Here is a 137,769-nt window from a genome sequence, read left to right on the forward strand (position 1 = left end):
GGAAGGAGGGGAAAAATTGGAACAAAAGGTTTGGCAATTGTCAATGCTGTAAAATTACCCATACATATAATTTGTGAATAAAAAGCTACTTAAAAAAAAAACATGTGTGCAGAACCGAACAGTTCTCTTGTTGCACAGGAAGAATTAATAGCCTTATTTTATAAAAGAAACTGTGGCTCAGGTTGAATTACCGACCCATCTTCTTCCACTAATTCTGCTTCCAATTTCTTGTGATCTAGAAAGGTTGCTAAATTAGTCATGCTCCTTTTCTTAAAAACAAAAAATGGCTCCCTATTACCTACCAAATGAAGGGCAAATTCTTTAACCTGACACTCATGTTCTTTCAATATTTTACTCCAACTTAGCTTTATACCTTTATCTTCCATTGGGGAGTTTTGTATACCCTACACTCTGTACAATCTACTCTGTATTACTTTATATACTTCATGCCTTTGCTTATTATCAATCCTTGGTCCTTCCTTTCATCATATCCACCTCCAGTTTAGTGGCCTAATTCTTCCTCTTTCCTTAATGGGCATCTCAAATATCTGCTTCATGAAGCCTTCCCTTATTCTCTGCCTGAACCCAGAGTAATCTCTCCTTTCTCTGAATTGCCATATGGACTTTGTACTTCTCTTCGGACATAGTCTATATTATATCGTAATTATTAATGTACACACTTTACGAGGTAATGGGGTCATGTCTTTTGTTTTGGTCTTCAGAAGGAGGTACAAAATAGGCATTCCATAAATGTTATTAGTCAGAAATTATAGTGCCATAGCCAATGAGGGGAGAAAAGAAATAATTTTTCCCTTTTATTCTGGAAGGATTCCCTCCAAAATTCACTAGAGAGATGGTAAGGAATCCCTGCTTTGAACATCTAATATCTCTGTCACCCTGACCCTTTGTTAGTCATGGAATTTCAAAAATTAGTTTTGCATATAATTTTTTTCACTCAATTACAATTGATTGACAAGCAGTTGTTAAGTACCTACAATGTTCCAAGCATTCTTGTAAGGCTCTAGGAATACAAATACAGAATATGGAACAATCTCTCTTCAAATTATTTTAATGGAGAAGACAATGAGCACATATATAAGCATATACAGAATAAATAAGTGAATAAATTCAAATAAACACAAAGCAGGTAAGTACACGGTAATTTGAGAAGGAGAGCACAACCACCTGAAGCAGAGGTATTGTCAGTTTCTTTAGGTTTTGGTCATTATCTAGCAGTATATGTTTGACAGCCACCTCTATTAAAACCCTTTTTGTCTAAGATAGGTGCAATTTATTTTGCATTTTATTGCCAGTTTAGGTATTTTAGTCCTATCAGTTTTCTTGGACTGCTAAAAAAAAGTCACATTTCTATTGATACATATTTAGTTGGTCTAACAGCAGCTGTTGTTCCCCAGCATTCCACAGCTATGTTATCTATGTTAGGCGGTGGGCTTAAAGTGGAGCTTTAAAAGGTCAGTACTTTTCCAAGATGAACTTCTTATTTATTGCACAATTTCTAGAAACATTTTTTTGCTTCAAAGCAAACTTCAAGTTTTCTTGTAATACTTATTAACTCCGCTACTCAAACACATCCAGAATGGACACTTTCATTACAGTCCAAAGACATCTTTACATCTGGCTTAATTTGTGATAACTGACTAATCTTTATTGAATGGTAAGAAACAGTTTATCTGGGAGGGGACAAAATGTTTTGCAATAGATTTTCCATCGTAATAAAAGATAAAAATTCCAATGATGACCCAAATTCCATTATATCTATTGAAATAACAAGGTGTGAGTAATTTATTTTAAAGGAAAATTTTCAGTAGTTGTAGAATCTAAGTAAATTTGAATTGTCTTCATACTACTTGTTCTGCTTTGTATCAAGAAGAAATTTGAAGTCATAAAAAAGAACAGTGAAATTTCCAGAATGGAGGGTCCATTCGGCCCTCCTTCTTTTGTTCAGCTTGGGCCTATGTCATCATCCATTTGAAATGTCCCTCCAAAATATATATATTTATGATGAGCCCTGGGGATTATCCAGCCCACTGAATATGATAGTCAGTGCAACAGGCCTTTTCACTCACTTGCTTTTTCCTATATGAATAGATTAACTATATTATTTTTGAGTAATTATGGAGGATTAAGCTAAAATTAGCATGGAACTATATTAACATAAAATGACAAAAGTATTAAAAAGGGTTATATTGACTTGAGCTATTTTGTTCAGTGAAAAAAAAAGTACCTTTCAAATCTGGAAAATTTGAATTTTGCTTTATCTAAGGACTAGTAGAAACAAAGGAAAACTAGAAGCATGTTTTCAGTTACTTATGTCTCATTTACTATTTAATAAATATTCCCATACAAAAAAATCATAATACATGAAACAATGTTCTAATTCACTACTAGAGAAATTCAAGTTAAATTCTGAGATTTCACTTCATACCCATGAAATTGACAAAAATGACAAAATGGGAAAATGACAAATTAATAGAGAGACTAGGAGGGGAAGGGCACATTGATTGTTGGGAGGGCTATATATTGGTCCAGCCATTTTGTAAAGTAATATGGAATCTACTATGGAACCATGTTCCAAAGTCACTAAAGTATGCATGCCATTTGGTCTGATGATACTACTACTAAGCATATATCCTGAAATGATTTAAAAAAAAAAAAAAAAAAGGACAAGGACCCATATAATACAAAACATTTATATGTTTATCCTTCAGTATAATAGAATACTATTGAATCATTAAAAAACAAAAAAGATGGGATAGTTTCATAGTAAACTAAGAAGATCTCTCTAAATTATGAATCAAAGTGAAGTGAGCAGAACCAGGAAAAACAATTTAATGACAATATCACAAAGAAAAAGGATTTTTTAACATTTGAGAACTCTGATCAATACAATGACAAAGGACTAGAACAAAGAAGGTAAAGCATATTACTCTCCATGTCTTGCCAGAGGGGTGATGATGGATTTTAAATAAAGAATGATGAGTACATTTTGTTTTGGTTTTTAAATTTTTATTTATTGCACTAAATACAAATAAGAAAAAAATAGAAAAAAAAAAGGAAAATGAAAAAACAAAATGTTGGCATGTGCCCAACAGAACATCAGGGAGGATTCAAAATATAACAATAAATTTCCATTTCAAGAAAGCATATGTAATAAAATAAATTATAATCATGAAAGAAATCTTCGCTTCCCTGTAGGTTGTTATTTAGATTTCTACTATACACATTTTTTTTACTTTAATCTTTTTTCCCTTTTTCATCCCCTTCTCCCCCACCATCCCCAAGCAGATTATAGTTAAGCCCAGAAATATTTATGTATACATATATAGATAACACACATACACTCATATCCATCCAGAACCATATACATATACATATATCTGTATACACACATATATAGAGCTACATGCATACATATCTCCAAAGACACATACATTTACCCATATGCATCTAAAACAATATTTATTATGGCTGACATAAAAGATGTCTCTCTGGATTGAATCTTTTAAGTTTGACTTTGTCTACGATTAGTGATGCCCTACTTTTTTTCTTCTAATAATTTTTATTCTAGATCTTTGATAGTATTTGTATGTATCTCTTCTTTCCTATCCCTGCTAACTTTTCTACTTTATTTCTGCTCCTTACCTTGCCTTGCTATTAGTTAATCTCCCCCCACCAATGGATCCCTCCCTTGTCTTCTTCCCCCACCTTTTGCTTCCTCCTCACCTCATCCTTGCCCTCATTACCTTATAGCTTTTGGAGGATTCCATGCCCTTTGTGGTATGTATGTAGCATTGCCTATTTATCCCATTCATGATGTAAGTTTTCAGAACTACTAGCTTTCCTCTCTCCTCTAATGCCTCTGTCTATTCTTTCTCTGCACCTCATTAAAACATAATTACTATTTTTACTGAGTTTTGCTTTTCAGAATGAGATCATACTCAACAATGGCCCAATTTTTTCTTTTGAGCTACCCAATTGCTGATGTCAATCTTAAATATATAGTATACATTTCCACGTGAAAAAACATAAACAATTTGTCCGTGTTTAGTTCCTTGAAATTAATCTTTGATATTGACTCTTATATGTTAAATTTTCTATTAAGTTTGAGTTTGGTTGAGAGAAAGTCCTGAAAACCTTCAAATTTGTTGAATGTCTTTTTTTTTTTCATTTAATATTAGAGTAATTTTGCTGGATATGATATTTTTGGCCACAGGCCTCGTTCTTTTGCTTGCTGGTAGATATGATTCCAGGATCTTCAGTCTTTTATTGTGGCTACTGATAATTTCTGTACCTTCTATTTGTAGCTTCCAGCATATTTGAATCATTTTTTTCCATTGTAAAATTTTCTCTTTGATCTGGGGTTTTTGAAATTTGGCAATAATATTCATATGTGTTTTCCACAAAAGATCTCTTTGAAGTGGTAATCAGTGAATTTTTTCTATTTCTACTTTCCTCTCATATCGTATCACTCCAAAACAATTTTCTTGGATTATTTCCTGTATCTTTGTGTCAAGATTATCTTTTTGGTCACAGCTTTCAGCTGGTCCAAATATTCTTATATTTTCCTCTTTTAGATCTGTTCTCCAGATCTGTTGTTTTTCTTATGTTTCACATTTTTATTTTTTTCATTCTTTATATTTTGTTTTGTTATTTCTTGGTCTCATATCTTCACTGGCTTCCCCTTGCCCAATTCTAATTTTCAAAGAATTATTTTCTTTAAATTCTGTATCTTCTTTCTAGTTGATTTAACTTTTTTCATAATCTCCTTATTCTTTCTTGGATGGCTTTTATTTAGTTAGTTTTTTAGTTTTTCCTCAGGCTCTCTCATTTGATATTTAAAGTCTTTTTTGAGTTCTTACATAAATTCTCTCTTGGAAGGGAACCCATTTAGTGTTACTCTTTGGGGTAGAAGAAGCTTTTTTTTTTTACTTTAGTGTCCTTTGAAAATGAGCTCCCATCTTCTCTATTCCCATAGTAAGTTTCTATGATTGGGTTCTTTCTTATTTCCTGGTTCATTTTTTTTTTAAAGGAGAAGTATTAGGGAAAACACCTTTAATCCTGGGATGGGGAAGGGATGGTGCCTCTAGCTTCACTTGAGCTCTTCCCTCTGACCTGGAACCCCAAGTCAAAAGCTCCACCTTTCTGCAAGTGCTCACAGAGAATAACGCCTCTGCCCCACTCATGGTGTGCTGGTTCTTGCCTAATGGTTGTCTTAACCGTTATAGGTTGTCCAATATTTTGATTCATGTGTTTTGGTAGCTCCTGCTTCGTCCATTATTAGGATTACAAGTAAAAAAAAAACTATAAAATTATAAGTTGTAGACTTTCCTAAGCCCAGAAAGATAAGTTGACATTGGGTTTTTTTTTTTTTATGTTTTTATTAAGAATGTTTTTATTTTGTTTTTTTCTAATTATACGCAAAAATTATTTTTAATTCATTTTTTTATAATTTTTGAATTCCAAGTTCCATACCTCTTGTCCCCTCTCCCCAACTTGAGAAGGCAAAGTACTTTGATATAGATTATAAATGTACACTCACGCAATACGTGTTTCCATATTAACCGCGTTGCAAAACAGAACATATATTTTAAAAAAGAAACTTCAAAAAAGTATTCTACAATCTGCATTCAGACTCTTATTAGTTCTTTCTTTGAAGATAGGTATAAGATGACATTTTAAGAGGTGAAACCAGTATGTTCCAATCTTCTAGAACCCAGGAATTTTTGTTTAGGTAACATACATTTGTAAATTATCTCTCTATAGTGTTTCTTGGTTGATGATAGCTATATTGATAACGAAGATTTTCCCCCATAAGAACTATTCATTAATCAAATGCATGGATTTTATTGATTTAAAATTAATTTTAAACACCTCTGTGAGAGTGAGATTTCAGAGTTGAGTTTTTATCCAATTTTTTATATGGAGATTTTTTTATCCAATTATTTGATCAATTGGAAGGAGATTTATCAGTCAATCAATCAAGAATTATTAAGCACCTACTATGTGCTAGGCACTTTGATATAATGCTAATATGACAATAGGAGGAAAAAGTGTTACTTAGAAACTTTAATTACTTCAAAGGATATTTAGAAAGTTAAATGAAAAAACAGAGGTCTTGGTGGTAGATTGGTTCTACTTCTAAAGAGAAGGGAAGGTTATAAGAGGATTGTGTTAGCAAAGAAAGTAGGAAGAAGGGGAAGAGGAACTTAGTATTTCTCATAATTGGATTGAGAAGAGTATTCAAATATGCTGTAAAAAGGTCTTATTTACAGAATACTTAATGTCTGATCTTGCCACTATTATATACATGAAGCACGATATAAATATAAGCACTGGTTATTGTGATTTTCAATACTCCATTCTATTTTAGTTGTGATTACTATGTTTATTGTTCAGTCATTTTTTGGTCCTGTCCAACTATTCATGATCCCATTTGGTGTTTTCTTGGCAAAAATACTGGAGTGCTTGCTATTTCTGCCTCATTTTAAAGAAGAGGACACTAAGGCAAACAGGATTAAGAGACTTGCCCAGGATCACACAGCTAGTAAGTGTTCAAGGACAGATTTGAACTTAGGTTTTCTTGATTTCAGTTTAGTGCTCTTCCATTTTGCCACTTAACTGTCCCCCACAATCACAGCAATAGTAGTTGTAAATTTAAACTTACAGAACTTTATGTGTGTATGTGTGTGTATATTTACACACATATGTACATAGAGAGTATATATGTATTTATGTGTGTATATGTAGATATATAGATACACAAAAAGATCTACACATTTCCTAGTACTATTAAAGTAAAACTAATTACATGCTTTATTGTGAAATTAGATAATACCAATAGTTAGAAAAATGACCCCCTGTAATTTGATATCTGTTAGGTTATAAACTCAATTGTTAAAGAGTTGTCTAAAAAGCTGCCCTCCCAAAAGAGTACATAAACATGAAACAAAGGTTGAGTCCATTGGGAATCAGATGAACCATACCCTGATCAAAAAGACAGAGGAGCATTAAGTACATACAATTTGATGTAGAAATACATTAAAATCAATATGGAAACAATTGAGGATAAGGGCATGGTTTAGGAGAGAGGGTAATTCTGTGGACATTGTAAGGATTCTTTTTTTTTTTTTTTTTTTTTTTTTTTGGCTGAGACAATTGGGGTTAAGTGGTTTGCCCAGGGTCACACAGCCAAGAAGTGTTAAGTGTCTGAGACCAAATTTGAACTCAGGTCCTTCTGACTTCAGAATTGCTGCTCTGTCTATTGCACCACCTAGCTGCCCCCACTTACTGATTCTTAAAGAAGGATTGAAAAGTAGGTGAAAAAAGAAAAGGAAAACTAGAATCTAAGGGAATCCTTAGATCCTATAAATAATTAGAAAGTGTCAGAACAAGTTCTGGTATATGAATATGATGCAGTATTAACCATTCCATGAGAAATAATGAAAATGATTTCAGAGAATCTAGAAAACATGAAGTGAAGCAATAGAACCAGAACAATTTAGACACGGATAATATTGTAAAGAAAAACAACATTGGAAAACTTAGCAACTCTGATCAAAGCAAAGACCAACCATATCCCTAGCATATTACCTACTTTCTGACAGATGTGATGGATAGGTGCAGAGAGACAGATTTTCTAGACCTAACTACTATGTGGATTTATTATGTATTTTTCTCCTCTTTCTTTTCCAATTAGGGAGAGGAGCTGTCAACAAAAATGGAGGATTAGCAAGTGATACTAAAATGAAGAGGGTATGGAAACATTTTTTAAGGCCCAAAAGAGAACAGAAGGAAGCATAGAGAAACAGGATAGTTTTGAAAGTAAGATGTAGAATTTATTATATATATAATGAGACCTGCTTTAAAAAAAAAAAGACATGGACACAAAGAAACATAAGAATACCAATAATTTGTTTTAAAATTGTTTATTCACTTTATTTCTGGTAAATATATCAATTTACAAGCTATTTTAGTGTTTATTTTACTTAATCACTTATTTATATATGTATATGTATTTATGTATGTATATCTTCATAAGACACAAGGAAAATCACTTTACTTCCAAAAACTTTTATGGAATTCACTAACCAATGCAATTTACACCACCCAAAATACAATTTTATCCCTAGAATAGAGATGATGACTGAAGATCAGAAATCTTGAGTGTTAGGAACAAGATTGCTTATTTTAGCAGTAAAGTAAGGTCCAGTATATGAGTAGTGTGGCCTGAAAAGTAATTAATCTAGTCTGTCAATGGTCTCTCCTCTCCAGGCCTCAGAAGAAGTGATACTGTAAGCCCTTTGGAAACCCATATGATGATCATGTTTCTAATTCTTTGCAAGACTTGAGTCCTTGGTATATGCTACCAGGCCTGCATGTCTCATTTAGGGGTGGCTACCTGTTTTTACATCAGACTTTAACATAAAGGCTTTTACAAAAGTCAGTTGACAAAATCAATATATGATCTATGACCAACATTAATTGTGGCAATATGCTAATGTTGATGCTATCACTCCAAGTCAATGATACAATTGCAATAAACACTTCTATTAGCATACATATTGGGTCATCCTATTAATAAACAATATAGGGTTATAGTGACTTAATACAAATTCCATCAATACATTTTTTACTGACTAGGATGCTTGGGGTATACTTACCTGTTCTGGTTTCAATGCAAAGTCACTCATGTAAAAAGTACTCCTATGACACACAGGAAATGTAAGTATTATTGCTCTCCTTTTACAGATGAAGAGACTGGCTCTTAGGACAGGTAATGACTTAACCATGGTTCAAACAACAAGTAAATCTCAGAAGTAGGATTTAAATCCAAGTCTTTTCTGATTCAAGTCCAAAGTACATTCTATAAAACCACCCTGCCTTTCTATGAGAGATTTAATTGGGTTCTTCTATTCCTCTTAATTTCTACCCCATTTTTATTTGTAGCTTGCATATGATAAATTTGTCCTTGTTTATGTTGTATAATTATTCTTAGTTCTTTTTACATGTGTATGAATGATGACAATCTCTGCCTCCTCATGTCTTCTTTTTCTTTTCAGTATTCTTCACTGAACTTAGGACAGTATCTATGGCCATAGTATAGCCTCAGTAAATGGCAAGCTATAAATGAGGGGATGTAACAGGAGTGACCAACACTAATGAATGGAGTCATCTGGATTTGTTAAGCTAGATTCAACCTGAAGTCCACAAAGTTCTGTGGATTCCTGCTCTAGCCAATTCCTATCAGTCAGACTTTAGGTCAAATAAACGTAATACTCTGTTAGGTATAATCATAATTATACAAACTTAATCCTCCCCTCTCCCAACATGTGGGAGACATAATACCCCTTCCATCTTATACCACTTCGGACTCTGGGGAGGGGAAGGAGAGAGGTCCATAGTTTAGCCTATGGAGCACAGTCTCAGTTCTAAGTTCAAAACTCTTTGGGCTTGAATCACAGCCTTCTCAGGGCTGCCATGCTGAGCAGGGAGCTGTACGGCCCTGCCTATGATCCTGGCACTGTGGTTTGAACTGCCACTCAGTGGGGATAACCTCCAGGCCCTAAAACTGAGGAAAGCAACAACACAGAATTGAAACAACCCCCGCCAGGCAGAGTAAGCGGGGGAGTAGAGGAAGCAAAGTTCTTACCTTCTCACTGGTTCAGTTCATGGTATACTTCTGAGGTAAACTGGGATCTTTACTGCTGGACACAGCAGATAAAAGAGCAGCAGAAAGAGTGATAGGTTTATTCTGGTCAGTTTTAAAACTAGGTAGCCGATCAAAGGACACTATCCCCACCCAAGAGGAAGGGGATCCAGGGGGCTCCACACTCAGCATCAAGACAGGCCCCAAATGCTCCTGGAGGAGCCTCTATGTCAAAGGACCCAACCATCCCCAGACATGCTATATTACATCACAAGTCACAGTGATAGCAATCACTTAGTGCTGAGAACTCTTGTGGAGAAAAGTGGTAGAGATTCAACCTTTCCAAAAGAAAAAGATCAATCTGCTTTTGGCATTTATCTACTTGTAAAACCTTGGACTAGTTAGATCACCTTGCAGCACGGCCCAGTAGAGGGTACTGGGTTTATCATGAGAGGACCCAGGTTAAAACCCTTGCCTGCCACTTGCAATCTCAGTTCCCTCCTCTGGGAATGGACTAGATACTTTTAAGCTTTGAATACATGATTCTTTGATAATGACAGATTAGGGAAAGTTTTAAAAACAGGTGAGGAAAGTTCTATTTTCTTTGCTGCAAGGGAATAATCTTTTTAGCCATATTCACAAACTAAGTCTTGAAATTCTTGAACTCTTAAGTGACCTAATGGCAGCCTTCTATCATAACTCAGGGGCTCAACAGTCCTTCCATCTATTGCTCACTGATTATCTATTTCTTTGTTTTTTCTCTCTTAATCCCCTACTTCCCCTCCCAAACTATTTTCACAGCCCATGACCTGCTTTACTAAAACTATTACATCATTCTCCCAATATTTCCTCAGTTCTACTCCTTTATACCTCAGAGCTTTTTATAATCAATTTAGAAACCCATTTTCTTTTCCTATCTGTCTCAGGAGAAGAGGAAAGGAAAGGGAAGAGGAATTTCTATAGTGCCAAATGCTTTACAAATATTATTTCACAACAACCTTGCAAGGTAAATTCTGTCATTGTTTCCATTTTACAGTTGAGGAAACTGAGGGAAACAGGACTAAGTGACTTGCCCAGAGTTATAAGAATTTGAGGCCAAATCTAAACTCAGTCTAATGCCAGCCCCAGAGTTCTGACCAATGTCACCAGCTGCCTCTACTATAGAAGAACTATTTGACCGTAATTCTTTTTGTCACAAAAGAGGATTTAAAATATTGTGGGAAGTGGTAACTAGGGAGGAAAAAAGAGTGATAAGTGATGGTAATGATGACCAAAAAAAAAGGGGGGGGGGTAAAAAAAGGAGCTTTTGAAGTATTTGAAGAGAGCACATGAAGATATGAACAGAGAAATGTTCAGAGATGAAGTTTTAAAACCATCAGGTTGAATTAATTCTTTGCTTTTTATTAGTATAGAGAGCAGTAGTGGTCAATGTCCTGAGGTCAGCCAATTTAACAAGCCAAAATCGGTAATGAAGTTTGGCCAGAAGATGGCGCTTTGTCTACCCTCAAAAGGGGTGGCTAAGTTGCACAGTGGAGAGGATGTTGTTGGGTGGGGAGTAAGGACGACTCTCCTGTGGCCAAAATCTGGCCTCATGACTCTTAGTGGCAGTGTGTCCCTAAGCCAGTCGCCCAATTCTGCCTCAGAGCGCTCATCTGTAAATTAAGCTGGAGAAGGAAATGACAAACCACTCCAGTATCGTTGCCAAGATTAGCCCAAATAGTGTCACAAAGAGTTGTACACAACGAAATAAGACTGAATAACAATAGCCACAAATACAGCCTTTTGTTTCTAGTCTCCTGCCTTGGCACTAGCTCTTTTATTCATGTGTGGAATGCTCTGCACCCTCTTTGCCCTAGTTTCCCTTATTCTCTCAAAGACTCAGCTTAAAGCCCATCTAGAGGAAGCCTCTTCTGGTCTCTTCCTTTTAGGTGCTAATACTGACCAAGATCTACTTCAGGGAATAATTAAAGATCAAATTCATTCATTATGATTTTATTTAATTTTCTTGGTAGAAACTAAATGAAATCCAAGGTCTTCCATCTCTAATCCTCTCTATACCTGTTAGCTCCTGTTACACCAAAAGGAAATGCAGGGATACATTTTATAGTATGATTTAGTTAGCACATGGCTTGGCTTTTCAAGTATAAAGGGCAAGACTTGAGAAACTCAAAATAGAATTTTACTTACTAATATGACAGGGATCATGGAGTTCAGGCTAGAAAGAATCTCTGAGAAGTCCAAGCACCTCGTTTTATGCTGAGGAAAGGGAAGCACAAAGGTTACATGGCAGCAAGTAGCAGGACAAGGTCAGACTAACATGTTTACTCTATACCACGCTCCTTTGAATCAAAGATAAACCTCTTACAGAAAAGAATTTATAGAGTCTTTGATTATTAATTTATAGCTAGTTAGCTAGAAGTCTGAAACTCAGGTCTTAGAGTTGAGAAGGCCTAAATTTTAAGTGCTGCCTGTGTGACCCTAGGCAAGGTCACTCAGCTTCTTCTTCCTTCCAGTAAAATGCAGATGACAGCACTCACCTCCTGAGGCCTCTGTAAGGACTAAATAAGATCATCTATGTAAAGCACTAAGTTAGGTTATGTTTTAATTAAATCAAAATATGAAAACCAAATTTGTACTGTAGATCATCCATCTAATAAATATCACATATTAAAATCACTATTTTGGCTTGAGAAGTAAAATTGTAGGAACGTTGCAGTAATAATTACAGATGATTTTACCTAAACTGTTAACAGAGATTAATAGTATTATTACATGCTTCTTAGATTCTGAGATCTGCCCTGGGTATACAAATGCAAAGAAGCAAATGTGTTTCTGTCCTCAACGAGTTTACTTTCTAATGAGGGCAAGATAACACATAAAAGGGAGCTGGAAAGGGGAGAGGAGTAAAAGACAGCATGGCTTGGAGGTGGTGGCCCAGAAATGAGGTGAAGGCCTGGTTTTGGGCAAAAGAAAGCCAGAAGTATCACCTATCAGAGCTTAGGATGTTTACAGATGTGAAGTAATAAGAATAAATCATATTTATATATGGTTTTAAGGTCTGTAAATAACTTTCCATACATCACTTAATATGATCTTCACAACAACCCTATATAATAGTAACTGTTCTCTCTCATTTTATACATGAGGAAAATGAGGCAGAGAAATTGTGACTTGCCTAGGATTTGGAGGGACCAAATTCACATCTTTCTGAATCCAAATCCTCTAAAGGACCACACTGCCTCTCTGTTATTTTTTTTTTTCAACCTAAAGAAACTTGACAGAAAACTAAAATATGAAATTCAGATAGGATACTTTAGAGTGATGTGGTACAGACCTTAGGAAGAATGTAACAGTAATTCTAAAACCATCTGGCCTTGGGAATGGTGTAGTTAGAAATGATATATTTCCTCCTTCAGGCTATGCTGCCCAGTTTATATGACCAGGATGCTAAGGCTGCAAATATTGCTGGCTGTTACATAACAACCAGCATTGCTGGTCAATGATAACAGAGTTTCTGAAACTAATGAGCAACAATTATGAGGTATTTAAAAGTTGGCACAGGTGCAGAACAAAATTGGGTGTCTGCCACTTGAATTTCAGGCCTAAAAACACACCTTTGGAAGATTCTCTCCATCTGACACCATTCTCCCCTCCAGCTCTGCCCAGAGAACTATGGGCACTGCATCTGTGCACAAAGTAAGCCTCAGGGACATGAAGTACCTAGTTTCTCTTAACTTTTCCCTATAAATTTATTTTCCTGCTCCTGGTTCTTTGTTAACTTCTTGTTTGTTTGGTTTTGTTTATACATATACATTCATTTCTTTTTACATATTTAATTATGAAGCATATTGGGAGAGAAAAATCAGAACAAAAGGGAAAACTATGAGAGAAAAGTGAACATAGTTGATCCAGTCTCCACAGTTTAATATTCCATTACTTTCATATACCATAACTTATTTAGCCATTCTCCAGTTGATAGGCACCTACTCATTTTTCAATTCTTTGCCACCACAAAAAGAGCTGCTATAAACATTTTCCCTCTTTTATGATTTCTTGGGGATACAGACTCAGTAGTGACACTGCTGAATCAGAGAAGGGTATGCACAGTTTCATGGTCCTTTGGGCATAGTTCCAAATTACTCTGCAGAATGGTTGGATCATTTCACAACCCCCCAACAATGCATTAGTGTCCCAGTTTTCCCACATCCCCTCCACCATTTATCATTATTTTTTCCTTTATTTTAGTCAATATAAGAGATATGTAGTGGTACCTCAGAGTTGTTTTAGTTTAGATCTCTCTAATCAATAGTGATTTAGAGCACTTTTTCATATGACTATAAATGGCTTTAATTTCATTACCTGAAAATTATCTGTTCATACTTGACCATTTATCAACTGAAGATCTTTGCTAATTTCTTTGGGAATTTAGCCAACTGTAATTGGCATTACAATTATAATAAATTTTGCTCTTTGACTTGATGAGTCCAAGCCTGCAAATTTTTTGAGATGCCTTACAAACATGGGTCTGGAACCCCCACATTTTTGAAGTCCCCCTTGAACCTTAACAAGAGGAGTCTGCTATAGCACATTTTTATTCTTGCTAGGATTCCCTTTGAACTCAATATGTTGGCCTTCCAAAGCCAAAAGAAAGCTTAGGAAACTGTGGGTGATAGAAGGGAGAAGGGAATAAGTATTAAATATCTTAATATGTGCCAGGCATTATGCTAAGTGATTTACCAATATCTCATTTGACCCTTTAATAGCCCTATGAAGCATGTGCTAGTATTATTTCTATTTTACAGATGAGGAAACTGAGGCAAATAGGCTGAAGTGACTTGCCCAGAGCTTCACAGTTAAGTATCTGAGGCTGGATTTGAACTCAGGAAGAGTTTTCTTCACTCCAGGCCTGACATTCTATCCACTTTATCACCTATAACCAGGAGGAATGGTGCTCTTGATCATACCAATTTTAAAACTCGGGTCCTCTCATTGCTTCAACTTATTCCCAGCAATCAATTATACTCAGAAAGAAAAGTCTTTTCCTTAAAAAGGAAGTTATTTTTATTCAAAGAGTTAAAAATAACATTATCTTTGTTTAAAATAATGCTATCAATAAAAACAGCTCTAACTTTGGAAAAGAGGTCTGATAACTGCTTTGCTATATTGCTGGCCATGACATGTATATGAGGAAGGCCATACTTTAAAAAAAGTGATACAAATTTGCTGATATTAAGGTACCAAACTTTGGCAACTTTTAACAACAATTTAAATGACAACCAGGCATATACTTTTTTGATAGATGAACATACTTTTCCCTGAAATACTATTTAAATAGGAAGACAAGAATTGTATTCGAACATACCAGACATATTTGTAACCTAGGCAAACTATCATGAAATATACACGTGCATTTCCTTTTAGCATTACAGAAGCTGTTAGAAGTACAAGAGGGCTTGGGATCATTTAATTTCTACAAATTAAAGTAAATGCCTCAAGCTTTACTTATCAAATAGAAACTGCTTATTTTGTGACTAAAGAAAGCTCTAATCATTTTAGTAACCAAAAGACCAATTTTGTTTTCTTCCAAAAATAGTTCACATTTGTATAAATCTTTAAGATTTGAAGAACCTTTTACATATATTATCTTACCTGATCCTCACATCAACCATGTAAGATAGATGCAATCATCCCCATTTTCCAGATGGAGAAACTGAGGTTCAGAAAGGTTAAGTTATTTGCTCAGTGTCACACTTAGCTGGTTTTTGAGGCAGGATTTGAAAGCAGATCTTGTTTTTTATGTTTAGAGTTCTGTCCACTGTGTCTTCAAACATATTGCCTTTCTGGCTTGTTTTCAATGTTGGTTGGATTTCCAAGCGCATTTTTCCATCTTGTGCCATTTGTATTATCTTCTGTGCAGAAAACATTCTGAGCATGTGGTTTTTCTAGATTACATTGTATGCTTCTAATATTATTTATATATTTATAGATAGCATGTTCCTTCCCACCCTGCCTCCCTTCTGCCGTTGCTTAACCCTAAAAATGACCCCACATTTATTTATGATAAAAAGTTTGTGCACAGCACAAATCAATGCATATAGTGTAGAATTTACAATTCATTGTTACTGTACTGATAACCCTTGCCAGTAGCTTATTTTTATTTTAACATGGCACATGTTAAAATTCAAACTTATGCAGAACATAGATCTGTATAAATTGCTTTATAATTCTTAATACAGTTAAACAGTTCTATAAATTGGAAAGAACCAAAGAATGTTTAAAAAAAATACAAATACAAAAATAAACACAGTAACAAACTTGCAGCTGAAATGCTATTAAAATAGATTTGAAGAGAGGTCAGATAGTTCAAAATGTGAACAGACTATAACTTTAGTTAGCCCTTGGTCTTACCAAGCTGCTGCTGCTGCTCAAAATGTACAAAGAATTTTTTAAAATTTCCTCAGTGCAGAGAACTCCTTGTATGCAATTTACTTCTTCAGAAGTAGATCCAGAATCCAAGTATTGCCTTAGACACCAAGAGGTTGAGATCTGCCTATGTTCCCTAGTTAGTATGGGTCAGAAACAGGTTATCCAACCAGGTCTTTTCTGCCTCTAAGGCAAGGCTCTTCATCCACAGTGCCACACTTCCTCTCACAAATAACACTGTTTAACACATAGAACCTCTGTCACATTGATTGGAATCTCAGCAAGAGGGGAGGAGAAAGAAAGAATTTGGAACTCAAATTTTAAAAAATTAATATCAAAATTATTTTTACATAAAATTGGAAAAAAAAGTAAAGTAAACAGATAACAATGCTTAGAAATGCTTTTTCTTACGGAAAAAACAAAACAATTATCCAGTTCCTTTTATTGTGAGAGACAGTTAATATCTCTCATCTACCTTATACAAAGTGCCCTAAAAGTCTTAGAGGCATTGTAAAACTTTGATAGTTTAAAATACTCTATCTAAACTCCAATTTCAAGCATTATACATAATAAGCTATCCTAAGTATACAACACAATATCTCCTCCATTATTATAATAACAATTGTTCTTTCTATTGGCCTTTCTAAATTCTGTCTTAAAAGTTTTTTTTTTTTTTTTTTTTAGTCCATCACAAGTTGTCCTGGAAAATAATTTCAATGTAAATTATTCTCAAGGTCAAATTACTCTTTCCAATCTTTCTTCCTTATTTCCCTCTAGATATTCCTGAGATTTTGAACAGTTTCTGCTTCAACTCACTGCTTCAGATGCTTTCTGCCACCTTTGTTAGACTAGGCATAGTTCACACTAATATCTGATGTCAAAGAGAGAGGGAGCATTCTTAGAGTCTCTCAATCTTTATCTGTTGCTTCAAAAACAACTATGAAATGCTTAATATTTAGCTTGCCAAGGAAAATGGGAAAACACTACAAACTCTTGGCTTGGTTTCATTTTACCCATTTTCACTTAGAGCCTGGGTTGGCACTTTTCTATGAATCTAAAAGTACATTTGTTTCACTGAACCAGGTATACTATTTAAAAGGTCCAAAGGAAGACTCAAAATAAGAAAGCTTTAGTTTCCTAACAACTTACCTCCCTCTGCATTAATTTATTCCTCACACCCCCAAAAAAATTTAATTTGGGACTGGTTTGTCTTTGCCATCTTATCTATTTCACTCTTAATTTGATTTCTCCAAATGAATCCTGAAATTAAACCAAATCCTATGGATCTTAAGTTTTTGGCCAGAGTGATAATATATATGCCACTTGAAGAGAAATTACCAATAATATATAATCCTATAGTAAATGAAAATTTATACTATAGAAAATAGATGTATCATTAATGGTTCAATGGTTTGTTCAAACAAAAAACAATTTACATGTGATACTGGCAAAAATTTCTTTAGATTTACTATAACTTTAATTTTGATGTATTTATTTGGATGAAGTCATCTTTTATGATCAAAAAGATGACTTCTAAAATTTAATATAGGCCACTTTTGTTTTGAGCAAGCAATTATTTAAATATTCAAAATCAGTTTTAATATGTAAAAATATGATTTATTTTTATATTCTGGTAGTAGAATCTACTGTGGTGATTCTGAAATTAATTTTTTTATTATTTTAAAAATCAGTGCACATTTAGCAACATTTTTCAACTGCCTGAGGCAATTATATTTTCTCTATGAAAACTCCCTTAAGGACGCTGTACCAATTTGCTCCTGTTGCCTTCCTGCTCACTAAGTTTAAAATGAGTATAGGCGAGAATGCCAAATAATGTGCATAAAATGCCAAGTCCCTGATTAATTGACAGTGGATCCTTAAATAAAACATATCCTCCAAATAAAGTAATACAGAATTTGAAGTGTCCAAACATGTTATACCTGTAGTTTTGGTTAAGGATGACATGCAAATTTCTGACACACTTAAATGAATCCATTTATTTAAAAAAAAAAAAAAAGTACTCAAATTGATATATCAATTCTTGAAATTTACATAACCCATCATTTCCAAAAATTTATGTAGCTCTAGAGACTTCTGAATAATATTGAAACCAATCTACATTAGGTTAAAGGTGAATTTTTCTTGATGATTTAACAAGCCATTTATTCATCCAATAAGCATTAATTAAGCATCCATCAGCCAAGACTGTATTCTGGAAATACAAAGAAAAAAAGCAGTGCCTTCCAACTGTCTTTCTACTATGGGCAAACAACACATCCCCAGAGAAGTAACTACAAAATATACAAACCGAACACAAGGCTGGGGAGGACAAATGAAGACATCAGGACATCTTTTTATTAGAGGTAGTGTTTCATCTAAGATTTGAAAGAAACTAGAAATTCTAAGGCACAGAAGTGAGGGAATGGATTCCAGACACAAGAAATAGATAGTATCTGCAAAGGTATGGAGATTCAAGACAGAATGTCCTAAATGAGAAGTCCGTAAGGCAGGCTGGTTTATTCCAGGAAGTCTGTGAATTTGAATGGGAAATAATTATATCTTTATTTGATATAATTAGTTTTCCTTGTAACTATATATTTTATTTGAAAACATTTTAAGAAAGGGTCCATAGATTTCATCATACTGCCAAAATGAGTCCCATGACATAAAAAGTTTTTTAAATTTCTGGGCTCTCAAAGCAATAGGAAAAGGTCCCACATAAACAAGAATATTTATAGTAACTCTTTTAGTGGTGCCAAGGTACTAGAAACCAAGGGAATGCCCATCAATTTGGGTATGGCTATTATAGTATCTAAATGTAATGGAATACTGTTTGTGCTCTAAGAAATCATGAAGGAGACAGTTTCAGAGAAACCTGAAAAGACTTGTGTGAACTGATGCAGTGAGAACAATTTATTCAATAACATCATAAAAACTTTGGAAGAATTAAGAATTCTGATCAATGCAATGAGCAACCACTATTCTAGAGGACCCATGATAAAACATACTATCCACCTCTTGACCAAGAGATGATGACACAGGATGCAGAATGAAATATTTTATTGGACATAGCTATTCCAGGAAATCATTCTGCTTGACTATATATACTAGTTATAAGGATTTCTTCCTCTCCTCCTTCCCCACAATGTGTAAGGAGACAGAAAGGACAGAATATAAAGTTCTGTTATTTGAAGAATGATAAAAGGAAAAAAAAACACCTTTGAGACAGAACGTGGATTGTGTGAAGGAGTAATATGTGCCAAGCCTTGAGAAGTAGGCTGGGGCCAGATTCTGAAGGACTTCAAAAACCTGATAGAAGAATTTGGAGTATTTTATCCTTAAGGCAAAAGGAAACCAATGGGGTTTCTTGAACAAACTTCAGGAATATAAATTTGGCAACTGTGTAGAGGATGGATTGAAGAAGGAGGGAACTGGAGGCAGAAAGAAAAATTAGGAAACTACTGTATCAGACCACATAAGAGATAATGAGAGCTGTGAATATGGCCAGGAAAGGAGAGAGAAAGGGATAGATGTGAGAGATATTTTGGAAATAGAATTATTAAATTTTGACAACTGATTGTGAGTTGAGGATAATTCTTAGTATTGCCAACTTGGATAACTAGAAAAAAGTGATGCCCTTGATAAAAGGTGTCTAGATATGGGGGAAAAGAAGAGTTCTGTCTTGAATATATTGAATTTGCTTCTTCCTAAGGTAGATGTAAGACATGCAAACACATTTACTGCTCCCTTTCTCTGCCAACAAGACCAATGTAGAATTTGTCAGGACCAGAAAAGCCATAATTCACGTTTATTAGCTATAACCAAGAGATCACCAGTTCTGGTGGATTGTGATGCCCTGTCTACTTTTTTCCACTTTTTTTCTACTTTTTAAGCAATTAAGCAGTAGCACTGTACTTATTCAGATTCTTATTGTTATCCACCAACAGATAACCCAACGATTAGAAGCTACAAAACTCATTAACTTTTCTTGATTTTAAAACTAGGCCATAGAATGGAAAGAGCACTAGACTTGGAGTCAGGAAGATTTGAATTTTAATTCTACCTCAAATATGCAGGGTTTAAGAATCAAATGATCTAATGCATGCAGAGAAGATTGCAAGTTTTAAAAAGCAATATAATATAAATGTTAGTTATTATAATTTTTAACTATTCAACAAATATTTATTATGCACTTTCTTCTATATAAAGAACTAAGCTCAATACTGAGACATAAAAAGTAAGGGCTATTCCAACTTTAACATTTATTTAATTTGTATGAGAGAAAACTTTTGACAACAAATTACCAAATTCCTTCCTTAACCCAGGGAATGGTCAGTAGCTTGGCTTAAGTTTATTCTGGGAATCACTGAGACATTAGGCTGTCTCTTCTAAGAAGTTGTAAGGTCTAATAAGGAGAGCAAAGATGAAGAAACTGGGTGGTTTCCCAGATATGTCCTTAATATTCTATGATTTCATTATTTAGTTTGAAATGAAAACAATCGTGCTCATATAAAAACTCATCCCAAATTGAAAGAGAAGTAATTTAGAGGCTAAGGAAGGGAGTAGCTACTTTCTTGGCTTGACCATACCTCATTCTTTAGTGTGGAAAATTCAGAATTCTACTTAAATCTATTACTATGTTTCATATTGGAAAAAATGGTGTATTATTTAAGGTGATTGAACCAGTTGAAAAAATATGAAACAAGCAGCATTTTTTGGTAATCATTCACAACATAATTGATAGTTATTGGCCCATTTTTCTGAGCAAACTTTTTAAAAAAAATAACTGAATCTACTGACTCTTCAAATGAAAACATAAAAATATGTACAAATGTGTAGTTGTAAATCTCTCTAGAGCAGCTATGTCATGGAATAAATAAAGAGCTAGACTAGAACTAGGAAAACCAGAATTTAAATTCTACCTCAGATCCTTATTAGCTGGGTGACTAGACAAGTCGCTTAACTTTTACCACCTCAGTTTCTTCATCTATAAAATAGGAATCATAATAGTCCCAACCTCATAAGGTTGTTGTGAAGTTCAGATGCCTTAAAGAGGTATAACAGATGCTAGTTGTTATGGTAATTATTTTATTATATTTTATATTTATTATTATAATTATGATCATATTTATTCTATTACCATTAATCAGGAATTCTATCAACAGAAACAACTTTCTATGTGACTTTATACTACTTAACCTCTTAATGACTCAGTTTCTCCATCTATAAAGAAAGAACACTACTACTTTTCCTAGTTTAAAGGATTATAATGAGGAGCAAATAAGATAATAAATGTGAAACATACTTTTAAAATCCTAACATGTTATACAAACTTTAAAAATTGTTACTATAATTATTGAAAAGGATACGTGACTGGTGAAGTATTTCCAATGATCCAGTATATGGATAAATTTACCATAAAGGCTATTATCCCAGATAGCAGAACCATAAGCTAGGAAAAAACAAAGAGAAAGTCATTATTATAGTACAGTCATAAAGCTACCGCAAGCATGTTTGACTCATCTTTTTGATTACTTTGAAATATAACAAAAAAGAAATTGAGTTCAGTTGAGACAGAGTTGAGTCCTCACTCTACTCTAGGGGATAAACTCTAGGGTATAAAAAGGAAAAATGAACAGTATCTATTATAATATACTCCAATACTCTGAAAGATTTGTGATTTCCCTTACGGATTCCACTCCAACAGCCAAGATCACATCCCCAACATTGGAAACATTTTTAAAAAGTGCTGTGGCCAACTTTTTGGTGATGATCCTCACAACCCCATTCCCTTATCTATTCTGACTTAGCTAAGCAATCCTTGCATTATATTCCACTAGCCTATTTACTGAGCCTTTCCAGCTTAAAAGGAAAGTCTCCCAGTCTCCCTCCATGCCTTTTTGAAGCAGTAGAGTGGAAATATTTTAGTGGAAAATATTCTTGTATATGGAAACCCAACTTAACTTATGAAGTTCAAATCAAAATATTGAAATAGCTATTTAAATCAAATCAACAAGTATTCATTTGCATACCAATTAAACCACATAAAGTTACATGGGAAACAAAAATAATATGACATAATTCCTGTCCTCAAGAAAGTTACTATCTAGTTGGAAAGCTATAACATTTAAAAATTAAAATGTTTTAAATAATAAAATGACAAAAGACCTGTCACAGAGTAGCAGTAGCACATAATAGCTAAGTAAATAACATAAATAGTAAGTACTAGAGTTCAGAGTGGGGAGGACTCACTTCAGGCTTAAGTAGGTAGGGAAAAGCTTTTTTGAAAGAGATAATTTTGACCTGGTATTTGAAGAACGGATAAAATTTAGATAAGCAAAAAGAAGATAAAAGGAATTCTTGGCAAGGAAATCTGTATGAGAAAAAGCACAAAAATAAGAAAACACAAAGGGTATTTTACAGGCTAGTCAATAAAGTAGCATTTGTTACACAGTTACTATATGTTGTGTTAAGTACTAGGAGTACCAAAAAAAAGACTTTTATTAAATATTTAATTTGTTATGGTGCTATTATTGTCCCCATCTTACAGATAAGGAAGCCAAGGCAGAGAGCAATAAAGTGATGTGCCAAGGGTCAATCAGTTCTTAAGTGTCTAATTTGGAATAAAAACTCAAAAAAGCTTCAGTATTTAAGGCATTTATATTCTAATGAAAGAAACAACATCAAAATAATTTGGTACATAGAAGATGCATAAAGAATAGATGGAAGGGAATCTTAGAAGGACAGATTCTTCAGTTTAGAGGGATGACAAGGCTAAAATGAAAATATGGGCTATGATTTAAAGCTCTGAGAAATTAAGTTCCAAGAGACAGCCACATATGCAGGTCATTTCTGTTTCACATAGGTTTACTCAGTTAATTTCATCATCATTTTCTTTCTTTCCTTTTTTTTTTTTTTTTTTTTTTTGCTAAGGCCAAGCCTTGCCCAAGGTCACACAATTAGAAAGTGTTAAGTATCTAAGCCAAATCTGAACTCCGGTCTTCCTGCCTTCAAGGTTGGTGCTCTATCTATTGTACCACCTAGCTGTCCCTCATCATCATTTTCAAAGCCATATTGGGATGAGAAAATATAACCTACCTAGGAGTCCACAAAAGCTACCCATCAAAAATGTTTCCTGTCTGATGGAAATTTCAGGTCCCCTTCTTGATTCATTAGAGTTGCCTTATGACAAAAAGCTACACAGTTACACTGACATTAAAAATAAAGCCTCAGATGCTTCTCCTTCTACCTGGCAGCTCCCTTTTCCCATTGGTTAACCCTTTCTAGAGTCCCATTTGGGCCTATGAGTCTATACTAGCCATCCTTCAGGCACTAGATTTTCCCTTTGCCCAACAACCCTCCTCGTTTTTCTGTTCCCTATATCCCTTTCCTTAAGGGTAAAGATCTTTTTTTTTTACTTGTATTGATATCCCCAGAACTTAGCACAGGGCTTGGAATATAGCATTTAAGAAAGACTTATTGACTTTAATGAGGTATCTTATTTTTATTATACCCTAAACCAGGGGTGAGGAACATTTGGTCCACAGGCCTTATCATCTGCTAAGGCAACCACAGGCAATGAGGTGAAAGCTAGGTACAACAACCTCCCACTGCTTGAGTTCTATAAGTTGGTAATTTTGTATAGGTAGCGAATGATATTATAAATATCCAAATGGCCTCTGGCAAAAAAGATTCCCCCTTCCTGCCCTAAACAGTTTCTTATTCTGACTCTCCTAGTCCAGTAATTCCATTTCTGTAGGTGACATCTCATTCATGTAGCATCATTATGGAAATTATGAAGTTTCTAGATCACTAAATTTATCCCATTTAAGCTTTTTTCCTTAACTATTTTTTGATAGACAGCTATTTGAAATATGCTATAGTCATATTAAATACAGTTTGCTGAAAATAATTCCTTAATGATTCAGGCCATCATTGTGAACATCAGTTATTTTATTATGCTTTTTTATGAAAGAGCTGTAGGGCTTTGTAGTATTTTTAAAGTTTGCAAAGCACTGTACACAGATTATGTCATTTGATCATTTCACAACCCTGGGAGGTAGGTGCTGTTATTATCCCCATTTTGCAGACAAGAAAACTGAGGGAGAGAATAGTGAAGTGATATGCCAAAGGTCACACAGCTATTATCTGAGATGGGGCTTAAACTCAAGTCTCCCTGACTTCAAACCCAGCACTCTAGTCATTTTGTTACTGAGCTGCATGACAGTAACAGCCCTAAGTCTCCCTTTCCCTATAACTAGCTATTTTAACTCCTTTGGACACTGGAAAACCTAGCATTATTGAACCATCAGAACCATCTGCTAAACATGAGCAAGCTGGCTCTGAATGAGGCCTCAAAGGCTTCTCACATGGAGACTGGCTACACAAGTTCCAGGATGACCATTTTGGCTACTGAGAAATCTCATCTATTTTTCTTTTACTTTATCAGGAGGTTAAGGGTGCCATAACTAATCATCAAAAGTAGGACTAAACTGCCTAAGAAAAGGAACATGCTTTAAAATGTTCATAACTTGATTGTTTTAGTTGTGAAAATGAACACTTCTCAAAAATAAAGAACTTACCAAGGCAGAAAATGACCAGGGACCAAAGATTCCTCCTTTCCCAAATACAGGTTCAAAGAAGGGCACGACTATTAATAACATGGCAGAGGACATTGGTGCTTGATAGTATAGCAACTGCATGGAGTTCACCTGCAGCTCATGTTGTTTGGCTCCTACCCACTAAAAAATTAACAAATAAAATAATTTAATACAGAAATAAGACATCATTATTCAACAGTACAAAATGGACTACAAAGATGGAAGCTGGCTACCATTCATTATACCTAGCTACCTTGCAAAACAAGGAAGATACATAAAATACATGAAAAGACATTTAGTCTTTGGAGGAAGGAATCCATCCAAGACTTATCCAATTTTTTTAGTTGGTAAGGAATAAAGAAAATTATGGTTTTTTTTTTTTTTAATATACTCATCTGCCAAAAGAAAAAGAAAAGACAATAATGGGATCAATGATCACTGGAGTTCATGGAAAGAGATGCTGAGAAGATAGCAAGGCTATAACTCCCTTTATTCCTTTCTAAAAATGGCATAAGAGAAGAGATGAGGCTACAGAAAGCCTGACAAATTAATTTCTCATATCTTCCAATGGAGGCAATGATGGATTTCTCAATGATTTGATTAGCTATATGAAATCAGTAGATGATGGAAATAATTTCCTTTTCTAGTAACTGCTACAACCTCTGTTCTTTCAGTTAAGACATCAGATGATAATAAATTAGTCATTTGAGGTCACACAGCCAATAAGTATGGGAGGCAATCTTTAAACTAAGGTCTTTCTGGCTCTAACTCCAGAGCACTCTCCACTGGCCCATATTGCTGTCACATAAATAAAGTTTATTCACCTGTATGCCCAGCCAGAGTTTGTGTATCACTGATACTGACTCTAGAGAAGTCAGTCACCTTTATGCCACAATGAGGCATCAGAAGACAATCTGTCATAATTATTTAAATAATATGATCATCAAGTTTTAATGTTTAATGACTCTAAGTAAAATCTGGCAAATTCTTGGGATGCCCCAGTTAATTTTTATATTGAGGTGTACCCCCCCCAAATAGAAATTGTTTATGTGCAGAAAAACAGAATATGAGAAACAGGAAATAAGGAAACAAATCTGAAATATGATTTCAAAAGACCTTAACTAATGAACAATATAAAATAAAGGAGAGATACTTCAGCTATTTACTAATTACTACACATAGGTATGTTAAATCAAGCTCCTCCTCCTTCCCCCAGGCACCATACCATCTGTATCTTGCATGTCAATTCCTTCTCTGTGCAGTTCCCCACTGAGCCCCAAATCTCCCATTCTACCCTCCTTTTATTGTCATTGTAGGACATGTGGGAACATCTCACAAATCACAATGGGATTTAAGAGGACTGTATGATCTGATTAACAGTAAATTTTGCAGGATCATAACTATTCTCTAAAGAAAACCACTTCACTGAGAAGTGTTACCTTTTCCCCAGTAAACTGCTCAAGGATTAGCCCTTTTTCAATCTCATCTCAAATCTTCTAAACCACGTTTTGGCTCCTGGCTCTTTGATAAGAAGGCTTCCTTGTACAAATGACCTTTTATAGAATTTAATTGTAACCCATTGAAACTTTGAGTTACATGAGCCAGACTGACCATTATGAGAATGACTTGAAATCAGGATTGTATTTTCTACTGTAATACAATGAATACAATTTAATATACAAATTTCAATGTTTTTAAGAGATACTGGGAACATTTAATTTTTTTATTATTTTTTAGGATTAAATTCCTAATTTAATTCACTTCACTAAAAGAATACAATGTCTTAGCATCCCTCAAGAATCTTTAAAATATTACTGGTTTTAAATGACAAAACTAAATATTTCCAACCATTCTCTAGTAAATGATATCGGTGTAGAGCTGATGTTATGTTTAAAGTACACAGGAGCTATTTAGTAAAAGCATGATGACTGATTAATACAAAGTTTGAATTGTGCTGTCTACCATGCTTGTCCCCTATTTTTAAAATGCACCAGACTTTTAATGACATGGGTGTTACACAGTATTAAGCAATGCCTCAGAAACTATGATCATTAAAAATCCCATTATTTCAAGTCAATATTGATGTCTTAACTATACAAAATGATAGGCTGAGGGCTAGAGAGATGAATTCACTGGTAAAAAAAAATAACAAAACTACCTATACCATGCTGGTCTATTATCTTTTCTGCCCTGTAATTTTAGAATTGACTAGAGCACTGAGAAGTTTAATGACTTACCCAAAATCACAGCAAAAAATGTCAGAGAAGAAACTTGGGTTCATCTTATTCTATCTGTGAAGATGGCTCACTATCCACTACTACATGCTGCCTATCTCTCACAAAACTGATAATGCATTCATTTTAAATTTGTAAGTCTTTCTGGGAAGTAAGATTTGAAACTTTAAATGTTACACATATTGAATCTGATTCCTTAGGCCAATACACTCAGAAATTTCACTGCCAGAGATTTTAGTAAAAAGCGATCTCTATTTTATAGGACACTCTTGCCCAAAATGTATCGTGACAATATTTATTATCTTTAATAATAACAATAATAATAATCACCATCATTACTATGGTAGCATGTCATGCAATAAAAAGTAAAATTTTTTTTAATATGTTACCTAAATTATTAGAAAATGAAGTCAGTGTATAAGTTGTAAAAGCAACATGATTTGGGAATGTGATTTCTAATTTGAAATTTCTTTATAATTTACAATATATACTAAAGCATGCCCCCTAATTGTAATGTTGAGTTGAACCAGCATTTCTAGCTATAGAATCTTCTCACCCATGTTTCATTGTTTCTTTTCTGTTTTTCACTTTGTATCCAACAAAATCTAAAATTAGATTCTCTTTCCAATAGTCTATGTCCTGTCCTTGGAGTTTATAGCTTCAAAAATTCTCCTAAGGAATTACAAAAGAAAAAAAAATTACCAACCACTTGATAAAGAGATGTAACTATCACCCCAAGGGCAGCAAACACCATTCCAAGAAAATTAAACTTCACATCGTAATAAGAATTTAGGATGACACCTAAAGTTATGGGTATCTGCAAAGAAAAAGATGTAAATATTAGTTAGACAAAAATCAAAGAGATTCAAATTTAATCCATGAGATTTTAAATGGATGTATATTAATGCTTTTACAAAGAAAATTTAGTACCTCTTTTATTAATTCTGATTTTTAAAAATGGCCATATTGATCATAAATTTTTTTTTTACATAAAATGGAAAAATAAGACTTTCCTGAAAACTGTTTTTTAAACATGGGAGAGTAGCTACCATAAAAAAAAATTTTTTTTGGTAAATTCTCAAAAATCCAAGATACTATGTTCAGTCCCCTTGGGTTCCAAGGTCCAGAGACCCTAGTGGCATGTCACCATGGAAACAGGATATTATACAGTCAAATGACATAATTACCCAAACTGATTGTTGTAGAGCATGTGTCTCCCTTTATCGAAAGCTCTGGGAACCTGCAAAAAAACAGGCTCTTCCCTCCAGCTAGCCAACGAACAGCTCAAACCCCCGCTACTCACTCACTCGGGGGTTTTGGCAAAGTAAAGACAAACATACTGACACAAGGTCAAAACATGGATTTCTCAGTTCCCAAGGGAGCCAGTGTTAAAAGGGAGATAATTAAGTTGCAGCTGGAAGAGTCACTCCAGCCGCCAAAAGCCGAGCTGGAGCTACTCACCAGAGTGAGCTGTATTCTGGCGGAGAAGGTTTTCTTGTAGAACAGAGTCTGGATGACTAGGATCACAGGGGTGGTCATGGCCTTGGCCAACTGGTAGGTGCCTATCGTGTTGTTTTGGAGAGAGAGGTTGGTGAAGACCACAAAGCCGCAGAAGCTGAGGGCCAGCAGCAGCAGCTTGGAGGGCTGCAGACTTTTGGGGGCAAAAATGTCCAGTTTCTGACAGATGTACAAGCCCAGCCCGGTCACTACGAAGTGCACCAGGGTCAGACTCATGTTGGGGAAGCCGTAGTGCACATAGATCCATTTGTTAAGAAAAACGATGCAGATGGAGACCAGCAGGTTGAGCAGGAGCCCGGCAGCGATGCGCCCGTTCTCCTGCACAGCATGGACTAGAGATGCCATGATTCCGCGGCGCGGGAGAGTCTGGCCCAAGGGCCACGGCTGCAGCCGCCGGAGGAGCCCGCTCCGGCCGCCTTCCCGCTGCTCTCGTGCCGCCGCCGCCGCCGCCGCCGCCGCCGCCGCCGCTCCTCCTTCCCCCGCCGCCGCTATCGCCGCCCGACGCCTCCGCGCGCTACCAGGGAGAGGCCAGCACCGGCCGCGGCTCCCGCAAAGCGCCGCAGCGCGCTCATGCCGCCGCCGGGGCCGCCCAGGCAGCCGAGCCCGGCACGCCGCACGTCCGCTCCCCGCCCCGCCCCGCCCCGCCCCGCCCCGCCCCGGCCCTGCCACGTTCCTGCTCCTGCGCCACGTGACGCGGGCGCCGTCGCTTCCGCTCGCCCCGTGGCACGCCGAGCCTTCCAGCGGGACGGGAAGCGCCGGGGGGGGGGAGGGGAACGGGCCGCCGCCCTCGCCGCCTGGGAGCCCGCCGCTCTCCTTGTCCCTGGCAGCCCGCGCTCCGCTAGGAGCCCTCTGAGAGCTGCGTTTCGGCGTGATGGGGCTCCCTCCTGATAGTGACGTGTGCGCTTTACTCAGGAAAACCAGCCTTCGGAGGCAGGGCCGCAGGCCTTGCCGCGCTGCCTAGGGGGCCGGGATCCCATTGGAAAGTCGCGGCTACTGCTCGTGAGGCCCTTCCTGGGGCTGCGACTGTGCCGCCAAGCTTCAGCCTTCGTAGCTCAGTTGATTCACCAAACGGCGTTTGTTAAGCACTTACTCCGTGACCGGCCCCGGACCCGATGCTGGGGTACAGAAGCCAAGCTGTCCCTGCCCGCGAGGGGCTTATAGCCCAAAGCGGGGAAGGGCGGTGCGCAGACATCTATTAAGCCTGTGCACACGGGCATCCGCGGCCAGAAGAAAGGCCTGGCAATGGGGACAAGCATGGATCTCAAGCAGAAGCTGGGGCTCCAAAGCTAACGTTAGGGAGCGGATTTGGAGAGGTCTGGGAGGTGGGCGTCCTGTGAGGGAGGCCAGGAAAGCTAGTTTGTGCAATAAGAAAGGCAGGGTGGAGCCAGTTCGTGAAAAGCCGCAAATGCCAAGTAGAGGGGTTCTGTCTGATCCCAGAGCTTAATAGGAAGTCACTGGAGTTTATTGAGTAGGGTCGGATGTGCACTATAGGGATGCCATTTGTGGAGGGGGGACTGAAGAGGATTGGATTGGAAACAGTCATTGTGTTGAGGTCTGGATTTGGGGTACCTAAATGAAATTAGGGTTTAGTTAAGGTCTAGTGGCAGGTTTGGGGTACAGGGAGTCAAACAGAGCTCCCCTGCAACCCCCTTGGATTCAGTGCAAGGATACGGCCGTAAATGAGGTCTAGTAGCGGCACGAGTCCCCAATAAAAGCATTTATTAGCCCCAGAGCTAGATTGATAAAAGAGGTTTATTATTGAGTCTAGAAGTAGGAGATAGGTGAAGGTAGAGATAAGGGGAGGGCACCGGACAGAGGCACCAGTGGACAGAGGGTCCTCACATGGCTAGCATGTTTGGAATCTCTGCAAAGAGGGGTACCCAGTGTGGCCCTTTTATAATAGGAGACTTAGCTCGATGGGGCTTTTGGTTGTAGCCCCAAAGTTGGCTCAGATCCGGATGGGGCTGGGACAGGTCCCGATCTTCTATTGGAATTCAAAGGGACCAGGATTTGTGAGTCAAAGGGCAATTACATTCACTAGAGAGAATCAAAGATAGGAATCTTTCCCACATCAATTGGAAACAGTCTATGATTTGAATTCAGATTTCATCATCTGCCTCCATTTCCTGAAGGAGTCTGGAGTGATCCAGGGTCAGAGCCAATGAGCACTGTCAAGTGAGGACCCAGATGGGTTTAAAGCTGGCAAGGGCCTTGGAAGCTGCATAAGGACACCAAAGTGAGGAAGAGATTTCTTCAATATAAGAGAGGCAGAATTCGACTCATTTCCTCTCTCTGAATATAACACATTTTCCATTATCTCACACTGCTTCTCGGTGGATGTGCTTTCTTGCCAGGGGATAGGAAAAATTGGAATAAAGGAGCTAGAAGGAATTGTAAAAACCATCTAGTCATTTTCTAGATGAGGAAACAGGCCATGATGAATGATCTGGGCAATATCACCCTGATGAGGATCTGTCAGAATCAGTCAGCTCTGCAGGAAGGGGGGCGGGAGGGAAAGGGGGGAGAAGAATTTCAGGGAGCAAGTCAGATTTTATTTTGAACAGCAAGGTGGGTTTTGTCCTTAAAGAGATTAGTAGCAAGCTAGACTTAAGAGTCTCACACTTATACAAATTTCTGGGCCAGGTGTCATGAGCTGTTAGTTCTTACATGGCCAGTTAAGTACAAAGAACAGAAAAACAGGATGTGGTTGCCCATCCAGTCAGGTCCAGGAGGTGTGGATCTTGCTACATGTTTCAAAGATCTGGGTCATGTTAGCCCCAGTCCCCAAAACAGCCTTTGTTACTAGGAAAAGTTTCTGTTGTTGTTGGGCAAGTTTTCCACAAGGGAAGGTACAAGGCAAAGGCCAAAGGCAATTTCTTCAACCCAGTAGCGATCTCCTACCTCCCTTGTGAGTGAAACGGGAAATTGAGGATTTCTCAGACTAATAACCTTAGGTAAGTCAAGACTCAACAACAAGGGTCTATTTAATTTAGGCTCTGGGGAAAGAGCAAAGATTTGCTCTTCCAGCATTTTGACCCTTATTCAATTGCTTAAAAAAGAAAAAAACCAGACCAATTGTTTAATAGCGCAGAGATATCCAAGAAGTCTCCAAACTGGCCATCTCTATCTGTTAATTGACTATTTACCAAAAGTAAAATAGACCAACCTTTAACCCCTCTGGCTTAGTTAATTATTACTCTTTGAAGCAAAACAGACCTCAGATCCCTTTTTCTTAACATTTTGAAACATTCATTGCTTAACCAAGACCCTGGTACCGCAAAAAGCCCACCAGCATTCCAAAGACAAATAAGAAATAAAGATCGAGTTGGCCAATAATTTAAGAAGGATTAACATAAGATGAGTGGGCAAATAGTGTTTCTGTAAATCTTGACTATATAACTATCATTACTTCTGTAAAATTGGCTTTCCCTGCTCCAGACTTTCTAGTGAAGGGAGTGCCACGCTTCTCCAGAGAATCCAAATTTAAAAACTTTCTGTTTTGTACCATGTCTTTGAGCAGTCAACTTGAGTTAGGATCTTTGCATCCCAACACCCATGATCTCACAGTGGCACTCTGAGGCTCTTTACACCATTTTGCCTCCTACAGACATGAAACATGAAAATTTATTCTCAGTTTTGTATTTAAGACTTTTCACTTTATAGCCCTGCAATTACCTATACCTTAATTCTGTGTGTTTTATATGTCTGCCCAGAATGTTGTATGGTAGATTAAGTCCGTTGAATGGAATGGAATTTTCTTTTTCATACTCTCCCATTATGTGCTGTGTCACAGTCAGAAGACTTTCTTCCTCTTCGTCTTAAAACGCCAGGCTTATTACTGTCTCCAAGATTCCTTACTTGTTTAAAAATTCCTTCCCTGTTTGATCTACCAGTCCAAAACTATCCTCCTCCAAGGTCCAGCACATATTACTTTCTTCAGGGGTCTGTCTCTAACTGCCTCAGTGGTTTTTGATAACATTTTGATAAATGTTGAATTTCTCTGGAAACAAAAAAATATATCCATAACATTTAAAAAGTTTTATCTGCACAAGCATTTTCTCTGTTATTTAAGTCTAAGCAATTAAACAACAAAATAATCCTGATGAATAGCCTTTGCCAGTTTCTGAGGTGTAAATACACTGAAATTGTAACAACTACTATCAACTCTTAATTGATCTGCTGTCTTCTGCCTGTTACTCACATAGCACTTGATCACATACTGTTTTGTATTACTATTTAATAGTTTCATATCTATTTTTCCTATCATCCCTTCATAGAGAATTTTTCATAGGTTATTAGAGGTAGAAAGAATGTCCAGGATCATCTAGCTCAATTCATCATTTTATTTTATTTTTTTTCTAAACAGTATTTTATTTTTTTCCAATTACATGTAAAGACAATTTTTTAAAAAAATATTTTAATTTTTGTATTTTTTAAATTAGTTTTTTTTAATTTGCTGATTTATTTTCCTTTCTTTGCATTTCTAGAGAGAAAGTTATTGACACAGAGCAAGCACTTTATAAAAGCTTTGGACTAACTGTTGACCCAAAAGGTAAGATGGTCTACAGTCTACTGGTATTTTTACCCGATTATCTATATTGGACCTTGAAAAAAGAAATCATTCTTCTGTTCAAGGCTATAATATTTATTTATAATATAAAATTTTGAGTTCTAAATTTTCTTCTTTCCTCCCTCCTCCTAAAATGATATGACAATTTGATATCAAGTAAATTTGCAAATCAAAAATCAAAATACAATTTGCAATCAAGTAAAACATTTTATATTAGTCATGTGAAAGAAAAAACAGGACAAAAGGAAAAAAACACATACAAAAAAGGGAAAAGAGCACACTTCGATCTGCATTCAGTCTCTATCAGTTCTTACTCTGGATGTGGATAGCATTTTCTATCATGAGTGTTTGGGATTTGTCTTGGAATACTATTGCTTGCATTGCTTAGAGGAGCTAAGTCAGTCATAGCTAGTCATTGTACAACATGGCTGCTATAGTGTACAGTGTTCTTTTGGTTCTGCTCATTTCACTTTGCATCATTGCATCTAAGTCTTTCCAGATTTTTCTGAAATCCTGAATCCATCTGCTCTTCATTTCTTATAATACAGTAATATTCCATCACATTCATATACTAAAGCTTCTTCAGTGACTCTTATTTGATGAGCATCCCCTAAATTTCCAATTCTCTGCCACTATAACAATGAGTTGCTATAAATATTTTTATACATTGAGATCCTTTCCCCTTTTTTATGACTTCTTTAGGATATAGGCCTAGTAGTCAACTCCATCACTATTAGGAAACTGTAAGTACCTGAAGGTCAAGAACTTGCATATTATAGAACTAGAGAGCTGGAAAAGGCCTTAGCAGTCATCTAGCTATAGCTCATACCAAAAAAAAAAAAGGAATGCTAGATAATAATAACCAGCAAGGAATCATCCACTCCCTACTTTAAGACCTCTGAGGAAAAAAGGCTCACCACCTCAAGAAATGCATAATATTTTTGAATAGTTCTAGTTATTTGGAAGTCTCCCCGACTCAAACCTAAATCTTCCAAATATTAGTCCACTTCCCAGTTTTATCCTCTGAGACCAAACAGAACAAATCTTACTCCAAATGCCAGCTCTTCAAATACTTTGAAGACATTTATCATATCCTCCATAAGTTGTCTTTTTTTTTCCCTAAGAGCTAATAAGAATAAGCATCTTTGGTTTTTTTTTTTTTAAAGAAACATGTGTATTGATAATATGGTATTTTTATTTGACCTCAATTTCCAAATATATACCATTCCTTCCCAGAAAGTTGTTGTTCATCCTTTGTTCTCAAAGATAACCAATAAAATCATCAGAAGGAGAATCTGACTTGTAAATGAGTTGGATTTAAGTGAGGCAGACTTACTCTCTCTAGGGGAGTCATTTGGAGTTCAGGGCAAGATGACCAGCGATGGCCTCACCCACAGAATCAGTGTTGTAACAAAAAGAAAAAGAATTCAGGAAACCTCACAAAATCTGACAGTCGCCTATCATCCCCCACTTCTGCAAAGAAAGGTGGAAACCTATCTTTTGTATTGATTATTTCAGCATACAAAACACAGTCCTATAAATACAGAGTTTGAATTTCATGCTTCATTGTGGCATGTGGAACTGAGTTCTGGAAGATTTGTCTAGTTGCACCAAACATGAACTGAGATGATAATAAACTCTGTGGTCTGTTATTCAAAGACTGGTCTAGGTAAATTTAGAGAAGATCATTATCAAAGCAACCCTCAAGGGACAGTCTTAACCAGGGGTAGATGGTTTAGATCTGACACCATCGAAATCACACATCCTTGAATAATGAAGTATTGTTGAATGAATGAAGGATAAAATGGTACAAGAAAACTAAATGCAACTAATTCTAACTTAAAATAGGTGGTCTTGTACTCTGAAAGTTTCTGAAATATGTCTTAGGAGAAAGTTGTATAGAACCTAGAAACCACCCCTCAAATGTATATGTAACTCTGTTGACTGGGACTTAGGATTCATTTTCTCATTGAAATAAACATAAAATTTGATTGTACACAAAAAACCTGTTTAACTCTTAACATAATTGAAATCGAAATACTAATTTCTGAACCTCAGCTCTCTTAAACCCAGAGTCTCCTTTGTCTTAAATCCCACTAAGCTCTGAAGAAGCAAGAAAGCTTTCATTTGGATGGAGGCTGTTGAGGGATGGGAATACAAGTGGTAGGAATCATAAGTCATAGATTTAGAGCTATCATCTAGTCCAATCTCCTCATCTTCCTGATGAAGAAATTGCAGCCAAGTGACATAAAGCCCAAAAGTAGACAACCGTGGTAAGAAGTCTCCAGAAATCAGGGACTTGGGAAACGGAAGTAAGCAAAAACTTTGTGGCAATTCTGCTAATGATTTAGTGGGATCTGGACAAAGCTGTTAGCAAGGGCAACAACAAGTTGGGAGAGTCTGAAGAAAGAACTCTGGCAATGGGGAAGAAAGGTTTCCTGTTACGGATACAGATCATCAGTGAGCCATTCCATACCCATAGTCCCCTACCCCATAATGATGTTGTTGTGGTGGTTGAGTTATTTCAGTCATGTCCAAATATGTGTAATCCCCTTGGGGATTTTCTTGGCCAAGATACTAGAGTCATTTGCCATTTCCTTTTCCTACTCATTTTACAGATGAGAAAATGAAGGCAAACAGGGTAAAGTGACTTGCTCAGGATCTTATAGCGAGTATCTGAGATTAGATTTAAACTCAGGATGACTCCAGACCTGGCACTGAGCCACCTAGCCATTCCCTCTGCCCCCCCCCCCCAATAATAACTAACATATATCAGGGATTGTGCTGAGTACCTTACAATTATTATCTCATTTGGTCATTATAACATTTTCGGGAAGTAGATGCTATTATTATTTTTTTATTATAACTTTTTATTTACAAGATAGATGCATGGATAATTTTTCAGCATTGACAACTGCAAAACCTTTTGTTCCAATTTTTCCCCTCTTTCCACCCTCTCCCCCAGATGGCAGGTAGACCAATACATGTTAAATATGTTAAAGTATGTGTTAAATACAATATATGTATACATGTCCATACAATTATTTTGCTGCCCAAGAAGAATCGGACTTTGAAATAGTGTACAATTAACCTGTGAAGAAAATCAAAAATGCAGGTGGACAAAAATAGAGGGATTGGGAATTCTATGTAGTGGTTCACACTCATTCCCAGAGTTCTTTTGCTGGGTGTAGTGGTTCAGTTCATTACTATTCTGTTGGAACTGATTTGTTTCATCTCATTGTTGCAGAGGGCCACGTCCATCAGAATTGATCATCATGTAGTATTGTTGTTGGAGTATACTATGATCTCCTGGTCCTGCTCATTTCACGTAACATCAGTTCATGTAAGTCTCTCCAGGCTTTTCTGAAATCATCCTGCTGGTCATTTCTTTTCTTTTCTTTTTTTTTATTTAATAGCCTTTTATTTACAGGTTATATGTATGGGTAATTTTACAGCATTGACAATTGCCAAACCTCTTGTTCCAATTTTTCCCCTCCTTGCCCCCACTCCCTCCCCCAGATAGCAGAGTGACCAGTAGATGTTAAATATATTAAAATATAAATTAGATACACAGTAAGTATACATGACCAAGCTGTTATTTTGCTGTACAAAAAGAATCGGACTCTGAAATATTGTACAATTAGCCTGTGAAGGAAATCCAAAATGCAGATGGGCAAAAATATAGGGATTGGGAATTCAATGTAATAGTTTTTAGTCATCTCCCAGAGTTCTTTTGCTGGGCGTAGCTGATTCAGTTCATTCCTGCTCCACTGGAACTGATTTGGTTCATCTCATTACTGAGGATGGCCAGGTCCATCAGAATTGATCATCATATAGTATTGTTGTTGAGGTATATAATGATCTCTTGGCCCTGCTCGTTTCACTTCTGTTGGTCATTTCTTACAGAACAATAATATTCCATAACATTCATATACCACAATTTATTCAGCCATTCTCCAGTTAATGGGCATCTACTCAGTTTCCAGTTTCTGGCCACTACAAACAGGGCTGCCACAAACATTTTGGCACATACAGGTCCCTTTCCCTTCTTTAGTATCTCTTTGGGATATAAGCCCAGTAGTGACACTGCTGGATCAAAGGGTATGCACAGTTTGATAACTTTTTGAGCATAGTTCCAAACTACTCTCCAGAATGGTTGGATGTATTCACAATTCCACCAACAATGCATCAGTGTCCCAGTTTCCCCACATCCCCTCCAACATTCCACATTATCTTTCCCTCTCATCCTAGCCAATCTGACAGGTGTGTAGTGGTATCTCAGAGTTGTCTTAATTTGCATTTCTCTGATTAATAATGACTTGGAGCACCTTTTCATATGACTAGAAATAGTTTCAATTTCTTTGTCTGAGAATTGTCTGTTCATATCCTTTGACCATTTAGTAGATGCTATTATTAACCTTACTTTATAAATAAGGAGACTGAGGTAGAAGTTAAATGACTTGCCTAGAGTCATATAGCTGATAAAATCTGAGGCCAGAGTGCTCTGTCCTCTATGACACCTACCTGGACCTTTTCTCCAGAAGAGTTAATCATCATATTTTAGGGTGTGCCTATATAAAATTGAGTGGCAAAATGGACACCGTAGACAATAAGTTTTAAATAGTCATGACACAGAAAGGCTCCCTTGGGCCAGAGTAGGACCTTCTTGGAAAAGACAGAATTCAGTATTGGGCCTTCAAAGATAAATAAGATTGGATAGGCAGTTGCAGAATCCAGAAAAAATAGCATACATACTATGTCAGATTCTAAGTTTCATGGCTGCCTTCATAGAGGCCGATTATCTTTGGATCTCCAGGGCCTAAGAATAAAAATAACTGATATCTATAGAGAGCCACAAAGGATACAACGCATTTTACAGACGTTATTTAATATGTACCTGTGTACTGTGAGGTAATACAGAAAAGTGACATGATTTGCCCAGTGTAACACGGCTAGTAAGTTAGTATTTAAACCAAGGACCTTTGACTCCAAGTCTGGCTCCCTTCACTATACCAGTACTTTTGATGAATATTGTCTATCCCTAACAGCTGAGTGATGAGGACCGTCAGATACTTACTAGCTATGTGATCCTGGGCAAGTTGCTTAACTGTTTGCCTCAGTTTTCTCATCTGTAAAATGGGGTTAGTAACAGCATCTACCTTCCAGGATTATCAGAGGATCAAATGTGATCATTGCAAAGCACTTTGCACAAAGTGACTGGCATGTAGTAAGTGCTATGTAAATTTTAGCTATGATTAATATTAAATCAAGCCTAAACTCACCTTAGCATTAATTAACAAGTTAATAAATAAAATAATTAAGCTTCTTAAATTCAAATACATTCAACTCACACAGGTAACACTGGTTACGTTTCTTTTACATACCAAGTACTTTGTCAGATGATGGTTCTATCTAACTTCAATTGTATTCTCACATTACTCTCCAAAATACATTCTTCTGCTCCATCTGACCATACTCATCACTGCCCCTTGACTACTTCATGCTCATAGTGCTCTAGCTGGTTTGTCCCCTTTTTAGTCTTTCCCTGTTGTGATACTGGTTTAATTAAATAGAAAATGGGAAGATTCATACTTGGATCCACAGATATTTCTCTTCTCTAAGGTCTGACTCCTCCAGATCTATAAGGATCCTCAAATTATTGGGGGTGAGGTAAAACTCCCCTGCAAGGATAAAGGACTTGGCATTGTTAGATCCCCTTCTCAGAACCCGTGCAATCAATCTAAAGCCACTTCCAGTGAAAGGTCAAGGCCTGCTTTCCCATGTTGCCTACTGCCACATTCTTGTTTCTGGCATTCACTTGATGCAAGAATTCCACTTCTTTCCTGTCAACTCTCAGCTTGGCTCAGGTATGTCATAATATTCAGTCACTGTTTCCATCTACTGCAACTGATTGGGCCACATTTCCATTGGAAAGGGGGCTGATGATGTCTATGAATTCTACAATTACTCTAGCTAACACTTATCCCTCTCCCCTTTCTGATTCATCATAGCACATTGCACATTTCAGCCTTTGAATATGTTGTATTCCAATACCTTATGCTTATCTGATATTTTTATTGTTCTTTGTTTCATTTGTAGTTTTTGTGTCTTCAACAGAGTATATAGAAAGAACTTCAAATTTCTATGCTGATCATTTTTCTGCCCCCTTAGAAGTTGGCATCTCAGGCAAAGCTCTGCCAACACTGCCCTAATTATGGACATGTTAAAACTCAACCTCTATTCTAGTATTCTCTTCATTATAACACATTCTGATATGGGGCAGTAACATGAAACAGTGTATAATATGCAAAGTCTTAAATCAAGAAGGCTGAGTTCAAATCTGGCCTCAGACACTTACTAGACTGTGTGATTCTGGCTAAGTCACTTAATCTTGCCTGCTTCTGTTTTCTCATTTGTAAAGTGATCTGGAGAAGGAAATGGCAATCTATTCCAATATCTTTACCAAGAAAATCACAAATGGGTCATGAAGAGTTGGACATGATTGAATAAAAAAAGAAAAAGGAAAAAAAAAATATCTTTCCCACTTGTCAACCACTGTAGGGCAGGAATGATGTCACACTTTTTGGACACCTCACTATGGTGGCTTGCTAGTAATAGAAGGTCAACAAACGTGCTGATAATTTTGCAAAACAATCCTCATGTTCCAAGGAGTAAAGTCTTCTTATTCTTCTTTATAATTCAACAAACATTTGTCTACTAAGTGTCCCCACATGAATTAGATTATTCTAGTGCCTGTAGCTTCAGCATCTTCCTTTTTTCCAGGCTTTTCCTATACACTACTATTATCTGCCTTGTACCTAAGGATTATTGAGCATTGCTATATGTTGCTTCACTTCAAGGACCCTAGGATCTTTCCTTCCCATCTGAAGCTGAAATCTCAACTTCATCAGTGTTAAGTGACTTTCCCAGTATCACACAAGCTAGTATCGTGTCTGGGCTAGATTTGAATTCAGGTCCTCCTGACTTGAAGGACAATGTGTATCCACTGGGCAACCTAGCTGCCTTAGGCTAATGAATTTCAATAGTATTTTCCCAAATATACATATAGTTTTCAACATTCATTCTTGTAAGAATCTATGTTCCAAATTTTTCTTCTTTTCTCTCTTACCACCTCCCTTCTCCCCAAGACAGCAAGTAGTCTGATATAGGTTAAATATGTACAATTCTTTTAAACATATTTTCATATTTGTAATGTTATACAAAAAAAAAATCAGACCAAAAGGGGAAAACCACAAGAAAAAATAAACAAGTGAAAATACTATGTTTTGATACACATTCAGTCTTCATAATTCTCGCTCCAGATGCAGATGGCATTTTCCATCCTAAGTCTACTGAAATTGCCTTACATCACTGCATTGTTGAGAAGAGCCATCTACCACAACTGATCATCATACAATCTTTTTATTGTGTATAATGTTCTCTTGATTCTGCTCACTTTACTCAAAATCAGTTCATGTAAGGCTTTTCTGAAATCATAGGCTAATAAAATCTTAAAGCTGATTTCAATACCTCTGAAGGAAAAGTTAGATTTACCTCAGTGGAACAGGAATTTACCCAGTGGCTTGTTAACCCATCAACCTATAGAAGTCATGAATTCCTCCATCTTACCAACAGATCAGCATGGCCAGCACAGAAGTGAGAAAGCTAGGCTCAACTGAATCCTTGCAATATGTCCTTTCCCAGACACTGAGTCAGATTCAGTCTAAAGCAATAGCACCAGTTTTCTTGGCACACAGGATGGGGAAAGGGCTAGAACCTGTGGTTTTGTTAGGGTAAGATAACTAAGTCTGGGATGGGGAAACTCTGTGAGTGCAGTTTGGCATCTTCTATGGCCCTTACAGACTAGAGAGCTACAGAGAGCTGTGAAAGGTCACAAAGTTTTAATTTACCGACCTCTTCATCCCTTGCTAATCCCAGCCATAGATTACCCTCCCAATCTGTTTCTCTCCTCTGTTCTTATGTGATGCACAGATTTGGAGGAAGTTATAACAAATTTAAAGTATTAATCCACCACCAGTGTCTCGATCTGGTAGGGAATTCTATTACTTTCTAACAGATTCCTAAAAAACAAACTTTTTTAACCCTTCTCTTCAAGTCTCCCACACCTTCTCCCTCAACTCTCTCAGCTGAGGATCTCACCTTACTTTATGGAGAAAACTAAAGTAATTGCTGTTAGCTTCCTCTTCTTCCTAAGACTCCTTAACCTTTATCTCTCACTTAAATTTCCTGCTGTTCAGCCTCTAATTTAGGGGGCCTTTTCTTTGACCCTTCTACATATGTTTCTGACCATCCCCTCCTACCTTTCTCCATCATTCTCTTGCTCCACTATTCATTCTCCTCCCATTTACTGATTCCTTCTCTACTGCCTTCAAACGTGTCTCTTGAAAAATCTCCCCATCATCTCTCTCCTCTCGTTCTCAACTAAACTAGAAAAAAATGATCGATATTCATGACTTCTAATTATGATCCTTTCTTCAATCTTTTGCAATCTGGCTTCTAGTCTGTTCTCAACCAAAACCTTGGTTAACAGTGGCACTATTAACTGCCAAGTCTGATGATTTTCCCCCAGTCCCCCATCCCTAATGAACTTGTTTCATTTGACACAGTTGATTACCTTCTCTCTATATATATTTATATACACTATTCTTTGCAGGTCCCTTTGCTGGCCCATTACCAGCATTTTACCCCCTAAACTTATACTGGTTATACTGGAGTCTCTTTTATGTAATCACAATGACCTCATTAACCACGATGGTGGATTTAATTATCATCTCTATATAGAAAATAGTGATTTTGCTTGGTTAGATTTCCTGCAAGCTTTCTGAAAATTGGTTTCACTCTCCACCAATTCTAACCAAGTATTTTCTTTGCTCACAAGATTTTACAAGTGAGTTTACATACACTACTTTAGTGTTCCCTTTGGTTCTTATTTCTCTGCTTGAGAACTAGGCTGAACATTTCCTCATTAAAGATGCTTTTTAGCTTCATTTGGTTTCCTTCTTATGGTAATTGATTTATAGTGGTTGAACTTGTGTATAAAACTATTTTAATCAGTGTGGCCAATTTTGCTATCAGTTTTTTTTAAAAATCAAATACTTGTCTTAAAAGTTCAGGATTGAGTGGTTATTTCTGTAGCAGGTCATATTTTTTTTTCATGATCTTTTTGCTAATTTTGATATTTAGGGGGGGGAAGCCTGGTGGCAGAGTGGATAGAGTACTGGACATTGAGTCAGGAAGACTCATCTTCCTGAGTTCAAATCAAATTTCAGACATTGCTAGCTGTATGACCCTGTGCAACTCCCTTCGCCCTATTTGCTTTAGTTCCTCATCTATAAAATGAGTTGGAGAAGGAAATGGCAAACCATTTCATTATCTTTGCCAAGAAACTTCAAATAGGATCATGAAGAGTCAGACATGACCAACCAACAAATTCTGATCATTTGTTTTAACAAATCAATGGCTTCACTCTACCCACAAAGCTGGTTAAAACAGAATTTCTTTGGGAGGGGGGAAGAGTTTATGTTTACAGTGTTTACCACATATGAGTTTCCCAATTTCTTTCTCCAATAAATATGACAAAATTATGAGACTTCTTTGCAATCTACGGCAAAGTTTTGGCTGTATTCCTTCCTTCTGATCTATACTTTGTAAAATATTTCTCTCACCTATTTCTATCTTTCCACTGAAATCACCAAGCATCAAAGAATATATTGACTTCTTTGGAGAGTTTTGACAAATTCTTTATGGGATTTTTCCATTTCTTTAACCAATGTGGATGCAAAAGCTACAATTACTTTCAAAGTGGCCTATTTAAAAATGCCTGCAATATGAAATAAATATCCTTTGAAATATTTATTGCCATTATGCATATGATAAAATCAACCCATATCAACATCTTTGCTTAGCTTCCAAAGGAAAAGGAAGCATCCTTCCATTAACCACAACTTCCTTTCTTTTAGTTTTATTTCAGTTAGAAAAAAATTTTAATTCTTTTTTTAAAAAACTGCCCTCCCAAATCATGACTGATATAATTTACCTTCTTTCAGAGCAGGATATTTGTAATCGCTAACATGTAGGGAACACACATCAATATTTATAGAGCATTTAACTATAGGCATTTACTGTCTCTCACAGTCCTCACACTGTCCCTGAAAAAGTAGAAGGGGCTAGACAGGAATGAGCACTATTTTGCATTTTTGTGTGTATGTGTTTCATGTGTTGCCATGGCCAAATGTTTTATTACCAAGTGGCTATACTTTTAGTGATGAACCTTTGAGTACTTAACTAGGCTGATCCTAGGAAGCTGCCTTTCTGTTGAACCACTTCTATCATGGTAAAACATGGCAGAGCTCTTGGAAAAGCTTTCCAATTTTAGGTCTGATCCTAAAGCCTGTTTAGGATGAGAAATTTAAAAGGTAAGTAAGTGCTGCTTGAGAAAGTTATCCCATATCCACTTTATTTTACAAAAATTGACCTCCCATATAAAGATATGAATCTGTACATATTTGTTTATATGTGTGTGTGTGTGTGTATTCATGTGTATGTATACAAATAAAAATATATCCTCTTTTAATTACAATCTTTTTGGGGGAAGAGCAGAGAAAGGAGAAAAAAAATTAAAATAAAAAGTACACAGCAGAGAACAAAAGAAAACCTACAAGGCAGCAAAGAAAAGATGGACAGCTCTGAATACAATGGGTAGAATTTATTACACAGGCTTTCTTGAAATGGAAATTTGTTGCTTTATATTTTATGTCTTATGTTATGCTTTGTGTGGGCAGTGTTTTTTTTTTTCCTTTTTCTAGTTTGTATTTAAGTTTAAAAAAATTTTTTTTAGTTCTCCTTAAACATTTACAATAATGAGGAAAACATGATAATTTTCAGCCTTAAACATTGTGTTACACTTTTCTAATCCCTTTGAACTAACTTGAAAATGCTAATGTTCTTATAGCTTTAAAACAGAGAAGAGGAAAAGAATCAATTAACATGAAGCTCATGGCTTCAATAGACAACAAAGAACAATTTCTTCAACCTTAATTTCACTATTTGTTGTTTAGGAGTGTCTGGCTCTCTGTGATCCCATTTGGAGTTTTTTTTTTTTTTTTTGGGGGGGGGCAGAGATACTAGAGTAGTTTTGCCAATTACTTCTCCATCTCATTTTATAGATAAGAAAACTGAGGCAAAATTAAGTAACTTGCCCACAGTCAGAAAGCTAAGTGTCTGAAGCTAAATTTGACCTCAGGAGTATGAGTCTTTCTGACTCCAGGTCTGGCAATTTATCTACTGTGCCACCTAGGTGCTCTGATTTTCACTGGGGGAATCTGAAGAAAAATTTTCAGCTTAGATATGTTTATTAATAAACACAATTATATAAATACTGTTTTATAATATCTTGAAAAAAGACTTCTGCCATAATTTTTATTTAAAAGTACAAAAAAATGTTAAATTTTACAACATTTTTTCCTAAAAATAACAATAACAATGACAACAAAAAACAAACCACAAATGTGCATATTTAATGAAATCTGCATTATGGTGCTGTTAGGAAATTAATGGAATTATACAAAATAGAAAACTAAGATTGACTCTCATATCCCAGTGGATCAAATCCCTGATCTAAAAGCATTAATGACGATTCTCTCAGTTTTTGTAACAACTTCCTTAGTTCTTCCTTAGAAAATACCTAAGAAAAAACAAATATAAATTAGAAAATTGGCCTTAAAAAAAAAAAAAAAAAAAAAAAACTGACTGCAAGCCACAAACTCAAACTTAACTAATATAATGAATCTAAATGGCATATATTTTCCTGGTGCTATATTTTAAAGGGGGGAAAACTATTTTTGAAGTTTTTATTTTATAGAATTTACCTTCTATAAATGTGTAACCAGAATACTGCTTTAACAGATATTCTAAATTTGAAAAAAGCATGGTCAGTCTAAAGCTGGAACAATACATTTGTTAAAATTCTCAAGTTCATTACAAAATGGGAAAAAAAATTTTTTTAAGGGTATTTGTTTTTAACAATCACAAAGTGATAGGACATTTAATAAGAACTCCTAACAAAAATGGAAAAATATTCAATGACCTTGTTCAGAGGTTTTCCTTTTTGAGTGTTTTCTCTCCAACTCACCGTATAAAGCTTGTGACGCTCTGAAGAAATCATATCAGCAAGCTGTAGGCACTCCTGATACTGGCCTGTGCTGTGCAAAATTGTGTGAAGCAGGAAGCATAACATTGGCAAGCAAAGCCTCCTCAGCAAGACCATCTGATGGGCTCTTTCACGGTCATCTTCAACATCCTTTATACACAAAATGAAATAAGAGATCAACTAAAGACTGGGCACTAGTTGAGGGGGGGCTTAGTGTGCTCCATTATTGAAACTAAGATGGTGTGACCTCAGGCAAAGCACTTAGTCTTTGAACTTTGTCTAGTCCTTTTCCTCATCTAATGAGTTGTGTCTGATTTCCAAAATTTCTTCAAGGTCAATAATATGTGAGCAAAACCCAATGATTCCTAAAACTTGAACCATCTCTTGTACTTGAAAAGGCTTCTGAAAATTAAACTTGATCATCTTTGATGCTTCCTCTCTGATGCACTATTTTAAGCAAGTACCAGGTCCTGCAGCTTTCTAAATTCTACCCCATCTTTCTACTCCCTTTATTATCACTTTGGTCTAGATCATTCTAAACTGATTTTCCTGGCTTTACTCTACCTTGTATTCCCAAAGTACAGCTTAGATCATGTACACTCTTTGGCTCAAAAAATAAATAATTCACAATTTCTCTGTTCAACTCCTAGAGAAATAGTCTGTATTCTGATTTAAGCATTAAGGTCCTTCACAACATGATTCTATTCTATTCTTTTATTTTCAATTCTTCCTTCCTTTTCTTCTTTCTTTCTTTTTCCACTCCAACTTCTATGTTAAGGTGAAGCTCAAATATTATCTCTCAATAAGGAAATCTACCTTTGGTCTCTCCATAGTATGTGTGATGAGAGAGAACACTATATATGGGGAGTAATCTTATGGCTGCTGTGTGATATGGCTGGCTTTGTTTAAATTTGTTTAATACTAGGATGGGTTCAATGCTCAGGCCAGTGAAGAGGGAAGTAAGAGGGCATTATCACCAGAGTATAAAAAATAAAAACAACAAACCCTCAGGAAAAAAACAAAACAAAACAAAAAAAGGTCTTTCTCTTTCATGCTTTCCCAGATTCCTCAAATGAGAAGTAAGCTCCTTTCTACTAAACTATCATTAAGACCTTGTTTTCACTATAATTTCCATGACAGGAGGAATTATCTCATCACCTTTATATCCCTCACAGAAGTGACCCCTGAGCATAAAGTAGAAGGCCTTACTTAATCTTGAACAGGCTCAAGTCTATTATATAGACTCAGAAAATCTAGGCTTACTGCATCTATTTCTTTGCTTACCTCTTCTCTACCTCTTTCAATCTAGAGTCCTACTCTTACCACTCTACTGATACTTCTCTGCTCATGGTTGCCAATGAGTTCTGAACTGTTTGATCCAATGAGCTTCTTTAGGTCTTTCTCCTCCTTGACTTTTTGGGTAACTTTTAAGGCTGCTTACCACTCCTTCCTCCTGGACATTCTTATCTCTCTCCACTTTGGTGAGTTTCTTCCTGGTTCTCCTACCTGTCTGACTGCTCTTTCTCAGGCTTCTTTGCTAGATTTTCAATCTATAAGCATTAGCGTCCCTCAAAGTTTTCTTATGGGCCTCTTTTCTCTCTAGACACTCTGTCAATGGTCTCAACCAATTACAGATTTCATTATCATTTCAAAGCAGATGACTCAAACTGTTCTCTCTAGTCAGCATCTCCAATGGCCCAGAAGCCTCAGGCTACACACATACACACTCCAAATCTGACACTTCCTTTCAACTTCTTTATTGCTGTTGATAGCATTAGCATCCACAAAAGCACCTAGGATCAAAACTTTGGAATCCATTTACACTATTATCTCTCTCTTTAATTCAAGCAATTGACAAGTCCTGTTTATTTACCTCTACAACATTCTTTGTATGCACCTACTTTTCCCTCATAAAGTTATTAGTCTGGTCTAAGTGATGCGGGTATGGTTCCTTTAAGAATTGATTTATTCCTGTCTTTCTGATTCCCAACCCCTTCTAGCTGATGCATTATCAATCCAGGAAGCTAGGACTTTTTGATTCACAAATCCTGGTCAAAACCATCCCTTTGAATTCCAATAGAAGATCCTGGCCTGTCCCAGACCTCACCCTGATCTGAGCCAACTTGGGCTCTCCCAGCCCCCATTCTAATGATCTGCTCCGGTTTTCCAACCCCAACCAAGCAAGCTCAAGCCCCCACTGACATCCAGGGAGGAGCCAACTTGGGTCCCTTTAGCTGAATCTCTCATTATAAAAGAGTTAAGCTGGAATCCTCTCTTTGCAGAGGTTCCAAACATGCCACCCTTACGCCTGGCACCCCAGGGATCTCTGTTCACTGGAATCCTGTTTCCGGTGCCCTTCTTATCTCTACTTTCACCTATTTCCTTAACTATGCTTTAACCTTACTTCTAAACCCTATAATAAACCTCTTTTATCAATCTAGCTTTTTGGGCCTGTAAATTTGCACTGTTTTACTAGATAGACCTCATTTAACTCTGTATCCTTGCACCAAATCCAAAGAGGTTGCAGGGGAGTCCTATTTGACTCACTGTACTCCGAACCTGCCACTAGGTCTCAATTAAATCCTAATTTCATTTAGGTACCCCATATCTAGACCTCATCATAAGTCTTTAGAAAAGCCTCTTCCTAGAGCCTTTTCAGTTGACAAGATTCTCAAATCTTCCTGAGGTTCTCTGTTAAAATACCTCCTTTAAAGGGAAAGGGATCTGTATGTTCAAGAATTTTTGTGGCAGCCCTGTTTTTAGTGGCCAGAAACTGGAAACTGAGTAGATGCCCATCAATTGGAGAATGGCTGAATAAATTGTGGTATATAAATGTTATGGAATATTATTGTTCGGTAAGAAATGACCAACAGGATGATTTCAGAAAGGCCTGGAAAGACTTACATGAACTGATATTGAGTGAAATGAGCAGGATCATGAGATCATTACATACATCAACAACAAGACTATATGATGATCAATTCTGATGGACCTGGCCATCTTCAGCAATGAGATGAACCAAATCAGTTCCAATGGAGCAGTAATGAACTGAACCAGCTACACCCAGCAAAAGAACTCTGGGAGATGACTAAGAACCATTACATTGAATTCCCAATCCCTATATTTTTGCCTGCCTGCCATTTTGGATTTCCTTCACAGGCTAATTGTACAATATTTCAGAGTCTGATTCTTTTTGACAGCAAAATAACGGTTTGGACATGTAAAAAAAAAAAAATGCCTCCTTTATCCCACAAGCTACCTTTTCTTATTCTTATTTGTGTGCATATTTTATCATCCCAATAAAAGTTAAGCTCCACAAAGCAGAGATTGTCTCATCTCTATAATCAAAGAATATACACATAATAGATGCTTGATAAATGTTGGCTGACCAAAGCCCAGAAAAGGCTGTCTCTGTACAAATTACATTAATGCTTGATGCTGCTTAATCTTCTGGATAGAAGTCATATTTTGTTTAGTTCCCCAAATAAACATATACAATACACCTTAAAGTTCAGTTTACAGTCCCCAGATCCTTGGAAATGGACAGAATTCCAAGACTATGTAATTGAACTCCCTGAAGCACGAAGTCTTCTATGACACTAGCAGCAAGAAATCACCTGGCCTCTACTTGAGCATCTCTACTGGTTCTCACTACCTCAGGAAAAGTTACCTGCCCTATCTCGGGACATCTTTAATTAGCAAACTCCTCTTTACATTAAGTCAAAAAACTTATCTATTAACTTATACTCACTGATAATTTTTCATAGGATTAAAAAATTTTAGCCTTGGAAGGAATGTTAAGAGATCACTTTACAGAATAAAGAAATGAGAGTCAGAGAGGAGAAATATTGTATAACAAGGATGCTTCCTGGCTGAGAACACAGCTCAGATTCTAAATAATGTTATGATGGACCCAAAGAAACTCAGACATGGAAGGCTCTGCACAGAAGGCATCTAATCCAACTTCCTCCTAGGGCAGAGTGCTTGCCTTTCAATTCACTAATGGAATCACCTGGCCCCTATTTGGACAATTCTAACGATAGAGTTCAAACTTTATATATTAAGGCAGCCTACATACAGCCTATTCCATGTCTTTCTGTAAGTCTCGCGCCCCCCCCCCCCCTTTTTTTTTTTTAAATCCCGTCAGTTAACTAGCTAGTATTTTCAGTTTAAGGTCAAACAACGGGATTTACTTATTTGAGAATAGGCTGTGAAATTCAGACTAATAGTTTTATTTATGGACAACAAACACAACTTACCTCTCTGACATCTACCATCCACCCTCCATCAACAAACAGTAAGACATTGTACATTTTCTCTTTTACTTCAGAGGTTAGGGCATCCAAATGACCTTTCCATATACCATAGTCCATCTGCAGAAGAAATATGACTTAAAGTCAATGCATAATCTGGAATACAGAGCAAGATATGGTTTGGGAGACAATAATCCTAAAACATATAACTCAGCTATCTGATAATAGAAAATGACAACAAATTGAATATTATATAAATATTTAGAATTCTTTTATTCATGAATACTGACTACCAACTAAAGAGGCTTTTCTCCCCATTCTATTTAATTATTGGAAAAAATGTTAACAGATGGCAAATCAATTAACAAAAAGATTAGAGTATTTCTTTTAGTTATTAACAGTTAATTTTTTTAAACTACTAACTAAACCTACAAACTAAACAAAAATAATAACTAAACAATTACTGACTTCTATTAATAAATTGAAAAGGTATTTCTGTTCCAATGGGTAATATACCTGTTGAACATATAGCATCTTAAAAAAAAAGTATGTAATTATCTAGGATATACCGTGACCTATTCAACATGTATAGGACTGCTTGCCATCTGGGGGAGGGGGTAGAGGGAGGGAGAGGAAAAATCGGAACAGAAGTGAGTGCAAGGAATAATGTTGTAAAAAATTACCCTGGCATGGGTTCTGTCAAAAAGTTATTAAAAAAAAATGTATGTAGTTAAATTTAATCAAAAATTATATTTCATTAAAAAATACATTCCTACATCCACATTTAACTTACTTCATATTTCTTTTCTTTGTGCTCATGAGCTACTTTCTCTGTGAAGGAAGCTTGTGATATCAAAGTAGGTTTTTGCGGAGCTGAATTCATATGCTTGAACCACTCATTAAAGGTTTCATGAGCTTCCTAAAAGTCAAGAAAAGGCTTTCAGAAACTTATTATCATTGGTTTTGAGGGTTAGCAATTTTAATACATTCTTGCAGGGTCTAAGTTGAAGTTTAAAAATTGTTCAGTATTGGTATTACAAGGAACTGCTCTGACAAACTGATTAGGTTAATGACTATTACCAAAAATATTTAGTGTTTTCTAGGTGCTATTATTTTTGGGGGCACACCAACCACTGAAAATCTGAAATCTACTGCTGCTCAATTTATCTGACCAAAAGCACAAACATCAAGCAAAGGTTAATATAAAATCATGCAGCATATTAACACTCTCAACTCCTTGAATAGGACTTAGTTTTTATTACAGGGAAAGAATAGAATGATTACGCCTTCCTTGGCTAACATTCAACCCTCTGTGTCTTTTACACATTCATTAAAATCTATGCTGTACTATTTGTGGGTGTCATATTCCCCAACTAGATTATCAATCCATGAAAATAAGGACTGTGTTTCATTTAATCTATCAGTCTCCCAGAACCTGGAACACAGTGCTCTGCACATAATAATCACTATGTAAATATTTTCTGAGCTCCACTGGACACCAAATTCTAATATCATGTAAAATGGCATCATGTTGATTAGGTCAAGATAGGCTGGGTCTATGGCCCCAAAAGTTGAATCCTTAATTCTAGTTTCAAAAATATTGGGTTGGTCACCATTGCTCCTGGAAAATTTCTAAGAGTGAGCCAATAGTGTCATGTCTAGGAAGGACAAGACGTTTGTGGGATTTTTTCCTCTTTGAATTCTCACCAAATAAGCTCTAATGCATAAGTGTTCTCTGATAGCATTGTCATCTTCGGCTGGAAGTGGACTTTCCATCCCTTGTTCTTCCCACTGATTATAAATTTCTGCTATTGAATCCTGGGGAATTTTCACAAACACTTCTTTTGCGGCTTCATGTTTTTTAGATGCTACATGTAGAACAAAGATATAGAGTATTTTAATATTTATCCAGTCTTTTCAGCAAAAAAAGTTTACTAATAAGCTAAGGTTGTAATTATCAGTTCATTATAGTAGGCAATTTTATTCTGATGAGGAAAATGACACTCGTATATTAAAGTCCCTGGTGAACTCTTAATAGATGGTGACCTGATTTTCCTTCCTTTCACTTCCCAATGGTGCTCTTGCCCCACCTTTGAAGTAGGGAAAGGATCCCAAAAGTTTAGAATCACAGAACAGTGTCCTGGGGTGTCTCAAAAGAACCTGCAGGCTTGAACCCATTTCTTAGTCACCGGGCAAAGTTTATTATAATTGTAACATCATTACAAGTAGACTAAATTCCAAGAGAATTTAGCAAAGAAAGAGGAACAAAGAGATAAAGTTTATCTAGTTCTTCATGTTATAGATATTCTAATTTTAGGGCCCAGAATCAGGACCAAGGAGTGGTCTCAGCAATTTGGTTCTCACTGACCAACAGATTATCATTATTATCTCAGAAGTGGTCTGTGGAACTATCCTGAGGCCAGAAACAGTACCACAGTCAGCAAAGAACTGAGAAGTGATCCGTTCAAAATCAGATTCTTAGATTGGGTGTGGGAATTCCCTGAGGCAGACTCCAAAGCCAGAAAATTTAGAATCACTGACTTATTGTTAGAACATTAGCCCCATAAGGTCAGGGAACCTCAAAATCATTGCTGTCTCCCCCAGAAGCTATATTACATCACTACCACAGCGCACCCTTATAATACATAAGCAATCAAGTGAAAAACAAAACAAAACACGATTGTCATGTCTGAAAACAAAATGTGTTGTTCAACTATAGCACATTACCTTCTGTGAAGAGGAAAGACTACTGATTTACTGAAATCACTGCTAAGGACTTTTCTTTTTTCTCGGATGTAAAAAAACAAAACCATAAAAGAGAATATACTGTACCTAAAAATTTTCTCATGATAGCATTGCCTTGCTTTAGGGCCTCAGCCCTTTGTGCAGGATCAAATACCAACCAGTCAATCACATCAATCTTTAGGCGGTCCTCCTTAAAAAGAAAAAGGCAATGATTCAGTCTAAAATTCATCAACTTTTCAAAAAGGTAATCCTTTCCATGATTTGGATCATGTACTCAAAAGTATATTTTAAACGTCTGGAAATTAGCTCTCTGATCTCTCTATGTGGCCCCTTTTTTCTAACTTGGCTCGGTAGTGCTACCAAGGCTCCGATGGTTATTTTCTAAACATGAGAATGATGCTTCCTAATTTCATTATAAGATGAAGGAATAATTGTAAAGAATAAGAATTAATTATTTAGTGATTGTAATGACTTGAGGAAGAATAATCACCAGTATTTAAGAATCAATTCATCAGGACAATGTTGTATATCTTTAAGACAAGCTTTGGCATCTCTGATATTTCTATGGCCATGGGCAGTAGAAGACCAAACCTGTATTTGTTCTACCAATGGTTATTTGTAAATTACTTTTCTCATTCAGATGACCTAATGGCACTACCATTCAACAGAACTTAGCACCTTCCTCCCATACCTCCCCAATTTCCCTATTGCTGGTATTAGCATTCTTTAAAGGTGTCCAGGTTCAAAATTTTTTAATCACCTTTGACTGTTCACTATCTCTTGTATCAAATCAGGTACCAATTCCTGTTGAATATATCTCTACAATGCTGCACACAGACTCCTTTCTTTGTACTCGAACAGCAAACTACTCCAGTCCAGGTTCTCATTACTTTGATGGTTTCTCGATTTCCCTTTCTCTAATCTCTTCTTCCCACAGCCTTCAAAGCAAATTTCCTAATAGATATGGTCAAACTCCTGGGCTCAAATATCAAACAAGCTGATCTTCAAAAGAAACCAGGGAGTTTTAAGAGAGGGAAGATGTTCATTGTGAACATAGAGGGACAGTTGATACAAAAATAGACACAGGAAGAGCAAGGCCACTCGGGCTAGACTAATAAGTGGAGGAAGGGGAGTAATATATAAGAATATGAAATGCCAACTCAAGAAGTTTGGATTTGGGAACCACTTTCATTGGCTTTCAACTGCCTATAGGATGAAATAGAAATTCTTTAACTCAGCATTTAAGATCCTTGTTAATCTGAATCCAACTACTTTTCTAGCCTTATTTATATTATTCCTCATATGCTATCTATTCCAGCCAAATGGCTTATCACATATTAGATTAAGTCAGTTAGATAAAGAATTCTAGCTAATTCACTGAAACTAGATCCATAAAGTAATGTCTGTGCTAGAAAGATTCTGACCTATGGATCACTTAAGTTATTGCAAGTTTTCTATAAACAATCCACATATGCACCAAGTCCTCTCTGTTCTTTATATATCTGCACAACAAAATATATAGTGTGAATGTCTTTTTTTTTTTTAAATGCTGTTGATATAAATATTAAAAATCATTTATAAGAGCTACAGAATTCATAATAACCTTTGATTTTGCTATGTAGTTTCTCAACTCATGGATATTAGAATTAGAACTATAATCATGTTGGAGGAAAGGTCTGAAAAATCTGTGAAAGTTTTCAATGTGTAAAAAGAGATTCACATATCTGGAAAGGTTGGGGAAAAAACTATGTAGTATTTCTCTGTTTTTTGTACATATAGTTACCTCTGTGGTGACAGTATCTAGAGAAGGTGCCATATCATGATGACTAAAGTCACCAGTATCTTTCTTTCGAATGTTCTCAACAACAGTTTTTGTAATTGTTGCGACATCCAGACCTTGAGAATGAAAAAAAATGCTTATGACCAACTCAGGAGCAGAGGAAGATTTTATTTTATACCATCTTATAAAATTATGTAGACTAAGGTGAACAAAAATCCCCAAAGACAGTTATTACCAGCAAGCTCCAGGAGCATCTATCACAACACTATTTTAGCAACTTGTTGGCTTAGAGGCGATAAAAGTAAATGATAGACTCTAAAAACAATTAAATATCTTCATCCTAATCTTAAAACATATATCTACAGAACAGATAAGGATTTCACTCAAAAAGAACATTTTATAAGTTTTGTCACTACTGAGATAGATGTTACAACCAACAGGGCACTAAACAATCTCTTGGCCACTTGTAAGAAAAATGGGCAACCTTTCTTACCTGCTTCTTTAGCCAGTTCCAAACAGTGATGACGCTGTTCAAATTCTGTTACACCTTCTAAAAAGGCTGCATATTGAGCAACAGCTAGATCTTGAGGCAAATGGCAAGTATAAAATGCTATGAGGCTAATATGTTTTTCACATATTAACAGCTGCAAAACAGAAAAAATGTTCAATATATACAATAGAAATAAACAGAGCAAACCAAATTGACATTAAAGTGCTAAAGAGTCACAGCCTTTTGACTTTAAAAAGCATTTAATGATAATTAAATGACCTTCCCTGGTCCACAAGTATTTCTTTGATCACTTTTCTATCTAAAATAAGCTAAATATTACTTTTGATTTTATTTTCACTTAATTAAGTTTCATATGTGAGCCATTTACCTGAATGTAGGCTTTTAAAACTTCCACAGACACATCTTCCTTCATGGGGAAAAAAGAAGTATACATATTTAGTGAAAAACATACAGAACAGCTCATATACCTCAGCAATATAACAAAAATTCTACTGCAAACAAGGATCTTGAAATTTTTACATGGATGCTAACACATAAATTAAAATAAATATGAAATACAATTTAAGTACCATACATTAACCATTTAAGTCACTGGGCTTTACTAATCAAATCGCTACTGTGAACTCCAAGTTTAAAATTGAGGTCAGGAATTGGAAGCTTGCTCTCTTCTCTGACCAGAGGTCATTCAGCTCTATATGTGTCATAAGAATGACCCAGGAAAAATGTGCAGATATGTTTTGTAAACCTGTTATTATTGACAGATAAGTCTCAAAGCATGTCCTGATGACCTACTGTAACTGTTTTTCTTCTTTCCCCGTGCCTCTAAGCACAGATAAGGGCAGATACCACAGCCTTCTGACTTTACTGAAATGATTCAGGCTGTCTATTAGGTGTGATCTGCCTCACGTCTCCTTCTCCATTTTTCTACACTTCTCCAAATCACTCTTCCCACTTGAGTCATAGGAAGCTTGATTTTCAGACTCAGGTTTAATCTCTCGTCTTCTCCCTTTATCCCCACCCCATTCCCTCTCATTTTCTACAGGACTCTACTGATTATGTATCATCCCAATGGCTCTTTGCTACTTAACTACAAAGAAACTCAGGCCTCCCCAATTCTAAATTAGTTTTCAACACTTAAACTCCTTTTGGCAATTGTCACATATTCTGCCACTGCCACCTTCATGTTTGAACTTCATTACCTGCTCTTTTCTCTTCTCCCACTGCGAAAGTTTGTACTTTGGCCCTTACTGCTTAAAGGTCAAAGATATTTCAGCAGCCAAATCAAAGCTCATCCTCCTTGAACCATGCTCAGTACTTAACACCACTAACCACTCCATCTTACTTGATACTCTATTATAATAATTTCAAGACATGACACTTCCTGGTTCTCATTCTAAATAGTTAAATCACTTTCTCAGCTTATACACTTTCACTGGCTCTTCAATCTCTTTCTGACCCTGCTCTTGGCTCTCTTCTTATCTATATCTACCTTTGGTTCTATAGTTTCAACTACCACCATTTTATATATATATATTGTGTGTGTGTGTGTGTGTGTGTGTGCAAGGATTCCCATTTACTCAGTAGGAATTCTGCAAGACAGAAAATCTTGCATAAGGTTGCTAAGAAGTTTTGCTTAGACTCTTCCAAAAATCCTTCTAGGTTTACAAAGGAAATTTTACAAGGTCTTTTCTATATATTGTTAAGGACCATGCCTAAATGAAGAGGCAGGTCAATTCTCTAAGAGCCTTCACAGCTGTGAATCATGACACTTGAAGGAGTTGCAAAGCAGCCTTCACAGATGTTCCTTTACTCTTTAAATTGGAATTCCACATAGCTATATTTTTTTCTGTATCTTTTGGGACACAAAAGGGGATTAGGAATGAAATAAATTGGAGGCAATAGGGAAGAGGAGAGAGGTCAGACAATGCAAATACCTCTCACTTTCCTCAGTATCATCATCATCCTCTCACCTGAAGAGATCCATTCTACAGGTCTGAGTTAGACCTTCAGCAGCCACTGGCAGGTGGTTCTCGTATCATAACATACACCATTTAATACTAATGTCCAAATCTTTACATTCAGTCCAGAACATTTTTTCGAGTTCCAGATTCAGGGCTTCAACAACATAGTACACATTTCTGCCTGCCTATTCCACTGGTACCTCACATTCAAAATGTTTAAAACTCAACTCACCAGATGGGGTACAAAGATCATGGACCCTGAGCACTCAAGTTACTGGACCTGAATCTGATACCTAGTTCTGCAAAGCATTGGGACATTCTGAACCTTTAGCTTTTTCATCAGTAAGATAAAAGATTAGACTAGATGAGGTTTAAGGTTCCATCCAACTATAGATTTATGATGCTATGTCTTCATCCCCCTATAAGTTCTACTTTTTAGTTAAGGATCTCACTCTGTGGCCCCACTCTTGCTTGGTTTTACATTTGACTTTCCTCTAAATTTCATTTGGTCTACCTCTGCAGGGTCTCCAGCACTCATCCCTTCTTCTCTGTTCCTACCTTTGTCCAGGCTCCCTTACCATAAACCCAGAGCACTGCAGTTGTCTTTGGCTAGGTCTCCCCACCCTAATCACAAGCCATCATGGCTGCCAGAGAATTTCTTCTTCACAGAAATGGTCATATCACTCCTCTGTTCAAAAAGTCCTTTGCTGGCTGGCATGCAGAGGCCTCAAGGATCTAGTGCCATTCTATCTATCCAGCCTCTTCTGTTACTTTTTCCATTCTTATCAAAAAAGACTGTCTATTCTCTGACCATGCCTTCTATTTTCTTAGTAATGTGCCTTTGCTTAGGCTGGTTGTAATGCATGAAATTCATTACTCCTCATAGTGTGATTAACAAATTCCTACCCAACTTAAATGCCATCTCAGCTGAGGCTTCTTTCTTGGAACTTTATGTAAAGCACTCTGAAATGTCTTATCACTACCCATCACGACTATTATTATTAGCATTCCCCCTTGATACACACAAACTTTTTTTCACCTCTGTGAAGCAAATTATTGTGCAACATTCTATATCTTCTTTTATCTATGTCATTGTCTAATCTCCTACCACAAAAGCTCCGTGAAGTCAGACTTTTTCTTACCTAACTTTGTACCCTCTCTGGTGCCCAACATTCTGCTCTATACTTAGAAGACACAATATATATTTAAATGAATATGAAAGACAGACTAGCCATTTTTGTTTACTTTGGTCTGTATTCCTAGTGTGCGAAAAAACAAAATGAGATGGGTCATGAAGCGGAGAAGGTGTCCTGGTAGAATGCTCCTTCCTTTGGAAAGCCATTTATTAAATTCATCCATCAAACCTAAAACACATTAACCAAATATTCAGCATTAGTAGTAAAACCAAGAGAAAGGACATAGTTAACATCAAGAAATATTGGTACTGTTCCCCCCATTGCTCCAATAATTTATCTGTATAATTAACATCTTTTTAATCTTTTCAAATGCTGCTAAATGTGTCTTTACTCTTTAAATTGGAATTCCACATAGCTATATTTTTTTCTGTATCTTTTGGGACACAAAACTTGATGAACATACAACTGGAAGAAACAAACACTGGGAACCAACTAGGTTGATTTTACAAAGTTTAAATGATTTGTTCTGAGTCAGCCATACAGTTTTCCACTCATTCTTAATAAAGAATACAATAAGAAAATCACTCAAACAAAATAATAAGAAAAGCTTACCATCAATGTCACCCAAGATAAGAAATTTCTGAATTATATGATAGTGCTCTTGATTCTCTTCTAAAACTCTCTGAAAAATAGTTAATATTTTTTATAAATCATTTACTCATCTACAATGTCTGTTCAGCAATATAATATTCATTGACTTCTGAAGAAATTTAAGTCAAAAGAAAGTTGAATGAGAAGGGTTATCAGGTATCTTCAAAATAAAAATCAGAAGACTGCTAAAACATATAATAATAATAAACAAATAAACAAAATTCATAACTTCAGCTAAAAAGAACTTCACACAACTAACCCACCACAAATCTTAAAAGTAGATTCCTAGAACTGACATTTGGATTAAACTACATAGCTTTCTCTGTGGCAACTAGGTAGAGTGCAATGGTTTAACCCTTTAAGATTCTTTACATTATTGAGATCTCATCCAAAGAATTTTTGTTTATGTAGATTACATCTATTAATATTTACCATACTGCACATTTAAATGGTCTGATTACTGAAAGCAATTTTGATTTTGTTCTAGAAGTCTCAGGGACAACCCAAAACATACTCTGAGATAGACAGTGCCAACTTCAGAATTAGAAAGATCAGAATTCAAATCATGCTTCAGATCCTCAATGTATACCCTTAGGCAAATCACCTAACTTTTTAGCCTGAGTTTCCTCATCTGTAAAAAAAAAAAAAAAGGAAACCAAGCAAAACTGTATTTATATAAAGTATTTCTGTAAATTATGAAGTATAGTATCAATACTAGTGTTTATTATTATTTTAGGACCCATGTAAGCAAAGAATCTTTTTGAAGACTTCCTCTTATTTATTTTGAGATTTCAATAACAACTGGCTTTTACATCCAAAACATCTATTTGGATGTGAACTGTATTCAGTAAAGGAGCAGGATAAAGATTAATCATATCTCTACTACATCTAAGCTGGAAACTGGAGCTAAGAGAGCATGAAGCAAGAAGAGAAAGAGACTGGGGAGCTTCCGAGTGACCTTGTTTTTTTTTGTTTGTTTTTTTTTTTTAATTTAATAGCCTTTTATTTACAGGTTATATGCATGGATAACTTTATAGCGTTAACAACTGCTAAATCTCTTGTTCCAATTTTTCACCTCTTACTCCCCACCCCCTCCCCCAGATGGCAGGATGACCAGTAGATGTTAAATACATTAAAATATAAATTAGATACATAATAAGTATACATGACCAAAACATTATTTTGCTGTATAAAAAGAATCAGACTCTGAAATATTGTACAATTAGCTTGTGAAGGAAATCAAAAATGCAGGTGGGCATAAATATAGAGATTGGGAATTCAATGTAATGGTTTTTAGTTATCTCCCCAGAGTTCTTTTTCTGGGCATAGCTAGTTCAGTTCATTACTGCTCCATTAGAAATGATTTGGTTGATCTCGTTGCTGAGGATGGCCTGATCCATCAGAACTGGTCATCATCTAGTATTGTTGTTGAAGTATATAATGATCTCCTGGTCCTGCTCATTTCACTCAGCATCAGTTCGTGTAAGTCTCTCCAGGCCTTTCTGAAATCATCCTGTTGGTCATTTCTTACAGAACAGTAATATTCCATAATTTTCATATACCACAATTTATTCAGCCATTCTCCAACTGATGGACATCCATTCAGTTTCCAGTTTCTAGCCACTACAAAAAGGGCTGCCACAAACATTCGTGCACATACAGGTCCCTTTCCCTTCTTTATAATCTCTTTGGGATATAATCCCAGTAGTAACACTGCTGGATCAAAGGGTATGCACAGTTTGATAACTTTTTGAGCATAGTTCCAAACTACTCTCCAAAATGGTTGGATTCGTTCACAACTCCACCAACAATGCATCAATGTCCCAGTTTTCCCGCATCCCCTCCAACAATCATCATTATTTTTTCCTGTCATCTTAGCCAATCTGACAGGTGTGTAGTGGTATCTTAGAGTTGTCTTAATTTGCATTTCTCTGATTAATAATGACTTGGAGCATCTTTTCATATGACTAGAAATAGTTTCAATTTCTTCATCTGAGAATTGTCTGTTCATATCCTTTGACCATTTTTCAATTGGAGAATGGCTTGATTTTTTATAAATTAGAGTTAATTCTCTATATATTTTGGAAATGAGGCCTTTATCAGAACCTTTGACTGTAAAAATATTTTCCCAGTTTATTGCTTCCCTTCTAATCTTGTCTGCATTAGTTTTGTTTGTACAAAAACTTTTCAGTTTGGTATAATCGAAATTTTCTATTTTGTGATCAGTAATGATCTCTAGTTCTGCTTTGGTCATAAAGACCTTCCCCTTCCACAGGTCTGAGAGGTAAACTATCCTATGTTCCTCTAATTTATTAATAATTTCATTCTTTATGCCTAGGTCATGAACCCATTTTGACCTTATCTTGGTGTACGGCATTAAGTATGGATCAATGCCTAGTTTCTGCCATATTAGTTTCCAATTTTCCCAGCAATTTTTATCAAACAGTAAGTTCTTATCCCAAAAGCTGGGGTCTTTGGGTTTGTCAAAGACTAGGTTGCTATATTTGTTGACTGTTTTATCCCTTGAACCTAACCTATTCCACTGATCAACTAATCTATTCCTTAGCCAATACCAAATGGTTTTGGTAACTGCTGCTCTATAATATATATATCTGGTACAGCTAAGCCACCTTCATTTGATTTTTTTTTCATTAATTCCCTTGAAATTCTTGACCTTTTGTTTTTCCATATGAATTTTGTTGTTATTTTTTCTAGGTCATTAAAATAGTTTTTTGGGAGTCTGATTGGTATAGCGCTAAATAAATAGATTAGTTTAGGTAATATTCTAATGACCTTGTTTTTGAAAGCAGTGACATGAAAATGAGGATGGGAAAAAGACTGAGCTTTTAATTTCTGCTCTTCACCAAAGCATCTATTAACATTAGTTTTTATCTATTTTTATCCCAAGGTATAGCCTAAATATTGAGTTTAAATAGTTACCTTTTTATCTGTAGCTTGGAGCTCTTCAAAAACTTTTTCTAAAGTCCAACTTTGAAAGAAAGAAAGAAAGGAACAGAGAGAAAACGTCAATAATATTAAGGAAGACCATAAGACATACGTCAGAGAAATTTATTGTGGTCACTGACTCACTTTGCTTCCACATATTCTCGAGGTAGTTCTTCAGTTTCATCTAATGTTACAACGGAGGTCCGAACTTCCTGTTCCACCAAACTGTCCACCATCACCCTAAAGTAGGCCCATACTGTATCTTCCCAGGTTTCGCAGACTGGGAGAAGCTTTTTCCCGCACAACCCCCACAAAAAAACATAATTACAAATACACACAAAAAAAAATCATTTAGAAAATAATTTGCCTAAAACTAAAAGTCATCAATAAATGATTTATATCCAATTTTATGGAAAATAGTTTTTCAAATTATAAACATCTTCTAAGAAGTTTGCAATGCTAAGAAATTTTCCACCTTTTTTATTTCACAAAAGAATGTCCTTTTATTATCATTTCAAATAGCTAATTTAACACTTACCATGAAAATCTAGTTTAAACAGATACATGCATTTATTGCTCCTGAATATTAACTGGGATGGTATGTGTGGTTAAAAAATGTTTATTACTATTAATAAGACTTGGTATTAATCTTCAGTAATAAATTCAAACAGGGAAATTGCTTATTATATGACAGTGATAAGATAACCAGTAAGATACTGGAGTATTCTACTGTGACTATCCTTTATTTTTCTACTCATTTATAATATAACATAAGTTTATAAGATGAATTATGTTAGATTACTAAATAATCTTATGTAACCAACTATGATCAATGGGAATGCAAGCTAATATAAAAAAGGCTTTACGTACTTGTTTGAGATTCCCACTTAAGGCGGCATAGATTGCTCTCTCATATTTATTAAACAGCTCCTAAAACAAAATTGGGCATAAATAAATTTAAATGATTCAATTTCATCTAATTTGTTCCCTTAAGACCAACTTGGAATTTTATACTACACTGATTTTTATTTAATAGTTTCCAAATAGCATATCTACCAGAGCAGTTGTTTGGTAGAAAAATTAACATTGGAAATTCAAATAAATACAACATCTAAATTTGAAAATAAGGAAGTGATCTGTGAATAGTGAATGATATATGATTGTTTATTCAAATTCTCACTCAGACATCTGTACACAAGGTTGTTAACAGTCAAATATAAAATGTAAGTTTCTGTAGAAATTCATTAAATACAATTTCAATACTGAGCTACATTTTTATGGAAATACGAATTAAGAATGCTGTATTAAAGACTTCCTACTTTGCAAGTAATTTATTCTTTGCCCTGATTTACCCACTATTAGGAAAGGAAGCATTATTCTCCTAGTCACCCAGACTTGAAATCTGTCATAGCTGACTTCTTACCAAGTCCTGTTAGTTCTTCCTTACTGGTCTCGTATTTGTCCTTTCAGCCCTCTGCTTTTTACTTTTAATCTTTTTCCTTCCGTATATTTGTTATACTGTTCTGAGATTAATCTTCTTAAAATACTCAAGTTTCAATTGCCCTCTCCACTGCAACCCAAATTCACAACATGAACAAGGTAGTTTTATATCCGGACTACTGCACTAAATATATGGAGAATAATATGAAATAAGGCTGGAAAAAAGGAAGAATGCTGAATCGTTGAGGGCCTTAAATACCAAATACCAAAGGAGCTTGAACTTGCTTCTATGGGCAATAGAAACCACTTAAGATTTTTGAGTAAAGGAATGATAAGAATAGGCCTGTATAGTAAAAGTACTATTTGTGTTTAACATTATTTATTTATTTTATATTATATTTATATTATTTATTACTTATAGTAAAAATACTACTCTATCAATAACACAATGGAAATTTGGAGGAAGCAATTGGAGATAAAAAGTTTTATGATAAAGTTGTTGCAATAGTATAGGTAAATGATGAGGCCTGTTCTACAGTGGTGGCAACAGATCAAGAGAAAAGACAAATATGAAAAATGCTGTAGAAAGGATATTGATAGAGCTTAGCAACTGATTGAATTAAACATACTTCATGTTCCAAAACATGAGCGACTAAGATGAATGGTGGTAACATAGAAAGAGTGAAAGCATAATACCTGCACATAGTAAGTATTCAATAAACATCTACTGATTTGTTTTTTAATACCTTCAAAAAGAACTACTTAACAACATAACAGTAGCGGTGTTCTGTATGTAAAGTCTCCATTATTATATTGATTATATCTTACATCTTCTGCCATTCTCCAACAGCTTATCTTCCAAATGCATCTATATGGATTCCCTTCCACTGGTTCTATTTCTGTTCCTAGAATAAAAACAGCAAGGGAAGGCAACTGGAATATAACTTATAATACTAAATCCTTCTCTGACACTGCCTGAGGCTCAAAAAATAGCCATAATTCTTAGAAACAGACAGAAAAATCCCCATAGTACCTCCATCAACATTAGGATCGTGATATAATTTCCACCCTTCAAGTGTTGCAGCTCTCCATGCTTGACCACAACGTTTGCACAGACGCTGTGCCTATGAAAACAATAAAAAGAAAGGAATTCTTTTTCTTCAAAAATCAGTATATGATATATTACATTACATGTCACAAGTGAATGTAGCTATTCAAAAAAGCACAACAAAGGGGAAACTGGACAAAACAGGGGCTATGAAAACAGTTGAGTTTCAGGGTAACATTTGAGGCTCCTTTCTAAACTAGATTCCCTTTTCTTCTCACTGGAAGAATCATCAGTGTAACCAGTCACCAGAGGCTCAGTCCAAAATTTAAACAATCATCAGATATATCATCTAATTCAACACATAATTAATATCCTATATGAATAATCTTAAAAACACAAGGAAGTGCATAAAAAATGGGGGAGTCATAGTGAGCAAATGAGGGATTTTCTTTGGTTCACCTCTTCTGTCATCCCAGAACGGATAAGTGTGAAAAGGTATTTGAGCAATCTGTTATCATCTTCTCGATCCAAATCATCAAGTGGCATTTTTTGTCTTATAGGCGCATCAGGGTCCTGTAACAAAGATTTAGCTATTAAAATACATCACAGTGGTGGCAGAGGCTATACTAGAGACACCTACATAATAACAAGACTTTTCATAATACTGTTTGAAAAAAGAATGACGGAAGATAAGTGTATCAATAGCCACAGTTACCAAATCCTTTATAAAGAATTTTTCTCACAAGAACCTTATGAGGTAGATATATTGGCCCACAATTTGTAGCTACAGGCCTAGAACCAAAACATTGGACTGCTGCTCTTTCTGCTACTATCCAAAGAAGAGGAATACAACCCTACTTAATCAGGGGTACAATGGCCACATAGTGATTACTACCTGATAGTATGGCTCCCTAAGAGGAAGGCTGAGAATTCAAACAAGGAGGAAGCACCTGTAGTCAAGCTGTCGTTGAGCCTACAAGAGTAACTCTGAAAAGGAAAAGGAACGAGGCCTTGTCCACTGTAGCGGCTACACAGCTCAGAAACTAGATATTGTCAGTTTTCTCAGTACTTTTTCTTCAAAAGATATTTAGATATATGCCAGTACAGTTTTCCTACCATAAAGTATTTATTTTAAAAGACTGCATAATGAAAAATGTTACAGAGATAAGAAATTTTCAAAATTGCATTACTGTTTTTCATAGAATCTTTCTTGGATGAACTTCCTGTATCTAAGACCACATATATTAAATGTTCCTGATTTTGACAGAAGCTGCAGTATAGTATGTGATCTGTGTGTTAAATTACAACTGAAAAAATTGCAGTAGTGATTACAAAAGAATGCTAAGTCTATAAATAGTCAATGGACAGTTCTCACAAATAGATGTGAATACTGCATTCAAAAAGCTAACAGAGGAAAAAGGAATAACATAATTCTTTTAAAAGTCTATTAATTTTGGAACCAGGTCTTTAACTTGCTGATTTTCAGATGCTAAAAGTCAATTATTCTAGTTGTTTCTATCACAGAACTGTTCAACTACTATTATATATTGTGTCTTTTGCAGACCTATTATATCAGCAATCTCCAAAATTTCAGTAAAGGAACATCTTTGGTACCTACCTGGATATTAAAATCTACCCCTTATTCTTCATATTTTAACTCCTTCCATCTACGTCTCCATATATTCTTCCTGTGCACTTATGCTCCTATTTCTTCAGAAATTCACCACATAGGCCCTAAATTCTGGTTGGTCTCTATTATTTTTAGGATCTATATAAACTCCTCTGTTTGTCCCCTTCACATCTTGACCTGTTGTAGTTTTCCTCCTCAACACCTCACCTTAAAATGCCACTTGCTATATATAGGTCTTCCTGGGTTCCCAGACCACTAGTGCTATCCCCTTTAAGGCTGCTTTCTATCTACTTTGTATGTAGCTTTACATGTTCAGATAGATAGATACAGATATATATTGTTTTTCCCGTTAAAATGTAAGCATCTTGGGGGGTTATTTTTGGATATATATTTTTGTATCCTCTGCACTTAACCACAGTGCCTGGCACAGAGCAACCATCTAATAAATGCTTATTGACTAATTGCCCCTGAAACATCTTAGGGTGCTGAAGTACCCTCCAGCTATCTATATACTGACTCTCATTCTTGCTGGTTGACCAGCCTATATGATTGTGTCCCATGATACACAACATATACAAAATCCCTGAGAGAATAATGGGGTAAGAAGATAAGTGTTTGCAGCAATAAAGTGGTTTGTACACTGAAGATAGTGCATATTTTCACAAATGAAATTCCAGTCTCATCTCATACTCAATTCTGGATTCAGTACAAATGAATGTCAAATGTCAAAGCTTTTTTCAAAAATCCACTTTGTTTTTATAATTTGTTTTACATGGCTATGAAGAGGTCTAGTCTGTTTCCAAAGATAAGAAGCTTAAGGATACAATATCATCTGTAAATAGGGACATTTATCCTGTGGCTCTATTCACGATCCCTATGACTCCTTAAACCAGAATTCTCTTCTCTAGTTCCCTCTCATATGTGTTGGAATCTACTTTTAGAATGTTAGCTATTAGGCTGACTTGTTAGGCTGACTTCTAAGTCTTTGTATCCCCAGAACATGACACATCTTCCCTCCCTTTCTATCTCCTTCCATTCTTCCTTTCCAGCAACTAAGGGGGATAAAGAAATCAGATTTATGGAAGGATCACTAAAACTGCTGAGGTCAATAAAGATAGTGATTGATTTGGTCCTGGAGAAGATGGCAGGTGCTAAAATCCATTAAGCAGGACAGAACCCTGGAGATCTAAATGGCAGGATTGAGACAGAACAATATAAAATAATGGCATGAACTTCAAAGGAGGATAAATTGTTGGGAGATGAAAGATAAGGGTACAGAAATTGCAAAGAAGGGGGTAAAACAAGTCTTTCTGGTCCGGTCATTTAGGGGCCTATTAAGGGAGCACTGTTGGCAGAAGTGATGCTACTTTGAATAAATGTGTACCTAAGCTCTTTTAAAAGGTAAGCAATGTTGCTAAGTAAAATGTAATAACAAACTTTGGATCAGAGTGAGCTAACAGGTGTATTACAAACTTTTCCAAATACAAGGCAAACAAGATTGCCTGTCATAGGTTATTTATAAGTTACGATAATTACTTGTCCTCATGGCATATGTCAACATTAATATATTAGCCTAAACACCCTTGAGTACTGACTAGATATTGAGGAGATAATCCTTAAATTAGTGGGCTAGACTGATCACAAAACCAGGCCATGCCAAACTAAGGTTTACTCTTCCCAGTCCTGGCATATTGGGCTGATCTGGCAGTACTGACCATGGTGAGTAATCTACATTAATATGAACCTGATGAACAAATGATAATAAAATATACTCTGAACCTCTATTTTCCAAAAATCCCCAAGAGGACTGAATATAGCCCCAGGCAGGATCTGGTCCCCACTCATCATCCTAAACTCCAGTTCTGATTTCCCAGAACTACTGAGCACTAAGCTTCAATCAGCCTTTTCCCCCCCAAGAGTGATAACATTGTCCCATGGACAATATACCTGATGCTCAACTGTGAATCCCTATTTTTTAACTCCACTGAAATAAAGTTTTCATCGTGTGGTATAGAAACATAAAAAATGAGCTTTTCTCTCCTTTAAAAAACAAAATACAACAGCATATTACATGTATTGGCTCAACTGTAGTCATTAAAGTAAATCTAATAATTAAATTCAGTGTGTCCCATCTCTGATGGATACATGCTGGATATCAAATACTTATATATATTTCATAAGCCCTTAGGCACCTGTACCTCAAGAAGTCAATAAAAGAACCTATAATGAGGTTATGAGGGAAAGAGCAGACAGTAACAGAAAAGGAGAAAGCACAATTTCAGTTAGTTCTAGGAGACAGAAGAAGCAAATAAGCCAGAGAAGATGAAAGGGATATCTTCTTTTCTCCACATGCAACTGTTCCTTTTATAACTTAGGTCCTATTCTTCCCATATAGTACTCTCTGAAATGGCCTTTCTACTCTTGGGCTTTCAACAGGATTTTTTTTTTATTTAATTTTTTATTTAATAGCCTTTTATTTACAGGATATATACATGGGTAACTGTACAGCATTAACAATTGCCAAACCTCTTGTTCCAATTTTTCACCTCTTACCCCCCCACCCCCTCCCCTAGATGGCAGGATGACCAGTAGATTCAACAGGATTTTTAAAAATGCCCTTTTATATAACTCTTCATCAGTATAACTTCCAATAAAAAAGTCTGTAGTTGAAGATCTGACAATTCTGACAAAAGCACACATCTAATTTTTTTTTCTGATGACAAGTATTGTTAGATAATGATGTTTAAAATGCAATTTAAATTACTAAGTTTTTTTTTTTTTTACTACAATTCTTTCAATATAAATATAGTACAAGGAAGCAAATTAAAAGATTTTCATTCTTACTAAGCAAAATAAATACAAGGAATCTACAGAAGCCAATCACACTCAATCTCAAAAACATCTATTAATTGTTTTATAACAGTCTTTCCTTCAGGTTAACACTTACCAATTCAGTAACAAGAGGACGAACACTTCCAACATATGACATTAACTGTCTTTGTTTCAAGGTATGCAGAGTGTTTTCCCTGTAAGTAAAAAGCATGTCATATTAAAAAAATTTTAAGATATCTAATTTTCTGTAATGTTAAAAAATTTAACCAAGGGAGTATAAAGACATTAAAAACTTTCAAAACCCTTAACTCAAAAAAAGGTTAAAAATAATAATTTTGCTGAAAATGTGAATATTTTTAATATCTATAAATCACTATCTTTACCTTTCATAACTATTTCATATTCATTTTTTACATAAAAATCATGTAGAAGAAAAAAATCATGTGACACAAAAGTGAATCATAAAAGTTCTACTCTAATGTACTATCACATTGTGGAGATAGCCTTGGGTTCTCAAAGGCTATGCTGGTTTTAGCCTGTGCTAGATAGTTTTGATTTAAAGTTCTGGCACAAATTGTGTCTGCTACTTGAGAACCAGTATGAACAAACTGACCCACCACTAAAGGACAACCACTAGTTTATCAATATTTTTGGTCACAGCAATCCATGATCTAAATTAAAATACAAAATAGGCTTCCATACTATATGGTATCTATACTGTCTGTAGAGATAATGGCAGATGATAGAAAAGGGAGCACAGGAGTGCTAAGAATCACAGATTTTAGACAGTCTATAAACTGTTGGTACTATATGCAGAAAGTCCCTTTGCAATTACCAACGAGAAATCTTACTAACAGGATAAGCAAATCACATCAATCTTGAAATTCTTGTTATAAATTAAATCAGAAATTGCTGCTAAATTGTAGGTTAGCTCATAGCCTTTCCTTGGAGTAGCAAATAAAAAGTTAGCAAAATTTGTTTTATCATATACCCAAAAGCAACAAGAAATATTTCATGGAAATCCTCCCTTGCATGATAAGCACAAAGCAAAAAGACCAACACAAACTGCAGCTTATATATATTAACATCTATTGCAGAGAATGAAGAGTCTGAAATTCTCTAAAGAACTTGACAAAATCTTCTAGTCAGAATTAAACAGGAGATTTAATACTCAATGATATCAATGTCAAGATGGGCATGAGAAAAATGGTAAGGGAATAAGTATTAGCTCCTATCGTGTGCCAGGCACTGTGCTCATTACTTTTTACAAATATGTTGGAAAATATGGTCAGTGTTAAGAAACAAAGGAGATCAAAGGCTTTTAGACTACACATAAGCCTCAAGCCTATATATCATGAATATTCTTTTCCAAATAAAGAATAAAGAAGTGATAAGGCATGTTGAGTATTGAATACTATTACAAAAAAATTAAACTGACTATATGTTGACAGGAAACAGCTAGTTATTGATGAAAAAGATAATGTATTCAGTTAAGCCACTAATTTATTGGGCAAAAATATATCAGAATAAAGACAAGATATGGTATGCAATTATAAAAGCTTCAAACAAAATTATTCAAATGAGTTCCATCAATATGGGCCACTTCTATAGAAATTTATACAATGCAAAGCAATACCCAAAACAAGGAAGCCAAAAGAGCCCCTAAACTGGCTTAAAACATTGATCTCTCTGCTAAGCAGAAAAATGAGTCAATAGCAAAATGGGCTTAGAATATAAATCCATCTGTAAAGATTATGAATATAAGAAAACAAAAAAGCATCCCATTAAAAAGGCAACTTCCTCCCACACACACACCCAAAAAAAAGAAAGAAAGCAAAAACAAATTAGGAAAAAATGAGTTTGCTCTGTAACTACTAGGAGTTTTGTAATGAAAATGAGAAAAGGCAGGTTCTTCCAAATGATATTCTATTGAAATCCACATCTTCAAGTATATATGTTTTGGAGGGTACAAAGAATTATCATTGATAATAAGAATTACATTTAAGTTGATGTAAACCAATTCAAGGAGAGGCAACAAAACTGGTTAAATGCAATGGTTGATGGTAGCATTTCACTGTCAAAGTGGGACATAAACTTTCTGTAAAAAACAATATACAATAATTGTTGAGGGAACATATTGTATAAGGAGCTTTGCATGGAATGGTCTATTGCATCAAAACAAAATGATGATTTTTTAAAAAGTAGTATCTAATTTGGTAAAGTAAATGTATCCTTAAAAGGCTGCCCCCCAAAATTTGTTTGTTAAAATCATCAAGCATTTCTTGATACATACAATTGACTACTTCAACTACTAATCCTTTGATTGTCAATATCAAATGAGGCATAAACAAGAGCTGTGTGCTTGACAAGATTACTTGGCTGTTTTATAGAATAGTGGGCTTAAACTCAAATAGAAACAGGAGCCATTACCATACAAAAACATTTTTGCCAGTCACATACAGACTTAGTAATTTTAAAATGTAATGTTTCTATGTTTTATTCTATTTTATTTTGTTAAATATTTCTCAATTACATTTTATTCTGGTTTATTCTGTACTCAGGAGCATTGTGTACCATATATAGCTCTCAAATGTTTGGCATCTCTGTTTAAAGAATGTTCAGTGCAATAACAGATGCCTTATGACATCTTAGAGTTAGAACCAGAATTCAATAGGAAGAATAAAATTTGGAAAAATGTACAGTGTTCAACAATCTTGGACTACTCCTTAAAACAATCATCTTGTTAAAACCAAAATTCTGCCAATAATACTATAAGACTGTGAATCATGGAAGATTTTAATCTTGGAATAAATGGAAAAAATATTTACTAAGCACTTAATATGTATCTCATATTGTGTTAAGTTCTGAGGGTCCAAATACATTGTCCCAATAATCCAGGAGTTTACTTTTGTGAGAAATAATTTTTTTTAAACAATGCTTTTTATTGTCAAACCATATGCAAGGATAATTTGAAAACACTGACCCTTGCATAGCCTTGTGTTTCAGATTTTTCTCCTCCTTCCCTCTACCTCCTCCTCTAGATGGCAAGCAATCTAATATATGTTAAACATGTTAAAATATATGTTAAATCCAATATGTATAAACATATTTATACAATTCTCTTGCTACACAAGAAAAATCAGATCAAAAAAAGAAAGTAAATGAACAAGAAAACAAAATACTAGTGAACAACAACAAAAAGAGTGAGAATGTTAATGTTGTGATCCACATTCAGTTCCTAGTCTTCTCTCTGGGTGTAGATGGCCTCTCTAGAGAAGTAATTAACAAAGAAGAATGGTGATCAGAAAACACTATTTTGGTGGCAAAGTTACAAGGATGAGGGGTAGATCCATAGAAAGAAAGATGAAACGCTACATCCAATAACAACGGTAACAATTATCTCAAAAACTAGGTTAAAAAAAGGACAAAGCAATTGAAAAAATTTTAAATTACAAATAACTCACGGGGAAAAGGACAAACACAGGACAGGCCTTAATAAGAGACTGATACAGGTAACCATAAAGAAACAGAAAAATGTGTAATTAGCAAAAATATGCCATAGCACATTTCCAACATGGCCTTAAACATAAGATGTAGATAGAGATCTAATCCAGAAGATATGTAGCAAGAGTGAGATATAACAAATGGGAGAGGCTAGTACCATATCAGTATCCACAAGTCCCAGAGTAAGGCCTTTCCCTGCAAAGAGTAGACATTTAGAGAAGACATGAGTTAAGAATCAAACTGGGTAAGAAAGGGTGATGGGTTATGACGTGGACTGCATCAATAAGATGACAGATTTACTGAAGTGTTCAGTAATGAGTATGTGATAGGGAAAATAAGAACATTTCATAAAATTGTTTTTTGCAAAGAGTTTGAGCAAGAGAATCACTTCTCATCTGGTACCAAGGCTAACTAACTCCAGAAAAGCAATACTATTATCTGTCATAGCAGCTGACACCTATTACTATAAAAATAAGTTACTATCAATCGATATTTGCAGATGAGGTTTTTTCCTCCATTGGCAAATAAATACTCTGAGTCAGTTAGGCTAAAATTATAATTAAAACAGTTATTTCCCTCCAACTTCTAGCAATGTTATATTTATTAGAACCATTCCTATGTCTCAACTAGTATGGCACCTTTAATAGTAAAATTCTGATATTCAATTAATCAAGAATACAAGTAGTAATACAATATATCAACACTAACATATAAAAGGAGTTATACTGGGTTTTGTCTTCCAGTGGACATTATTTTTTTTCATTTTGCAAACAGGGAACCTAAAAGCACAATACAATTTAATAACGTACTACTCAAAACATAAGCTAGTTCTCTTGAAGCAAAGTATCTTCAGCCAATAAAGCTGTTTTCTGATAGTAATAAGAAATTTGACCACTTTACTAACATCAAAGTGTATACAGGCAAGTATTTATTAAAGAGATACTCATTAATGTGGTGTAGTATAAACCTAATTTATAAGTTATATTAATTTAGAATGAGAAATTTTTGGACATGAAAATGCTTGACTATGAGTATTAGTTACAAGGGTTTTTATTCTTTCCCTGCCCAACCTGCTTCACTGTATGGATTGAGTGGAAGGAGAAAGTATTCTTTAATCGAAAAAATTAATTTGAAAAAAGTGGTCTTCATTCTAAGAGGTTATTTTAATTATGAAGTTTGTAAGGGGAAAAAATAGCCAAAAAATAATTTAGCCGTTTTTATTCATTAGGCTTTCAGATATTTAAGGTACATTAACAAATAAGTCTTTTCAAAAATATATTACAAATATCATGGCTCTAAAATCCTCAATAATGGTCATGCTACAAAACACCTCTAAATAGAAATTATTATTTAATTTTTAGTCACAATAATTCTAAACGTTTTCCTTCTTCCACCAGTTTTATTTTGATGCCTCACCAAGACATAGGATCCTTGAAGACCATACCAGCAAATTGTAAGCTCTGGCAAATCTCATAAAGCTGGAAAGACTTCAACTACGAACCTGGTGACAGAGATCGGCTCTGAAGGACCAACCACCTAAGTCTGGACAGGTCCAACAAAAAATGCTGACCAGAGAATCTCTTATCTTTTAAAGAGAATCAGACAAGAAGCTGGGGCTGTTTTATTCATCTCTGGAAAACTGGGACCATATGTTAAGGAAATCTGCTAAGCAAAACAGTTAATTCAAGGTTCTCTGTTTCTTCCATCCACTAAAGCAGACCTCAACTTCTCAGCAAGAGGTCTTCAAGCATTGTTCAAGATGAAATATCAATTATTTTTTAGCCAAAGTGCTTGTGAATATCTCCCAACTCAGCTGGGCTACTCCTAATTTTAATTACTATCTTTAGCCAGCTGGTTGTAGTTTTCTTATAGAGATACAAGCTGATAATCCTGAAGCATTATTCTTTTATCAAACATCCTTTAAAGAGTTTTTACATGATTTTAATCTTGTCTCCAAGGATGAATAAATGAATAAAGCATTCATTAAGCATTTGCTTTGTGCAAAGCACTATACTAAGCTCTGGAGATACAAACAGAAAAGCCAGTCAGCTTCTGCTTTCAAGCAGAGTATTTTAACAGGAGACAACATTAATGGAAAGTTTCAGTTGCAAGTCAGGTAGAGAGAATCCCAAGTTCTTAACAGTACAGATAAGAGAGGAGACTGTGATACCTCTTCTCTAATCTTTTTTACACTGATAAAATCATATCAATTTCTGATTGATTAATCTGAAAGTGCAAAGAATTTTGGTGCTAAAGTGTTCTTATCTGGGGCTCCAGGAGCTGGGACTATAGACTACCTGTAAAAACAGGTATTATGTTACTTTTCTACAAGGATGATGGCAGTCAGGCTGTTAGGGGTGGTTTGACTTGCCTGGAACATTCTACCTCCTACTTCTCCCTCAAGGTACCCTGCTGCTTAAGCTAGGCCACCTTCCCTGATGGTGGCAGTTGGTTGAGATGGCTGGCTTCTCTGCAGAAATTAAATATATGCCATATACCAAGATATAGAATAGTAGTGACTCACAGTGATAGAAGCAGTACTCATCTTCTATATTCATGTCACATCATGTCCCAAGTCATGTCCCCCACTGACTCAAAACCAGCAATGGCTCCCCTCTGACTATCAAATAAAATCTAAACTCCTTAGATAGGTATCTGTGGCCCTCTAGATCAGAAGTCACTCAATTTTTCTATTTTTATCATCACCATGTTCTCTAAACTTCAATCAAATAGGACTATTTGCCATCCCCTGTGAACTCCCCAAGATTTCCTGCCTCTATATCATTGTTTACCATTTTTCCCTAGCCCTAAAAGACCGACAATTTTCTACATTCTCTAAATAGCAAATCAGATGCTTTTGTTTCAAAGTTATTTTCCTTAATCAATAACTATAACCCCCTTCCATTTCACATACCTTCTTTAGAGTCTTTTAATTTGTGATTTTGAATTATAAGTATTTATGCAATTACTCTGGAGCTGCCACATGGTATAATGAGTAATACTGGCCCCAGAGTCAGGAGTAAACTTTCTAAGATCAAATCTGACTTCAGACACTTATTAACTATGTGACCCTGACTAAGTCACTTACTCCTTTGTGCCGCAGTTCTCATCTATAAAATGAGACCTAAAGAATTGGACATGAATAAAATGACTGAGCAACAATAGCTATTATTCTACTAGATCATAAAGCTCCACAAGGACTCTAACAAAACTATATTTTCTTTAGCACTCTGAAAAAGACTACATACATAGGAGGTACTTAATACTGAGTTGAATTTTCAGTGACTTACCAATATACTGATTTTGCATAAAACTCGATGTTATCCGAGAAATCTCCAATATCATCCTTGGCAATACTTTCTAACCAATCTACCACCAGCTGGAAAAGTAAACAATTCTATTAACTACAATTTTAAAAACTTGGTAAAAACATTTCTTTCTAATTTATCTAGACATAATAAATATCTTTGGCTTAATCAGTACTCTGCTAGGAGATACATATATACTCTTCAGTAGTAAATCCTATAGGGCCATGTTCTCAAAGTCTACTTATAGAAGGACTTCTGGAAGAAACAATATTTTTCATTTCTTCCACATAAAAGAAACCTGGGAGGTCATATTACAAAGAAGGAGAAGCCTAACCTCAAAAAAAGCAAGTAAATTTATCCAGATGAAGAATATAGTGCAAAAACTTTAATCTTATACATGTTGTTGGTGTGTTGTTTTTTAAGATAAGTGCACACAACTTTTAAAAGAATTAATTTTTCCCCTATGTTAAAAAAAAATAAAGCCCCATCTCATACCTGGCTTTGTCGAATAAGTGAATCTCTCTGAAACAGTGTATCCACAACTGTTTTTTCACTGGCATTTAGAGACTGTTAAAGAACAAACATTAAATTAAAAACTGCCATTATAGTATTAATACAATAAAACAGCATAAAAGAGAATTTGAGAATTGGGAGGAAGCATCTTCAATAAGTTATTCTATCAGATTTAACATTTTATAAAATAACAAATACATGTTTTTATTTCCTTCTTATAAAAATTTATTCTTATAGAAATGTTAAGATTACATCTCACTATTAAATCCATTTGTACCTATTCAATAACTATTTACTGAATGCCTACTACTACTACTATATCCAGACACTGGATATAAAAAAGGAAAAAATGAAAGATTCTGCCCTAAAGGAGCTCACATTACATCAGAGGAAATAACATATACTAAATATGTATAAACAAAATATCCAAAATACAAAGTAATGGAGAGGAATGGAATAGGAATTCATGTAGAAGTTGACACTTGGATGCAGTTTTGAAGGAAACCAAGAATTCTAACAGACAGTGAGGAGAGGATATTTCCAAACATAGAGGACTACCAGTACAAAGACATGGATTGTATTTGAAGAAAAACAGTCTAAGACTAATATGGCTGGACTGCATTGTATGGAAAGGGGAATGTTTATGTAGGATGGGGCCAAGTCATGAAGGGCTTTAAAAGTTGCATAGAATAGTTCATTTGACTCTATAAAGGCCACAGGAAGCCATTGGTTACTGAGTAGAGGAGTGATATGGTCAGAACTACTCTTCTGAAAAATTATTTTAGCAGCTATATTTTGGAATGGAGAGGAGAGGTTTGAGAAGAAATCAAATAGGAAGCTGTAGTCCAGGAGAGAGATGACAGGGACCTGAACTAGGAAAATGGTTATGTCAGCATTAAGAGTATTAGTGGAAGAAGTGTTAAGATAGAAAAAGCATAATTTCACAACCAAATGAACACATCTAAAAGGGAGAATGAGTTAAGAGAAAACAAAGTTATGAATGCAAGTCATAAGAATGATATTGTCTGATAGATAAATTGTCTGAAAAATAGAATTCAGAAAATGGATGAGTTTGTGAAGAAAGATGAATTGTTTTGGATGTACTAAAATGAGATTCTAATGGAACATCCAATTTGAAATGTCTAACATATTTCGAGATGCACAATTAGAGTTCAAGAAGAGAACCCAGGATTCCCTCACAGATGAGAACAGAAAGACACAACAGAACAGACATGAAAAATATACATATTAGGGTCATCTATGAAGATGATAATTAAACCAATGGGAGAAAACAAGAACAAGATGGATATTCCTTGAATTATATCTTTCAAACATTTAATTTTCCTCATATTTTTAATTTTTGTATAAAGGGGAAAAATCTGTAACTGAACTGGCCACAGTAGTATTACATATTTAAAAAGAAAGAAAAAGCAAGTATCTTTATATTAAAGATCTTTTATTGTCATTTCCCTTCCCCTGCCTTTACAACAGAGGGTGTCTTAACTAATTAACCAAAGGTTTATCTATTTTGTTGGCTTTTTCATAAAACCAATTCTTAGTTTTGTTTATTAATTCAATTGTTTTCTTGCTTTCAATTTTATTATGCTTTCTTTTGATTTTCAGAATTTCTAATTTGGCATTTAATTGAGGGTTTTTAACTTGTTCTTTTTTTAGTTTTTTTGGTTGCATGCCCAATTCATTGATCTTTTCTTTCTCTATTTTATTCATGTAAGCATGTAGGGATATAAAGTTTCCCTAAGAATTGCTTTGGCTGAATACCATTAAGTTTTGATATGTTGTCTCATTATTATCATTCTCTTGGATGAAATTATCAATTGTTTCTATGATTTTTTTGTTTGAGACATTTTCTTTAGGATTAGCTTATTTAGTTTCCAATTAACTTTTGATCTTTTTCTTTTATTAGCATAATTTTTATTGAATTATGATCATGGATCTGAAAATGATTCATTTACTATTTCTACCTTTCTGCATTTTATTGTGAGATTTTTATGCCCCAATACATGGTCAATTTTTATGTAGGTGCCATATATCACTGAGAAAAAGGTATATTCCTTTCTTCCTCATTCAATTTTCTCCAAAGGTCTACCATACTTAACTTTTCTAAAATTTTATTTACCTCTTTAACTTCTTGTTTATTTTATGGTTATATTTATCTAGTTCTGATATAGGAAGGTTGAGATTCCCTACTATTAGTTTTGCTATTTCTTCTCGTAACTCATTTAAGTTCTCTTCTAAGAATTTGGATGCTATAACACTTGATGCATGTGTGTTTAGTATTGATAGTACTTAATTGTCTATGGTACAAGATGTAATTTCCTTCTCTCTTGTAATTGAATCTATTTTTGCTTTTGCTTGATCTGAGATCATGATCACTATGCCTGCTTTTTTTTTTTCAACTAAAGCAGAAGCATAATAGATTCTGCTCAAGCCTTTTACCTTTATTGTATATGTATCTGTTTCTTGTAAACAACATATAGGAATCTGGCTTTTAATCCACTTTATTATCTTTTCCATTTTATGGGAGAGTTCATCTCATTCACATTCACTGTTAAGATTAGTAACTCTGTATTTCCTGTCTCCTTTTTTTCTCAGATTATCCTTTTCTCTCCTTTCACCTTTTCCCTCCTTCCCAGTCTTTTGCTTCTGACCACCACCTCCCTCAATCTGCTCCACTCTTTTCAGTCCCTTCTCCCAGTTTTATCTTTTCCAAACCTTTCGACTTCTGCCCTCTTTTCTAATTAGCCTCCCCCTTTCCCCTCCTACTTCTCTATAGGGTAAGACAAATTTCTGTACCCAAACTAAGTATGTATGTCATTCCCACTCTAAGCCAAATCTGATGAGACTAAGGTTCAAAGAATGCATCCCCTTCTTTTCTTTCCTTCAATTATAATTTTCTTGTGCCTTGTCATATGACATAAACTTACCCCATTTTACCTCCCTTTTGCTCTTCTTCTAGTACAATCCTTTTTCCACTCCAAATTCTTTTGTATATCATAACATTAAAGGCAACTTATATCTACACCTTCTAACTGCTCTGACAAAGATAAATTCAGCAGAGGGTCTTTTATGACAGAACAAAAGACCAATATTCTTAACTATATTAAATTTATTGAATTAAGATCATAGAATCAGGTAGGACTTCAGAGTTCAATTCCCTCATTTTACAAATGAGGAAACTAAAGTTTATAGTGGATAAATAGTGAACACAAAGTCATACAACACAGAATTTCAAATTCCATCATTAAGGAACACATTTCCCTATTCTGAAGATATAAAAGAAAGGAAATCTCCATTAAAAATACTATTACTGCCATTCATTATTTAACACCAATCATAATACCTAATTTAAGACTTACAGCAATTTCAAATGCATTTTCTTCTTCTAGTACAGACTGTATTCTGTCCCTACAGAAAAAAACACAAGAAAAAAAATTAATTCATACTTGCTCACCTAATTATTAAAACATGCAATGGAAACTGTAATACTTCTTTATATCACAGAAGTTAAATAATACATATACATATTAGATATTTAAGTAGTGAATATTTGATTTCTCATTAATACATATTGATGTCTAAGAACAAGACAAATGACATCTTATTAAAAAATAAAACATAAACTAGTATATTTTGATTGCTAACAAGATGCACTTAGACATTAGCGTGCCCTCTAATGTTCTAAAAGGGGATACTATAGCACATTAATGTGCTACCAAAAAAACCACACTCATAGCTGAACCTTCCATAGTCCTGAGCTTTTGCTTAGAAGGGAAAGAGATAGAGGGCTCCTAAGGCCTAAATGTGTCCTGGAGGCCAGGAACCTTCTTTATGGCCATCTTAAATATTTATTGTACTATGATTCTTCATGCCAAGTATAATGCTATGATCAAAAAAAAAAAAAAAAAAAAGAGAGAGAGAGAGAGAGAAAGAACTAAATGTATATTTCCAGATTTTAAAATACGCTTATCTTTGTGTATGCAAATCTTTCAAGCTATATTCATAATAGTCAAACAATGGTGTAAAACTGTGGTATGTGAATGTAAGAATGATAAAATAGATAAATACAAAACAGCACAAAAAGACATGAACTCCTGCAAAGTGAAGCAAAATCAGAATAACAATATATGCAATGACTATAACAATACAAATAAAAAGAACAACCACAAACCATTTGAAATTGAAGGCTTCAAAATAAAAATGACTGAGCTTGATTCTAAAGAATAAAGAAAGATAAGACACTTTTTTTGCCAGGGAAGTGGAAAGTGTTTCACAAATGTTGAACAACGTAGATGTTAGATTGTTTTTGATGGTTGATTTGATTTTCCTGATTCTATCTTTCTCTTAAAAAACTTTGTCATAATGGTCAATTTTCTGAAAAGGGTAAGTTGGAGAGATACAGTGGGGAAATATAGCAGATATAAAAATAAAAGTTATAAGTAAATTTATTTTTAAACTAATGACCCTAAAGTTAAAATTGATAGCAAAATCTTTTGACAAACTCACCCCTATTCATTTTAAGCTTAAATGTATATTTATTCATGATTTGTCATTTATCACCTGTAAAGGGAGGATAGCAGTCTCCATGTAACCATCTCCTGTTGAAGAAGCCACAACACACTGGCTGTTTTTGAAAACTTCTGTAGTCCAGGTGTTGCTCTGCTCACTATTTTACCCAATATATTCACCTGAAAGAAATAGTTGCATATCAAGATTACATCATCTTCTGCCATCATGACTTCCAATTATTTTCTATTACACCTCAAGCTTATTTCATGTATCATTCAAATGTATTATATGAATTAGAACTGACACTTAATTACCTATATACTTATATATTATATAATATATATTATATATATTACACATATAAAGGGACATATACTTTCTTGCACATCTAATAACTTATATTTGATGCACAGCTAATAATATATGTACAATATTTATAATAGTCCCATCTATTTTTTATTTTTTAAAAATTGTATGTTATTTTTAGTGAGTAAAAATGTGTCTTCTCTCTCTCCTAACACAACCAAGAATAAAAGAAAAAGAAAACTGTTGAAAACACAAAGTTAAGCAAATTCCTGCATGGGCTTTGTCCAAAAGACATACACATGTAATATATATTTTGTACATTTGTGTGTGTATTATGTTTCATTCTATACTTCTGTGTCACTTCTCAATCAAAAGGCAAGCGGCATGTTTCATTCTTGGTCCTCTGGAATAATGGTTGATCAATTCTCTGATCAGAGTTTCTAAAGTCTTTCACATGTTTGTCTTTGATTTATTGTTATTGTATAAATTGTTCTCCCGGTTCTATTCTACATCAGTTCATATAAGTCTGCCCAAATTTCTCAGCAACCACCCCCTTCATTTCTTATAGTACATAGTACTCCATGACTTCTATATACTACAGCCTGTTTAAGCCACTCCCCAATTGATGACCATCTCCTCAGACTCAAATTACATCATCTACATACACACACACACACACACACACACACACACGCTCTTCCCTGATTTAGCCAGTTCAGATGATACTGAGGTTCAAATATCAACTGCTCTCCTTACCTTATTTTTTGTAAATTTGTCAACCTTCACATTCTTTTTTTTTTTTGTTTTAATATCTTTTTATTTACAAGATATATGCATGGGTAATTTTTCAGCATCGACAAGTGCAAAACCTTTTGTTCCAACTTTTCCCCTCCTTCCCCCCACCCCTTCTCCCAGATGGCAGATTGACCAATACATGTTAAATATGTTAAACTATAAGTTAAATACAACATATGTATACATGTCCAAACAGTTATTTTGCTGTACAAAAAGAATCCGACTTTGAAATAGTGTACAATTAGCCTGTGAAGGAAATCAAGAATGCAGGTGGACAAAAAATAGAGGGATTGGGAATTCTATGTAGTCAACCTTCACATTCTGATTATGTAAGAATTTTCTTTCTTTTTAGATTTTTCTTTCTAGATTTTTGTAAAAAGAGTATCAGTATGTAACAGAGCCATTTCCAGGTCTTCTGTCTGAACCAGATTCCCTCTAATTACATATGATAGGGATCAGAGAGAATACAGTTATTATCTCCCCATATCTGAATGTAAGTAATTTTTTCTTGTCCCTTATTGTTCCTTTGTAGTTATCTTTTAATATAAGTTTCTCTTAACTCTTGTGCTTGAACTATCAAGATTTTACAAAGTTCTAGTCTTTTCCAAGGCCCCCATTTCAGTAATAGTCTATTTTTTCCCCTGTATAATTATACTCGGTTGTACTGATCTGTTATGGCTATAAATCCATGTTCTTTGCCTTCTCAAATATATTCCAAGCTCTCTGCTCCTTCAAAGTGCTGACTTCTAAATCATGTGTGATTCTGGCTGTGGTCCTTAACAGAATTTTTCTTTTCTAGATATCTGCAGTATTTTTCTTTGACTTAGCAGCTTTAGACTAGCTCTAATATTCCCAGAAATTTTCAAAAAATTTTGGGGGTTTCTTTCAGGAGTTAACAGTGTACTCTATTTCTTTGACCTTTGGTTCTAAAAGATCTGGAGTAGTTTTAAGATTTTTGTAAAATATGATGTGCAGACTTTTTTTGATCATGTTATTTAGGTAGTCCTTGATTCTTAAAGTTTTCTCCTTGCTATGTTTTCCAAGTAATTTTTTTCACTAAGATATATATAAATATCTATTTGCTTCTATTTTTTCCTGTTTTTTAACTGTTTTAATATTTTTGTTGCATGAAATCTTCTATTTAGTCCATTATAATTATCAAAGAATTTATTGCTTATACCAGGTTTTGTTCTCTTAGGCGAAACTATTAATTATATTTCCCAATCTTGTTCCATTAGTTCTCATTTCTTTTCTTCCCCCCCCTCCCCAATTCACTGACTAAATTAAAAACAACAACAATTAAACCTCTTGCTTCCTTTGCAGCCAGGAATTCTAGTCAAATTTGTGTTCAAGTTCTATTTTTCTTTGAGGTTCTGCTTGTATGTATTTTGTAGTCACTCTTCTGCATTTGAGTCTTGAGTTCCCTGTCATCACAACATTGGGATTCTTTTTTTGTTTGTTCATTCTTCCACCAACAAACTTCCTGATTTCAGACCTTATGTCAAGGTCAGGCTCTGCATGTCTGAGGGTAAAAGCTGAGTTAATTCTGCTACAGTTCCTTTAGGAGTATTGAGTGTTGTGTTATTGCAGCATCTGAGGGATAGCTTGGACTGGGGATCTGCAAGCTTTTCAATATTCTCAAAGTAGTCCCAAAGTTTTAATGTTTCAGAGAAGATCCTGACTGACGGCCTTCCCTGGTTTTGGTACTGTAAATTCCTTCCTGGATTTGGATGCAAGCAACAAGCTGCTAGACTCATCTTCTATCAACTACCTGGCAAGTTCTGCCTAGTGAAAAAACTGCACAATCCCTTTTGGTCTGGGATTTCTACTGTAGTTATTCTTCTACAGACTTCAGGTTGGGCTAGAAGTTGGAACTGAGATCCTCTTCTGTTCCTGAAATCCGAGTTACATTTTGCTTCTAAACTTGCTTCTCTCTTAATACACAGTACAGGGCTTGCAACCACTTATTACTGAATACAGGTCCCCTGCCTCTGTACCATGGAACTATGACTTGCAACCTCCTTTAGGTGCAGTCTTTCTCTGAGCACTGGAGTGCTGCACACAGTGAGCTCCTATTCAGACCCTGTCCTTGGTTTTTTACATCTGTGTTTTCTTGTGTAATCTGAGTTAGACAAATAACTCACTTGGACTTTTTCTTGGATTTATCCATCAGGATTTGACATGGTATGTTTTTTAGATCTGTTTGGAGGAGGGCAGGGTTTTCTTTTGATAGAGGAAGAGGAGATGGGAGAAGAGAGGTAGTGGGTTCTTGCTTTTCCAACATCTTGCCCCACATCCATAAAGATCCTATCTAAACAATGCCTGATAAATCAAATAACTTAGCATATAATACCAGACACATAGTAAATGCTTAATAAATGTTTGCCTTATCTAATATCAATAGATACCCACAAGGTCTTTTTAAGGTTCTCTCAGGATCAGCAACTATCATTGTAAAAACAAACTACTGAGCAATTGAGAGGAAATGAAAAATTTACATCACTAAAACTTTTTAAAAGCAAAATTATGACTAGTTACTCAAACAATAATCAAGAGAAATAGGATAAGCTCAGTACATTTCAAAATATTTGGGAGGAGAAAATGTGGCAATAGTGGACTTGTAAATTGTGGAATTGTAAAGTAAAATTCTGGACTTGTAAAGCATAATTAGGAATACAAACCAATTTCAATAAATGGTGGGGTGGTGTTATGATTTATTTAAAACAAGAAAACTTAAATTCTTCTCCTCTTTTCCCACCCCCTTTTTTGAAAGGAGGTTGGGCAAAGAAGAGTTTCTAGACCCATGATTTCATCAGTAGAGAAAACTTTCTTCAACTAACTGCAGCAGAAATTGTTCTGCAATTTAATCTTACAAAGATCTCTGAGGTTCAAATGATCAAAAGCCTAGAGCTAGAAGGGAACTCAGAAGTCATACTAACCTTTTAATTTAAAAGATTAGGAAACTGAAGCCCAAGGAAATTAAGTGACCAGCCTAACATTGCATAAGTAGAAAGCATTAGAAATGGAATTTGGGGCCAATGATTTGCTGATGGTCACATAGCTAGTGTGTGTTGACAGCAAGACTTGTTGACTCAGACTGACCACCCTGCCATGCGGCTTCTCTCTATACATTCTCTAAAGCTAGTTCTGAAAAATTCTCTAAAACTCCTTTTATTACATTATGAAGAAAGCGGTTATCCTACCTATTCAATTATGAAGTGTTGTTTTTTTTTTTTTTACTCAGAATATTCATGTCACTGTACAGTAAAAAGTGTATAGTCTTTATGGACAAAGACTATGTTTTATTAATTTTTGTAACTCCTACAGGGGGAACATTGCTTCTCTCACAGAGAAGTTTAATGAATATGTTCAATTGAATTGGCAAAAGTGAATTTTCCTTCTGTATTTCTTTGATAACATTCTTAATCCTGCAAGTTGATTGATAAAAATTTTATCTGTTCCATTCATACTCATAAAAAAAGATTTTGAGGAGGCAAAGTGTTAGTTTCAGCTATGAATTTAAGTGAATTCTCAAAGTAATTACTTTTATAAATTTGCTTAAAAAAAAAAAAAGCTTAACTTAGTTCTTTTAAATTCTAAATTAACCTCTATTTTTCTAAATAGAACATCCATCAAGTAACCTTACATCAATTTTTAAGACTTTCCTAAATTTTATAGCTAATTCTTTCAATGACTTATCCAGATGACCAGGAAAGGAGGGGGATGACTCTCTTCCTTATCTAATGAAAAGGTGATGTGACTACTTTCTTCATAAGATGATTAACTGAAATATTATTCTAAATGTTTTAATAACAAGTTATGGGCTTAGGCAACATAAGGTTGAAACAGCTTACCTGGCTATCACAAATATTCTCATACTCTTCTACTAGTTCAAAAACTGTAGTCGAAGCATGCTTCAGAAAAGTGTGCAAGAAGTCAGAATACATACTCATTGTTGCTAAAAATATATCAAAAAGAAAAGAAAATATTTGTGCTGAGATAACCAAGTGTCCAGGTTATTTGACTTAATAACAAAATTTTATTGAAACAATTGATTACCTATGCTAATATTAACATTAAGTAACTGGCTTTACTTTCTTCTCTTTCTGACTCTGTTAAGAAAATCTGGGGTCAAATTTCAAAAACATGAATTATGCTCTATTTCTACCTTTACAAATCAGAAATATTTAAAATATTTGAGAAAACTATACAGGCATAATGAAATATCATGTCTTTACATAAGATAACTAAATCCAGCTATATATATATATATACTCACGAAAAATGGACAACATGAAAATTCTAGATTGTATTTACATACCTGTCTCAAGGTTCATGATAATATGGCACTTTGAAAAGATTTTAGATAATCAATATGTAAACGGAATAATCAACAATTCATTAAAACATAAATAGCAAAAGTTATATCCCACCAAGGAAAATGACAGTTAACGAAGATCATCAGGTTGGGGAAGAGGCAGCATGATACAGACCACAAATCCCTGGTGTGAGGTCAGAAGATAAAAGATTACAGCCATGACTCTGCTATTAAGTGGCTGTGTGATCTCAGCTTCCTCAATGATAAAATGAGACCTAAATGATCTCCAAAATCTCTTCCTGCTCTAGGTTCTAGGATTCTAAATTAACTTATCTGGCAATCACAAATATTTTCATACTCTTCTACAAGTTCAAAAAAGACAAGAAAGTCACTACTAGTCCTTCATGCAAAGAAGATACTTGTAACAATATACTATAGAACATATGGGAAACTGAGTTCCTTTCAAAATTAATAGAAATTAGCTTCTAAGACAGAGGAGCAAGATAGCAGTTGATAAAGTGCTGGGCGTGAAGTTAGAACGACTTGGTTTTCCGAGTTCAAATGTGGCTTCAAGTACTTATTAAGTGTGACCCTGAGCAAGTCATGTCACTGTTTCCCTTAGTTTCCTCTCTTGTAAAACATACCAGAGAAGGAAATGGCAAACCATGCCAGTATTTTTACCAAGAAAACACCAAGATGTTTTATTATTTCAAAATACATTTTTATTGATTTAGTATCACCTATATTTTCCACTCCATTACTTCTCTGTCTGTCTCCTCTCTCTCTCTACTCCCCCTCCCCCAGAGAGCTTTATTTTTATCAAGGATAAAAAAAATACATATTATATGTAGTGTTCCATAGTCATCATCCCCACATTTACAAAAGAAATATGGGGAATATGTCTTCTTTAGGCCTAATTCAGAATCATTATAATTCTGAATTTTTTATTGTTCTATGGTGCTGTTCTTTTCATTTACACTGCTGTAGCCATTAGGAAAACTGTTTTCCTGGTTCTGCTAACTTCACCTTATGTCAGAGAAGTCCTGCTTCTCTATATTCATCACATTCATTTCTTACATTACAATATTATATTGCATTCATGTACCACAATCTCTTTAACTATTCCCTAACTAATGGGCATCTACTTTTCCACTTCTTTGCTAATACAAAGTACTGTTATAAATACTTGTGTATATGAGGCCTTTTGGTAACTGAGCCTTGGGTATATACACTCTGTAATGAAATCTCAAGGTTAAAAGGTATGAACAGCTAATTCACTCTCCACATGCTTTCTAGATTGGTTGCAGCAATTCATGGCTCTACTAACAATGCATTGATATCTTTGAAATTTGTTAAGCTGCGAGCAAACCTCAGTTATTTCAATTTACCTTCTTTATTTATTGGTTTATGACTAAAATGATTTCATATGATTGGTAGTACTTTCCTTTAAAAACTGCTCACATTTCTTTAAAATAATAATAGCTTTTTATTTTTCAAAATACATGCAAAGATCGTTTTCAACATTCACCACTGCAAAACCTTGGTTCCAAATTTTTCTCCCTCCCTCCCTCCTCTCCCCTTCCCAAGACAGCAAGTAATCCAATATAGGTTAAATATGTTTATATCTTCTGATTTATTCTACAAGAAACACTAATTTTCTAAAAAATCAAATACAAATGATTTTTAAATTTACATCAAAAGACAAATCTACTAAGAAATAGATATTTCAGATGAAACAGAAAGGTAATGCCTGAATTAAGCTTGTATAAAGCAAAATTCTTCATCTTTCTCATTTTAGCTTTCTTGAGTACTTTTCTACTTCCTCAGAGTATATTTGGAACTGTGACAGTAGGAGTTCCAAAGTATTGACTACAATGACAAGGATAATAAAAAAAGGATGGTATAAAAATTTTTGCAAACCTATCTCCATATCCTTCTGTTTCCTGTCTTCCCAGCTTCTTCATTTAATACCTCTAGGCTGACTTTAATTCAGTGGATCTCTTTTTTTCTATTACTTTATTTTTCTATTGCTGCTTGCTGTTTTATGAGGATATGATGCTCAGTGTTTTATCCTTTCCTCTACATGAAAACCTACAGCAGATTTCCAACAGAAGATGGATTTGTTGCAAGTCTTGGAGCTTTCTAGGAAGTCCTGTCTGTGGGTGACATTGTGATGTCCGTTTCAAACCCCTGTAAGCAGCACCTCCTAAGAGCTGTATCAAAGATTATGTGATTTAAGTAATCACAGAAGGTAAACAAAACAGATACACAAAGCCTGTTAGCCAGACTTAGATATATGTAGTAAGATGGAATCAGTCTATGAAACATGCTGCATATGATACAAGTAATTGCTCAGGATGTGCTGGACAGGAAGCAAGGAGAGAGAAACTGAGAAGACTTTGCACTCCATGGGTATCCATACAATGTTAAAAGATCTGCAGCAAATATCCAATATGTTGAGTGAGCTCTATGGAGAATCTTAAGAAAACACAAATACTATGATAGTTTGCCATCTGAATTTTTACAAGATTTATAAAATATAAAGCTTCTATGACCATCATCCATCAAGGCAGAAAACAGGAATAAGATCCATGACCAAAACTCTCGTTAACTTCATCAACAAAACATTACCATGAAGTTTTATTTATGTCTTTTCACACCCACTCCTGCCTTACGCTCCAAGAAAGCACAGGAATCCTGCTTTAGTTAACTCAGTATTTTCCTCAATACTTAGCATACTGCTCTGCACAAAGTAGGTGCTTAAAAAAAATCTGCTAAAGAACTAAAGTTTGGAAAATGTGAAATGAGAGCGACATTAGTTACTCCTAAGAACCAAATCAACATTATCACAAATGAAAGTCAAAGCCATTTTACCAGCTTCTCCAGGATCATCCTCACGTAGCATAACAGCACTTAAAGTCACATCTTCCATATTAGAAGGATCTATGTTTGTGAAGAGCGCCGAGCGCTGTGGGGAGAATGCTGCTGTCCAGTTACTCTCATCTAGATTAGTTACCTTTTAAAAAATGAGAAAATGATTTAAGATAATACAGCTAAATAACCAGAATATTACAAATTGAGTCCTACAAATTATTTATAATGAATTTTGAGATTTTACTTCTCACTTTGACAACTTTTATTTGATGCAGTATTGGAAACACAAATTAGAAAAGACAGGGAAGAGAAATGAGGGATTAATGTTGAAAATGAGTCCATAACATTTCCTGATGATGTATTAGGATATCTTTGTCTACCAAAAAACAGTAAGATTAGAAATTAATTCACTAAAATTATTTATATGCTTCTTTTCCAACAAGAGATAAAATAATTTTAATAAAAATTTATAAAATCATCAAATGTAATGAATCTAATTACATATTCACATGATTTGTGCCTGTGCAGCTATAAAATTATAATGACTGAAATAACGAAGTAAAAGGACATTCAATATTGAATGTCCTTTTTTTTTGTTAAAAGATACTAAGAAATAATAAAATTAGAAAAGGGGAGAATGTCATTTCTTTAAAAAAAAACTTATCTGAAGAACAGATTAAGGAGAAAAAATATAGAACTGTTAGACTACCTGAAAGTTATAATAAAAAAAGAAAAATCTAAATACAACATTACAAGAAATTAAGGAAAACTGCCCTGAAGTTCTAAGTTCTAGAATAAGAGGGTAAAGTAGAAATAGAAAACATTTTACAATTTACCATCTGAAAGAGATCCCAGGAGAAAAACTTAAAAGAGAAATTTCATAGGTGAATTTCAAAACTCCTAGCTTAAGGAGAAAATATTGCAAAGCAAGAAAAATCCAATTTAAATACTGTGAAAACAGTATTTCACAATATTGAGTAGCTTCAACTCTAAAAGACTATAGAATTATATTTATATATAATTGCTGTTTTATGAGGATATGATGCTCAGTGTTTTATCCTTTCCTCTACATGAAAACCTACAGCAGATTTCCAACAGAAGATGGATTGAAACATATTTCAAAGAGCAAGGGTTGTATCCAAGAATAACTTATCCAGCATCCTGAATGATGGGGAAAAAAGAACATCTTGTATGTGTTTGTAACAAAAAAACCAGAACTCAATGGAAAATTCAATTAAAAGATCCAGAAGAAATAAGGAAAAAGTTAAAGACTAATTAAAAGGCATTCATTGCAATAAAACTGTTTCTTTATTACATATGTGAAAAGTTATTAGTATTACTAAGAGTGATAATTACTTAAGTAGTTTGAAAGAAAGGCTCCAGCTGGGTTGTGTATGATGAAGTGATCCTAAAAAGCAAAACTAGGTGCAAAAAAAATAAAGAGGAACATTATATTAAGAAAGAAACAATGCAGAAGAAGCAGAAGGGGATGGAGGGCTGGTCATTCTGGAATCTTACTCTCACCTGGGTTGAAAAGGAACTGCTATATAAACATAAAAGTCTCCTGAAGATGTAGAGAGATGAGAAATAGGGTTAAGAGGGACTTTTAGAGGGATGTGTGGATTGAAGTTGGGAGGCTGGATTCTGGAGAGCAATTTGGAACTATGCCTAAAGGGCTACCAAACTATGCATACCCTTTGATCCAGCAGTATGTCTACTGGGCTTATATCCCAAAGAGATTATAAAGGAGGGAAAGGGACCCACATGTGCAAAAATGTTTGTGGCAGCCCTTTTTATAGTGACAAGAAACTGGAAACTGAGTGTTTCCAACTGGAGAATGGTTGAATAAGTTATGGTATATGAATGTTATGAAATATTATTGTTCTGTAAGAAAAGATCAGCAGGATGATTTCAGAGAGGCCTGGAGAGACTTATATGAATTGATGCTAAGTAAAGGGAGTAGAACCAAGAGAACACAGTACAAAGCAATAGCAAGATTATGTGATGATCAACTGTGATGGACAAGGCTCTTTTTAACAATGAGGTGATTCAAACCAATTCCAAAGGACTTGTAATGGAGCGAGCCAAATGCATTAGAAGAATTGCATATGTTGAGCCTACATTAAATTACTTGTTATGTGGGGGAGAGGAGATGGTGAAAACATTTTTAATTTTTTTTTAAATTTTGATAATAGCCTTTTATTTTCAAAATAAATGCAAAGATAATTTTCAACATTCACTGTTGCGAAACCTTGAGTTTCAAAATTTTTTCCCTCCTTTTCCCCATCCCCTCTTCTACATAGCAAGTAATCTAGGTTAAACATGTGCAGTTTCTCTGAACATATTTTCACATTTATCATGCTGTAGAAGAACAAATCAGATTAAAAAGGGAGGGGGGGAGGGGAAGCAAACAATAACAACAACAAAGATGAAAATACTATGTTGTGATGCATACTCAAGCCCCGATAGTCCTCTCTCTGGGTGCAGATGTGGGCTTTACATCACAAGTTCTGTTGGAATTGGCCTGAATCATCTCATTGTTGAAGAGAGCCACGTCCATCAAAATTGATCATTGTATAGTCTTGTTGTTGTGTATAATGATCTCCTGGTTCTGCTCATTTTACTTAGCATCAGTTCATGTAAGGCTTTCTAGACTTTTCTAAAATTAGCCTGCCCATTATTTCTTATAGAACAATAACATTCCACAACATTCATAGATCATAACTTATCAACCATTCTCCAACTGAAGGGCATCCACTCAGTTTCCAATTCCTTGCCACCACAAAAAGCTGCTGCAAACACTTTTGCACATATAGGTTCTTTTTTCTGATCTCTTTGGGATACAGATCCAGTAGAGACTCTGCTAGATCAAAGGGTATGCAATTTGATAACCTTTTAGATATAATTCTAAATTTTCCATGTATTTAAAAAAATAAAAAGCTTTTTTTTTTTTTTTTTTTAAAGATATTGAGGGCCTAGGAGGACTCCTGTAGGAGTGGACGAAGGGGGGTGAAGTAGAAGAAGATAGAAGATAAGGTAACAGGGATAGAGAGGCTGAGAAAGAAAACAATGAATAAAAATAAAGTGAAACAAAATTCACAAATAATTATAATTGAATGTGAATGGAATGTTTATATCACTTCTCTTTGTGTTGGCAAAAAACTGGAAATTGCAAAGATCTCCATCAACTAGGAAATGGCTGAACAAGTTGTGATGTATGATTGTTGATTGAATTCTACTCTGCTATAAGAAATGATAAGCTCAATGATTTTGAAAGGCATGGAAAGATTTGCATGAAATAATAGTGAAGTGAGCAAAACATTGTATATATTAACAACAATACTGTTTTTAGAACAACTTTGAATGATTTAAGTCATCTGAACAATTTATATAATGATTTTATATGCTGTATGTATAAACACACCCCTATTTGTGTCTAATGGTAGCCATATCTAAGGTGGAAGGAGGGGAAAGAGAGGGAAAAGAAAAAAGGAAAAAGTTATTAACAATTACTGTTGTATATTTGGAGGAAATAAGCAAGTTATACATGGTAGATCTGCAATTTCATGTGCAATAATCTTTATTATATTGTGTTACAAAAATGTTTTGTTCTGTGAATTGAAAATAAAATAAATTTTTCTTTAAAAAAGTCAATATTTGATATTCAGTCAAGAATACCATTCTACTAAATTTTCCTTAATGTTTTAGTTTTAAGAGTAACAGGCACAAGCAACTTTAAAAATTCCACATTCAACATTACACTAAGATTCAAAATAAACAATGATTAGTTCCATCAGAATTTCTAAAATTTTATCATCTGAACAATGTCATAAATCAATAAATCAATGTCATAAATCAATGAAATAACACTAATATTTCAAATTAAATGAAGTACAAAAACGATAATAATATTTACACATACTCTAGTCTGCTGGTAATCAGTTTATCTTGCTTGGAAAAGCTCATCAAAAATTAGCTATAAGAAACTGAGTCTACATGGCAATCTATGAAACTAAGTGAACCACTATTGGTCTATTAATGGAGGTTAGGCTCTACAGTGATCTGAGAATAAAATCATTTTACTATTTTAAAAAATATATTTCTAAAATGATGTCTGATGGAAGTACAAAAAGCATAATGGAAACATAATAATGTTTTTGCCATTTATGAATGACCATTAAGTAACAGGTATATGTCATAAATGAGGTAGAATCTGACAGGTCTTGCCAAAGTAGAAAAATTTCAGAAATGCTACAAGATTATTCAGAAGACAGAAAATGACAATAATGGCTGACATTTATATAGTATTTAAGATTTACAAATCACTCCACATATTATTTTCTTTAATTTACAAAAAATACTTTGCTATGCAAGTATTATTATCTCCATTTTCCTGACTAGGAAATTGGGGCTCGGAGAGAGCAAATAAGCGACTTGCTAAGGCTACACAGCTAGTCAGTATCAGGGGAAGGATTTCCACTCAAGTCTTTCCTGAATCCAAGTTAAGGACTCTTGGCACTCTGTTGTTTTTAGAACATATTCAGATATCAGGTTTTTAAAAAAACACAAATATATTTGTTCTTTAGTCTTATGGTCAACTTAATTTTTCATAAGCTTAAATATAAAAATTATCCTTTAGAAAATGCAAAAGGCTCTGCCAGTTGGATTTATTGTAAAAAGCCTTTGTCTTTTTCACAAATAATGAGCCTGAAATAGACAGCCTCTGATCTTTTACTTGAGAACCATTTGTGTACAACATAGTTTAGTTCCTCTTCATCTGTGGACAGAGAATAAAGGTGTTCAGTAATTGTATTGGATTTAGAACTATTAAAAAAATCTTAGCAACTGTCCTTTAGCAGTTGGGGATGTAATATGATATTGAACTATTCTGTCAAAATTTTCTTATTTTATCTCTTTTCTTTAAAATAAAATTTTATTGTTAGTTTTTATTTTATACATTGAGCTGTTCTTTGTAACTTTGCAATACCTATTTCTAATTGTTTTGTGGTTTCCATTTATACTGTTGTATTCATTGTTTATACTTTTTTTTTGACTACTTACTTCATTTTCTATCACTTCCTATAAATCTTTCCATCTTTCTCTGTATTCATATTTGTCATTTCTTACAACACAGTAATCTTATATTTCATTAATATTCCATAATTTGTTTGGTTGTTTCCCAATCTATAGTTATCCATTTTGTTTCTGATTCTTTGCTACCACAAAATATGCTCCTCTAAAAATACTGGTATTAGCGGCAGCTAGGTGGTGCAGTGGATAGAGCACCAGCCCTGTAGTCAGGAGGACCTGAGTCCAAATTTGACCTCAGACACTTAATGCTTCCCAATTGTGGGACCCTGGTCAAGTCACTTAACCCCAATTACCCCAGCCAAAAACTGTGTGTGTGTGTGTGTGTGTGTAAAGGTTCAGTATTTTTTTTGGTTCAGTACTCTTACATATTTATCAAAGCATTTAAAAAAATTAACAAAAATGTCTCCTAAGTTTTCTTTTTTTTTTTTTTCTTTAATTATGTGAAATTTAGAAGCTTAAGAAATACAGCATGGATTTATTCTATTTTGTCCCAAGATGAGTGGACAAAGCACTTTGCTCTTCCTTTGGTCTGTATGTACAGTAGTATGCAGGTTTCTGAAGTCTACCTTCTTCCCAACTTAAGTTCTTTCTTTGGTGCACTCCGTTTCTTCTTCTCATTCCTTTTCAATGATACTCTAGTTCCACTCTTGGCTTCCATGCTGTATAGCTGAGAGGTTAGACTTTAATGCTACTATCAATTTATTTTCTTCTGATACACAAAATAACGGATAACACTGATTCTTTGCCTTGGCATCTAGCTTTTCCTTTACTTTCTACCTGTGATTTCTTACCTAATTTTTCGAAGTATTTCAATGTTTACTTGTGGACAAATGATGTGCATATATATATATATATATCACAGAGCTACTCAGAAATGATATTTCTTTTAGAATTAATTTTATATTAAATCTTACTGAAAGCCTTCATCATTTGAAACGCAAAACTCAGAGATGAAGATGTAATTATTAACCAATTCTAGATTTTCACATACCGCAGACAGATTTCCCAAGAAAGCTGGCGAATGTGCAATCCGTGGAGATTTTATTCCTGTTGCAAGAATAGCAGAAACATCTGGCTGCCTTAATAAACTTCGATTCGATGAAGTAACTGAAGAGAAAAGTGTGTAAAAGAATTTAAAGTTTCTGTTCATTTAAGTTTTTTTTTGTGGTTAGAATATACAATTTGATTTTTTCCCCAACTATTTGAGGACTGAGAAAATTAAGATGAATCCTTTATGGTTTTCTTATTGATCCTATTTATCATTGATTGATTTTGTCCTATATCTGCTTAAGTCAAGGTTCTCTGTCTATGATTTTAATTCAGAATTCAGATGGCCAGTAGTGGAATAATTTTAGAGATCCAGCCCTCCTGCTCATCACTGATCTATGCTTGCGTCAAGAAATTTTGCTAATCTTGGGAAAGGAAAGGAAGTTGGTCTTGATTATCTTTATGCTACCAACCATCCTTCAAGGATATTTGGTTTATTGTTCAAAAGCCTGCATTCAATGAGAACTTCTTAGTCTAACAAGACAAGAGGGGGAGAGTCGTTTATAAATCCCCATTATCAAATTGCCAATCAATCATGTTGTTTTCTATACCCCAGCTTTGTAGCCAATCATGCTATCCTTAGTCCCATGATACATACAATCTACATTGTTCTATTCTCAACACCTAGAAAAAGGAAACTGTTCTTTGCTCAGAGTATTTGCCACAGAGGAAAGCCACTGACCCACTTATCAACAGGTAGCATGTCCCCTGTTACCTTGCTTGAAGATCTGCCTCAGTTTACCCTTTTAAAAAATTTCAATAACAATAGGACCAAGCAAATTTATTTGCCTAAAGACCAAAGGATTTTCTATATTAATTAATCCACCAAGAAGAGGCTTACTAAAAATAGAGAAATTTTTTACTTATAGAATTTTTAAAAAAGTATAATTAATAGAAGAGCTAATGTGATCTTTCTTAGCATCTATATGATTAGAAAATTTTAAAAGCAACAATCTTACAGGTTTGGCGAAATGAAGTAGGAGTTCGGGGAATTATTTGGCTTCTTGGTGTGGTGTTAGCCAAAGTATCTTCTTGGGGAGTCAAGACTGGTAGGTATGTTAGTTAAGAAAAACTATTCACTTGGATGGAAGATGTCTTTCAAATTACAATTAAGCATTATTTATACTATGTATTTAATAAAAAAACAAGTAATTCTTCTATATCAAGAACTAAACAAGAACAAATACTTGAAGCACCTACTGAATAGAGTATTGTCCTAGACAGTGAGTAAGCCAAAGTAAAATAAGAATTAGTATATTTACTTTTTACAAGCCAATGGAGTAAAAGACAGAAAGAAGTGTAGAAAATCATAATATACAACAGAATATAACATGGCATCTTACACTTGAATGTATCAGGAGGAAGGTAATGACAGCAAGGTAATCAGAAAAGCATTCATGGAGATGACTTGTAGCTGGTGTCTGGGAAGAAGGACAATTCAACAAATACAGTGGGAAAGAGAGGACCTTCATGCACAAGCACAGGTAAGGAGGCATAAAAGTATAATTTTGTAATGTGAATTGAGGAGGCAGGGACCAGTTTAATTTAGGTAAAGCACAGATCATAGAATGGACCTCAGGGGTCATTTAGTGCAATCGCTTCACTTTTTAAATATAGAAACTGAGGTACAGAAGGATTAAATCATTAGAGTAATAATAGTTATAGCTGGGAAAATATAGTGGCTCAGTATTGTGGGGAGTTTAGAAAGTCAAGCAAAGAAATGTAAATTTCATTCAACAGATACCCACAGAAATGTTCTGAGTAGTCAAGTAATATGATGGTCCTAGAAATGATAATTTTGGCAGTGGTACAAAGAAAGAATTGGTAGGAGGAAAGAGCTGCAACAGAAAGATATGTATGGGTGCAGAAGTTACTGGAACTAAATAACTAAATAAGCTGGATATGAATCAAAGAGGGAATATTAAGGACAGCTATTTTCCCAAAAAGAAAGAGCCTCCTCTTACATTGCACTCAGGAACAAGTGGACTTGTTCACACCATCTAGATCAATAGAAGTGAAGTGTGACCCAACACAAGTCCTCAATTGAGAAACTGAGGCTAGAGAGCAAAAGAAGCAAGCAGAAGAAAAATTGAATACTTTGAACCACAAGAAATCAAAGGGGTTAACCTAAAAGAGAATAATTTCTTTCTTTTTTGGTGGGGGAGGGGAGGAGAGAATTTTATCATTTTATTAAACTAAAAGAGATAGTCATTTGGCCCTTGAAGAGGAAAATTCCACAAGTCCAAGTAGAATCTCAGAGAAAAAAAAAATTCAGGTCACAATGACTAAATGAGTACCTAGAAGAAATAAAATGAGAGATAAAACAAAAGTTACATAGGAAAGAATGCCAAGAAAAGTTAATACCTTACCCAAGAACTGAACGTCCTGAAAATGAGAATGGACCAAACAGAAAGCAATCATTAAATGAGATACGAAATATTAAAATAAAATCAAAACATTGGGGGGAAAAACAAACCAAAACAAATATATTAGAAACTGACTGGAAAAAAGAAAAGGTCAAAAAAAATATATAAGAATCATAATTTCATTTTAAAAAGTAAAAAAAAAAAAAGATACTCTATATTTCAAAAAATCAATCATAAATGAAAACTGCTCAGATCTCTCAGAACTAGAAAAGTGAAAACAAAAAGAATCCACCAGTCCCCTCCTGAAAGAAACTTTTTCTCAAGAAAAAAACTATTAGGAATGTTAGAGCTCAGGTCCACAACTTCCAAATTAAAGTCAGGTAATAAGTTTAGACATGCTGTCTCACTGGAAGTGGCCTGAATCATCTCATTGTAGAAAAGAGTCAAGTCCATCAGAACTGATCATCATATCTTGTTGCTGTGTACAATGTTCTCTTGGTTCTGCTCACTTCACTTAGCCATCAGTTCATGTAAGTCTCTCCCAGCCTCTCTTAAATCATCCTGCTGCTCGTTTCTTATAGAACAATAATATTCCATCACATTCATATGCCATAACTTATTCAGCCATTCTCCAGTTGATGGGCATCCACTCGGTTTCCAGTTTCTTGCCATTACAAAAAGGGCTGCTACAAACATTTTTGCATATATGGGCCCTTTTCCCTTTTTTATGATCTCTTTGAGATACAGGACCCATTAGAGACACTGCTGGATTAAAGGATATGCAGTTTGATAGCCCTTTGGGTATAGTTCCAAATTGCTCTCCAAAATGTGGGATCATTTCACAACTCCTCCAACAATGCATTAGTGTCCCAGTTTTTCCACATTTCCTCCAACATTTATTATTTTTTCCTGTCATTTTAGCCATTCTAAGAGGGGTGAAGATCAGAGTTTATTTTCAAAAATCCAAATTTATCTAATACTAATTTAGAGCATTTTTTAAAATATAACTATAAATGGCTCTAATTTAGTCATCTGAAAATTATTCATATCCTTTGACCAGTTATCTATTGGGGAATGACTTACTTTCTTATAAATTTGACACAGTTCTTTATATAGTTTAGAAATGAGACCTTTATCAGAAATACTGGGCTGTCCAGATTTTTCTCAGCTTTGTACTTACCTTTTAATCTTGTTTCTGTTGGATTTGTTTGTGCAAAACCTTTTTAATTTAATGTAATCAAAGTTGTCTATTTTGCTTTTCTAATGTTCTCTAGTTCTTTTTTGGTCATTAATTCCTTTCATCTCCAAAAATCTGATAAATTATCCCTTGTTCTCCTAATGTTTATGGTCTCATCCTATATGCCCGGATCATGTATCCATTTTGACCTTATTTTGGTATGGTGAGTGATGTAAGTCTGTGCCAAGTTTCTGACATTAGTTTTCATAGCAATTTTTGTCAAATACTGAGTTCTTATTCCAGCAGCTGGAGTTTGATCAAATATGAGATTGCTATAGGTCTAGATTATTATGTTGTGTATATCTAATCTATTCCACTGATCCACCACTCCATCCTATGGTTTGGATGACTGCTGCTTTATAATATAGTTTTAAATCTGATACAGCTAGACTACCTTCATTTGCATTTTTTTCATTAATTCCCTTGAGATTCTTGACCTTTTGTTTTTCCAGATTTTTTTCTAGCTTTATTAATTTAGGTAGAATTGTCATTTTTATGACAATTTAGCTCAGCTTACCCATGAGCATTTGATATTCTTCCAATTAATTAGATCTGACTTTATTTTCGTGGAAAATGTTTTATAATCATGCTCATATAAGTTCCTGATTTTGTCTTGGCAGGTAGATGCCCAAATATTTCATATTATCTAGTTATTTTAAATGGAATTTCTCTTTGTATCTCTTACTGCTACACTTTGTTGGTAACATATAGAAATGCTGATAATTTATGTGGATTTATTTTGTATCCTGAAACTTTGTTAAAGTTCTGAATTGTTTGTAGTAGTTTTTTTAATTGATTCCTAGGATTCTTTAAGTATACCATCATATCATCCCTCAGGATGTTTTTAAATGAATAACAAAAATACAGAGGTTTACAAAGGAAACCCATTATATTAAATACTTATCAAAATGTTAAAAAAAATTACTATTATTCTACATAAAGGTTTAAGTTGAAGTCTTGAGATTGAAGACTGCCAAAAAAGATATTACGGGAAAAAAAAAAACACCAAAAAAAACAAAGGAGCAAATTGGAACCTTTGGGAAGATTCACATTAAGGAGACAGAAGAGTCAAAAGAAGACAGATGAGATAGGAAAACTAGCTAATTATGATGTTCTGAAGATAAGGAAGGAGAGAGTATAAGAGGGGGATGATCAACAGTACCAAGAACATCAAAGGAATCAAAATGAGAACTGAGAGGGGAAAAAATAGATCACTGGAATTGGTAATTAAGAAATCAAGAAATGCTTTGAGAAAAATTAATTATAGCCCTGAGTGCAAATGCAAACTGTAATTTTTGTTACAACATTTAAAACTGAAAGGATACTAGACACTCTCTTGTGTGCACTTTGTCTTCGAGCTGTCCGTGTCACTTCCACATCTCGGACTGCAGGAGAAGACATCTCCCCAAACCCATTCCTGAAACAGTATAATTAAGAGAATTGTGAATGTTAAGGCAATAAAGTACTCATCAAGTTTTGCTTCAGGGGAGTATTCAAATTAGTGCAATCTTCTTTTTCACTGATCAAGGAATGTGAACTCATTTTCCAATCTATAATATTCAAAAGGGAACTCAACTTGGTCTCCTTGAATGGTCTCCCTCACTAGGCTATTTAACCTTTAAAAGCCAACTCAAAATTCTTGTCCATGGAAATGTCTTTGACAATTTTAATACTCACGGCTCTCTAAGTCATATGACCTCAACAAATATTTGTAGAGTATCTACTGCATAAAAGATGACTTACATCAGATAATTCAGCACTTAGCATCTTATAGTCTATGGCACAGTTTGGCACTCTGATACTGTCATGGAATCCCAAATCACCTTCAAAGTTCTAGCACTAAGTCCTAGAAAAAGTCTTTCCTGATGTATCCACAAAACACCAATGATCTCTCCAAAATTAACTTCATTATCTGCATCTCACTCCACAGGAACTTTGGATTCTATTCATAGGATCCTGACCCTAATCAGTCTTTCTTTTGCTCATCTTGCAGGAGCCCAAGTTTCTATGACACCACCCAGATATCTCCATACCATGTCTATTACCCCATGGAACAGCACACAGAAAGTTTATCAATGTAAAGACAGACATAACAACTGGGAGATGTATGCTGAATCGTCAAAAGAATAGAAGATTAAAAGAGTAAAAGAAAACATGCGCTTTTGTTTTTTAACTCCTTGAATAGAAACGTTGTTGGGCAACTACATCTGCAGGCACTACACACCTAGCTACTAAAGACCCACTGCTTGCCCCCAAAGTCCTTGGCATGTCAAAATGACCAACACCAGAAAGTTATGTTCTGTTTACAGTAGAAATGACATTAAAAGCTGTACCTTAAGGAGCCATGGACTCTCCCAATCCACTTACAACTGAAACCTTATATATTGTCTAAATGCTTAATAGATACTTCATTCACTCACTGAGTAAGATGACAATTGCAGCTGTGCTTTGGGAATACCAGTTGTTGAACAGTTGAGATCACACCCATTTCAACTGCAACTTTCCCCAACAGGCCTTCTCTAATCCTTCTATAGAGTAACAGCAATATTATATAATGCTCAACCTTGAATGACTTAGCTATTCTCAGTAATGCAATGATACAAGACAATTCCAAGACTCAAGATAGAAAATGCTATCTATCTCCAGAGAAAGAACTGATAAAAGAATTATAATGCAAACTAAAGCATACTATTTTTCACTTTCTTAATTTAATCATGGTTTTTAGAGGAAGAGTGGAATAGGGGAATCTGTTTTCTTTCACAATGTGACCAAAATGGAAATGTTTTGCATAACTGTACATGTAACAAATATCAATTGCTTAATCTCAGAAAGGTCACCATTTGATACAAATATACAGATATACCAGTAAAACCATACTCTGCATACTGCATACTTCTATTTATCAGTTCTTTTTTTGGAAGTGGTTACCATCTTCCTTCATAGATCCTTTGCAGCTGATTTGATTAAGAATAACTTGATCCTTGACAATTGTTCTCAACAATATTGTTACTATATACAATGTTGTCTTGGTTTTGCTCATTTCACACTTCATTATTTCATCAAGTCTTTCCATGCCTTTCTAAAATCATTGAAATTATCATTTCTTTTTGACAGAATAGTATTCCCAACTGATGAGCATCCCTTCAATTTCCAGTTCTTGCCACCAGAAAGAGCTACTATGAATATTTCAAAACTTATAGTTCTTTTCCTTTTTCCCTAATGGCTTTGAAACAGATCTAACAGTGGTATTGCTGGGTCAAAGGGCACGCAGTTTTATAACTCTCTGGGCATTTTAAATCAAAAGTTCTCTCCCAAATTGTTGGGTCAACAGTTCACAGTTCCATCAGGTTTCATTTTTTTTTACATCCTCTGCAACATTTGTGATTTTTCCTCTTCTATTATTTCAGCCAATCTGACAAGTGTGATATCTCAAAGAAGCACTCCATTTTCACCTTTTTTGTTTTTTTTCTCGTGTTTTTAATTTGCATTCTCTAATCAGTAATAATTTAGAGCATTTTTAAAAATGTGACTGTAACAAAGCTTTTGATTTCTTCAAAAACTCCCTTCGTCATTTTCGATTTAGGGAATGACTCATTCTTGTAAATTTCATGAAATTATATATTTGAAATGAAACTGTCTAAAGCTTCCCCTCCCCCCATTTTGTTTTCCTTCTAATCTTGCCACGTGGGTTTTGTCTGTACAGTAAGTGCTTAAGTCAGAAACGCCCCGGGCCTCAGTTTCCGTCTCAGTAAAAGGAGCGCGCAGGACCAGAGCGCTTAGAGCCTTGGCCCCGGGTGCCCAAATTCTACGTGACCCCTCCGCCGGGATGTCACGACCCCGGAGGGGCAGATCCCGCTACCCGCCTCCCCCGCCCCCCAAACGCCCGCACTCACGTAGTGTCCATGGTGCCGGCAGGTCCCCAGCCGCTCCGGGTCAGGCAGGGTATTTCAAGATGCTCGAGCCGCCTTCCAAGCCTCCCGCCTTCCGGAAGTGCATACTCCGACCTGGAACTGCTTCGCTGCCACAAACGGAAGCCAGAAAAACCGGGAAGTTCAACGAGTGGAATGGACGCGCACGCGCAAACACACGAACTAGTCCTCCTCTTCAATGTTAGGGCGCAGCTACTAGGAAGATTACTGGAATTCCAGCTGCGCTTGCGCATAGGAGCCGAGCATCAGTCCCGAGTGACGCGGAGGAATCGTTGATGAGCGTTGCGCGCTGTAAGCGAGCGCTCAGCCGGGATTGGTGGGAGGAGGTGGCGCTGCATGGGGTGACCAGACTTTTGCCAGGGATAAAAAAGAGTCCCCTTTCCCTAGCCAGGAGCTGAGTGAGGAAAGCCTAAGTGCGGATAAAGTTCTCCCCGTCGGTTCGGGGCGATAGGAGGACCCAGTGATTATTTTAATCACTTATTTTGATTAAGTGACGTGATTAAGAGTTTTCGTCTCGGGTTGTGGGTGGGGCTTTTGTTTTCTCTTGGGAGTCGCGGTTGTTTGGGGCAATCCCTTATAATGAGAAGAAATCCAATAGATGGTGGTGCAAGTTTTTTTTTTTTTTTTTTTTTTTTTTTTAATATTAATGTTAGAGCGTGATTATTGCCTGAAAGGCAAGGAGATCTAGGTTTACATTCTGTCTCAGATGTTCCCCTACTGTATGTCCCTGGGCAGGTCACCTAACTTTGAATCATTTACTCATATGGAAACTAACTCAGAGCCGCTGTGAGGGTCGGTAATTACTATCACACAGGTTATATACATATGTAAGCATGTGCATTATTAAACACACGGAACACACGTATATGCAAGGTCTGAGTAATGTTAAATCTTCTCTAATCTATTGTCCTTTACATTTCTGGGGGTTCCTTAACAACGCACATATAAAATTATGTGTTATTTACATATATGGCATGATAGGTGGTACATAGATAATAACGTGCAATATATTTTTGTGTGTGTGCATTCATTTTTTGCATTCGATCATCCTAAGGTTCTTGTGGGGTGGGTGCTGACATATAAGTAAAATGAAGCTGAGCAGGAAGTGTCTTAAGACAGAAGTCAAACCCAGATCACTACCTCCTTTCAGGGAAAACTTGGACCTTCATTTCTGCCTGTGGGTGGGTGTATATTATGTATCCCTCAGCAAATCTTAAAGCATGCAAATGGCAGCTGTTTTTACAAAATTATTATACTTCTGAGCTCTCCAAATATCCCTTGATGCATGGGAAATTATTTGCTTTATTAAAAATACATAATTGGCACATACTTGATTTATTAGGTGCCTGCCTAGTACTTTAGTATGGCATTGCTATGATTATTGGTAAGAATAAGAAAGGAAAGGCCTACATTAATCACATAAGAGAGAAAAACCGCTTGTAGATTTTATTTGGATTGAAAGGGATGAAATCAATGGATATCAAAGATCTTTTAGTGTCAAAGTAAAGTGAAAATGTGAGTGGTATGGTGATCCATGATTCTTAGAATCTTTTGAATGAATAAATGAACAAACGAATCAGGGATTTGAGCTTGTTTACCATAAGTCAACCATTTCCCAAAAACTGAAGATACAATTTAAAGAGATAGTCTCAATCCTAAAAGAGTTTATATTTTAAAGAGAGAGGGATATTTTCATTTGAAAAGTTACAGGTAAAATGAGTGGCGCCATTGGAGAATAGATTAACACATTATTTCCAAGGATAACATTTGTTCGCTTTTATCAGTCAAGTCTGACTCTGACCCCATTTGGGCTTTTCTTGGCAGAGATACTGGAGTGGTTTGCCATTTCCCTCTCCAGCTCATTTTATAGATGAGGAAACTAAGGCAAACAGGGTCAAGTGACTTACTTAGGGTTACCCCACTAGTCAGAGCCTAGATAAGAAATCAAGATGAGTTACGGTTGGCACTTTTAATTGTCCAATAGCAACATCGTTAACCTGATCATAGATACTGACTTGTAAAACCAGGATGTGGGACAGTTGCTATCCCACTGAAGCAGTTTTAAGCCTGTTTAAGTAAACAACCATCATTAGCAAGGTGCTTCTAATGATTCTAACATACCAGCATAGCTCAAAAGAGCTTAAAATGAAGTCTTTTCCTTTTTCTTAACCCTTTCTTCTAAGGAAAAAAAGAGTAGTAAAGGATGACCCAGACACTCCTGAAAATTCCCTTTTCTTTAGGCTGTAGTTGCTAATAAAGCAATCTGCCCAGACAACTAACATGGAAGCAGAATCCAGGTCTCCTCCAGGGAGTAGCAGATCCTCTCTAGCTTCAGTCAACTATCTGTCTTTCTCTCATTTATCAACTCTCATGGAATCAGTATCTCCTTCTGAACAGCAGAATCTGTCTGAGCCCAGTGTTTCAGTTTCTAACGCCTGAAAGCCATGCTTCTTCATGAGTACTTACCTCTTTCTAACAAGTAATGTGAACCTTAAGAAATGCACCTTTCCATCATGTTTGATCCACAAGGCCCTTATATAATATTCTCCAAATACTTACTTGTTTATATAATTTCTCAGTTTTCAAAATGCGGACAATACCCAAGTGAGCTGGTAAACTACCTGCTCTTCAGTGAGGTTTAATTCTGCCTTCATACAGGGCCTCTTAATACATTTATCAGGGGGCCATTTTTAGGTCCCTGCAACAGTCTTATCTCCAAAAGCCTCTTTATATGAGGGGCTATGTTTCTTCTCAAGCTAATTTTTTCAGTGTTTTTTAAACTAAACTTCCTAGTAGCTGCGCCTTAAACTTAGTTTAAACTAATTTAAATTAAGCAAAAAGAATGTCCACAGAACAAAAGGGCATAGTACCATCCACCATCCAACATTTTCTATCTCCTGCCAACTAAAATCAAGATAGGAGTTTTGCTATCTGCAAACTATTCCCTGTCCATGTGTCAAAAGTACATATAATCAGCAATGATGATGGATTGAAATAGGGATAATAATTTGTGAATCATTATGAGGATCACATGATCAAGTATATGAATGTGCTTTTTAAAGAAAAGGTTTAATATATTTTTACTATTTTAACATATATTGAATTACATGTCATCTAGGTGGGGGGAAGAGGGGGAAAATTGAAGCACAAGGTTTTTCAAGGGTCAGTGTTGAAAAAATTATCCTTGCATATGTTTTGAAAATTTAAAAAAACTTCAATAAAAATAAAAATAAAGAAAAGGTGTATTATTTTAGTATTCTTTTCTTTTAAAATTTTGAATTCCAAATTCTCTCCTTCCTCCCAGTTTCTCTCTTGCCTACTAGGAAGGTAAACAATGATATCAACCTACATGTAAAATTTTTATAAATGTTCTTTTCATAAATAATATAACTGAAGTTCAGGTCTTATGTATCCCTGTTGTTCTTCACTTCCTGTGTAACTCAGCTTAGTTCCATTACTCTTCAGCAGATGGATGCCATCAACTTTCTCAGAGGACCAGCTTTCTCATGTTTGAAGCTTTGGAAAGACCACTTTGGAATCTTGGTGTTTATACTTAAAAGCACATTTCTCAGTCAGAGTACTACCATGCTTTTTTAAACCTTTTTGTATACTGAGGGTCCCCCAGTCTTCATTCTCACTCATGCAAAAGGTCCCTTGTAGATTGATGATAATGTTACCTTTTTGCACTGTTTAGATGACTGGATGATCTCCCATTCTTATCAGAAGTTCACATTGAGCCTTGGAATTCAGAGGGGCATTCATGTTTTCTCCCCCATTGCCTTTCAATTCTCTTCCTTTCTCTGGAACAACTGGACTGAATGATTTAAATTACCAAGAAGCTACTTCCCAACCTAGCCACAAAAGGGTACCTACTCTGAGGGAGAGAGAGATTGGTACCCCACCTAAGAGCTATCTATCTGTAATACTGTCATGGGAATGAATGAAGGGGATGACCCTTCCCCATATCCATTTCAGACAGGTCTACCGGTCTCTTAACGAGTTCATATTTGCCATGATAATTACTAGGTAACTCAGTGGATAAAATGCCAGGCCTTTGTTCACATCTAACTTCAGATACTAGCTGTGTGACCCTGGGCAAGTTACTTAGCCCTGTTTGCCTCAGGTTCTTCATCTGTAAAATGAGCCGAAGAAGGAAATGGCAAACACTTTGATATTTTTGTCAAGAAAACCCCAAGTAAGTGGGGCCATGAAGAGTCAGGCACAACTGAAAAATAATTTTACGACAAGAGCCATAATAACACTTGTCTGTTGAGTCAGTATGAGTATACCATGAGTATATTTAAAGAGGCAATTCTTTATTATTGTTCTATAAGAAATGAGCAAGATGGTTTGAGAAAACCCAAGAAGACAAATGAATTGATGCAAAATGAAGTGAGCAGAACCAGGAGAACATTATGCACAGTAATAGCAATATTTTAACAATGATAAACTATGAAAGACTTAGCTATTCTGATTCAAGACAATTCCAAAGCAATCAAAATGAAAAATTTGGTCCATCCAAGAGAGAGAACTGATGACTTTTAAGTGCAAATTAAAGCATTCTTTTTTTTTTTACTTTTTAAATTTTTCTTCTTGTTGTTGTTTGTTTGTGTTTTCTTTTACAACATGATTAATGGGGAAATTTTTTGCAAGACATAAAATCAACATATTGCTTGCCTTCTCAAGGGTGGGTGAGAAATGAAAGGGAAGAATTTGGAATTCAGTTTTTAAAAATGAATATTAACAAGATTATACATGGATGTGGCTCTCCAACAATGAGATGAATCAGACCAGTTCCAATGGTTCAGTCATGAAGAGAGCCATCTAAACCCAGAGAGAGGATTGTGGGAACTGAGTGTGGATCACAATATAGCTTTTTTTACTTTTTATTGTTGTTTGCCTGCATTTTATTTTTTCATTTTTTTCTGTTATGATTTGATTTTTCTTGTGCAGCAAGATAATTATATATGCATATATTGGATTTAACATATATTTCTATGAAGTTTAACATATATTGGACTACTTGCCATCTAGGAAAGGGGGTAAGAGAAGGGGGGGAAATTGGAACACAAGGTTTTGCAAGGGCTAATGTTGAAGAATTGTCTATGCATGTTTTGAAAAATAAAAAGCTTTAATAAAAATAAATAATAAAGATGAATGTTAAAAATAATTAAAATGAGAATTGATAAATGATCAAAGGATATGAACAAACAGTTTTCAGATGATCAAGAATGTGCTAAATCACCACCTCATGCCTCTCAGATTGGCTAAGATGACAGGAAAAGTTAATGATAAATGTTGGAGGGGATGTGGGAAAAATGGGGCACTGATACATTGTTGGTGGAGTTGTGAATGGATCCAACCACCTTATGTTCCAGCAGTCCCATTACTGGGTCTGTATCCCAAGGAAATTATAAAGGAGGGAAAAGGACACAGATGTGCAAAAATGTTTTTAGCAGCTCTTTTTGTGGTGGCAGAGGACTGGAAAATGAGTAGATGCCCATCAATTGGGGAATGGCTGAAGAAGCTGTGGTACATGAAGATAATGGAATATTATTGTTGTATAAAAAATGATTAATAAGTGATTATAGAAAAGCCTGGAAACATTTACACAAACTGATCCTGAATGAAACAAATAGAACCAGGAATACATTGTACACAGTAATAACAAGAATGTATGATGATTGAAAGACTTGGTTCTCAGTGGTTCAATGAGCCAAAGCAATCCCAATAGACTTTGGACAAAAAATGCCATCTGCATCCAAAAAAAGAACTATGGAAACTGAATGTAAATCAACACATGCTATGTTCAGTTCTTTTTTTCTGGTTTTTTAATCTCTCCCGTGGTTTTTACCTTTTGCCGATTTTTCTCTCCCAACATGATTCATAAAGCAATGCAAGTTTAAAATAAATTAAAAAATTTTTTTAAAGATGCAATTGGGAAATTTTTAACAAAATAAAAATATATTTTAAAAATTACTTTAAAACTACAAAAAAATAGAGGCAGTTACTTTCCTTAAAGCCTTTTCTTTCTATCAGCTTTAAGGTATAAAGAGATTTTGAGATCCTAAGGGACTGGAAAGGAGAATAGCAAATTCATGGCTTCCTAGGCAAACCTGTTTCTGGTATGGGGCCACTTCTAGCTCCTCTTCTTTACTTAAATGAGGGCCTCAGGTATCCTTATTTAATGGAACAGCTGCAGTAGCAATAACGGCAGGAGCTAAGAAGGAAAGTTGTGTCTTCCATACTTGATTCAAGTTTGTACTCTGGGTACTTTTTTACAACCCTTTTCTCTCCTTAAAAATCCCTTAGAGCCCAAAATGGAATTGTTCCTCAGGAATTTGAGTGCTGGGAATCCTAGTGTCCACAGAGAAAGAGCCCTTTGAGTATTGATCTGGCTATAATTATTGGAGATGAAATGTTAACTAATATGCAATTGTTATAAAGAAATTGTTTTTAAGTATTGTTAATAAGCAATTCTGATGAAGGAGCTGTTTGCAAATGTCCCCAAAAGACCTAGATATTAACTTCTCAACTAATCATAATCATTCAATGATTCTTTTGCTTGGAATTCCCTTTTCTGTGTGTGGGAATAAATTGCCTATCTTAAACCTGATTCATGTTTTCATTCTGGACACATTTCGACTTCCCTCTTCCCTCTTAAACTAGGGCCCAAACTGCAGTTTGGGGTGGACCTGGGGCCCAGGGAAGGAGGAGTTCTGGTTTCCCTACTGAGGAGACACAGGTAACCCCAAGCATTGAACAAAGAGCAAAACCTGGAGGACGGGAACTGGCAAAGGTTGCCAGCCCAGCCTGTGACCCAGCCAGGGATGCTTAGTTAGCTGCTGTTTCAGATATTATCATTCATACAAAAGCAGTTGTTTTCTTTGGCAAAGTAGAGCAGTCAAAGGGGATGGTGATGGCTGACCACAAGTGTTTTCCAGGCTGTCATATGAAAGAGGAATTGGTTTATTCCGTTTGGCTTCTGAGGCAGAAAGGAAATTTCAGAGGCAGATCTACTGTGTGTCAGGAAAAACCCTAAAGCAGAACACAACAGGGTGATTTTTCCTGTCACTGGAGGTCTTCATGTGGGGACAGGTGACCACAAGCCAGAGAGATTGCAGAGGTCATTCAGGTATCAGTTGAACTGGATTGTGGATGAGTTCCCTTCTACTTTTGTTTTTCTGTGACTGATCTTGTGATCCTAGGATCGTCCTCGTGCCCTGTTATTAAAGAGCATGAGCCCATTTCACACGGAGAAGGACAGAAGTCTACGTATACTGCCCATAATTCCTTCTAACATTTCATTTTCCAAATGCTTTTATTTAATCAAAGTATTGGTTTTTTTAGGCTAGAGGTGGGGAGTCAGGAAGGCAACAAACATTTATTAAGTGTCTTTATAAATTCCTGAGAATCCTCAAAATAGGTCTCTTTACTGAAATTCATACTGCATATTTCTAACATTCATGTTTTATGTTACTAGAACTTTGAATAGTCAGATTAAAATACATATTACCACTTCAAGGGTAAAGATTCTTCTAACAACTCTAAGGAGGTAAGTGCTATTATTTCTAACTTTTTACAATTGAGGAAAAAGTCACAGGGAGGTTGTGACTTGCTCAGAGTCACACAACTAGTAAGTATCTGAGGCTGGTTTTGAACTTGAGTCTTTCTGACTCCAAATCTAATTACTATTAGATTTTATTTACTATTTACTAATATTACTAATATTTACTATTATTTATATTTACTATTAGATTTTATTTAATTAGATTACTATTATCTACTGTGTCACATAGTGGCCCAAGAACAATGGGGCTGGACAACCTATTCTAGGTGTATATGAATTCATAAATGGAGAGAGACAATAGTTACAAAAGTTCTTTGATTGTTTTGGGGGGAAAAAAAGTCAAATTAGTAAGGCTGTCCAGAATCCCCTAAGAGGAGCAAATTGTTGGCTCTCTTTTTTAGAGGCAGCAAGGAGACCCAGATAGGATATAGCATTGGTTTTAGAATCCTGAAGGGAATTCAGATCCTATCTGACATTTGCTAACTCTATGACCCTGGGCAAGTCATATAACCTCTGCCTCAGTTTCCACATCTATAAAATGGGAATAATAATAGCATCCATCTCATTGTTGTAAAGACTACTAAAATAATATATACATAACGCATTTTGAAAACATTTGTAAATCTAAGATATTATTATTCTGTCATATTTTGCTAGTAAACACTTCACTGGTGCTGCCCACAAAATTTTCAGGATGCATCTGCTCTATTTTCTTTATGATAGTACTAATTTGGTATGAACTTCTTGAGTCTATGAGAAAATATAGATGATAGAGACTACATACATGCATTAAATGTGTATTAGTAAGATTAGAAATTTTTCTTTTAGGGTGCAACAATGCAGTTCCATCCAGCATACATCAGTATGTATAAAGCCAAAAGTGGTGAATAGAGAGCCAGCCTTGGAGCCTAGGGTGACATCCTGTCTTGTCCTGTGACCCATAGGGTAACCTCTTAGTGTTCCAAGCAATTCTCTAAAAGTAAACATCGCAGAGAATGGCTGGTCAGCATTGGTAGGGGGGCTTTCTTCACTAGGAAACAAAGACTTTCCATCTGGGTCAAACGAAACATTCTAGGCTGTTCTCCACATCTGAAATGTTCTCCCACCTCATCTTCACAGCTACCTTGCTTCCTTCAAGTGTCAGCTAAAATCCCACTTTCTACGGAAGACTCAGTGAATCTCTCTAAAATCTAGTGTCTTCCTTTAATTGATTATTATTATTTTTTATTCTGTATGTAGCTTGTTTGTATTTATTACTCCCATTAGATTGTGAGCTCCTCAGGGCTGGGCTGTCTTTTGCCTTTTTTTTTTTTTTTTTTTTTTTTTTGTATTCCTAGTTTTTAGCATAATGCCAGGAACACAGCAGGTATTTAATAAATGCTTACTGACTTACTATTAGAAGGTCCTTATATCAGAGTGTACTAAATAAACAATAGGCTTTCCAGAAATCAAACAAAAAGGCTGGCTTATCCCAGTCTGTATGCTATTGATCTCCATAGTAGTTGTATACCCCAAAGAGGTTCTTGAATGATCCCAGGGGGTACCGAACCAACCAACCAATTACAGAGTGAGCTATTGTGATGGTACCACTAACATTCATTTCTTATAGACAGCAAAGAAGGGGGTATCACAAGGACCCGAAGTACCATATTATCCAATACAATAGACTAAAAATTGAGCTAATTGTTATATCAAGGTATGGTTGGTTCCATTTCCAGAGATTGGGAAGCAGGGGAAAAGGGGAATGAGTAGAGAAAAGATAATACCCTAGATCCCACTGCCCTCAGGAACGTTACAGGAAAGCCTGGGATTGGCACCCAACCAGAGGGAAGAGGAAGCAGTCCTGGTGACCAAATGTACTCTCCATAACAGCACTCGTGACCCATCATTGCTTCGGACGGGACATACGAAACATTACAGCAATATGGTAAAAAGAACACTAACTTTGGACTTAGAGAACCTGGGTTCATATTCACATTTGCCTTATTACCCTTGGCAAATTTAATTAATCATTCAATTCAATAAACATTTATTAAATGCCTACTATGTGCCAGGCACAGTGCTAAGAGTTGGAAATACAAAAAGATGCAAAAGACTGTTCCTGTCCTCATTACAATCTAAAGAGAGAGAAATCATGCAAACAAATAATTTACAAAGCAAGCTATGTACAGAATAAAGAGGTTGGGAATGATTTTCTATAGAAGCTTGTTTTTATTTATTCCAATAGAAGGTAGGATTTAAAGACTGACACTTAAAGACAGGGAGCTCACTTAATGTACTTGGGCTTCTGTTTTGTCCACTTAGAATGAGGTCTAGATAGGCTCAGAGGTTCCTTTTTAGCTCTAGTTCTGCGCTTAAGATGAATTTGCCCAGTTCCAATTGTTCAGTGATGAAGAGACCCATCTATCCCCAAAGAGAGGATGGTGGGAGCTGAATCTGGATCACAACGCAGCATTCTCACTCTCTCTGTTGTTGTTTGCTTGCATTTTGTTTTCTTTTGCAGTTTTTTTTCCTTCTTGAGCCAATATTTCTTGTGAAAGATAACTGTATAAATATGTTTCCATATATTGGATTTAATATATACTTTAACATATTTAACATGTATTGGACTACCTGCCATCTAAGGAAGGAGGTTGGGGGAAGGAGGGGAAAAGTTGGAACAGAGGCTTTGCAAGGGTCAATGTTGAAAAATTACCCATGTATATGTTCTGTAAATAAAAAGGTTTAATTAAAAAAAAATTACTTTGTAACCATCCTTTTGGTAATACAACTTTCATCTCTTATTATCTTATTATTTTACTGCCTTATCTCTAGTATCCAATTCCCTCTCACCTTTTCCCTCCACAAAAACAAAAAAGCCTTAGAAATTTTTCCATTGTGTGAAATTTTTTCCCCCAAATGACATATCTATAAAATACTTAAATTTGTAGGCTTAAACTTGGAAATAGAATTTGGTAATTGAAAGTTTCACTGGACTTTGAGCCTACTTTTGAAAACATAAAAGAGTATAAAAATCTACTGGGTAAATTTCATCAAAAATTTTTGTATAATTAGTGAATGGAAATGAAAAATGAGAAAATAATTAATAAGCACAATTAAGGATACTCTTCTTCCATTTTGAGTTACCTTTTTTTTTCAGCCAAGATAACCATAAACCAAATAGCTCAGTAAAATGATGTTAGAACATCTACAGATACATGTTAAATAACCATATATTTGGGGTATATGTTCAAAATTGTTTACTAATTAGATTGTACAATCAAAAGATCCCATTGTCTTACATACTAATGACATGACAGATCCAAATTGAGATTTTAGGAAAAAATGCATGTGATGTTATGCTAAATTCTAACGTGATCAAAGAGAATCCCTCTTCTCAAGAAGCTTGCATTCTACTGGCCACAGAAATAAAGGTATGGAAATTAACAGAGTTGGGAGGCATCTTAGCGCAGTCATTTCCAATACTAATCAAAATCCAGGGTTGAGACGCTTATAAGAAAAAAAAAAATTAGCTTTTGGTTTCTTGGTTCTTATGTCATTTTCAGGAAATTAAATTTTCTGTACAGATCATGTTTAGTTTCTCTCATGACAAAATAGCCTTGATTGAAGACCTCAATTTACTCTTGAATTAAGGTGAAAAAATTAGTAATGAAGCAGAGCTCATCTGAGATAGGAATTTTATACTTTATACAGCCCCAAATGGTTAAGAAGTTCCCAAGCTTTCCTTTCCACATATTTTATAACTCAAAATCTGTATAATCATATAATCAGTCAACTGCAACTATGGCATGCCTTAATCATGTGATTTTTTTTTTCTTAGTCAACTCTTATCATTTAAGGTTAGAGCCTGGTTGACTAAAACTTTAAAGTGTAGAAAAGGCAATAATACCAAGTTAAGGAAAATGGAGATAATGATGTTTTTTTCATAGATGAATTGATAGAACACACACACATACACACATACAGAGAAAAGTGACTCACTAGCACCATACATAAATTATTCATTTAAAGCGGTGTGTATGTTCCAACACAGAGACACTTGGCAGCTACCAGAAACATTAATATTAACTTTTTATCTAATGCTTTTGAAGCAGCAACATGTGATTAGGAGCATTTATTTAAAAAAGAAGAGTCACCAACAAACAATAAACCTCGTTAAAACCATGGATTAAAATAAAGTTTGTCTTGATGGTATTAGGGATTTCTCTGAACACTCATAGAACAAGGTCTCTGAACAATTAACTGTCAAATATCTTTATGACCTATCTTTGGGAGGTTCTACCTTTATGCATTTGCAATCCCTTTTGTATGCTTGGAATGTCTTTTCTCCTACTATTAGGATCATTAGCTTTCTTCAAGGTTTAACTCAAATGTCATTTTCCACAGCCTTTCTTGATTGTCCCCTAATTGTTAAGTGTTCTCTCTTTTAAAATTATCTCGTATTTATCTGGGTAAATGGTGTTAACCCACTAGAAGAATGTAATCTCTTTATGGGGAGGAATTCTTTTTCATTGTAAGCCTTGATGCAGGTCCTCCCCAACATTGTGCTCACATAATCTGGGTCTAATCCTAGAGACTTCTTAAAAGTGTCATTTTCTCTTTTTGTTTTGTTATGTTTCCACCTACAATTTACTCTGGGAAAATCTCTAAACATAGCTTAGTGATAGTTCATGTATTGGTAAGCACTGCATTTGGTAATTACTGGACAGAATTGCAAAAAATGACATTCACTACATTTTAGCATTCAGGAAAAGACTTATTATGGGTGTAGGAGTTATCCATGAGTCATCTGTCTGTACACTTAGAAATGTCAGAGCTAAGATCAGAATTTGTAATAAACAGCAAGAAAGAATAGTAATAAAAAAAAAAAAAAAGATACAGTACATAATTAAGAAGATCTCACCCTGAATTGTTTCAAAAAATATTTTGAAAATTTTAAAAAAGAGAAATGGACATGAGCAATGACATTAACACCGACTATAATTTCATTCAGAAGTTAAAACAATTCAAGTCAATTGCTACAATAAGGAAAGACTAAGACAGGTCAAAAAGTATCTTAGCAAACATTTGCCTTACTTGCCATGCAAAGAGAGATGTCTGTCAAGGCAAGATCAGTTCAGAGTATTATTATAGAAGAAATATCTCCTTTTTTAATTCATGTGGTAGATAATTGCTGCCAAAATACATCTACCACAGTGTGCAAAAGTTAGAGAGGTAAAAGCCTAGTATTTTATGCATAAGCACAGGTTTGGACCGGTAGAAAATGACTCCTGAACATTTATTAGGAGTCTGGTAAGGATTCTTATAGACAAAATCATATCAAAGTGACAGAGAAACAATTCATTTGCATGCTGTAATCTTGTATGTTCTTTTAGGCTATAAACTTTTTTGTTTTTTAAAGAAAGATTCATAATTCCATGATTCCTTCAATATCATAAAAATTGAACAAACAGGCAAGCAGAATCATAATCTTATATATATACCATAAGGAAACAACCCTAATTAAACTAAGTCAAATTACAAATTAAATCACATTTAGGGAGTTCACAATAAGTTGATTGAGAAAGGAGCTTTACGTGTTACCAAGCTAGCCAAGAAAATTCAATATTAGGGAAATTCTTTCTTACATAGTCAGCTAGGGGAACTAAGAAATAACTAAATCACTTTAGGGAGCTCAAACTCTCCTTTGGCTTCTCACTGAGGAATGTCAAATAGCTTCCCATCATAACATTATTATTACACAAGTTAGGTTTTGGTCAGGTTAGGTTAACATTAGCAGATTTCAGTTTTTTAAAAGTTTCAGGAAGAATGATCCTGAGCCCCAAATAATAAAAATAAGTTTTAAAAAACCCCATAATAGTAAAAACTAATTTATAATATTTTATAAAGAAAACTTATAACATTTTTATTAAGAAAGATGATTATGAGCAGTATCATCTCATATCAGAGAGAAACAGTGCAAGATAAAACCAATCAAAAAAAAAAATCCTATACATACATATACAAAGCAATACATATAACTAAGGAAAATCATTTCAAAGGCACTTGAGGATTACTAGAAATTACTAGAAAACTGGGGTGGGGGAGACTATGAAGGATACTTAGGGAAAATTAGAATTATTGGGATGGAATGCTCTACTGGCAATCTCAAATCCAGTTTTCTAGGGAAAGTGTGTGAATTATTAATTTCACTGCTTTAGATGTTTATGGTTTATTTGCAAGTGGCTAAGTGGATAGTATTGAGCCTGGAGTTAGGAAGACCTGAATTCAAATCCAACTTCAGATATTTATTAAGGAGATGACCCTGGATAAATCATTTAACCCTGTTTACCTCAGTTTCCTCATCTGCAAAATGGGAATAATGATAGCACCTACCCCCTAGATCGAGGTGAATGAAAATCAGACAACATGATAATTGTAAAAGAGCCTGGCATATAATAAGCATTATATAAATGTTAACTATCATCATTGTTATCATTTTGAATGTATTAAGTATTCTCTGTACCTGTTTTGAAGATCCTGTAAATTTTTTCCATCCCCTACATTTTCCCTCCCTCTTACCATGTGACAAGCCCATATTCTTTTTTTGTCATATAATTCTTTGATCCCATTTATGGATGTCATGGATGAAAGAGATATATAGTTCAAAATGGAGAGATAAGTTGACAGCACTATCATGATACTCATGATTCAATCCTATTCCACAAATAATGCAAAGGTTTTTTATGTGACTTAATTAGTAAATTTTCATCTTCCCTTAAAGTCAAAATAAATTAGGATCAAACTCCATTGATTTTTAAAAATTATTTTTTCAATGAAAAAAAATTCTTTTCTCTCCCCACCCCTGAAAAAGAAAATATCAAATACTCGTAACAAATATGTTTAGGTAAGTAAAAATAATAATGATGATAGCATTTATATAGTACTTTAAGGTTTGTAAAACTCTTTTGAAATATTACCTTAGTTTATCCTTACAACTCAGGGAAGGTAGGTATTACTATTATTTATTACTATTATCCTCACTTTACAAATTAAGAGACTGAGGTAGAGAAAATTAAATAACTTGCTAGGTCATATAGCTGGTAAATGTGTGAGGTTGGATTTGAATTTAAATCTTCATGATTCTTAAATCCAATGGTCTATCCACTGTGGTACCCATCTGTAAAACATAATACCTCATTGGCCATGTTTAATTACACACACACACACACACACACACACACACACACACACATCTATATCCTGAATTACATAAATTCTTCTCCTGTTTCTGTTTATTTCACTCTGCATCAGTTGATACAAGTCTTCCCAGATTTCTCTGGAAATGTCCATTTCATCATTTCTTACAATATAATAGAATTCCATTATTTCACATCCTAATTTGTTCAGCCATTCTTCAATAAATGGGAAGCTCTTTAGTTTCCAGCAATGTTAGTTGTTATACAGTATTCTGTTTTCTTTTTCCTCATTTATATTCCAACATTTTAATTTTATAAATGGGGAAAGTGAGGTCCAGAAAGAGTAAATAATTTACCTAAGATCCCCTGGATTCAAATCTAGACTGATTCCAAACCTATTTTCCTATACTGTACTATCTCCAATATCATCCAACTGACATTTATAGAAAGTTTTAAATATTATTCACTGAGAATTATTATGAATCAGGTCTTAGCAGATGCTGAACATGTGAATCTGATAAGTCTCTTTTTGAAAAACAAATGGATCTATTTTTATTTTGAATGAAGCATCAGGTATGAATGGTCTTATATCAAACTAGGAACAAGTGAAATTGCCTTAGTGTCTGACCACATTAAGTATTTATGATAGGGCTGTATATTTACAGAGTCATCTTTTCCCCCCCTGATTAACTTAAATTACTTTACAAATTTTTTCTTAATAATTTCATAGCATTTTTTTTGTATCATGGAGAAAACTCAGTGTAGATTAATTGATTAATTAATCTACTAAATATAGATTAATTGATATATTCTAGACCAGATGCTTGAACTGAACTATGAATCACATCAGATGAAACCTTTTTTGTTAAGAAAGGAGATCCAACTTTTTAAAACCAAAATATGAACCAAAGTTTCCTTTTAAAAGAACTAAGTTTAGTTCTGTTACATATTAAGTGTAAGATTTACCTCCTGAGAGCCGTACATTCAGACTGGGCAAAATAGGGCCACAAAATCTTAACAACAATAAAGATAAATAATGGGAGAATTAGAGCAATTCCTATTATTTGTTTTTATCGTTCTAACTTTGAAGCAATAATATAAATGTCATATGTATGAACCTATATATTAATACCTCAAGATAATTTTTTAAAGGGATTTTTAAGGTTTTTCTAGTAAATTTTAAAAGAGGATATTGTAGTTCCTCTACAGTATCTCTACAGATATAGTTTTTTGTATCTGTAGTTCTTTCACCTTTCTGCTTAGAAGGAGATATAGTTCATTGTCTATTTTCTGAGACCATGTCTAATGATTAAAATTAGAGTTCTTTTCCTTTGCATTATTGTAGGCATCCTGTATCTTCTGTTTTGACTAACATCACATTGAATAGCATGATTCATTCCTTATAAAAACTTTCAGCAATCAATAATTAATGAAATGATAATTTTCATTTTGACATTTCAGTCATTTCTGCATATACTCTTCCCCAACATCCCTCCCTTCCTCCAAATCGCCTCCAAATCACATCTGAGTAAAGATTGCCTTTTAACAAAGGAAAACAATTAAGGAAAAACTAACTTATAGAACACCCCAGCCTGTTAATATATGCAATGTTTGACATTCAGCTTCTCCAATGAAAGGACTGAGGTGCATATTTTCATATCCTTTCCAGGGCCAAATTTCATCTTATACACAGAGTCTGACTGACTTCATTTGACTGTTCTTTTCATTTACATTGTTATTGTCACTGCATCTATTATTTGCTAATTCCCACTTTACCCTGAATCAGGTCATATATCTTCCCCCAGATAATTCATTTTTTAATAGAAATGTATAGAAGCAGAGTCATAAATCCTCCTGCAATTCAAAAAGAAAAAATATTTTGCTAGAAAAAAAATGGGTTATTTGCACATGAGTCTTTCTTTCTTTTCTTTCTCTTTTTCTTTCTTCCATGATTGTTGGTAGTAACTCTTTAATAATAAGTCTATAGTAACGAAGTAAATCTTCAATAAATGTCTACTGATTTTCTGACTGTGAGTTAGTTCTCTGTCATTGGAAATGTAGTTGTTTGTCCTTCATTCTCAAAAAGGATTGATGATCTCAAAACAAAGATGATTTGATTTTGGCAGAAATTGAATTTAAGGGAGGCAGATGTATGCAAAATCATCGGCCTTACTCTTCCTCCAGAAATTTGGGAGTCCAGTGGCAAGATGTAAGTCAAGACAACTGGTGATGGCCAGAGATGCCATGGGAGGCCATGGCCTTCTTAACCTATGGTCTTTCCCAGCCAGTTTGTCTGAGGCAATTCCCATTCAGTAATTAAAGGCTAGATAAGAATGGAGGCAAAGGGGGGCAGCTGGGTGGCACAGTGGATAGAGCCTCAGCCCTGAAGTCAGAAGGACCTGAGTTCAAATCTGCTCTCAGACACTTAACACTTCCTGGTGTGTGACCCTTGGGCAAGTCACTTAACCCCAATTGCCTCAGGGGGGGAAAAAAGGTAATGAGAGCCCTCAGGACTTAATTGGGCCAGGAGTCTATGATTCAAACAGCTGGTAAATCCTTTAGACATCCACCTAGCTGCTTAGATATGAAATCTCAGCAAATAAGAAATAGGGATGGAGCAAAGTAGAATAATAGTACAGCGGATAGTCCAACTTTGGGTATAGTTGCACTGAGGGGGGAGTGGTCTTACCTGGGTCTTTGAGACCCTCTGCCCTGTGGCAAAAACTGGGGGAATGGAGTCATGTTTGAAATTTCAGGTAGCAAAGGGTTGGGAAAGAAATGTATTAAAAGTTGGACAAAGCTTGTATGGCCTTTCTGTGGTTACAACTCTGCTCTTAAGCATTGAGTGAGTGTGTGTGTGAGTGAGAGAGAGAGAGAGAGAGAGAGAGATTCTAAGAGGCCATTAAATCAGTCATTTGAAGCTGTATGTTTGTACAGGTAATAATGATTTAGGAAAGATCCCTGGTCTGGTCCAGATAATACAAAAACACACCAAAATATAATATCATCACATGTGAAGAAGGGATTCATGGCTTAGGAAATGAGAGTACATCTGACTGGGGAGTAAATTGTGTACATATTGGATGATAGAATAAGTTATTTGAACTTGATGTGGGCACAAAAGGAAAATGGAAAGACTCAGGGAACCAGTGATGTGGCTGTATTGAAGAATGTGGCGACAGGGCTAGAAAAGGAAGATATTGATCATGGACATTACAGAATTAACTGTCTCCGCGGCCGAGTCTGGACTGCTTGGTTGGAGAACTTTCATTGCCAACTCAGAAGAGCCCAGCTTTTCAAAAGAGGGTTCAGGGTTGACGGGCACACCTGCCTTCCAACTGATCTAAATATATTTAGTACTGAATTTAGTTCATCAGGCTATTGTCTAGCAACAGGTAACAAAAAGACTACATTTTCGTGAATGCTCATTAATGTACATTTTTTCCCCCTGAGGCAATTGGGGTTAAGTGACTTGCCCAAGATCACATGACCAGGAAGTGCCACAAAAGCTCTCAAATCTGAGAGCAGATTTGAACTCAGGTCCTCCTGACTTCAGGGCTGGTGCTCTATCCACTGTGCTACCCAGCTGCCCCCACACACCACATTTTCTTTTCTTTTCTCTTTTTTATTATAGCTTTTTATTTACAAGTTATATGCATGGGTAATTTTACAGCATTGGCAATTGCCAAATCTTTTGTTCCAACTTTTCCCCTCCTCCCCCCACCCCTTCCCCCAGATGGCAGGTTGACCAATACATGTTAAATACAATATATGTATACATGCCCGTACAGTTATTTTGCTGTACAAAAAGAATCGGACTCTGAAATATTGTACAATTAGCCCGAGAAGGAATCAAAAATGCAGGTAAAAATACAGGGATTGGGAATTCGATGTAATGGTTCTTAGTCATCTCCCAGACTCCTTTCGCTGGGCGAAGCTGGTTCAGTTCATTACTGCTCGATTGGAACTGGTTTGGTTCATCTCACTGTTGAGGATGGCCACGTCCATCAGAATTGATCATCATATAGTATTGTTGTTGCCATGTACAATGATCTCCTGGTTCTGCTCATTTCACTCAGCATCAGTTCGTGTAAGTCTCTCCAGGCTTTTCTAAAATCATCCTGTTGGTCATTTCTTACAGAACAATAATAACATTCATATACCACAATTTATTCAGCCATTCTCCAATTGATGGGCATCCAGCCAGTTTCCAGTTTCTGGCCACTACAAAGAGGGCTGCCACAAACATTCGTGCACATACAGGTCTCTTTCCCTTCTTTAGTATCTCTTTGGGATATAAGCCCAGTAGTAACACTGCTGGATCAAAGGGTATGCACAGTTTGATAACTTTTTGAGCATAGTTCCAAATTGCTCTCCAGAATGGCTGGATGTATTCACAACTCCACCAGCAATGTATCAGTGTCCTTGTTTTCCCACATCCCCTCCAACATTCCCCATTATCTTTCCCTGTCATTCTAGCCAATCTGACAGGACGCACCACATTTTTTAAATCCATGTTGTGGCCGTCATTGATGCTCAAACATTTCCTTTCTGCTTAGATCACCACCCATATCTGCTGGGCCCTGAAATTCTCAAACTCCTGCACCTCTGATCCATTAGGCCACTTAGGAGAACTTTATACTCTTCAATGTAGACTGCAAATTGTCTATGACTTAGAATACTGCAGAATTGTGTCTGCTCCTTCTTTACAGATTTAGAAACTTAAGCTCGACTTGCTGAAGATCAGACTAGGAGCAAATAGTAATGATAGGATTCAAATCCAGGCCCCCATCTCAGCCTTGTGGCTTCTCTGGTTTCTTCCAAGTGCCACGTTCTACAGGAAGCCTTTCCCAGTCCTTCTTCACCTTGGTGCCTCCCCCGAGATTATCTCCAGTTTACCTTGTCTACATCTTGTTTGTTCAAAGTGGTTTGCATTTTGTATCCTCCATTACAACACAATACAATAAACATTTATTAAGTACCTACTATGTGCCAAGTGCTGGAGACACAAATTAAAAGAAAAAAAGTTTCTGTACTCAGGGAACTTATAATCTAATGGAGGAAACCAATATACAAAAGGAAGTCTAAAAGGAATGAGGTGCCAGGGGGTAGCCAGGGGGTTCCTAGGGGCATAGTGAAATAATGGTGGAGTCAAAACCAAGCAGAACAACCGGTGACTAAGAGATGGCTGGGTTTGTGAGCTCTCTTCGTCCATTTGTTTCTTCCTTCCTTCCTTCCTTTTCCTCTTTTTCTCCAAATCCAACATTCTTTCCAGCCAGTCAATAAATATATACCATAGGCCAGGTCCAGTGGAATGACTCGAGAGCTCAGAGATCAAGTGACTGGCTTAGCTCCAGGTCCAGGGTCACCAGGTAGTTCATATCTGAGATGAGATGGGAACCCCATCCTGATTCCAGATCCTGCTCTCCATGCTCTGCAACTCATTGCCTCTTTAAAATGTAACAAACCCTAAAAAATTAAGAGTCCCTGTGGTGTGGTAAATACAAGGGCTGGCCTTGGACCAAGGCCCACTAGCTATGTGACCACTAGCCAGTATGTGACTTCATCAATAAATTCCCAACTCCCAGGGTTGCCTAGGATACCAAAAGGTGAACTGTCAATTTGCATTGGGGAAGGGGGCTTCCACATTGGAAATACCTTCACACTAGTAAAACCACAATTGGTGTGGGGGGAATTATAGTAAGTAATTTATATTTTAAACATATGCTTTGCATGAATACAAAATTCCTAATTATAAACGAATGACAAATATGTACAGAAGGTTTAATGAAAAAAATTCTGAAAATAGGCTCCGATATAATCTACCCTAGTGTTAAAAAAAAAAATTGCCAACTTAAAATTCATCTGATCATATTTAGATCAGATGTTCCTTGGGGAGAAAATATTCTAGAATATCCTAAACCGTTTTGAGACATAGATAGAGAAAATGTTGCAGGAATGTACTTTACATCAACACAATAAAATAAATAATAATATTAAGGTTTGCAAAATATTTTATCATCTATTATTTCACTTGATTCCTACAATAACTCAGGGAAGTAGTTGCTATTATAATACCCATTTTACAAATGACAAAGCTGCAAAGAGAGTTGAAGAACAAGTTGAGACTTGTCTACCAATATTGTTGAAGCAAAGAAAAAGTTAACATTTCCAGAGGACTGGATTTAATAAACCCGAGTTTGTGTGTGTTATTGCTTCTGAAAGATACTGTAAAATCTACAGCAGTAACCTATTTTCAATGTAAATAAGTAACTTTTAATCTTTAGGCCTCAGCAATGCTTCTCTTTGAACTGAGACCAACAGGAGCTTTTTAGCTCAATATTTTTTTATGCTTATCTTTTTTGAAAACTTTTTTTTTAACATTAAAAAAAAAATCTTGAGTTCCAAATTACCTTCAATTATAAAATCAAATTATACTTCAACCTGCACTCAGAGTTCATTAGCTCTTTCTTTGGAGATGGACAGCATTTTTCATCATGAATTTTCTTGGATCATTGTGATTGATTATAGTAGTTAACTTTCACAATTGATCATGCTTAAGATGTAGCTAATCTTAAAGTTTTCATATTTTTGTTATTATGAACTTGATAGTCATCAATAAAAATGAATATTTCTCTGTACATCTTTTAAATTTTCTTTTTTTTTTTTTAACTGGAAAACATCAAATATGAACTGTCCCTATATAAAGAACAAAAAAAAAGATGGCATATGAAAATAGGGAATCTAATATAAAGTTTTTCTAAAAAATACATATTAAGTTAGTTCCAACAGTGCCCTACATGTGTAACCTCTGCTGAACTTTGTTCTGCTCTCCTGTTATTTATATTTTATTCATTTTTTTGTATCACCTTTACTAATTCCCACTGCCTACCTCTGTTGGTCCAAACTCCCGGGATCCCCAAAATACCAGGATCCTAGGCTGCACCCAACAAAGAAGCAGTATTCTTTCCAGGAACAGTTTAATAGAATTCTCAGTTCTCTGGTCCTTGACCTAAGAAGAGCCAACAGAGAATTAGGGGACCAAAGTATTATCTTTTAAGAAAGGAAATACTTTGTGTGAGGAGGGTCTTTAAGGATGAGTTGTGTTTATGTCGAGGAAAACACACCAATGGATCTATGATTTTACCTTTGTGAGTTTTCCATCCAATAATAGTAATTTCCTACCTATTCATGCCTGCCTATTCTATTGGACACCGGTGTAAACCATTCTATAATTTCACTACAATGGTCCACTCAAGGCCTTCCTCACAGTCTTTACAGCATGAAAATACCAGCAGAACACACAAAAGTGTCATCTTGTCATCAACCCTTTTTAAAAATCACACATTTCTTTGGTGATATATTTGTGGCTTCTGCTAATTTCTTGTTTGTAATGTGCTATAACTGACTTGTACCCACCACATACTTCTTCATTCCATAACTGCGGTATATCACCAGAAGATTGGTTTTAAAAGAGGACTTATGTTTCAGGGAGATGCTTGGGGGGATTGAAAGAATTTAGCAACTTCCCCAAAGTCAATTAGTCCCGTTTCTTGTTCAATTGTGAGCCCAATTCACCATCTATTCTCAGCATCTGTATATGACATTTATATATTTATATAAACACACACATACATATGCTGATGGACAAAGCTGTATTTTAAGCTGCATATCTAGTCTGGATGAGAGGGAGTTTACATTCATTTTGTTTTTCTGTTGCATAGTTAAGCCAAATTGTTTTGAGTAATTTCATTTATGAGGCTCATTCATACTCCCTTGATGAGAGTAGCACAATGACCACAGCATTTACAAAAAGGAACATTTGAAAACCTCTATTACTGAGAATCCATTCTTATCTGTGCCTCTGCTTTAATCTCCTCCACAGAAACAAATACCTTTGGCAAATGTATCTATTGACCTGTTTTGTTTACTCTGATATGATTGAAAAGCTGGTAAACAAGTTTGTCTCTTACAATTTTGAGACAATATGTATAATTTTGTATGGGAAATGGCCTGTTGAAGTAGAGCTTTTAAGGTAGCATTTTGCTTTGTTGTGGTCAACTATTTTTTTTTCCACATTTCTTTTTTATTCTAAAATTAACACCAAATGAGATGAGCACTTCCATGCATAATGTGGAAAAGAGAAAATTGTACATGAAAGTGAAAATTTCTATTATATGATATAGCTTATTCTTCAAGTATATAATAAAAATATAAATTTCAAAGTTGTCCTATTTATCTGGGATTCCTTTTATCCTTTTCTTCTCATTATTTTTTTCTTAGGTGGGAGTCAGGGGATGGATGCTATCCTGAATCCATTCATGTACTTTTTCTAAATGAAAAAAAATTAGCATAGAGATATATTATTCTCAATATCTTTGTCAGTTATGTGACTGTAAAGGTATGTTCTACCATGGAACTTTTGAAAGCCTGATTTATTTATTCCTTTCTCATGTTACTCTAGGTATTTACACATACTGGTCTCATAAATATTCTCAGTATGGAAATTTGAGCTTTTCTTATAGAATTAAAAAAAAAAATCTTGATGGCATAAAGTATGAATGTAACAAATACTATCTCAATGTGCAAGCAGCAGTAAATGAATACTACTTATGGTTCCCACCTGAGGGTCTATGGTTTTCATTTAATTAGGAAGCATCAATCAATAAACATATTAAGCTTCTATTATGTACCAGGCACTATACTAAGCATAGGAAATACAAAAACAGGAATAATGAAATTCCTGACCTGAAGGGGCTCACAGTCTAATGGAAGAGAACTAGCTGTGACTCTGAGTGAGTCACTTAACCCTGTTTCCCTCAGTTTCTTCATCTGTAAAATAAGCTGGAGAAGGAAATGAGAAATCATTTCATTGTTTCTCCAAATGGAGTCATGTAGAGTGAAAGAAATGAGCAACAGCAAAGTATTTACAGGACTTATAGGAAATAATTAACAGAAAGAAGACGCTAGAATTAAGAGGGTTTGGGAAAGTTTTCCTGTAGAAGGGCTTTTAGTTGGCACTTAACAGAAGCTATTAAGAGCCACTTCCAGTTGTCCCAATTTATATCTAGCCTCTGGTTTCAAATGGCTCAGGAGGAGAAAGTGAAGCTGGTGACTTAGCACAGTGTTCCCTTACTTAAATTCAACTCATTTGCAAGTCATGCCATCACCTCCCAGACGTCATGGTTCTCTTCGAGAAGGAAGGACAAGCAACAAAAAGAGCCAATAAGGAAGAAGAGGAGGGAAAACATTCCTGATGTGAAAGTAGTAGGATCCTTCATCACAAATGTCCAGTACCTGCTAAATTGGATTTTAATTTAGAAAATGAAAAAAATCAAAATTAAATGCACCAAGATTCAATCTTCTTTTGTTTCCCTTTAGAACATTTAATCACTTCAAGATTTCTCTTGAAATAGATTTTATTAATTTGAGACAGAATCTCAGTGTTCTGGATGCTAGAGGCAGGGAAGCAAATAGGTGACAAAAAGTTTTACAAAAATGTTGAAAATTATCATTCATGGATTTGGAAAAATAAATAGTATTGAGATTGCCCCCCCCAAAAAAAAAAAATTAGTGCTCCTGCAAAAGTACTACTTACTATAAGGATTGGAGTAGTTTTATTTGGTATTACAATCATTATGAAACATATTTTGAATCCTCCTATCACAGTTTCAGAACCTGCTGAACGCGAGAATGGCATTCACCATACAAATGTTCCCCCATTCTCCATACCCAACACCAGCTTCACATAATACCTGTAACCTTATGATTTGAAGCGTACAACTAGGAATCGATCTTCAAGGCCTAAACTAGTGAGAAATTAAGTCAATTAATTTTTTCTGGGTCTTAGTTCCTTACTTATGAAATGATATAGTTGTATAAGATCAAAAAAAAAATTTTTTTTTTTGGGGGGGGGTTGTCTCATCCACCCTCAAAGTGGAGTGGCCATTCAAAACCCAATTTCACTGTCCATTCTTTGGAAGTTTTCAGGGCTCCATTTCTGTTTGTCCCTCCTAAGGCAGAGAACCCTCCTCTCTACCATATTGGTGCTAGATTTAATTCTGACACTGGTTAGGGTTTTTTTGGGGGGTGGGAATGGAAAGGACAATTGGAGTCATGTGACTCGCCCAGGATTTCAATGCTAGAGTTTCTGAGGTCAGATTTAAACTCAGGTCCTCCTTACTCCAGCACCAGTGCCCTAGCCACTATACCACTAGTTGTCTTTGATAGGTTTTAATTCTATTGCAGCTTGACCCCCTGGGCTCAAGCTTTCCAATACCACCAGGCTCCTCGGGAGCAGGAATTAGAAATGTATACCACTTTAATGGTCTTTTGGATTCCTCATGGCTGTACAAGTCTATCATCAAGGATAGATACTGAAAAGAACACTCAGGAGGAATTCATCCTCCCATTTCCCAGCTTTCTGAGGGCTTTTGTTCTCACCTAGAAATGCCTCAGTCTTCCCAAGAGCCAGGTCAGCTTCTTAGATAAAGCAGCCCCTAAAGCTCATGGTCCTGGAGGTCTGGATAACTGCTTCTGGGATTGAAGGCGGGGGCAATTGAGATTTAATGCTTTACTGTGGAGATGTAGAGAAGCAGAGTTGGGGGGAAAAGTGCTAATTGAATAGGTAGGAAAGTCTATGCCTACCTTAATGGATGTTGGCTCAGAGAACAACAACAAAGCTATTTACAGGATAAGTAGGAAACAATTAACAGAAAGAAGTCAGTAGAATTAAGAGGATTTGGGAAAGCCTTGGAATGGGATCTTAGTTGGGATTTAGAAACCAGGAGGAGTCAGTAAGTAGAGATGGGGAGAGAGATCATCCCCGGCACCAAAAATAGAATCTTCCATCACACATGTTCAGCACTTGCTAAATTCGACTTTAATTCAGAACACTGGAAGCTTTTCAATGGAAGGAGAAAATGAAGAATCTCAGTGACTTTGTATAGGATTATTGTCTATTCCTGGAATGTATTCAGATTTACTCCACGATTATCCTTAACTTCATCTCACATATCCCATCTGGTCATTTATATATCTCCATAACATCTCTCATATATGTCCCCTTATCTTTACTCACACAGCCTCCAACCTATTCAGGCTCTCGTTATTTTCCCTTTTTGCAATATTGCCACTAGTGCAATAGGCTTATACCTGATCTCCCTGCCTCAAATCTCCACTTCAATCCACAAAGCTCCTAAAATGGTTTTCCCAAAACAAAAGTCTGTCATGTTACTTACCTATTCAATAAATTCCAGTGGCCTTTAATGATCAAATATTCATTTCTGTTGGACTTTTAAATCCCTTCACCACCTATCCCAAACTAGCTTTCCAATCTCATTTAATACCATTTCCCTTTTCATAATTCCATCCACTTACCCACCATCTACCCATCTATCTGCTATTTCTTACATCATACTTATCTCATACCCACACGAGGATGGTACTGTGGACAAAGTACTGTATCTGAAGACAAAAAGAGTTCAAATTTGGCCTCAAAAGCTTCCTAACTGTATAATCCTGAGCATCAATAGTGGGCAAGTCTGCCTCAGTTTCTTTGACTGTAAAATGGGGAATATAATAGTAGCACCTACTTCAGAGCTATTGTGACCATGAGAGGATTTTTCTAAAATACTTAGCAAAGAACCAAGCACATAATAGGTGCTTAACAAATGCTTGTTCCCTGCCCCATGCTTTGTCATCAGTTGTTCCCCCTTATACCACCTCCTGGCTTCAGTCAGCCACGGTTCATTCAAAACTCAGCTAAAGTGACACATTCTGAATGAAGCTTTTCAGGATCTCCCCCAACAACTAGTGTTCTCCCTATCAAACAAAATAAATGTATGCCTCGATAGACTGTGAGCTCTCTGGGGGCAGACTTTCATTTTTTCCCCTTTGTATCTTCAGTGCTCGGCACAACGCTTGATAAAAGATAAAGTCCTCGGTAAGTGCTTGTTTAATGCTCCATTGCTTACTCTTTGGTGTGGCTGGTTCAAAGGCTCAGATACTAAGTGGCTATATGGGAGCTTAATTACTCCTTGACTATTGCTCATCACTAAGGGAAGAGTGAAGCCATGATCAAGAATAGATTGAGGCTGAGGGAAAAAACCATTTCTTGTTCCTCATGTCTTCTGACTTCCCCTCCCTTTTTTGTGGTTTAGTTGTTCAGTCATGTCCAAGTCTGTGACCTTGCGGAACAGCATGCAATACTGTTTATAGGTTTCCTTGGCGAAGATCCTATAGTGGTTTGCCATTTCCTTCTCTAGATCAGCTTACAGATGAGGAAACTGAGGCAAATGGAGTTAAATGACTTGCCCCAAATCACCCAGCTAGTAAGTCTCTGAGGCTGGATTTGAATTCCAGTTTTCAATACTTGCATAGTTCTTGAACTGAGTTGAATCACAGCTGCTGGTTTCCTTTCTTACTGTCCAGTTCACCGCTGCTAGAAAGTAGGTTCATTAAGAAACCAAAAGTAACATTATTAGCAAATTCTACTCCCCATTAAGAGAAAGACTGAGAGTTAAGTGCCTGCTTTCTCACATCCTCTTGAGTGGAGCGTGCTGCTTCGAACACACATTCCTAGTTACTCCCCTGGTCTGGGATGCTTGACATTTATTCTCGGCAGGAGCACTCTTGATTGTGCCTGACAGTGTAGTCTTATTTGTCTGAAGCATGGCCAACCCCCCCTCTTATACTTGACCCCTTCATCCCTAACCCTTGGCTCTTCTCTCTCAACCACATTGAATTATATTTGAGGAATCTGGGTAAAATGAATCTATACAGATCTACCAATACCACTCAAGCTGGGTAAATTTCCATGATGTCAGCAGAGCTATTAGGGAGGAAATAATTAACAAAGGGGTCTTCCAGAGTACAGAATTTCTGTCATTAGTAAGAGGAATTTTAGTGGATGAATAACCATTGCTTCCTCCATTTTTCACTAAGGACAAGTCAGTATTAGCTTGAATTGAACTAAATTAGCCCAGTTTTAGAAAGAGCCCCATGATGTGTTTTTGAGAATTTTTGCTTTTTGAGTGAATGGGATCATATAAATCACCTTACATATAAAACTGAACAAGTCTCTAATTGAAAATTTTTGTGTAATCAAAGCTGTATTGCCAAGTTATCAAAATGGAGGGAACAACTGAATAAATGAATGAATGGAATATAAATGCCTTCCAAAATCCTATCTAAAGAGATACTGGAGTACTCAGCACTATATTCATATTTTAAACATGTGAACCACACAGATGGTCTGAGTCTCCTACACCATTAATTCCACTCATTAATTGCAAGCCATTTCTGGAGAGAATCCAACTTTGTTTATGAGAAAAGATTAGAAAACAAAATAAAACAAATCATTATACAAAAGGCTGGATACACCCAAGAGAAGATATTTGCATTTCAAAAGGTTAGGGTTTTCCCTTAACTCCCTAATTCCAAACACAGTCAACTATTTGCTGTCAATATTAGCTGCTCATGTCCATCCTCTCCCACTCACTCCCTTTTAGGCCAACAATGAATAAAACATGCAGTTCAGCAAGAAAGGCAGTCCAATGAGATGTCACTTCAATTAAAAAAAAAAAAAATAGCAAGCTAAAGGAGTATAATGGAATAACAACCAAAAACCCAAACCAACAACTCTAGAGACCTTAGAAAACACGAAGCACAGAAAGTGTGGGCCGAATGGAAAGAAGTTCAGTGAGGTAAGAGCTTTCTATGGTTTGAGATGGGCTTGGATACAAGCTGGTATTAGGAGTATTTGTTCAGAATAAGCCAGAATTCCTAGAGCACCTCAAAGTCTAGTTTTATTTTCGGTTACCCCAGGATAAAATCTCAGTGTAGACTCAACTTTTTTTTTTTTTTTTTTGCTGAGACAACTGGGGTTAAGTGACTTGCCCAGGGTCACACAGCTAGGAAGTGTTAAGGGGACTCAACTTTCATATTCACATTCTCAGCACCTTGCACCTAATCTGGTATACAGGAAGTGCTTAATTAATGTTTCCTAATGAAACAGATTAAAAACAACACGGCTTAGTCAGTAGAGTACAGGAATTGGATGGAGTCAATATTCAAATTCTGTGTTCAAATACATCAGATTATGCGATGGGGATATTTAGATTAAAGATAAATTTAGGGTCAAGGTCTAAAGAGTTGAAAAAGTATGATCACTGTCTTCAAATAATTAAAGGGCTGTAACATGGTAAGATGAAATTGGTTTTTGGTCTAGATTCAGAGGTCAAAACCAGGACTAATAAATTCTGTGCCACCTTCTAAATAAAACCTTTTTGATCTTGATGCTAATTCCTCCCTGCTCTCCCTTTCCCATTTCCTTCTCCCTCCTATTACCTTCTATCTAGGACTATAGAAGTAATGTGGCAGAGTGTAAATAAAGGGTGCTGAATCTTGAGCTTGAGGAACTGGCTTCAAATTTCAGTATTTAATGTTATCTTTAACTTCTTTTCAAACAATCTGTCCTCTCCTTTATGTACAAATAGTTTCCTCCAGCTAGACTGGAAACCCAAGGGCAGGAATTTCTCCTTTTCAAAAAAAATTGTAACCCACAAGTTGTTGAGCCTGTCCTACTCATTGTGACCCATCTGGGGTTTTCTTGGCAAAAACGCTGAAGTGGTTTGCCTTCTCCAGTTCATTTTACAGATGAGGAAATCAAGGCAGACAGACCCAAGTGACTTCTCCAGAGTCACATAACATTTGAAACTAAACTTGATCTCAGGAAGATGAGTAGGTGCTAAAGTGTTGGCTAAGGTCTATAAAGGATCTCTCAGTTTAACTGGACAATGGCCCATTCTGCTTGGTATGGTAGGGCCTGCCTGAAATCCCCACCGAGACTGGAGAATCCAGAGAGCTCACCTGATGTGAATAAGCCATTTTGTGGTCCATGCTGGTCCAGTGGGAATTGGTTTTTTTCTTTTATTTTTTTATTCCAGTGGGATGGGAAGCACTAAATTGCCTAAGGAGAGGTGAAGCAGGTTAAACTGGAAATGGTACAGACCAAAGGCTGCCATGCTGACTAGAGTGAATCAAGCCTGTGAATACTTCTATCCTGGGACAGAATGGGAGACCTAGTCTTAAACAAAAAAAGAAACTCCAAGAATCTCATGAAGGGGGTGGACTAGATTAGAGGTGTCAAAATCGTGACCCTGGAGGATGAGGCCCAATATTGCTAAGTGCAGTCTGAACTAGATCACAATGTAATTGGAAACTATTTAGCAAAACAAATAAAAAGATATTAGTTGGTGGTTTTTTGCCTGCAGAGATCTTTACTTATTTTACTAATCTGTTTTGATTCGAGTTTGACACCTCTGGATTAGGTCCTCTAATATTCCTTTCTGCTCAGAATATATGATAATCATTTTATCAAAAGTTGAGGAGGATTGGGGAAACTTCAGTGTCACACAGATGTAGGATTATTTATTGATAATTTTTGTAAAGATGCTTGCTTGGCTCACAGTGCCAAAACTTGCCATTAGACAAAATTATTCAGTAGATTAATACTAATTTAGTTTTCCCTCTTTGGACCCATTCCAAAAATTCTGCATTATCACAACGTGTTTTTTTTTTTTTTTTTTTTTTTTGGAAAGATTCTGAAAAATTCTTCCACAGAGGCAGCTTCATTTTTGTATTGTTAAACTAACAAAGTGAGGGGATTAACTTTTAGGGAGGACAGAGGCCAATTTCTCTGAACTTGTGCAAGGGTCAGAGTTAGCAGATCATCTAGAAGGGGACAAGCTCACACATCAGCAGTCAGATTCAGAAATGGGAGTGGGAAGTGGTTTGAAATCATCCTGCTTGGCTGGCCTTGCCCAAGATCATACCTGAGATAAGTTCCTTAGAACCAGAGTTGTTTAACTTGTTGCCTAGGTTTCCAGGGTAAGTAAGCAACAGCATCTGGGTTCCTTGTGGCTAAGGACATTTGGTCACCATCACATGAAAGGTAAACAAGAGTGTGGTAAGACCCTTTGGTTTATCCAATTCCATCTGCTCCTTTGTAAGCTACTACTGACAGTGTGGTTCCTAGACCGATAACATCTTGCTGTGGCCGAGTCAATAAAATTTATTGCAGGATAAAAACCACTGATGGCAATCTTTAGTGACACAGCAACGTAGCAACTATAGATCCCCAAAGATTTGGTCATTTAGAACTCCTTACTTTTTTTTTTTTTTTCTCTCAGAGATCTTTACCCCTCAGAAAAAGAAAATAATTCTATTTTCCCCAAAAAGGGGGAAAAAAAAAAAAAAAGCCTTGGGTCATTAAACAGTTGAAAACGTTGCACAAAATGATATATTTGCAAAATACATTATGGGATTGCTGCCATTTAAACTTTTGACATCTCTAGCTTCCCAAAAAGCTCTTTTATGATCTCTCTAGAGAAGACTTATAAGTCAAATTAGTAAATGTATTATTCACGGAATTAACCAACAAGCACCCTGAGCTAAGTGATGGGGAACATATAGCTCCAAGGCTTAGATCTAACCGGGATATGTGTGTGTGTGAGACATACATATAGTGTTCCAAAACAAAAGCTTAAAACTACAAGACTTTTAGGACACCTTGTATACAATGAAGAAGAGACCATTAACAATTTGAAGATACCCAATATTCTTAATTATCCCACTAGGTTGAAAAGATTGCACAGGATTACAAATATACTCCCACTCTCTCCCAAGCCCTAGTGATACCTATATTTTCCTGCATCACTTTACAACCCTATTCCTGGACATGGAGCCACACTTAACTTTCATGATCCTGGGCTTGTTACTTCCTTCTTTTGGGGCCAACAAAACCTGTAGGCCCTAATTCACCAGGTTTGTAATGAAACACATTAGTATTTCTCATTTTTAATCACGCATTTCCAAGATTCTTCCTACACCAATAGTAGGGTCCAAAAGAAGTTGGTAATGAAGCACGTAAGCCAAAACAGCACATTTCCCATCTAACCCACCACTATTTAAAGCAGCCTTGCAAGAAGGAATAACAATTTTTATACATGAAAATGTAACTCTCATTAGCCAAGGAATACAATTCCTAAGACTGTTAGCAACCCATGATGAAAGGTCATTTCCCATATAAATTACTCCCATTACTTTCAGGAGTTTTCCTTTTCTATTCATTCTCTCCAAAACCTATGTTCTTAGTCATCACATAAATGACATATTTACTTAGCTTATTGTCTCTAAAAAGATAAGACTGTAGGAAAGTGGGCATTGTCAACTGGAGCCAGAGACTTTAAAGAGTGACATGTAACTGGTATATTTTTCTCACTTGTTTTATAAAGGTTGTATGGAGAATACTAAAGTCAGTCAAAAGCCCATTGTTTGTATAATGAAAAGGTCTTTAATAACATTCTCTTATTTTTGCTCGTAGCAGACTCCAGAAATTATTTCCCAACACACTTCCACATATGGATTAAGTTCTATTAACATCTAGGAACAAGAAAAACCTCTAGTTGAACTGAGCTATTACTGGTGACAGACAATTCTAAAGAATATTGGCATTGTTTAAGGAAACCTAAGAACATTTAAATTCAATAAATTTTAATTAAGGACCTACAAGGGGCAAGTCTGAGTATACATACCACGAGGTAAATATACATAATGAAACAGGTGGTTTGGGGAGGGAAAAAAAAAAAACAAAACACACATGTGCATGCAAAGCTTGAAGGAACATGTTAGAGCCAGACTGTGGAAGGCTTTAAATGCCAACCTTGCTAAATTTGCACTTAAAACCTAAATGCAACAGAGGAAGTCACAGTGGATATTTGATGGCAGCAACATGGTCAAATCTGTCTTAAAAAAAATTATTTTAGAAGCTATATGGAGAATGACTTGAGTAGGGGAAAAAAAGCAGCAGGGAGAAGAATAGAGCTAAAAATTGAACCCACAGGAACACAAGATCACCAACTTAGTACTCAAATGAAAAGAAAAGGGCATCTTGACAGAGTCTGAAGAGATATCCAGAGTCTATGTATGAAGAACTAGCCAAAAAAAAAAAAAAAAAAAAAAAAAAATCTGAGAGGTTTATCAGATGGAAGTAGGTGACATGTGACATGCAAATGAAGGATTAGAATGGAGAAAGGACCATTAGAACCAAACTTAAGAGTGACAACTTCTGAGACAGCAGTTTCAGTCGGTATTAAAAGCTACAGAAAAAATGAAGAAAGGCCAATAAAGGAAGAAGAGGGATGAACTACAGGTGTCTTTCTTAAGATCAGGGGAAGAGACACAGGACAACAGTGATTTGTAGGTGGTCAGAGCAAGTGTATGTTGTTGATTTTTAAAGGCAGGGTTATGTATATGTGTAGTTAGGTGATACAGTAGATTGTTCCTCCTGACTCCAGGACAGTTTCACTGAGTTCAAATGTGGCTCTAGATACTTACTACTAACCTATGTGACTCTAGGCAAGACACCTCACCCAAATTTCTCTCTCCCCTCAAGGGTTTTTAAAAAATGTAGGCTAGCAAGTAGCCATCAGGCAAGGAGCCAATAGCCAGAAACTTAAGATGACCAAGTATGATGGGGCAATTTGTTGGAGAAGTTGAGGGGTGATGAGATCAAGTGCACATATAAGAGAGAGAGTTATGTTGCTTTTCTTCATGTAGGAGAACTGGACATTGGAAATGTGACAAATTAAAGGAATAGGAGTGAATTATAATGTAGGAACAAGTTGATTCACAAATGGTAAATACAAAGATTTGGGCCAGCTAGATGGTTAAGAGTGCTAAGATGGAAGTCAAGAAGACATCATCTTGACTTCAAATAAAATCTCAGACATTTAGTGGTTGTGTGACCCTCATCAAATTACTTAACCCTATTTACTTTAGCTTCCTCATCAGTAAAATGAGCTAGAAAAGGAAATCACAAACGTTCGAGTATCTTTGTCAAGAAAACCCCAAATGGAGCAAGTCATCTATGACAAACAACCAGACAACAAAAAAATACCAATATAGGAAATAGAGAACAGGCTGCAACTATGACATCTAGGAAAGGAAATGAAGGATAGGGGAAATAGCGGTCCAATTGAGGATAAAGAAACCGTAAGGCAGAGATAACATAAAAAAAATGTCATTAGAAAAGGGTATTTTAGAATTTATAAATATGGCAGTAGAATACTTGTGTGTGCTGGTATGATCATTTCTGTGTATCTAAGGTGATAACGATGAAATGGATAATAGGGATCAGGTAGATAGAGGAATGTAAAGTAAAGGAGTATTCAAGGGGCTATTGTATATATGCTGAAAAAAATCATAAGAACATTTCTAGCAGCTCTTTTTGTGGCTGAAATAACCAGAAATTAAATGGATGACCATCAATTGGAGAATAGCTGAATAACTTATAGTATATGAAAGTAATGTATTATATTATTATTTAATAAGAAATGAACAGGCTGGTTTTAGAAAAGCCTGGAAACAGTTATATAAACTAATGCTGAGTGAAGCAAGTAGAACCAAGAAATCACTGTACACAGCAGCAAGACTATGATCAACTATGACACACTTGGTTCTTCTCAGCAACTCGGTGACCTAAGGAAACGCCAATAAACTGGATAGAAAACATCTGCGTTCAAAGAGAGAACTATGGAGATTGAATATGGACCAATGTGTACATACTATTTTCCACATTTTTGGGGGGTGTTTTTTCCTTTTTGTTCTGATTTTTCTCTTCCAACATTTCATATGGAAATGTTTTCTAAAAAGCCATACAAACATAACCTAAATAAATATGTACGAATGGACCATGCAATGAACTTACTGAGGAAAAATAATGTCCCCAAGGGACCTAGAGATAACTGCAAATAAGATCTGGAATTAGTGATAAATTTGAGCTGTAAGTGTCAATGCAAATCAAAAAGTAAAACATCTCTCCCTCAATGACCACTGAGTTAGGCAATATTAAGGCAGTGTGATCTGTTCTGGAAAAGGTATCAAGGGAACTAGTGGGGTTAGGAGAATCTTGTCTCAGTGGTGGCTAACAGAAATGAGACCAATGCAATTTGGAACTAAGATTAAAAAAAAAAAAAAATCTACAAAAACAACTTTTATAACTGGATGAAGATTTTAGAATTAACTCTGATACTGTAATCTGGTTTGATGAAAACATGACTTGTTTTTGTTATTACACAAACATAAAACAGTTGAAAACTTGCTAACAGAAAAAGTTAAAATCTTTTTTATATTTTCAATATTTAAAAAAAGGTGAGGCAAGAAAAAAAATCAGAAAATTCAATTTAAAACAATTAAAATAAAATCTGAGCATTAAAAAGACACCTTTGTCACATCTAAAGACTGGAGAATTCCTCTAAGTAAAGAATTTTTAAAAAATCAAGATTCTTTTAAAAGCTCATATCAGTTAAAGTAACTACTTTGTCCTAATAACAAAAAGCAAAACTTACAAATTTTACTATTATATACAATTAAAAAAACACTTTCGAGTAAAATATTTTCTCCTAAAAATTGAAGTTACTCCAAATGTCCTTAGGGAGCTAAACAGGAATTTATATTGATAATTTTTTTTTCCTAGCTAAAAGACAAATATTTTAACCATTACTAGGAGGTGCCATCTCAAAATAATTATTTGTATTCTTAAGCTTCAGTTACTGTGCTTTTGAACAGAAAAGAACAGTGCTTTTTGTGAAACCACAGAAGTATTACTATTAGCACTTAAAAAAAAGTTTCTGGAGTATGCAACAGGTTTTTTTCTACTTAAGCAATTTGATGAAGTGCTTTTCTTTAACAGTGATAGGTTACATTTGAGTAATTCTAAAATTCAGGCCTGTAAAAATATTCACAGATGATTTTATTTAACAACTAAAATATAACTCCATCTTCAATAATGTTAACTAAACCTTTTCCATGAGACAAATTCTTTTAAGACTTAGCTTCTATTAAAAAAAAAAAAAAAAAAAAAAAAAACCCAAAAAACCTTGCTAAAATCTCACTATAGTGCCTCTAACAAAATTGCAGAGGAATTAACATGTAAAATCAGTTCAACAATGAATTAAAAAAAAAAAAAAAAAAAGCCTTTGCTTTTTAAACTTTCCAGTATTGGAAATTTTTTCTTGTGTGGTTAAGGC

At 35.4% G+C, this 137,769-nt stretch overlaps 2 protein-coding genes and 1 long non-coding RNA gene across 4 annotated transcripts; 1 reads left to right on the forward strand and 2 right to left on the reverse strand.

The window, feature by feature from the left end:
* Positions 1-11,643: 11,643 nt before the first annotated feature.
* Positions 11,644-28,925, reverse strand: SLC35E3 (solute carrier family 35 member E3). Of its 2 annotated transcripts, XR_004229898.1 has the most exons (6): positions 28,386-28,925; positions 27,631-27,741; positions 24,673-24,831; positions 21,460-21,542; positions 15,317-18,030; positions 11,644-11,923 (listed from the first exon to the last, which is right to left on the reverse strand). XR_004229898.1 is itself a non-coding variant. In XM_012550430.3 (5 exons), the coding sequence occupies exons 1-5, from the start codon at positions 28,785-28,787 to the stop codon at positions 17,844-17,846; spliced, it is 942 nt and encodes a 313-aa protein (XP_012405884.1). In that variant the 5' UTR covers positions 28,788-28,925; the 3' UTR covers positions 14,713-17,843. The 2 variants fall into 2 exon arrangements, 1 of the variants encoding a protein (XP_012405884.1); XM_012550430.3 differs by lacking the exon at positions 11,644-11,923 and having other exon boundaries at positions 14,713-18,030.
* Positions 28,926-30,509: 1,584 nt separating this feature from the next.
* Positions 30,510-36,299, forward strand: LOC111721024. Its single transcript, XR_002770400.2, has 3 exons — positions 30,510-31,396; positions 32,930-32,994; positions 36,260-36,299. It is a non-coding gene; the product is annotated as an uncharacterized LOC111721024 (long non-coding RNA).
* An 8,066-nt stretch (positions 36,300-44,365) lies between these two features.
* NUP107 (nucleoporin 107) lies at positions 44,366-102,177 on the reverse strand. The gene is made up of 28 exons (XM_003770856.3): positions 101,894-102,177; positions 99,326-99,417; positions 95,357-95,443; positions 94,342-94,457; positions 88,260-88,401; positions 84,922-85,025; positions 80,018-80,145; positions 78,817-78,865; positions 75,422-75,493; positions 74,909-74,997; positions 68,230-68,308; positions 64,112-64,225; positions 63,638-63,728; positions 63,433-63,509; positions 62,035-62,094; positions 61,309-61,454; positions 61,159-61,207; positions 58,180-58,249; positions 57,677-57,795; positions 54,838-54,876; positions 54,453-54,603; positions 53,963-54,075; positions 52,267-52,369; positions 51,142-51,302; positions 50,228-50,353; positions 49,441-49,554; positions 45,164-45,331; positions 44,366-44,716 (listed from the first exon to the last, which is right to left on the reverse strand). The coding sequence occupies exons 1-28, from the start codon at positions 102,160-102,162 to the stop codon at positions 44,609-44,611; spliced, it is 3,036 nt and encodes a 1,011-aa protein (XP_003770904.2). The 5' UTR covers positions 102,163-102,177; the 3' UTR covers positions 44,366-44,608.
* Between the last annotated feature and the right edge of the window lie 35,592 nt (positions 102,178-137,769).

The sequence above is a fragment of the Sarcophilus harrisii genome, chromosome 5 (assembly GCF_902635505.1).
Source record: "Sarcophilus harrisii chromosome 5, mSarHar1.11, whole genome shotgun sequence".
In the NCBI taxonomy this organism is placed as follows: domain Eukaryota; kingdom Metazoa; phylum Chordata; class Mammalia; order Dasyuromorphia; family Dasyuridae; genus Sarcophilus; species Sarcophilus harrisii.

Excerpts from the sequence above, each read along its gene's own strand:
- SLC35E3 (XM_012550430.3), bottom strand. The coding sequence starts at position 28,787 with ATGGCATCTCTAGTCCATGCTGTGCAGGAGAACGGGCGCATCGCTGCC. Across the intron at positions 27,742-28,385 it reads CCAGAATACAGCTCACTCTG|ATACCCATAACTTTAGGTGT; the intron begins GTGAGTAGCTCC and ends TTTTCTTTGCAG. Across the intron at positions 24,832-27,630 it reads TTACATCTCTTTATCAAGTG|TGGGTAGGAGCCAAACAACA; the intron begins GTTGGTAATTTT and ends TTAATTTTTTAG.
- NUP107 (XM_003770856.3), bottom strand. The coding sequence starts at position 102,162 with ATGCGCAAGCGCAGCTGGAATTCCAGTAATCTTCCTAGTAGCTGCGCC. Across the intron at positions 94,458-95,356 it reads TACTTCATTTCGCCAAACCT|TTACTTCATCGAATCGAAGT; the intron begins GTAAGATTGTTG and ends TTTTCTCTTCAG. Across the intron at positions 58,250-61,158 it reads TCCAAGCTACAGATAAAAAG|AGAGTTTTAGAAGAGAATCA; the intron begins GTAACTATTTAA and ends ACTATTTTTCAG.